Here is a 144179-nt window from a genome sequence, read left to right on the forward strand (position 1 = left end):
GAGAAAAAAATTGTAGTTAATATTTCCAGTCATACTGCCCTTGAAACATTCTAGCCATTTCCTATGGGGGATTCCATGTTTTTTTTTATAAACTATATAGGGATTACTTGAAACTTGTCAATGTCTTCACTCACTTAGGAACTCATAAAGGGCCATTCGACTGTCATTCTCATCTTCCACCCATAGGAAGGGGTAAGGACTACATGGGCTGAATCTTTGTAAATCATTGTAAATCATTACACAAGAGTAAGGTCTGAAGTAGTGTGGTGGTTAGAGTGTTGGACTAGGACAGTGGTGGCGAACCTTTGGCACTCCAGATGTTATGGACTACAATTCCCATCTGCCCCTGCCAGCATGGCCAATTGGCCATGTTGGAAGGGGCAGATGGGAATTGTAGTCCATAACATCTGGAGTGCCAAAGGTTCGCCACCATGGGACTAGGATCTAGGTCCGTGGTGGCAAACCTTTGGCACTCCAGATGTTATGGACTACAATTCCCATCAGCCCCTGACAATTGGCCATGCTGGCAGGGGCTGATGGGAATTGTAGTCCATAACATCTGGAGTGCCAAAGGTTCACCACCACTGATCTAGGTGATCCATGTTCAAACCCGCACTGTGCAGTGGAAGCTTCCGGGTGACCTTGAATCAGTGACATTCCCTCAGCCAAATTTACCTCACGGGGGGTTTTTTTGGAAATAAAATTGGGTGAGTTCCCACTGTGGAGAAAAGTGGGGTATAAGTGAGGTAAATAAAATAATTGCATATTTAGTTGGTCTAACATTTCTAATACTCCCTGGAAGTAGAATACTGATGCTTCGGAAGGTGCTGTAGCTCAGTTGTAGAGAATCTACTTTTCAAGTAGTTTCCAAGATCTGTACCTAGATCAGATGGGAAGTGATATGCTGGTAGTAGGTGGTTTTAAAGGCCTTGATGCTGGTGGTCAGAGAAGGCAATTCAGATTGATAAACCGGTCATCTGAATCTATTAAAGACAGCTTCAGATGTTCTGTGCAGCTTATAAATTAGTTTGGGTGAAAGGCTGTGGCTCATTGGTAGTGAATTTGCTTTGCATGAGGAAAGTCCCAGTCATCTCCTATTAGAAGGGTTGAGTTACAGGTTGTGGGAAAAACCTCCACCTGAGACCTTGGACAGCAGCTGCCAAAAAAACACTGACTTTGATAATGGTCTGATGGATTCTAAGGTAGCTTTCCAGTGTTTGGATCGAGAAGGCTGCATTGAAGTCTTTCTCCTTGATGTCTTTAGTTTTCTATTTCTAAGGAGTTTGTTTTCAACGTGGGGGGAAATTAAAATATTTTTACCTCAGCTGCGGTCTGAGCTGTTAAGTCTATTTTATCATTCCACAACTGTACCATCCATGAAGTGGAACATGTAGTAGACCCATCCTTGAGATGATGCTCAAGAAGCACTTTTGAGAATTTAGGAAGAGTTCTACATAATTGAAAGAGCACCGTGGCTAGTAGTAAGCTGCAGTTCTGCAATTCAAGCTCTGCTCATGACCCGAATTTGAGCCTGATGGAAGTCGGTATCAGGTAGCCAACTCAAGGATGACTCAACCGTCCATCCTTCCAAGATGGGTAAAATGAGGATCCTGCTGGGGTTAAAGTGTAGATGACTGGGGAAGGCAATGGCAAAACACCCTGTAAACATAGTCTGCCAAGTAAATGTCATGAGGTGACATCATACCATGTGCCAGGAATGACCTGGTGCTTGCACGGGAACTACCTTTACCTTTTACCTGCATAACTGAATATTAGCTGTGGGAGTGGTGCTTTTTCCTCCAGTCTTTGGTGCACAACAGACTGCTACAGAATTTATGATAGAGAATCCTGTCGATACTGTAGAGGATCCTTAAGATAGAGATCTTTTCCCAAGGGTTGCCTCCACAACAATGACAATGCTGACTCACTAATAATCAAGTTACATCATTCTAGAAGGAACTGGCATTTGCTCAAGAGTGTGCAAATACAATACATATATAAAATTCAATTCTGAATTGTACAGAACTGTTCCAGGTGCACAGACCTCTGCAACTTTAGTTGGAGTCGAGAGCTCTCTGGTTACAAGGTACAAATAATTCTGTTGGGCAATATTTCCTAAGTCTGGCACTGCTATAACAATAAAAGTGAAACAAAGGCAGTCAAGTACTTGTGGAAACAATTTACAGGAAAGACATACAAAACCTGGAGCAGCCCACTATATTGTGTGTGTGTGTGGAGGTGGGGGTGAAACATGTAGGAAATAAATTAAGTCCATCTCCTCCATTAAATTCACACCTCTCAAAAATGGGATAAATATTGGCACAGAGGGATGCTATAGTGTGGGTTTTTACCTCATAGCTTGGGGTTTCTGGTGTGACTCACAGGAATGAACTTCTCTGCAGTGACTCCTTCCACAAAGGTGAAAAGACACCTTTAGGTGGGGAATGCTGTCATCAAGCATATTGGGTGGCCATAGGCAAGTCCCCATCTGTCAACTTAACCTAATTTTACAGGGGTGACACTGAAACTAAACAGAGAAAGATACATGGAACATATCTTGACATAGGGCAGGAGAAAAATCTAAAAATAATTAGCAGTGTTCATGATGTTTGATTTTTGCAGGTCAGAGAACACTGTACCTGTTCCGCAAGGCAGAAAGGAATACATCTGTGTCCAGAGAGGTGTACTATTGAAGCTAAGCTCTGAAGTGATCGAATTCATACAGTAGAGTTGCAATATTTCTCTTAATGTTGCCTAGTGTCTTTTTTCAAGTCTCTGCCTAGCATCAGTGTTTTTTTCACTCGCAATATAGAGTTAGATGCATGTGAATCTTTAAGAACATAAGAACTAGCCTGCTGGATCAGACTAGAGTCCATCTAGTCCAGCACTCTGCTACTCGCAGTGGCCCACCAGGTGCCTTTGGGAGCTCACCTGCAGGATGTGAAAGCAATGGCCTTCTGCGGCTGCTGCTCCTGAGCACCTGGTCAGCTAAGGCATTTGCAATCTCAGATCAAGGAGGATCAAGATTGGTAGCCATCTTTGATTGGACCATTGTGCCAAAATGCCCAAAAGGTATCTGGCTGGCTTCAACCAGGGTTAGGGGATTTTGGGCCCTGGCTCCTATCTGGTAAACCATTCTGTCCAATGAGATTCAGTCCCTGTGGGACCTGATACAATTCTGCAGGGCCTGTAAGATGGAGCTTTCTTACCAGGCTGACAGTGAAGGCAGCTATGGTTGTACCATTGATTATGGTTTCCATCTCCTCCCTGCCCCCCTCTACAGTTGTTAGTGTCAGGGTTATTAAAGTGCATTTTATTGTAAAGCGGTTTATATCCACCATATGCGATTTTAAATTGTTGCCTAATTTTAGGATTCTTTATGTTATGTTGGAAGACACTGTGAGCCCACGAGGAGAAGGGCAACATACTAATATAATCAAAATCTGCTTTAATCAATACTTTTTTTTAGCGCTTCCATATTGTCCTGGTGGCATAGTCTAATTTCTTTCGTGTACAAAATTCAGAATCTCTAACACTGAACAATACATCCACAAGTCTCATGTAATTGGTAGTCTTGACATCAGCACTGTTTGTCTGAAAAGATGCACAAAATTGCAAATTTCTCTTCCCAGCACTTAAGGTGGTGACTACAACTTCTAAAAAGATGAAAGAAGCCAGGACCTGGGATTCAGATTTCCTGCAGCCTTCTGCCAGCCCTCGAGTCTGCCATTTTATAGTCTGTAATGAAGGTTTTGTTCTGTATCTTCTTTTCTGCTTTCAGTAGTCTTTTGTTCTGTATCTTCTGTATCTTCTTTATAACAACTCTCACGGTGTGTGAGGTATTGGTCTTCTTCTCCAGATAGCTGGATGGCTACAAATCTGCCTGGCAGTTTTGAGAAGAAGGTGCAAAGGGGGTAAATGTTCCCTACTGGCTTAAATCAGTGAATGAAATAATGCCTTTTAGTCGAAGATTCTGATGCAAGGGAAATAGCTCTTTAGAAGCAACGGAAAGAACTTCAAATAATTAGCAGTTCAATAAATTACCACAACATGGTTTTAACTTATAAACCATTAAAAAAGCTATTCGTTTCTCTCTTATCTACATTTTTAAGTTGATAAAACATGGCTTTATGCTTCCGCTTGACAGCATAAGTGAAGTAACATAAAATTAACGCTTCTTGGTTGTTTTTGAAAACATAAATAAGCTTTCTTACAATCTGCAGGTCTCAGTAAATAAAGAAGTCTGATTGTACTAAAAAGTGAGAGCTAATGGAAGAAGTCTGATTTGTTTGATTTACTCAGAATTTAATGCTCAACAGGTATTTTTTTAAAGAAAATTATATTTCTTGTAAAATTTGGAAAAGATTAGCTGGTTCGCTGTGAATGTAAAAAAACAACAAAGACTACTGAAAGCAGAAAAGAGCTATTGAACTTTTAACGAAAATCACTTTAGTAGGCAATTCATTCCAGTGTGCACCAAGAGCAGGGGTCCCCAAACTTTTTAAACAGGGGGCCAGATCACGCATGGCCAGAGCCCAGCCGGGGGCCGGACCAAGTGCCAACCGCGGGGGGGGGGGGGCGCCATCCATCTGCCCTCGACCCGCCCCTGGCTGAGCCCCCCACCCCCGCGGTCCCCTTCCAATCCGGCCCTGAAGCTCCGCCGCCTTTCTCTCTCCCCCCTTTGCCGCATTGGTACGGTCCCCTCCGGCCGCTTGGAATGAGCAGCGAGTCGCCCGCGCTTAATGCTGTTTGTAAACCTGGGGAAAAGGAGATAGAGAAGGGGGAGATCCGCTTCTGCCCAGCGGGCCGGATAAATGTCTTCCGGGGGCCTGATTTGGCCCCCGGGCCGTAGTTTGGGGACCCCTGACCAAGAGTCAAGGGTGTGTGTGTGTGAGACATAATTTTGAGGGTTTTAAGGGGAAATGTGTATCAGTAATTCTTGTTGGTCCACATCCTTCAAAAAGGCACAACTTCATCAGCGGTAAAGTCTGTAAACAAAAATTTTACTGAAATAATTCAATAACACAGATACGAGCTTCTCTTTTAAGTGTAAAGCTAATGGCATACACAAGAAAGATGAATAGACCCTTTCCCCCAAGACTAATACGGATACAATAAATATGGAGTTTTACATACTCAATCTGTACACACAAACTTTGCCCCACAGCCATAAAAATTTACATTTAACAGTGCAACATATAATTTAATCATTTTTTTCATCTGACATAAGATTTTGTTGTTTACTTACGAAACACAAGAAACTACTTAGTTTTAATATACATATAATATATATATATCATTTTGACAATCTGTACACCTTTCTAAACATAAAACTCCAAAAAAAGGCACAATTGTCTATACAACATGTACAAAAAAATGGCCGGAGCTGACAAGAAACAACAATTATTGGTCAAAAGTTCATGATTGCACAAAGATTAGTAATGAGTTTGTGTCAGAAAAAATGTGCTTTAAGTAAAAGGGAGGTTTGCAAAGAAACCCAGTAAGTGTTACTTAAAAAAAAATAAAAATAAACACACACGCCTGCACACTCACACACACACACAACCGAAGAGAAAACCGAACCCCCTAGGTTGCTATTACGAGCCTGTCTTCGTCGTCGCTGCTGTCACTAAACTCCACAGTATTCTGTCGCTCAGGCAATACTTTCCGCCTAAGTGCTTGTCTTTCTGAAGAGACAGTTTGACAGCAGGGGGAACTGGATAAAACATCAGAATTCACCTTCATGGGAGGCTCTGATACCGAAGCCCGTTCGACCCGAACAGAACTGATATTGCACTTTGGTTTTATATGACTCTCTGAGTCAGGCTTTTCTGGGTCCAGGTTATCCGAGCTATTGCGTTGCTGGTATTCGCTCGAAGAAGCAGGTTCCAACAGATTTTTAACTTTGTACCGTTGGTCGGCAGGTGCCACCTGAGGAGACTGAGCACTGGAGATCTTGCTGGGATCGTCGGCAACAAAACTCACAGGACCCCGTTCCTGGTGAGTTTCGCAGGCCTTGTTATTGGAAGCTGATGGTTCTGGGAAACCCTTCCCATCCGTGGCTATGGGGCTGACTGAAGGGATTAAAGTCGGCAGTGCTATGTTCAGAATCTGTAGACCTGGAATGTGTGTCTGAGGGCTGGGGGCGCTCTGAGAGGAAGGGTTTGCAGTCAAAACTTGTAGCCCTACTGCATTTAGGGTCAACCCCGAAGGGTGTATTTGGGGAGCGATATTGGTGTTTGTCAACCCCAAGATGTTCACCGTCTCCATGCTCAGCGATGGAAGAGACTGCAGAGGTGGTGCGCTGAGGCTCTGTAGACCTGGCACGTTAATTTGGCCAATCGGGATGCAGGGCACAACATTGTTCACTTCAGCAACACCAAGACGCTTTGCAGTGCCGGAGATCCCACAGGCTGGATCGCCAAGAGCGCTTGTAGTTCTGTGGATCACACTCACAGCGGGAATAGTCAGTTGCACGGGCCCAGCCTGAATGGGGAGAAACGTTGAGTATGTGGCCAAGCCAGCAGGTACCACATGGATCCCTCCCACGGGAATCATGCTGTAAGGGGTCTTGGCTTGTTGCTGTGAGTGCAAGGGGAGGTGGCTGAAGAGGTGGGCCTGGGGCAGGGCTGAATGGGTGGTCTGCAGCTGATGCTTCTGCTCTAAGAGCTCTGGGTAAGGTGAGGCCACTGAAGGTGCCACCATTGTGGTTTGCGTACTCCGGTCCACAGGTGGGGAAGGAAGTCTTGTACAGGTTGTGCTCTAGTGTAATACAAGAACAAACAACAGAAAAGCAACAGTAAGATTCAAAATTCTCTATATCTGTGGTGGCGAACCTTTGGCACTCCAGATGTTATGGACTACAATTCCCATCAGCCCCTGCCAGCATGGCCAATTGGAGTGCCAAAGGTTCGCCACCACTGCTCTATATTGTTTCTTTAAATAAAGGAGGCCGACACAAAAGGAGAGCCGGGTTTGTGGGCTGGATTTCGCTCTATGGGGCAGAGGCCATGAACAGTGTCTGTAGACAGATGGGGTAGCCAGTGCAAGTTTTTTCAGAACGGGAATGATATGGTCCCTCTGGAACCAACCCAATGTGGGGCTGCTGCATTTGGGACCAGCTACAGCTTTCAGGTGGTCTCCAAGGGCAGCCCCATGCAGAGCACATTTTAGTACTCTAACTTGGATGTGATCAGGGCATAGATGATCAGGAACATATCACACTTTTCAAACAACAGGCACAGTTGGTATATCAGCCAAATATGAGAAAAGGTACTACATGCCAGGAGACCTGATCTTTTCTCTTCTAAACAAAAAGCAGTTTGATGTATTGTTGAAGCCTTTTGCGGCTGGAATCAACCGGGTGTCATGGGGTTTTCTGAGCTGTGCAGCCACGGTCTGATAGATGCAGGCAAAACGTTAGGACCATAACCATGGCCACGTAGCCCGGAAAACTCACAAGATGCAAAAAGCAGTTCCTGATCAAAAAATATCCCTGATCAAAAATATCACAATAAATCAGTGGTCCTGTTCTCCAAAAATGGCTCATGTGGATAGAGACGGAGCAAGGGGAAACTGCGCCCAGGGTGCATGCGCCCTGCACCCCTGCCCTGGAATGCCCCCGCCTGGGGTGTCGCACTCCCCCATCCCTTGAGCGTCATGCCACTGCATGTGGATGGGCAGACTGTGTTGAAAATATGACCATATCATACGGAGTCCCCTGTTGCTTCTATTGGTAAATGTCAGGGATTCTTTCCACTGCAGGCAATAAGGAAATCCTGCTAGCAACCACAGGGCCATCAGGCTGGATTAAGCCTTTCCTGTTTGTACCTACATACAAATTACTATCACATATACCCTACGTATGTGGCTGCGATGAAGAATTCTACATCCATCAGAAACCGGTATGCTTCTGAAAAATAAAGGTAAAGGTCGTCTCTTGTGCAAGTATCGGGTCGTTACTGACCTATGGGGTGATATTACATCATGATGTGTTTATGGGGCTGGTTTGCCATTGCCTTAACTGGTCATCTACACGTTACCCCCAGCAAGGTGGGTACTCATTTTGGCAACCTTGGAAGGCTGAGTCAACCTTGAGCCGGCTGCCAGAAACAGACTTCCATTGGGATTGAACTTAGGTTGTGAGCAGAGCTTTGACTGCAATACTGCACCTTACCACTCTGTGCCAGGGGGCACTTAAGGACAAGAAGTTCAGTCCTCCGGTGGCTCATACGTAATGTGATGCAGAAGTTTAATCTAACCTAATCTAATTAGAGTGCAATTTATTTTTAAGCATGGGAAGCTTCACGGAAATCCTCCCAAGGCAGCGTGCTTCAGAATCACCACCACAAGAAGAAGAAGAAGAGTTTGGATTTATATCCCCCCTTTCTCTCCTGCAGGAGACTCAAAGGGGCTTACAATCTCCTTGCCCTTCCCCCCTCACAACAAACACCCTGTGAGGTAGGTGGGGCTGAGAGAGCTCCGAAGAACTGTGACTAGCCCAAGGTCCCCCAGTTGGCATGTGTTGGAGTGTACAGGCTAATTTGAATTCCCCAGATAAGCCTCCACAGCTCAGGTGGCAGTGCGGGGAATCAAACCCGGTTCCTCCAGATTAGATACACGAGCTCTTAACCTCCTACGCCACTGCTGCTCCTGACACCGAAGCATCACTCCGCGAAGAAAATGTTGGCCCCCTTCTCCCAATTCTGCAAAAATAGAATCCACTCACCTTGGAAACCGCTGTAGTAACAACAGTAGCACCAGCAGAACTTCCTAATGCTTCGTCTGCATCTGGGTAGTCCACATACATGTGATGAGACGGAGACCTGGGAACAGCCTCTGTGCTTGTTCCCCGGACTTGCGGGCAGCTGTCGCTTGCTTCGTGGGGTGCAGCTACTCCCGGGGGCCTCGAGCAGCTGCTTTCGGAGGGCACCGAACTAAGTACTGTCATCTTTGTGAGAAGTGCTTTCGGCAGGCCATCCATGGAGTCTGTGTGAATGCCAGCGAAACAATCCGTGATTCTGGTATCTTCGTCAGCACTCGAGGCCTCCTGGGAAACGTTTCTAGAGGGATGATGCTGTGGGCTGGCTGAAACCGAGGGGGTGGCAGATAACACCGATTCTGCTTGGCTGTCTTCGTCCTCATCCTCGTTGTCATTGTCATCGTCATCGGGGACGTCGGAATCCTCTGCATCAAATCCAGAGCGATCGTAGCCCGACTGCTGCTTCTCACCTAGGAAGGAAGAAAAATGATAAAAATCTAATAGCAGCAAGCCAAATCACAGAGACCATTATGAAACAATGCAGGTGTTATAAACAGAAGGCTTTTCTGCATTCTCAGTTTCCTTGCTCCTAAGTTCCTGTTTCTTTAGGGGAGGAAGGGTGGGCAGAGGTGGGATCCAGCAGGTTCTCACAGGTTCTCGAGAGTAGGTTACTAATTATTTGTGTGTGCCGAGAGGGGGTTACTAATTGGTGATTTTGCCACATGATTTTTGCCTTAGTTACACCCCTCCTCTCAGCAGTAGCGCGCAGAACTTGAAGCAGTCTAGAAGGAGGTGCACCGGCGTGCGTGGCAGCCTGCGCCTGTGTGCATTAGTTTCCCGCCCAAGGACCGGCGCAGCGGCTGCGTCCTTGCCACAGCCCCGCCCAGGAATGCCCCACCCCGGAATGCCCGGTCACGCCCCCGGCGTGCCCTGCCCAGCTCCATTGGCACTACGCCACAGTTTGAATCCCACCACCATGGGAACCTGTTACTAAAATTTTTGGATCCCACCACTGAGGGTGGGGTTCAGTTCTGCATGTGTTTTGCTCCCTCTAGTGGTCAATTTGGCATCAAATAGCTTTAAATCCAGCATAAAAACCTGCAAGTGACCAAATGGAAAACATTCTTTTTGTCATCCACAGTATCATAAGCAACATGTAATAGGATTTATGGGAAATGCTGGGCTCGAGATATGCATTTTCACTTTTTCCTAGCCGGTCTTATCCTACAACTCTTAGTTGACTCAGATTTATCTCCACCTTTTGCACCTATGCAGTCGGCATTCAGTGCACACTCAGCCCATGATTACTTTAGCCTTTTAACTCAATTTTGATGAGAAACGGCACTTCCTTCCAGACGACTGAAATTGCCTTGATATTTTAAAAACGGCACTGCAATTGGGCTCCCTTTGGAGTTGGGCAATCGAAAACCATTCCTTCATCAATGAAGCCTCACAGTGTCACCTAAATAAAAAAGACGGACGCTGCCTGGGATGCTGGAGAGCCAGTCTGAGTAGTCAATACTGACTGCAATGGAAAAACGATCTGATTCAGTATATAGCAGCTTTGTGCGCGTTCATGTGGCTGTTCCAAGCAACCGTTCACAAGTCAATCACTGCCATAATAATGGCCGTGTCAAACTGAAACAGAAATCAAGTGATGCCTTAAAGCTGGGATGTCAAACATGTGGCCCCTTGAAGGGGTTAATCTGGCAGGCTCTCAGACCTGGTAAGCCCTCTCAAGGCAGCCACCCCACCCTGCTGTGGACTCACCAGTCCAGGCACCCCCCCCCCCCCCCCGGTGCTATTCTGGGGCGGCCAAAGCAGCTACCTCCTGCCCAGGGCCCAGCCCGACCAAGTCACATTGATGTCACATCTGGCTCTCGTAACAAATGAGTTCAACACCCATCTTAAAGACTAACAAAGATTATTCCAGCCTACGCTTCCTCAGCCAAAGCTTATTTCTCCAGATGCACAAGAATAAACTTCCAAAAACTTATGCTGGAATAAACTTTATTAATTTTTCAGGTGTTGCTTGATTCCTGTTTCTCTTCATTGTTACAAGTACAGCTCAGTTTGGGGGAAAATAGCTAGAGGTAAACAATAGCAACCACTACTCAAATCTAGCTGAAAAGATGTCTGGATGTTATTCCATACAACCACGAATGGTGTGATTTATTGAGTTACAAGAAAAAAAAATCCCAATACAAATGAGTGAGTAATCCAACATGACCCCTAAATATTTTATTAACTATTAGTATCAGAAATGGTTGATTTTGAAAAGAAAAATTCTGACTATGACACTCCAATCCAGTCACCAAAGACAAAACGCAGCAAAGCTCTCATCTAGATGTAGGTGTTTTTGCTAATGTCTATAATAAGCTGTTAATAATAGTGCTGGAGGCAGCCTCAGCCTTTTCTTCCTCTTTCACTGCCAAAACATCTTTTCCAGCAGCATTTAAACGCTTCCTGTTTAACACCATCAACAAAACATTAACTGCTTCTGTTAGCAACAAATGCATTTCAGATCAAGAAATGAACTATGATTATATACCTGATATATACATATACACACACCCTGAGTACCTTTCTCACTATTTTCCATGTAGCGAGGGATGTTTTGTTAATGCTGGATTTCTTTACGAAACATTCGATCAGCTCAAGAAATTGTGCCACGCTGTTTGAGCAAGGTATCTTGAAAGCAGAAACAAAAATCGGGCAAATGGCTCCGTTTTATATCTCCGTTTAAAAGAATTAAGCTTAAAAGTGCCTGTGGAATGTTTTCAGGAGCAGGAAGTATAAAATGCAACAAGCAAGACTGATTTCAATCTCATTTGGCAAAAGAAATGGGGCAATTGTATAAAAGAAGAGAATGGCTGCAGACAGATTTATGACAGGAGGCAAATAATAATAATGTGGATTCTTTGAATTACGGGAATGTTGGGCAGCAGCATTAGACCAGCCCTATGCTTAGATTATGTACCCACAAACAAGCAGTCCGGAAGCATCTCAGATGTTATCGTCCCATATTGAATAAGTATATTACGAGCCTGTGAGCAGAATTAGGTTCAAACCTAGCATAGAAGAGAAGAGTTTGGATTTATACCCCCCTTTCTCTCCTGTAAGGAGACTCAAAGGGGCTTGCAATCTCCTTTCCCTTCCCCTCCACAACAAACACCCTGTGAGGTGGGTGGGGCTGAGAGAGCTCCGAAGAACTGTGACTAGCCCAAGGTCACCCAGCTAGCATGTGTTGGAGTGCACAAGCTAATCTGGTTCCCCAGGTAAGCCCCCACAGCTCAAGCAGCATTGTGGGGAATCAAACCCGGTTCTCCAGATTACAGTGCACCTGCTCTTAACCACTACGCCACTGCTGCTCTCCTTTTCCTTTCAGATGGGTCTGTAAGAGGAGCTGCTGATAAATTCCAAGAGAAGAAAGTCCACGAAATTGATGAGGTCTCACTAAGATTCCCTTTAGCAATAACAACTCCTTTACTAGAGATGAGGTAAATGTCCAATTCAACTGACTGCAAATAATGAGGTGGTTTTTTTAAAAAAAATCAGAGATAGGTTGCCTTCCTTATGCAAGAGACCACTACACGGATCATTTTGCTACTATTACTAATATTCACGCTGGACGCAGATTTCAACATACATATTGTGATCACAAAAGGAAATGCTCAAGATTTCACCTGCTTCTACCAGATTTATTTGTTTCCAATAAATAAATACATTTATTTCCCTCTAGGTACTTCAGCCTTTTCTTTATTGCCTCACAGGCTAACACTGACATCTGCTGGGAAAGCAGACCTTGGAAAAACCCAAAAGCTTCAGAGATGAAAAGGAACTTTGATGTTTGCCCTGAAACGTTAAGACAAGCACCGGGCTTGCTGGCTGTCAAGCTTCTTTGTTCTTCCTTCTTAAAGCGTCCAAAGAGCTGTTCAAACAACTCCCAGCTGGCAGAGAAAGGCCTCCGCAGAGACCTTCCTGGTGAAAATCAACTTAGGCGCTGCTAGAGAGGAGCAGCCAGTAACTGGTAGGGATTTCTCCACAGAAGCACCTCAGCGGGGAAGTCAGCGTGCGCCAGCTGATGCTGCTGTCTGAAACAGTTAGCACCGTTAGCTTTCTAACCCCTTTCATATCTCACATGTATTTAGCTTTGTTTTTCTGCTGTCAAGTCACAGCGGGCTTTTGGCAACCCTGTAGGGTTTTCAAGGCAAAGAGACATTCGAAGGTGGTTTGCCATTGCCTGCCTCTGCACCCTGACCCTGGTATTCCTTGGAGGACTCCCACCCAACTACTTGCAGGGGCTGAGGCTGAGTGTGTATGACTGGCCCACGGTCACCCCCATGGCAAAAGTGGGCATCTGACCTTGAGTCTCCCAGGTCCTACCTAGGCCAACACCTTTAGCCACTAGACCCTGCTGTCTCTCTGCATTTAGTTCAGATACACTTGTTTCATTGCTGCCTTTCTGACTATTTCAATTGTCCACTGATTTAATCATGATCTAGAGTTAAGTTTTCATTTCAGATTCATCATCATCATCATCATCATCATCATCATCATCATCATCATCATCATCATCATCATCATAATAATAATAATAATAATAATTTATTATTATTATACAAAACAGTTATACACAGCAAACAAGATCAATATGCTGGATTGTATAATAATAATAATAATAAATTATTATTATTATTATTATTATTATTGTTATTATTATTATTATTATTATGAATCTGAAATGAAAACTTAACTCTAGATCATGATTAAATCAGTGGACAATTGAAATAGTCAGAAATAGTCAGAAAGGCAGCAATGAAACAAGTGTATCTGAACTAAATGCAGAGAGACAGCAGGGTCTAGTGGCTAAAGGTGTTGGCCTAGGCAGGACCTGGGAGACTCAAGGTCAGATGCCCACTTTTGCCATGGGGGTGACCGTGGGCCAGTCATACACACTGTTGATGTTGCAATTCCTGGTGACAGAAGGATTGATGAGAAGCAACTGGAAAAACTTACACGATACAAGGATTTAAGGATTGAACTACAAAGACTCTGGCACAAACCAGTAAAGGTGGTCCCAGTGGTGATTGGCACACTGGGTGCAGTGCCTAAAGATCTTGAACAGCACTTAAAAACAATTGGCGCTGACAAAATCACCATATGTCAGCTGCAAAAGGCTACCCTACTCGGCTCTGCACGCATTATTCGCCGATACATCACACAGTCCTAGATGCTTGGGAAGTGTCCGACGTGTGATGTAATACAAAATCCAGCATATTATTATTATTATTATTATTATTATTATTATTATTATTATTATTATTATTATTATTATTATTATTATTATTAAAATTTAGTATACCGCCCTATCCCCGAAGGGCTCAGGGCGGTGTACAGATAAAACATCAGCTAAAAACATACATATAATTAAAACAGCAATATCTTAAAACATCGCCCGCGCCCTTACGAAACCCTCCTAATGTGAAATAATGGGTCCTGATGGTATTAGGGCCCTTGGGGGTAAAGAGGAGGGAGCAGGGGCAATATTTTTTAGCAATATAGTTATATTGTTTAGCAATATAGTAATGCAGAGGGAATCAATATTCATATGACTTTTTTTTCAGAGTGGGGCCCAACAGAAGAAGAAGAGGAGGAGGGGGAGGTTGGATTTATATCCCCCCCTTTCTCTCCTGTAAGGAGACTCAAAGGGGCTTACAATCTCCTTTCCCTTCCCCCCAAACAAACCTTGTGAGGTGGGTGGGGTTAGAGAGCTCTGAAGAACTGTGACTAACCCAAGGTCACCCAGCTGGCATGTGTTGGATTGCACAAGCTAATCTGATTCACCAGATAAAGTGGCAGAACGGGAACCCAGTTCCTCAGATTAGAGTGTACCTGCTCAACACCACGCTGGCTCTCCAGAGAGGCTTTTATGAGCCAGAAGTTGGTTTAAAAGAAACAAAACCCTAACAAAACATGCCACCAAAATCTTTTCACCAGGACTACTGATGTTGCCCATCACTGCCTATCTGCAACCTCCTTGAGTCCTCTTCAAGTTCTCCCTGCCCCTATGCTACCACTGGCCTTCCAAAATCATCTTCTTGGCCAGAACAGCTGCAGATAAGATCCCCATTAGCCAAGCTTCCACATGCCATTTCATATCCTTCCCCCTTACTCAAAAAACTACATTACACACCTTTGACACTTCTTCATCTGTGCTGTCAATGTCATCAGCTCACGGGAAATAGATAAAGAAGCCTAGAGAGGCAACAGTTTTTGGAAGATCATCCCTTTTCTCTTGCCTTGCTTCCTAGCCCTAAGAAAAGGTTCCATAACCTGTCAGGAGGGTGATGTACACTGGCATTTTGCCTGAAAATCTTCCAAAGAAGCTTAATGCACTACGCTGGCACTTATTAACAGATGCAAGGGTAATAGTTGCATCCCATTGGAAAATTGAAAGAGATCTTAACGCAGAACTCTGGGAAGATAAAGTTAGAGAATATGCCACAGTGGCCAAATTAACAAATCTTATAAACAGACGATCAAAACAAGAGTTTGATGAGAAATGGGAACTGTACTTTGTACATGAGGCTGAATCAATTATGATGTACTACTACTACTACTACTACTGCTACTACTACTACTACTACTACTAATAATAATAATTCCTAGGCTTCTGGGTGAGGCTTGAATTGTAATGAAGGCCAACAACCAGCTAAAGATCTGGCAGCTGTGAAATCTACAACAACAACAACAACAACAACAATGAGTATATTTGTTATTGATTAAGATATAACTGCTTAATAAATGCTTATTGCTGTTTGGGAACTACAGGTAAGAAGGTAACGAATCTTAAAACTATGTAATGTTCTCCCTGAATGATATTAAGTGTTGTAATTTAAAGATCCAATGTACATTGACAGAAGCCTTTATTGGCATTATAAATTACAATATTACAATAGTAAAAACAAAAAAGGAATGTTTATCTATTAACTGAACCCATTAAAACACATTAAAATATACATTAAATAAAAGATCCAATGTGTTAGAGTTAATATATATATAGTTTATGGGTAACTGTTATGTATTTCCTTTTTTCTCTGTCTATATTTGCTTCTCTGTTTTTGAATTATATCTGAGAAAATTAATAAAAATATTTTTTAAAAGGAGGGTGCTGTAAACCACAGTTGGGATTCCTAAAGGGCCCCATGAGCCGTCTGGCTCTTAAGTTTGAAAGCCCTGTCCTAAAACACATTTGTAAAGAAATAAGCTTCATTAGATATTAGGATATGAGCCATTTAGAAGGGAGGAGGTTTCACAGAAACAAACAGGACTTTCTTCCAAATAAACGTACTTTCCACTGGAGCGCTGATCACCTAATTAAGAGGAATTTACAATCAAAACTACAGCCAACGCACTGAAAAACGATATCCTCAAGTTGCACTATGTCACTCTAAATGCTTCACCTGGTCTGACAGCTTCGTTAAGAAGCCGGCATTCCAAACATTGTAGACCTGCATCTTCAGTGGAAAAGGGCATTTCTCAGATCAGGAGATGAAAGATGCAGCGGGTGTTTGGGAACATAAAAGGTGAAACTAAGCGGTTTTCGCTAATGCCCAAATGATGGCCAGCGCAAACAAAGAGCGCTGCCACAACCCACCTAAGCCTCTTGATGCAAATCCTCCATTTATCTGGGGAGAGGTCTGAAGAAGAAACTAATGGATGTTGTACAGCCGCTGTGTTAAGCGTTCTAAGATCAGGAAGAGCTGTTCTCATAAATATACTGACCCTGCTTGTCCCAGCCAAAGACAATCCTGTGTGGACTGAAGGAAGGGAAGTGATGAATAGATTGATCCTGGGTTAGGGTGCTCTTCACGAATATGTGGATGTTTTGTGGCCACCCAGCTGTCAATCTGAGGAATGACCATCCCAAGGCAGCTTCCTGTCTTCTAAGAGTACCCATTGGTAAACCACACTGCAGGAATTCCAGGACTGAAGAATTCAAGGGATCTATCTGTTTCCTCCTGAACCACCTGATGTACACCTTCCCATTTTTTTAAAGCTTGTAATTTAATTCTGTCATTGCGCAGTTCTGTTTTTAAATGCTCATTCAGTTCCTTCCAAATTTCAAAAGCATCAGCATTAAAACAACTATTTTTCTGTATTTGGTTTAAAGCTTCGAAATGGGTGTCAGGATTCTCAGTATATCTTAACCATTTCTCTTAAGCCCAAGGTTGAGGATTTTGACTGTAACAGTGCCATCTATTTTCTCTGTTTTGTTCACAAACTGTCATCAGAATAAGACTTTCAGAGCTGCAGCAGCAAAATGATTGTTACAGAAGTATTTCACAATTTCAGCGACTTTTGTCTTTATTTCTGAGACACTGAAGTCTTTGGTTAGGAGGTGAAGCAAATGAGCACTGCAACCACATTATTTGCTTTGTATTCTCTTCATGCTCTTCCAAATTCCTTCTCATCTTGAATACTTTTCCAGCATTGTCTGTCTCTAAATTGCATACTAGACATTTGAATTTTTGTTCAAATTTTATTACAGCTTTTGCCGCTACTTGTAAGTATTCTGCTGTATGTGCATTTCCTAATGCCGCGGTGGCGAACCTTTGGCACTCCAGATGTTATGGACTACAATTCCCATCAGCCCTTGCCAGCATGGCCAATTGGCATGGGCTGATGGGAATTGTAGTCCATAACATCTGGAGTGCCAAAGGTTCGCCACCACGGCGCCTAATGTATCAATTGTTTCTGCAAGAAAGCCATTCCATTCTTCTGTTGTTACACAAGCATATACAATAGGATCATTGTGGACATACTCCAACCATCAAAACTTAGGTTAACAATTTTACCCTCTAGACCTGTTGCACTTTGCTCTTCTTCACTATCACACACTTTGTCCAGTAGATTTCCTGCAACGTCGGCTCTGCTGGGTGGACTCAGAGATCTGCCTCTGCCTTATGTATTTCAGTCTCAATGACTGAACCATATTAATGAAGTGTGGGTTTTCAATCTGACGGAAAGAAGAGTTTGTCGCATAAACAGACTGGGCAATTATTCATTAATTAGATCTTTTCCTAATCTGATGGTTTTTATCACAGACTTATCTATGGCGGTTCCTGGATGGTTGGATTTTTTCCTCTCTTTTAGGTGACATACTATGGATATGAGATGTATTTGATGTGACTGAAACACTATCTTGGACAGATCTCTGAAACAATGGGATGGTGATCTCAAAGGTGGATAGTTTCCAGAATCCTTTAGGTTGATGATGGGATTCCTCTAAACCTCAGGTGTCAAACTCGTGGCCCTCCAGGTGTTGTGGACTACAGTTCCCATCATCCTCTGCCAGCATCATGCTGGCAGTGGAGGATGGGAACTATAGTCCATAACATCTGGAGGGCCACGGTTTGACACCTATGCTCTAAACAAAACAGTCAATGTTGTTATTTTAATATTGATGCCTTTCGGGGACGGGGCGGGATAGAAATTTGAAACATAAATAAATAAATAAAAAATAAATGCCATTTCAGCTTGTTTAGTATTACTCGCTGTAGTCACTGCCACTCAGTACTGTGCCAAAAAGGAATATTTGCTGGTTTCTTCATAACAACTGTATCAAAATGCCAGTAACATGCTGTAATAATAGAAGAAGAAGAAGAAGAAGAAGAAGAAGAAGAAGAAGAAGAAGAAGAAGAAGAAGAAGAAGAAGAAGAAGAAGAAGAAGAAGAAGAGGAGGAGGAGGAGGAGGAGGAGGAGGAGGAGTTTGGATTTATATCCCCCCTTTCTCTCCTGCAGGAGACTCAAAGGGTCTTACAATCTCCCTACCCTTCCCCCCTCACAACAAACACCCTGTGAGGTGGGTGGGGCTGAGAGAGCTCCCAGAAGCTGTGACTAGCCCAAGGTCACCCAGCTGGCATGTGTGGGAGTGCACAGGCTAATGAGGAGGCTCAGAGACTGGGTGCTGCCCCCTGTGGCAGTCCAAGGGGATGGGGCGGTCTATAAATCTGAAAAATAAATAAATAAATAAATCTGAATTCCCCAGATAAGCCTCCACAGCTCAGGCGGCAGAGCTGGGAATCAAACCCGGTTCCTCCAGATTAGATACACGAGCTCTTAACCTCCTATGCCACTGCTGCTCAAATATGACTGTGTAGGTGGGATGGGGGCCAGCGTGCTGCCACGGCAACACCAGCACCGAGGAGGCTCAGAGACTGGGTGCTGCCCCCTGTGGCAGTCCAAGTTGGTAAGGAGTCAGCAACGTTCAAACACAGATGAGACAGACTAGGAAGCAGAGTCAAGCAAGCCCGATAGTCAAATGCCAAGGAGGGGGATTGTCAAATACCAGGAGGGAGTAGCAGAAAATCAACCTCATTACAGGCCGATCTGAAGTCAAAGCAGAGTCTGGAGACAGAGCAGGGGAGTGTAGGCCACATCAGAGAAACAGCCTGCTGCATCCACGGCTGTGGCTTTCACTGCAACTCATTATATTCATCTGGGGCTGCTTGGTTGGGAAGGCTGCTGTCAGGACGGTGTCGGGCCTACAACCATGCTGAGTGTCTTCTCTCCTTCAAAGCCAATCTCAGCTTCTGCCTGCGATGCTGCATCATGTCTGGAGAATCAGAAGTGCTGGCATCTTGCCTGGTACTCCTAATAAGCTCTGAGCTGGGAACCTGTAAATCTTCCTCCCCTGTTGACATAGTTGGTTTGCCTCTGTGAGACTTGACTAAGTCTTCACCTGACAAACTCTCAGGCTCAGCGAAGGTGAGGGGGGAGGGGGCATGACAATGACAATTCCTCAAGGCAGTCTTTAAGAAAGATGATGAAATCTGGATGTTTACCAACCTGAAGATCCTGCCTCTTCAGACATCTTGCTTTTGAAGAAGAGAAGAAGAAGAGTTTGGATTTATATCCCCCCTTTCTCTCCTGCAGGAGACTCAAAGGGGCTGACAATCTCCTTGCTCCTTGCCCCTCACAACAAACACCCTGTGAGGTAGGTGGGGCTGAGAGAGCTCCGAGAAGCTGTGACTAGCCCAAGGTCACCCAGCTGGCATGTGTGGGAGTGTACAGGCTAATCTGAATTCCCCCAGATAAGGCTCCACAGCTCAGGCAGCAGAGCTGGGAATCAAACCCGGTTCCTCCAGATTAGATACATGAGCTCTTAACCTCCTACGCCACTGCTGCTCCACTGTTTTTGCTGTTTTTACCTAAGCACTTGTCATGATGTTCTTTCATTTGCTCCAGTGTTTGGATTTTGCCTGGCTGCCTTACCCATAGCTAGAGGAACTTCATTAAAATATTCCCAAACTGGGTCTGTTTTATGGCCTGCTGTCATTTTAAGGAGAGCCATATGATCAACCTCGGGATATACACACAAAGATCCCAGATTTATGGAGTATTAGGCTTAAAAGGTTTCACTTTCATTTTTACTGCTTGTCCCTCCCTCCACACCCTGAGCTCCTTGTGCAGATCTATAAACTTAGCACCTAAGAGGTTAGGAGTTGATTATGTGTACATAGATTTGCAAAGGAACAATTGGGCAAAGGTCTTTTTCTCAACCTTGTATGTTTATTTTATAAATTTTTTGCTGTGAAAAAGAAGCATGTCATCTCTGCAGCCACAAATCCACAGATTTGAGAAGTGCAAAACCAATCATCTGTGATAATATCTTCCAGAAAGAAAAATTGCCCAAAACAATCTTACAGAAACCTCTGGAAGAGTATGACATTGTGAATAGACTAATGGAATTCATTTACCAAAAAGTTTAAACATTGCACGAACATGCAGCCTCATGCTACATAATTAAAAAACTAATCCTTATTTCACGATGAATAACTTCTGGATTATAATGTATTTTAAACAGAAAACTATCTGTAGATAAGATTTTTCCTCAAAATAACGTTCCATTTAAATTAAAAAACCAGATTTTTTATTTTTTAAAAATACGGATTTTTACCTATTCTGCTTTGCAATCAGTACTGCAAAATAAAACTGGCTGAGTGAAACTGTTGAAAGGTAATAAAACAACATTCCCAAATATTTTACTCTTCGTATTCAGTTGGAATTGCAACACCAGATGAATTCTGACGCCTATTATGGACAAACCACCATTCTGTCATGAAATGAATACTGATTGCTGCCATTCTTCATTCTTTCTTTAATTCTGACCTCATGCCAAGTGTGATTGAAGGTTTCTAGGTTTAACAAGCCCTGAATTCCAACTCTCCATGTCACCTGAATGCAGGTGAAGTAAATTTGAGCTTATTTCCTTCCCACAAAATGTAATTCTGAACTGCAATTAAACCGAGGTTTAGGATCCCAGTTTATAAGAAGGAAACAAACTCCAGTTTTCCCAAGTGCCTGCATGTGGATGTCACAGTGAACTGGACCTTCATTCAAGACCACTCATACCTTGAAACCTTCCATCATAGTCTGCAACCCAAGGCAGGAGTGAGCAAAACACATACACTTGACAACATGGACAAGTGACAAATATAGCCACTGTGCTTAAATAGTGAGAACACACATGACAAAGTACTATTACTACACTTGGGAAAAAGAATGCCCGGCAACAGATCTCTGTTCTTACAGGACCCAGTCCCAGCTCTGCACTCCTCCTTCACTCCCCCATCCATTTACTCGGCCTGCTATTACTACTGCCTTAGAGGTGCTGCCTATCAAAATGAAGGATCCATCTACAAAGACTGCTGTTTTCAAATAACAGAGATTGCTGTTGCCCTTTCATTTCAATCGGTAAGAACTAATTCAATTTTCTTTATTAAAAAAGTAAAGTTATGGAGTCTTATCGACTTAAGGCAACCAAGTCACTTCCCTCACATCTTACAAAATTGGATTCATTTACTCTGCTCTTAGGTACCGGCTATGAGAAAGTACATTAACCTTTTACCTTTTCTGCTTCTTTCAATAAACTTAACCATGTTTGTCTTTTCAGCCCCCGCACAATCTGATCAATTATTTAACATATCAGAAAAAATTTCCAAAGGAGAAACATGCCACCCAAGAGCAGAGGTGAAGAAAACAGTATATGACTATGCTATTAATTCATTATTAAGTTAAAATAAATGTAATCTTAAGAGCCATCATTTATTAGAATCTAGCCTCCGCACAACAAACATTTATCTAATTCTAAACATTGTTTCGGCGTTTACATCAGAAACAGCTACGCGATGGGCCCACTGGGGAACTGGATACATTGGGAATTGAGACCTCCTCCTCATTTACAGAAAAAAGCTGAAAAGCGTAGGAAAGCAGTATCTAAGACAGCCATTCTCAACCAGGGTACTGTGGTACCCTGGGGTGCTTATCGAAGCGCATGTCCCAGGGGGACCGCGGCAACACTACCGCCCCCCCTCATTTTTGTGGTGTCTCCCACCGGTGCCAGCAAGGACATGGAGGCTGGCCCATGGGAGCCAACCTACCCACAAGGTCAGCCGCCCGCCCGCCACCACCCCCCCGGTAGCTTCCCTTCACCCTGGGGAGAGCGTGGGGGGTGTAATGGTAACCAAGCAGAGAACTGCAATGGGAGGAAGGAGTGGAGGAGGTGAGTAGCAGGGAGGTACCGTGAGATATGAAGAGTGAGGTCAAGGGTACCCTGACCTTGAAAAGGTTGGGAAACACTGATCTAAGACCATAAAAAACTAAGAAATTATGTTTAGATACACACACAGACCACCTGACCAACATTTCGAGTGGGTTCTAGCAATCCAAAATGGTGCCTAACTAGCAGTGAATCACGTGGTAAGTCAGAGGAAATATTCCAGTTCTAAACACTGAAGCCAGTGGTGTGTGGCGGTTAAAGCGTTATGCTATGGGAAACCCAGATTTACGTCCTCACTCTGCCATGGAAACTTGTTAAGTGACCTTGGTCTTGCGTCATCACTCTTAGTCTTGACCCTGGCAAGTATTTGGATGGGGGACCTCTAAGGAATACCAGGGTGATGACACAAAGGCAGGTAGTAACAGACCACTTCTGAATGTATCTTGCCTTGAAAACCCTATGGGGTGTCAGGACCATGCCTCTCAGTGATTAGATGTCTTGCTGTGTAAGAATTGCAAATGTTTTCCTGTGAATGCTTTCCTGTTTCCCTCTTCTCCTCCTGGCAACCTCCTGGCACCAGCTCATCTGCAAGAAGGTGCGAACGGTTCCCAGATTCTTTGAAGCTCTGTAGTGCAAATGTTGTAGAAACTGTAAGGGACATTTGGTGTGGGGCGAAACGGGGGGGGGGGGGTTTAAAGTATATAGTTCTTGGATCTAAGCTCTCTAGCTTAGATCCAGCTTTCTATTGTTACTCTACGCGTTGTTAGAAATAAACTGCTTTAGGACTTTCCTATGATCTCTGTTATTTCCACATTCGAGAGTCTGACATGGGGTTCCCATAAGTCAGCAGTGACTTGAAAGCAACAAAACATGGAGCTTCACTGAATGGGGAAGTGGTGCCCTTAAATGGAGAGGACTGGGAGCCAGTGATAGACTTGTCGGGATACAGCTGCAGCATTGTGCAGATGAGGCACCCCAGTAATACCACGTGAAGATTAAAGGCTGGGACATTCTCCCCTCAAACCTCAGCTCCATCATCTGGCCAGCAGGGAGTGAACAACCCAAACAGGTGGGTGGATTAAACGAGGTGGGTGTAGGACAGTGGTTCTCAACCTGGGGGACGCGACCCCTTTGGGGGTCAAATGACCCTTTCACGGGGTCGCCTAAACCCATCGGAAAACTGTCTTTTTATATTTTATATATACCGATTTTATGGTTGGGGGCCACCACAACATGAGGAACTGTATTAAAGGGTCATGGCATTGGGAAGGTTGAGAACCACTGGTGTAGGAGAACCAAGAGAATTAGGTTGGGGAAAAGAGTGGAATGAGAACAACGGGGAGGGGCAAACAAAGGAAAGCAAAGACCACTAGGGTGCAAGGTGACCTAAAAACCTTTATACAATAGTTGGGCCAATAAGAGTTAGGTACCAATTATTCATTTGCAATTTTACTAATTACATTACAAAACATAAAAATATCAAATAACTGGAAATCCCAATAGACTTTTTGCTCAAAACAGAAAAAAATGAACTGATGATCTGTGGATCTGAGGACTAGGAGAATAAAAAAAGGGACATAACAGAGAAAACTGTGAATCCGATTTAATAAGTAATGATAAGTAACAATTAAATTGAAGTATAATTTCATTGTAACACGGAAGCAGAGGGTAAATTTTTAACTATGTTTATATGTGGCACAGAAGAAATCAAGAGACCTTCCTTTTCCGCCTACATTAGAGGGATTTTTGTGTATATTCTTAGTTGTTGTTTGTTGGCTTGTTGTCTAAAATATTTTAATAAAAACTAATTTTTAAAAATGCAAAGATTACCATGTATATTCATACATGACTATCACGGTCTTTTTGGTGGGGAGGGGTGAAAGAATTACAAAGTCCTGTCCAATGAAACCAGATCATCACCTTTTTTAAGGACAGTCAATCTGATAACGATATAACTTTCTTTATACTTTATAATCTATTTCCCAATGTTGTGAACATGCAGTTCTCGCTGCTGTTATCAAATGCACAATGATATTGTGTTGCTGGGTTTTTCTGAACCACGGATACACAGCTTATCAAAATAATGTTTGGCAAACAGGGACTTGCTATGTTCAAAACCTTTTTTTCATACACTCCACCGACAATCAATATTTTTCTCCCTTTGTACCCAGTCACCATGTTCCAATGACAGTACCAACAGGAGTTATTACAGTTTCCACAAACTTTTCACAATTTGTTTTTTTGTGTTAAGTAACACTGGTGCAGCATCTTCAATAGATTTTCTGTATTAGATTTTCTCAACAGATTTTCTCTTACAACAGAGAGGCTCATTCTGCACATGCAGAATAATGCACTTTCAAACTACTTTCAGTGCTCTTTGAAGCTGTGCGGAATAGCAAAATCCACTTGCAAACAGTTGTGCAAGTGGCTTGAAAATGCATTATTTTGCATGTGCGGAAGGGGCCAGAGATAGAAAATTTAAGACCTTGGGTATTTATAAAAGTCCATCAATCTTCTGAAATTGGATGGCCTAAAACTTTCTCCCATCTAAGACGGAAAGAGTATTTCACATTATAGTTAACATTTAGGACCTGTAGAATTATATAAATTTTGAAAAGCATTATGTTCACGATCCTGCAAAACAATTCTTCAAATGTTGTTAAGTTTCTAATTTATTTAATCACTGCTGATTAGGGGTACCATATCAGAGACTAATACGTTCTCATTATCAATGAAATGCCTTATATGTATCTTTGCCAAATGATTTCCGCTTTATCAATGGTTTAAACCAGGGGTAGGGAACCTGCAGCTCTCCAGATGTTCAGGAACTACAATTCCCATCAGCCCCTAGACAAAGGCTGATGGGAATTGTAGTTCCTGAACATCTGGAAAACCGCAGGTTCCCTACCCCTGGTTTAAACCCAACGTTTTGTATTCTAGTAACTGCAGAAGTGGAGAAGCCGTAGGTGATAATTTCTTCTTATATTTGTTCCAAATTTTAATAAACCATTTATAATCCAATTATTGGTTGTTGTGGGCTTTCCAGGCTGTGTGGCCGTGGTCTGGTAGATCTTGTTCCTAACATGTCACCTGCATCTGTGGCTGGCATCTTCATGAAGATGCCAGCCACAGATGCAGGCGAAACATTAGGAACCAGTTGAGTCTGGCTGTGAAAGCCTTCAACAATACCCTGAAATCCAATTATTGCTTTTGTACACCTTTTTCCTACCAGTTTTCTGCAACCACAAAAAGATATTCAACAGCATTTTCACATAGGAGTGTTCTATAGCTAAATCTGTAGAGTCACAATTCCGGCTAAACCATTTTGTAAGTCAAATTCTGTCAGTCAAATTGCCTCTTAGCCTAATTCTGGAAGTGAACTGAGCTGGACAAAATATGTTGAAAGAAATGCAGCACAGCGAGACAAGGATCCTGCAGTTGTGCGGAAACTCCCCTGGAGCCTGTGTGTACCATCTTTGTTTAAAAGTGGACCCACCCAAATGCTGCTTTAGAGGATTTTTTTCTGCAGCTGCTTCCATGTTACAGAACAGCCTTCTAGAGGAAGTTAGTATCTCTTTCCTGCAATTTCAGAGGGCTTGCAAACCAGAACTCTTTAGAAAAGCCTTTGGCTCTTCAAGATGCTTGCTTTCTGGAATGTATTCAAAGAGAGCAAGTCTCTGTTGGAGGTGTATTTTTAAAGCTTTTTTTTCCTCGTGGTGATTTTAGTGTTTTCAGAATGAAATTTTTGTACTGTTTTTATTGTTACAATTTTCCTTGGGTTTCTAGTAATCTGTGAAAAAAGCAGCCTTATAAATGTTCTAACTAAATTAATAAACTATAAAGGCAAGAGAAAATGGAAAATATATAAGACCACTTATATATGCACATGTGCATATGCACTCTCATTTAAACTGGTCCATTCTGTGAGAGTAGCCAAAAAACATGGGTCTAGAAGAACAAGCAAAATATGAAGAATATAAAAGTAAAGACAAACAGTGCATCCCCAAAACATGTTTTTAAAATCTTTACCGCATTCTTCTACATCTTGGTCATCTAGTAATCCTACGGAAACACCCAGATCCATACATTTCTTGCTATGTGCCTTGGACTTCATATGCTTTGTCAAGTTTCCTTAAGAAAACAAAGAAACAAAGAATGATTAAACATGTATGTACAGCTACAAAGGGCCATGATGGTCAACAAGCTAATCTCTACAGCCAGCCACAGTTTGCAACAATTTACTGTGTTTTCATGGATATATCCTTAATTGGTAAGAGGATGTGAATCGAACCGATATAGTAGAAAATTCCACTTCTCTTGGGAGATACAGTAGATACCAGTGACATAGGTATAGATTTTTTATGGGGTGGGTTCAGGGGCGGAGCCATTTCCCCACCCGCCCCCGGGGGTGTGGCCATGCCTCCCCAAGCCTGGCCCCCGGCAGCTCTCCGAGGCCAGGGACGGCAGACTCCCCTGCCCTCCCCCACCAGCTGGGCTCCCATCCAGCAGCCGGCAGTCCCTTCTGCCCTCCCCTCCGGGCACAGGCGTAGCTAGAGAAAATGGAGCCTTGTGCAAAATCTTGCCCCCCCTCCCCCCCCCATGGGCAGCCGCTGTGATGCTGGAATCCACCTCTAAACAGCATCACTTTCAATTGTGTTTAAACTAGGGTGCCCAGATTCTCCTTTTAAATCCACCTTAAAGGGAGAATCCGGGGTCCCCAGTTCAAACAACATTGAAAATGATGCTGTTTTGGGGTGGATTATCCCCCACCCTGAAACAGCATCACTTTCAATGTTTAAACTGGGGACCTCAGATTCTCCCTTTAAGGTGGACACAAAAAAGTACAAAAAGAAAAACACAAACAGGGGGCGGAGCTTCAAACGTGTAATGGCGGGGGTTTGAACCTGGAAAGTCCTTGGTAGCTCCCCTGAATGGTTTTATACATTTGATGTCGGGTTAAGTTAATGCAGTATTGTGCTGGAATTCAGTAAATGACATTTGCCTCCCGGGATTCCAACATCAATTTTATTAGTCTACAAACATAAGCAAAGCAAGATTGGCCTCCGCCAGAATTCAACAGGAACGCAGAACAACTAATATTGCTTTCTGCGTCATTCCTTCTATAAAACATTTTCATTACATTGCCTGTAACTAATAATGCGATAATTGTAAGAGCAAATCTTGCAGGAATGCAGGCTTCCTTATACTGGGTAGAATGCACAGTTTATTATATTACGCTGTATTTGGATACTGTAAGACACAGTCGAAAGCAATATGAAATATGGAAATATTACTGTTGCGGTGAAGAAAATTTAACTATGTACAGATGTTGATATGAATGACATCCTGACAAGGTTTTCTCACATAACTGTTTATTTCTGAATAGTTTAATATTCAGGCTCAGGGTAGGACATAAGATATAAGAAAGGAAAGGGTCCCACACTCATCATTCAGCAAAATGTGTCCAAGGGGGCATTTTTATAAAATGATTAGGATTGACGTTTTACTGTCTGGAAAAAAAGTAGGCAATTTTACAGCATTGTTTACTGCATATATTATAACGTTTTATTGCATTACTTCAAAATTTTGTAATCTGCCTTTCGTCTCAGTAAGAAAGAAGGACTATAAATGAAGTGAGACTAATAAATACATTGGAATGCTTTTGACATTTTAAAGCCATCTTTCCACCCAACTGTTTTTTTAATCTTGTTCAAATGTTTTTACTGCTTGCTGCCACGAGACCTTTGAATTTTTTAACACAGACGAAAAGAGAACTAATTATTGAGAAACTTCTCAGACATGACTGGGACCTTTTGATTAAAGATGGATGAAGGAGAGAGTCTCCCCTTTATGATTGAATGAAATACTCTGTTGAATTTATTATTATTATTATTGTTGTTGTTGTTAGTTGTTGTTGTGGTAGATTTCACAGCTGCCAGATCTTTAGCTAGTTGTTGGCCTTCATTACAATTTGAGCCTCACCCAGAGGCCTAGGAAGTTGTAATGTATCGGTGTAGTATTCGTGCGGATCCCAGCAGGGCTGCCTTCTGAATTTGACAGATGTTAATTTTGTCAATTCAAAGATGTTTCAAGCGCTGCCCTAGTGTTTTTGGGATGGCACCCAGCATGCCGATCACCACTGGGGCTGACCTAATTTCCAGCTGGTTTGTGCCATAGGCGCTGAACAGGCTTCGCATTTCTTCAAATGCGCATTGGTATCCTAAGTGACCTTCTGCGTGTTCTTTTCAATAATGACCCTGCTGTCACCGGGGGACTGCTATGTATGCGTATGATGGTCGCACTTCTCTTGTCCCTGTTGTATCCACGGTGATGTCTGGTGTATTGTGTTTCAACACTTTGTCAGTTTGGATTCGAAAGTCCCACAGGATCTTGACCTTCTCATTTTCCATTACTTTCTCTGGACAATGTTCTTAGCTGTTCTTATGTTGCAATTCTTGCATATATAATAATAATAATAATAATAATAATAATAATAATAATAATAATAATAATAATAATAATAATAATAATTATAATAATAATTATTATTATTATTATTAATTTGATTTAGTAGACCACCCTACCCCTGAAGGGCTCAGGGCAGTTTACAAGTCAACCTAACACAATACGTTACAGTTAGAAAAAATCAAGTAATCTCAGTTAAAACAATAAATACAATAGAAACAGTAGCAGCAATAATCTTTCCATAATTAATTAAATTAAATTAAATGGATGACGTCTGGTACTAAACCCCGGGAGGGGACTGGCAGCTGTTCAAATAAGCCAAAGACACATAGGGCAACAGGGAGGGGCGGACTCCCAAATTACTTTTGCATGCTGATGGTTCCTAAACTGAGTTGGTCGCACACTACAATGCACTGCTTGCAGCTCAAATAGAAGGCCTTTTCTTTAAGATGCCTCCAGAACAGCACTTTGCAACTGGTTGTTGATTTATTGTTAAGTGGCTTTTTTATTGTCCCCAAAATGGCACAGCTAGGGAGATTACTCAGGTATCTCAGACATTCACAAACTAATGTTATTTTTAAGTGGCTATTGCAAAAATTGCACAGTTGACAAGGCTAAATTCAGTTTCTCAGTCACTTTTGTTTTTTAATTTCTTTGTTATATGGCTTATGGGCTATTAATAAAGTTACTTGTCAGAGAGCTTGCTGACATGGGGACTTTATGTTGGATGGAAAGGTGATTTTAAAATGTTGTAAAGATTTCTTTTAAATATTTTTTATCTTTCTTTAAAAATAAATAAAGTATAGGACATGTTATGTCAGCTTACAGAAATGGATCAATGAACAAAGTTTCTGAATAATGACGTTTTTCCAGCAGAACACTATACAATTTTCTCTCTGCTTTCATTAAAATAATCTCCATCAAGCCAGTCCATTGTTAATAGCTTTTCAGAGGAGAAACTAGGCCATGAAAGCTAAACAGTAGCTTGCCCTAGACTGCCCAAATGAGCACAAGACACATCACTGTGGACTAGGATCAACAGCTGAAATAATAAGTCAACTCACTGTCGCGCCCCATGGCCATAGTCTCAATTGAAGAACTCAGAACTGGAACATGACATTCTTTATTGCAGAACTATAGCAAGATATTGGCAGGTAGGAACCCAGGGTAGACAGACCTAACCTCTGCTGGGAAATCAACCTGAGTTGCGGCAATGAGAGCGCCGAATCCTAACCACTAGACCACCAGGGAGTGTCCTCCACACACAGAGATACCAAGATAGTTTCCAAACTCCCAGCAGGAACAGCAGCAGTACAGACTCCCAGACCCCCAGTAGATGAGGATAGCAGCAATATGGCAAGACCATCAGGGGGCATGACATCCATTCCAGGATGGAGTGAATATGCCTCAGAAGGGCCACTTACTTCTCTCTTGAAGCACCCTTGTTCCAACAGCAAGAAACTGGCCAATTTCATTTATGTAACTATTAAAAATCTGTCTGGCAACTACTTTAAGAAAAGTTGTAAGCAAACTTTTAAAAATCATATTCGGGCTATATTCCCTACCCACAGCTCAATTCCAAATTCTGTCACCAAAAATCCTATGTTTGTGGAAGCAGTAGTGTTGAACAATTCTCTTTGCATGACTGTACCAAGATACTAGAAAAATAAGACACATCTGTCATTCTTAATCTTGTGGGTATTTGGAGGTTATTTTTTAGCCCAAGCACCAGTATGTGGGGACGTCAATGCTCTCCAGGGAAGCTTACCAGTTTGGCCCAGCCTACAGACAACTGCAACACTTCACTTCAATGCTTACCTGAATCAGGTTCCCCCTGCAAAAAATCATGAGACGTTTTTGCCCCAATACATTACACTGGTTGGGACAATAAAGCATTCCAATGGTAAATGGAGGAGGGTGTTTTATGCCCCAGCTTTTTTGTTTTGTGCACATAAAGAAAACTGGAAAGTGGGGGCTACATTTTGAGGACACTGTTTGCTGGTCTAAAAATGGATGAAAATGTAGAACCACGTTTTTGCGCATTTGATCAAAGAAAGTACAACTAAGGTGGGATGCCCCCTGGAATTAATATCTTGTAAATAAATAGCAACACAATTCACTTAAGCTTCCCATGACTTCCTTCTTCCTTATTGGGAAGAAAGCCACTGACTAAGTGCAGACAGAAGTTCCAAGTAGCTATGCTGTTCCATACCAAAACAGCACACATGGTTTGGGTTGGCCTTCATCAAAAACCCTTAGCTATGTCAAACTTATTTACCTTTAGTTTTGAAGGAAAAGTTGCAATAGTTGCAATGATACGGGCGAACATCTGTATGTGTGCGAATATGCTTCTTCAACATACTAGGCTTTTTACAGCGTATTCCACACTCTTCACATATATATTTTCCTCTTCCTCTGCCACGAACATAGACGTATTCTTCATTTGACTTGTACCTAAAACAAACCAACAAACAAACATAATATGCTTCTCGGTATAAGAACAACAACAGAAATCCTGACAACAGTTGAACATCATCTCTATCGCATATTATTATTTTAATTAGTTATCTACAAACAAGAAGAGTTGGTTTTTATATCCCACCGTTCCCTCCCATAAATAGTCCCAAAGCAACTTCCAATTGCCTTCCCTTCCCCCCCTACAATGGGTCCCTTGAGAGGTAGGTGGGGCTGACAGAGTTCTGAGAGAACTGTGACTAGCCTAGGGTCATTCAGCAGGCTTAATGTGGAGGAGTGGGGAATCGAACCCAGTTCTCCAGACTACAGTCCACTGGCCTTATCCACTACGAAGCCAGTTTACCACTGGGCTAGGGCCCTTCATGTATTGCAAGCCCTTTTCAGAGAGTAACTGTGGGCAGGAATCCACGGCCACTCTAAGCATAGTCATCAAGATGTCTCCATGTGGACGCTTTTGCAGTAGGAGACACTGGTTACTGATTGGTTCTACCACAAATTTGGCTGAGCTAATTATTACTGACCTTTCATGACTGCTCAGCAATAATGGAAGTGCGTATGGTCTATAAGTACCGGTTGACCTACAAAACCATTTTTCCGGGCAGTTTGAGCCACCTAGTGGCATGATTTTAAGTTCCCATCATGCAGTAAATCACCATCTGCTTTTATCTCCTAGTTACCATCTGCTTTCATCCCCTCTCCCTCCCCTCCTTCCCTCAGGTGGGTGGGTGGGTGGGCCTCGATTAACTGACAGGCCACCTACCCCTCCCTACCCCTCCTCTCCGTGGGGGTGGAACACCCAGATGACAGGTCCCCTTCCCCTCTCCAACTCCCTAACCCTCCACCATGGGAAGATAGCTGGTAGAAAATGCCTCATGAAATTTAGGATGAAATTGGGAGGTTGTACTCCAAATGACTCCGAGAAGTTATGGATTCAAACACTAGGGAAATGCTATAATGGGAATGAAGGACTTTTTTATGGCAGTAAGAACTTCTGCACAGACCGCTGTCCAGGATGGTTCCATAGAGTTGATTCTGTTCTGCCTTGGAACAACTTTGAAGGTTTATGGAGCCTATAATTACTGAAAGGTTATTACATGTACCACTAGCCTCTTAAAGTTATATATGAGACTGGCTCACAACCGGATTCCGGTTAGTTTAGTGGGCAGTGGTTTACTGAACATACTTGAATTGACTTTCTGCTTGTGTGCTGTGATTTCTTATCGTAAAGCGCTACGGTGGGTTTTGTGGTTTATACAGTGAGTTTCAACTGTTAAGCACTATGGTGCGCTATTTGAGTTTGTTAACAAAATACACTTGAAAATCATTCTACTTTTGATCCTAAGTTTATTTATTGAAGTTACTTATTGCTGTGAGCAGTGTAAATTTACCTGTATACTGCACAATGGGAATGAAAGCAGAACATTATCAGCTGAAGATCAGGAACAAAAGAGGATTCAGTAAATTTGAAAGAAACGGGGTCTCAAAGACCCCTTCTGCGACGCAGAATAATGCACTTTCAATCCACTTTTCACAACTATTTGCAAGTGGATTCTGCTATCCAGCTGCAAAGTGCATTGAAAGTGGATTGAAAGTGTATTATTCTGCATGTGTGGAAGAGGCCGTAGAGAACAATCTTAAACAGGTCAACTGAGAAATAAGTTCCATTTTATTCAACTTACCCCAAGGAAAGCATTCTTAGGATTGCAGCCATAATTTACCAAAATAGTTTTGGGGGTGCTTGAACACAGGGAAGGAGGAGCTTCCCCACATAGAGCATGGGGGATGGGAATTTTGGCTTGCCTCGATAAAACAATACTTACCCTCCATCAAATATTTTAACTCTTCTGGGCTCACTTTTGACTAAAGAGTTCTCGTTATCTTGATCAGTGCTTGTGTCAGAGTTTTCTTTATTGCTCAGTTCCCTTGCTGCCTTTTGTTTAACTAATGCCCGCTGAAAGAAACATTGAAAGAAATGTGCAAGTTACTTATTTTTATTTATGGTATTTATTTGCTTCCTTTACAACCCACTTTTCTCACTGAAACTTTAGGTGGATTAGAAAAAATGAAAAACAACTCAAATCACACAGCACACATCTCCAATAAACAATACTGTAGAAACAGCATTACAGAAGTGGAACAATGAGATGTGTGCACAAGTCACCTATGGCAACAAAAACTGTCTAAGGCGTGACTTTAAAAACTCACTGTAAACAGGGTCGGCACGCAATGGTTCTAGCCAGTTCCTTACATTTTTGTTCTGTAAATTTACTATCTTCAGAGTTACACACACACGCGCGCGCGCGCGCACGCACACACACACACACACACACACACACACACCCACCCACCCACCCCCCCCCGGCCACTTCCATACATGCAGAATAATGCACATGCAATCCATTTTCACAATTGTTTGCAAGTGGATTTTGCTATTCAACACAGTAAAATCCAGCTGCAAAGTGCATTGAAAGTGGACTGATACCCTGTTTCCCCGAATATAAGACATCCCCTGAAAATAAGACGTAGTAGAGGTTTTGCTGAAGTGCGAAATATAAGGCATCCCCCCGAAAGTAAGACGTAGCAAAGTTTTTGTTTGGAAGCATGCCCAACAAACAGAACACAGAAAAACAAGACATCCCCTGAAAATAAGACCTAGTGCATCTTTGGGAGCAAAAATTAATATAAGACACTGTCTTATTTTCGGGGAAACAGGGTAGTACATTATTCTGCATGTGCAGAAGGGGCCTTAGAGGAGCCCTTAAACACAATTGCATAGGTGTACAGCAGCCTATTCTGCCATCTAGTTCTCCAGCATGCACAGACTAGGCCTCAGCTAACTTTGTTAGTCATGATGATATCCGATTAGTTTGCATGTCAAAGGGACAGTGAAGAGGGGCTGGCAAAGTCACTTGAAGCAAAACCAGGCTTCAGGGTTTCCCTGAACGGCCACGGGGTTAATGTATATACATGTTAGTAAATATCTGGCTGTACAGTTCTCAAAATGCAACATTTCCAAGCATTAAATACTTAGGGAAACACATGCTACTTCCGGTGGGTTTTTTAAGCTCATTTTTGCACCCTGTTCAAAACACTTGCGGGTACAACAGCTCATAGGACCAAGTAGTAGTAGTCTCCTTTTATTACTACATATTGGAAATCACTGGCAGCTTCTAGCCTTAACAGCAACTTAGGCCTTTCTCATTCTCACTATAACCCAGGATCCCTCAACCTTTTTGAGCCTGTGGGCATATTCTGAATTCTGACACAGTACAGTGGGCATATCAACAAAATGGCTACCAAGAGGTGGAGCCAGTCACAGAACTATTGCTACAGCTTAACTTCAGTACAACAGTGTCCGGCAAGAAAGGTGTTGGTGAGAAACATTGGAGTCACCTTATGTAGCATGATCTGACAGCTTGGAGGACTAACTGGTAAATCTGGTCCCACTCCATATGTAACTCCTTGTGTGCCAAATGGGGTTTTATGTAGATGTAACACCTGCATGCACATACATATCTGTGTTCATAGAGCTTCATTTGTGCACTGCCATGGTCAGGCAAAAAAATCAGATTGTTTCTTTTCATGAACCTCCTCTATAGACTATTTTATAAAAATGCTGCCTGTTAACTTGATTGGATTCTAGAATAATGTAAAAAACAAAATCAGATTAATTTATTTTGGTGCTGCTTAATGAATCATTTAATGCTATATTATTAACAAAATTGGTTCATTTTCTCTACTGCTTTGCCTCTCTTTTAAATATTTAGTTCTTTGTATGTGCTAAATGATTATAAAAAGCTTGATAATGAAACTGTTGGGTTGATTTTGTTACAATCCCTGCCATTGTAAGAAAAAGGATGATTGGGAATCTTTTTTAAGAGTACAGCAGAAAGATGGTTCGAATCTGTTAAGAGCCCAAATGCCAAAGCTGGGTTTTTCCCCACAGTCCAGCCAAAGTTATGCAGTTTTAAGGACCATGTACCCCGAACCATCCTTCCAACTCAGTATATCTAAGACTGAACTGCTACTCTTTCTTCCTTATCCTCAACTGCTCTCCATATTTTTGACAATATTATGGTTCCTCCTACTGAACAGACAGGAAGTCTTGATGCTGTCCTTGTTCTCCGAACTTTTCATGTTCCACAGGTCTTATGTCTCTCTTTTCAGTATTGAAGAAACCAGCCCTGTCAGGTGTATGCTGAAAGGTTTATGCTGTGGTCACAGGTGTATGCTGTGTTCGTGTCTGCCTTGACTACTACACTTTTCTTCCTTCTGGCTTTATCCTGACATATGTCAGACCCTCCCCCTTCGTCCAGACTTCTGCTGACAAAATATTTCACTAAGATAGAACTTTACTGCATACATGGATCCTGTTGCCATTCTCTCTTCTTTCTATTGGCGACTTCCTGATGTTGATCCATAGAATGTAAGCTGCTTGTGACACCCAGCCTGTTTCATTTTGTCAAGCACCATAAGAGCCAGAATGGTGTTGAGAGCCAACATGGTGTAGTGGTTAAGAGTAGGTGCACTCTAATCTGGGGAACCCAGTTTGATTCCCCGCTCTGCCACTTGAGCTGTGGAGGCTTATCTGGTGAATCAGATTAGCTTGTGCACTCCAACACATGCCAGCTGAGCGACCTTGGGCTAGTCACAGTTCTTAGGAGCTCTCTCAGCCCCCCCCCCACCTCACAGGGTGTTTGTAGTGAGGGGGGACGGGAAAGGAGATTGTAAGCCCCTTTGAGTCTCTTACAGGACAGAAAGGGGGATATAAATCCTAACTCCTCCTCCTCCTCGTCTTCTTCATAAAGACATGACAAGAGCCATGCTGCATCAAACCGGAGATCCATTTAGTTTAGCGTCTTGTTCCTCACAAGCAAAGTATGAAGGCAGCGGCCCTTCCCTCTCCAAATGTCCTCTCTCACTTGTAACTGGTACTGATACTGAATCACTTTAAACAGTACATAGAAAATCACTCTACTCTGGCCAAAGCCTAAAAATCTCATAATATTCTTGTGCAAAAAGGCCTTCCCTTGCCGCCCAAAAGATATTAAGTGGCAAACCTGTGGGGGAGAGTGTTCCACAAGTGTGGCACTACTGCTGAATAAACTCAATTCTTCGCATTCATTCTGCTGACTTCCTGTGTACCTAGCATCAAGGATGCAGTGACACTGGCAGTCTTAAAACAAGTGTGGCTCATGCAACAGAAGGCATGATCAGCTAATGCCAGCGTGGTGTAGTGGTTAAGAACAGGTGGATTCTAATCTGGGGAACCGGGTTTGATTCCCCACTCCTCCACCTGAGTGGCAGAGGATTATCTGGTGAACCAGATGTGTTTCTGCCCTCCTACATTCCTGCTGGGCGACCTTGGACTAGTCCCAGTTCTTTGGAACTCTCTCAGCCGCACCTGCCGCACAAGGTGTCTGTTGTGGGGAGAGGAGGGGAAAGGAGCTTGTAAGCCACCTTGAGTCTCCTCACAGGAGAGAAAGGTGGGATATAAATCCAAACTCTTTTTCTTCTAATACCTGTACCCTTGAACCAAACCCAGAATTGTCTGTTCTGTAGCAACTAAAGTTCTGCAGCTACAATGGCAAATTCCCATCATGTACATGAATAATTTCTTCATGTGTAAGATTACAGAACAATTTCTGCAGGCGTGGAGATGTGTAGATCAGAACCCTTTGCCAGTGTTCTGAACCAGAGAATTCTAGCGTGAAACACAACTGTACATGGCCAGTGCTAGGCTAAAATCTGGGAGAGCCCTAGGTTCAAATTCCCACTCAGCCTTGAAACTCTGTGGAGGCCTTGGGTTGGCTGCTCTCCCTCTTTGCCTCAGTTGTATCACAGATGTTTTGAATGGGTAAAATGGCAGGGAATTGTGTCCAGTGCCCTTGGATGAGAGGCAGAATAAAAATTAAGTAGTCAGACAGCTGGTGTCATAAACTCCGTTTTCAGAAGGATTCCTTAAATTGACAATGTATATTTGGCCGACAAAAGTATCTTTCTTTGTGACTCTCAACACCTGCCTGCAGGCTGAACTATGGCCGAGCCAACAAGATGTTCCTACATTTTCATCTTCTTATAATTAGGTGCTGTTCTGTTTGTCCCAATTTGCTGGGAGCTTACATGGCATTTATATTTATTTCTGTTGTTGCTTGATAAGAGGTAATCTTCTGTCTGTATCAGCATGAATTATAGTTGCAGAAACAAACTGCTGGCTACTTGCATGCTCTTTGTTCATTACACTACTAGCGGGGCCCGGCCACGCGTTGCTGTGGCAATTGTCCTTCTCATCACAGTCCGCAACCCGCACAGATGTCCATGCAAGTCCAATGATCCGCAGCATAGCCTTTTGGGGTGGTCAAATGGAATCCCTCTTTCCCTTTTCAGTGCACATCGTTATATGGTGCTGTCTTGTTTTTTTTAGTGTAAGGTAACCCTTCCCATTCCACAACGGAACAGTGCAAAGTGCGAATTCCGCTGTCCATGAGGCTGGTTGACACACACAGTCCTGGCTTGGGTAAGGCAGAACTGGGGCAAGGAGGCTATCCCAATCAGGCAGCAGAGGCAGGGTAGTGAGGCGTTCAGATCGAGGCCAGCTCCCTGGGTTCTTAAAGGGCCACGTGCAAAAGAAGTGGAGCCAGTAGTGTTGGTTTGGCCCCACCCCAGCACGCTTTTAGTAAAAGAGGGCTGTGGCGAATATGGGTGAGGAAGTGGGTAAATGGTGGTTGGATGTGAGGGAGGGCAGAGTGAGGTGTGTGAGGATGAGCTGGATGTGTATGAGAGTATGTGTGTTGTGTGGTAGCAGTGGGTGAGGCACAGAGAGTGAAAGTTACCTGCGTGTGAGGGGGAGGGAACCCCACTTGACGTCTCACATGGCAAAGTGTGTATGTGGCTCATTCCGCACATGCAGAATAATGAACTTTCAAACTGCTTTCAGTGCTCTTTGAAGCTGTGCAGAATGGGAAAATCCACTTGCAAACAGTTGTGAAAGTGGTTTGAAAACACAATATTTTGCGTGTGCGGAAGGGGCCTGTGTTTCACTTCCACTCGTATTACCTAACAGTGTTATTTATTTACTGTTTTAACTGCTCATCTCTGGCCATCTGCACGAACATTCTAAGGGTGACAGTTAAACACAGCCAGCTTCATGGCCTGGTGCGCCAGGAAAAAGACATTTTACCTGGCTCAGGTATGGACTTTCGGCGATTTGAAGGTCTGATTACCTGCCCGCAACAGGGAGGAACGTCATGTGAAAATTAGGGGGCGATCCGTCCAGCCGTTTCCACGTTAGGGCATGAGTAACAAAGTCACTGTTAGCTTTTTATATATATAGATTATCTGTTATTTCTCCACGGAGCTCAAAGTGGTCTAACTTCAGGTCTCACTTGCACTGTCAACGGTTTCAGGGTGCTTGCCCAGAAACCGTTCCAAATTTATTGTTCTGGTGCTGTATTTTAACTGTAATTATCATAGTTGTTAGAGAGTCTTTTCACTGCAGAGGTCCAGAGATGTTGTAGTTGAAAGGAATTTACAACCATAAAATCACACTGCGTCGTGTTGACATTTTGTTTCATCGGAACAAGAAATTATGCTCCGCATGGCAAGATGTGGGAGGAACAATTTATATGTATTAACCAGCAATTAATTTGGAGCTCTGCCTATTTTTTTGCCTATTTCTTAGGCTGTAAGGATTTGTTTCAACTGATAAGACCTTGTAGAATTTGGCCTGAAAGAAGGAAAATAACAATAGAAATGGGGGCGGGGAAGTGTGTGTGTCTTTAATAAAGGCAAATAAAGACATATTTTGCCCTTTTAGACAACAGAGTGTGCTAATTATCTCTTGCAGTTAGAGATAAACTTGAAAAACTGCTTTGGGGACCTCTGTTTTCTATAGCGTGCTGCTCAGCAGCAAACATTTAAGCCACCAATGTTCTTTCCAGCATATAAATATTTTATAATGACTTTCTTCTTTCTGTGCTTCCTGTCTGTTCTCCCCGCATAAGAAGTACTTGGCTGTTTTGTGTTGTATCAGGGGCACATGAAGTACTTAGGAAGTGGGATCTAAGGGTACTCTGACATGTATTTAATTCAAGGCACTGTAAAGTACTCAAGGATGTACCAACACATTCCAATTCTTTGATTTTTCAAAGAGATAACAAAATGTATGGAGGATACTGTTGTTGTTTTTTTAAAAAAAAACTGGTACTCCTGGGCTTTTTTGCAATTAGCATTCTTCCCAAGCCTAGAGATCCATGAACTAACCATATCCTTGTCCGACTCAGTGGTAGTGAGGATTGCCACAATTTCATACAGAAATTGTAACAAGGTGGCCTAGAGTAGTGGTGGCGAACCTTTGGCACTCCAGATGTTATGGACTACAATTCCCAACAGCTGGCAGGGGCTGATGGGAATTGTAGTCCATAATCTCTGGAGTGCTAAAGGTTCACCACCACGGGCCTAGAGCAATAGACCTGTTATGTTGAGATATGCTAGGGATGAACCGGTGACCTTTGTGCATGCAAAGCAGGTGCTTGGTCACTGAGTTGTGGTCCCTCCCACTTGAACTGCATGACTGCACTGTTCAGATGGGGCCAGGGCATCTGCTGACACCTTTTCTAGCACCTGCCAAGTGTTTTTAAGAAGTGGGTGGGGTCAGGTAGGGCTTCTGCCCAGCAAGGCTTCCAACTGATTACTGGAGCTTTGATTGGCTGTACAGGTTATTTTTAATGTTGCTTTCACAGCAGCTGCCTCTACAACACAAGGATCTAAACTGTGTGACTGAAGTTAAGCTGTGGCAATCATCTTGTGGCTGGCTCTGTCTCCTGTGGCAGCCATTTTGCTGGGCGGCTCTACCTCCTGTGGCAGCCATTTTTGTTTTGCACCCAACCATGCCCTGTCAGAATTCAAATATGCTCTCAGGCCAAAAAGGTTGGGGGGCCCAGAACTACTGAATGCAGAATCAACAAATGGTTTCTTTTTACTTGCTCCCCGATATAAAAATTGTGTATGATTCCATTTTACATTTAAAGCTTCCAAAGAATATTAAAAAGCTCTTTGCAGAAGCTCCAGGCTTAGAGTAGCTCTGATCAAGCTCATTTTTTTTGAGAGCTGATGAACCCCCCCCCCCCCACCAGAAATATCCAAAATTTATCTAATAGCACAATCACTATTATAATAATTCTGGCACTCATGTGACTAATTAAAAAAAGAAGATAGCCAATGTCTCATCCGAGTGTAATTACATCCCGCTTCTTTCCCTCCCTGAAATAGACAGGAGTGCTTGTCTTCCCCCCTTTAAGACCAAAAGATAATTCAAGTACCTTAAATAAGTTGCTCTTCCACTTGCTCGAATAGACCAGCATATCCGATCTAAAGTTAGTACTTATTGCTTGAGTGTAGGATGATTTTCCAGCTTTCTGCTTTGAATTCAGGAGGGAAAGAGCAATTTTTGTTGACAGACCAAGAGGATTGGGATTGTTGGGACTAATGGACCAAGAAGAATAAACAGAAATCTTTTGGTCGTTCTGTAAGAGATGAACAGGCTTTCTTTTCAGCAGGTAACACCACGTAAAGTTTGTCGCTGTTTTTAGGCTTGGAAAAGATAACCGTTGAATGTCACTTGCATTCACAACAGACAACGTGCTTCCAGATTTTGCTTTGTGCTGGACGTTAAGTGGCATACTCTCATTCATAACACCTGGAGATTTCCTTTCTTGACTGTTATCTAGGTGCTTTAGAAAAGAAGCCTGACTGTTCAACAGAGCGGGTTCAGGTGTCTTTCTGACCATACACCCGACAGTTTCAGAGGTTGGTAAACTTGTACGTTCCGAGGATTCCTTTGCAAATGAAGACACCCCAGGCGGAGCACAATCCGACAATGCTGGCAGCAGCGGCACGTCCGACAAATGATTGACGCTGCTGCTTTTGTTATGAGGTAAGACGTCCTGATCCAGGGAGAAATTTTCAAGGGGATCAGTGGTGCACACCTGTCTCACTAAGACGGGCTTCTTCTGTTTGTGGGTTTCAGTGGGTTTCAGATTCAGCTGATGCAGCGGCACAGAGCCGGTTGTGTTGGCGGCTCCGCTTTCCTCTTTAACACGCTTCTGGTGTTTCTCCATGGCGATGTCTAAACTATTGGCTGGAGAGAGCATGCGTTTGCTTGAGGCCGTGGCCTCCTGCTGAGGGAAAAGTCCACCCGCTGGCACTTTCTGAATGGTATTTAAGGATCCTGACGAAGTGGGATTTTTGCTTCCCATCTCAAACAGCAAGTTTTCACCAAAAAGTCCTGGCTGTGAACTTGGCAAACACCTCAGAGGATTTTTGTGGGACTTTGGCAGCTGACCTTGATCTTTTAGCGTTGGCACCAATGCGGCGTTGGTTTTGCAAAGAGACTGGCTGGCCTGATCCTGTGTCACTAGAATTTGAGGAAGGGGCGCAACCGTAGACAAGCCATACGATGGAATATTACTGTGAACACGGACAGGGACGACAAAGGGAGCTGCCTGATACACGCGGCCACCGCCATGATCAGGAACGTATTGCGAGAGAGACGGCCCAAATGGGTTGGACATTTTGTCATTTTGTTGCGTGTGCATTTCTAATGAGACCCCGGCCTGCTCTTTGCCAGCTGTGCTTGGAAGACCGACAGAATATTGCTGACCTATGTGCATTGCTTTAACTTGAAGCTGATATTTGGGGGCAAAGCAATCTTCCTGCACGCTATGCTGACCGGTAACTGTGCTCATGCCTTTCTGAGTTCCAAGACCTGGACCTTTAAGTGCGGGTTGTGAATACTGACTGGGTGAAGGTTGTGGAACATGATGTTGCAAACCAAGACCTAGAGCCTGTTCACTGGAAGGCAAATTAAAAGAGAGGTTGTTTTTAATGGACAGAGGCTCACACAAAGACTTGGCATAAACCTGGGGGTGCTCCAAACTGGAAGGAAATTCATCCGATTTCCCAGAACTCTGCGATCTTTGAAAGGATGCTGCAGACATCTCTGTTTCAGGAGAAGCTTTGAAGGAAGTGCTTGACAAAATTTCCGGCAGATTTTTTTCTGGAGCAATATTTAATGATATTTGTCTTACGAGGGGCCCTCTCCTCCTTTCCAACAGAGGCACATGTCCGACCGCACCACTGCCCGAAGGCAACTTGGAAGCAGCGGTCTCTGCGAGTGAGGCAGGTTTGGGTGGAGACATGCTTCCACAGTCAAAAGACTTGCTTCTGTAATCCGCCACCTCCATGGATGGTTGGGTACAGTTGATTTGCTCAGAAGCAGCCCGGCGCATTTCTCTGTAATGAGGCACACTGAGTATATTGGAACTGTTGGGGATTGTCAGGAATTCCAAGGATTTATTGGCAGGTTCCGCTTTAGAAGCAGTCTCGTTTTTGGAGATCTCCTCTTTGTCAAAAGAAGCCGAGAAGCTAGATGCGCGTGACAGGCTGCTCTCCCGGCTTAAACTTCTAGACAGCGTGGAGTCAAAACTGGACTCGGCAGACGAGTGCTCCATTTCGGCCAAGCGGATTCTTTTCTTCTTAGGTGGAAGTTTTTCCGTAGGGAGCTTTGACAGGCTCTCGCTACGCTGGGGCCAATTGAATTTTTCTGTCTTCTCCAGGTCGTTGCCTTGGTTTTCCTGATCTCTATCTGGTTCCTCCGTGACCAGTATTTCGGGAACCTGGATGTTATGTTGGCGAACAAGTCTCAGAGAGGACAACGGTGCGTTCCTTTCGTGGGGAGCAACCGGACGTTCGTGAAGCTGACCCCGTGGCGCTTCCAGTGCCTGATGGCCGTGGGAGGCACGCAAGAGGGATCGCTTCTCCTCTTGGACGACGATGGTATTCAGAGAATGCAGCTTCGCAGCCTTATTCCCATCCTGAAAGGAAACCGGAGAAATCGTTTCAAAAGAGTCTGATTTTTCAAATGAACTGGGTCTGCTCAAAGAGTTTGTATGCTGGATGACGGAAATGCCGGCCCCTTGCCGTTTCAGTTCTGTTTTTTCTTGCGTGGCTGCGACCGTCTGCTTTTCACCGTGCAGTGATATCTTTGTCTCCATGGCTTGTTCTGTGCCACAACGTTCCTGCTCACTTTGAGCCAGTTTTTGAAGTGAAATGCTGTGTGAGCCCAGGAGAGTGGGAGCATGTCTAGAGACGCTGACAGTACTGGCTGGCTTATTTTGACTTTCTGACGCGACACTTTTTGTCAGACTGTTGTTATCGTTTGCCTGAGGCTCGTCGTCGTCATCGCCAACGCTTTTCATCTTCCTCCTTTTCCGTATTTGAGATGTCTGCTCCCAGATACCAGTGGAAGTGGCGACACGATAGTGAAGGATTTGGGGCTGTGTACTGTTGGAAACATTCTTGTGTTCCGAATCCCGTGTAGCTGCCTTGGTTTTTGGTCCGTGCAACTCTGAACAATAAAACTTTTTGTGGTTCTCAAAGTTTTCCAGTTTTCTATATCTGTTCCTGCAGGTCTCGCATTCAAACATTGTTCCACGGCCCTGATGTGACTTCTTTGTTTTATCGACGTTCGATCCTTGTACGAACGATTTGCTTCTTGCCATTACAAATTCGTTAGATGTGCTGCATCCGTAGCTTTCATCTACGGACCGCGCTGGTCCAAAGCCGTGCCCTTCTGTGACTAAAGAATCTTCTATTGCTGTTTGTCTGACAAGAGTGCGGGGGTGTCCACCTTGGAGCTGTGGAGTGGAAGGTCCTGGGACAAAGACGTCATCATATAAGGAACCAATTTTATCATCGAAAGACTGACTTCCTCGCAGGGGATGAGGGGGAGGTATCACATTTGTAGGTACAGCTGAATAACTAGTAGTAGGCATAGAATTACTTCTGGTTATAGGCAGACAGTCAAGAGATGGTACGGACAGAAGAAAAACTTGCTTTGATTTTTCAGTGGGCGTAAAAGGAGACTTTGGTATATCAGAGCTGGAACTCGTTCTTCTACCCATTGGTTTTAGGTCAAACTGGAAGGAGTCTTTAAAAATGTAGGATTTCGGAGAGTCAATACTGCCTCGCCTCGACAGCGACGTTCTCCGCGGCTTCACGCTGTCCAACTGCTTGTCGTCCACTACAGCCTCATTATCAGATATCAACTTAGAAATGCGTTCTTCGAGGGTTTTTGTGGCCAAGGGTGGTCTCATTTGACCAGAGGGAAGCAAGTTCTTGTCAGAGCAAACTGTCTGCACAACAGATGCCACGGTAGTGCCCATCCATGGCACACAAGGTAGACTTTTACTCAGGTCTTTTTCAGAAGTGGGCAGTCCCTTCATAAATGGAGTTGGGGGACTCATGTTTTGATCGGCACTTTCTGAACGTGAGAAATATCCCGAGTCAGTGCTGCCTAAACTTCTAGGGCTCAGGAGACATTTTGCTTGCTGATCCTGGGAACAATCAGTCGCCTGCTGCCTCTGTAGCTGAGCGTGTACTATAGGGGTCCCATGCTGCTCCTCAGAAATGCTTGTTTCTATTTTCTGCTGTTGCTTAATATCAGACTCCTTTACTAAGTCGATGCATGACACATTTGGTTTCACATTTGAGGCTTTCGGGTCTCCTTGTCGCGTTGTACAAACTGTGGAAGTGTGGTCTGCTACTTTGGGGCTATCGGACCTTAAAGGAGAAATATTTACAGGGTGAACAACAACTTTAGGTAAAGAAGTCCTTGTTTGTGTGAACGAGTCCTGCAACGGGGAGTCACCCTTATATTCCGGATTGCTGAGCGAAACTGAGCTACCTTTGAGCGACAATTCAGAATTGGATAGGATTTTCGTTACGTGCATGTGTTCCAGTTCTAAGGATCCTTGGTCCTCTTGCCTTTCGTCTGCGGTGCCTTCATCATCACTGTCGCCGCTTTCTTCCACATCGGAATGGATGCTAAGTGCTTTATCCGACTCATGGGAGAGAAACAGACCACTAGAATCTGGCTGGAGGACGAGTCCCAGTTTGATAGCATGGGCGTGGGACTTCTTGTGCTTATACAGATTGCTTTTGGTCTTAAATGAAAACCCGCAAGTCTCGCACGGATACGGTCGTTCTCCTGTGTGGGAGCGGATGTGCTTTAGGAGAACGCTGGGCTTAGCACAAGCTCTGTTGCAGTACTCACAGACGTACTTCCCCATTTTTTTAGGCTTCTGGTCTTTCAGAAGGTTACATATTTGTTCCACACCGTGGCTGACAACCGAAGCGATTTGGGCTGAATTGCACAACGGAGCGATAGGTAACTGGGTGGCAGAGCTAGAGGAGTGAACGGACAAAGACGTTTTCGCTACTAGTGGGTTTTGAGAAAAAACCTGAGTGACAGTAGACGATGGTGGGTTGAGTATAGAAGAGGTTACCGCTATGCTGTATATATGCTGGAGCTTGAGATTTTCCTGATTCTGCTGCTGTATCAATGAATTAGTAAAGCTGGGGCATGTGGTCATCTGTTGGTTCTGCTGCCCGGCTTTAGAAAGGACTTGTTCTTGCGAGTGAGCAACTGAGTGCATCTGTGTTTGTTCACTCTTCCCTGATGTTGCTACATGCACCGTCTGCGAACTGCGGGGATGATATTGAGATCCAGCTACAAATTCTTGCTGCTGTGAAGCAGTGTGACTTTGGACACTCGGAGTATTGGATGTAGAGGCGCTTACAATTTTATTTGGTTTCAGTTTTTCGATTTGCATCCTACTCGAAGGGCACTCTTGGGCTAAGGTGTTCAGCTCAGGCTCCATAGCTTTCAGTAAGACATCAAACGCAGTATTTGCACACGAGGACAAATGACTACATTCAGCAAAAGGAGTACATTCATCATGGCCAGCCTTGGCTATAGTTGACAAAGTGCTGGGGTGACCCTTCTTGACTGGTACATTGAGTTGGGTTGAACTGTAGTCTTCTACTGGCCATTTGTTCAAGTCCAAGGATTGAGGTAACGGACACAGCCTGGTGTGCGCTGCAGTCTCGGATCTGGGTGGGTTAGCGGCTACCTTACTGCTAAGTGTTCCCTCGTGGTGTTTGCCGTGTTTCCCATTTTGTGTAACCAAACTGTGCTCTTCTTTTATCAGCTCGGGAGTCTGAGGAAGAATATTAGAAGACGATGAAGGGTGTTCTGTTTTCTCCTTGGGTTTTACCCGAGACAGAGTTCTCAGAGGTGATTTTGGTATTTTCGTCAAATGATTCCCAGTTACGATCTTTTTACGCTTCACACCTTTCACTGCGTCTGTACTCCCTCTTGCAGAGGCCTCGGAGATTTCTGCCCAAACAGAAAGATGAAAAGTTACATGACGACCGTGCAAACATGATTACTGTCATCCATAGAGCATTTTTAATAAGCAAAATGCTATAAATCTCTGCAGAGAAAGGTTCCCAGGACCAGAGGAAAGCTCCATCACCAGCAAAACTGCCTGCAGTACCTAGCTTGATGCCATTTTTTGGAGCTTAATGCCAATAGTCGCTTATGGTGTACACTGAAGCTAGAATAACGTTACATGAAACTTCCAAATTAATTTGCATTTGAAGAATTTGCTTCTAAATTTTCCCCTCCCTGCTACACATAGCACATCAGCACATACTACCATAAGTTTCCTTTGAATGTATATATTGAAATAGTTGCTTGATGATACCAGTTATTCCATTTGGTCATGCTTTATTCTCTATCACTCTAGGACCGTGGTAGCGAACCTTTGGCACTCCAGATGTTATGGACTACAATTCCCATCAGCACCTGCCAATTGGCTATGCTGGCAGGGTCTGATGGGAATTGTAGTCCATAACATCTGGAGTGCCAAAGGTTCGCCAGCACTGCTCTAGGAACTGGTTGTATGGTTTATTGAATTAAATACGAATACAATTAATAAAAATTAGTTGCAGCTCAACGGTATTCCCTAATGGCGACAGAATCTTGTAATTATAAGCGCAGATTTAGTAGGGAGACTGGAAGCATAGTTTATGGGTGGAGTTTACCTGCAAAATATCCCAACGCTGTCAGCAAGGAGACATAAAATATCAACATCATTTAGTTCTTTAATGTTCTGTATGCAGGAATGGGCTCTTTGAGAAATCTATGTAAATATCAAAACATTTTGGCCACAAAGATAACTTACAGCCCAATTCAAGGGGGGGTGGAGTGGTAGAGCAGTGGCTGGGGACAATGCTGCAGCACTGCCTCCAACGTGGCCATTAGCAGCACAGTCACCAGGGACAAGGAGAAACTTATTTCTCTCCCCGGAATGCCCAAGGAGGGATATTACTTACGCCACCTTTTTGGCAGTATAAGTCTGCACTCCTAAAGGGGGGAGAAGTGTTCCTGACCTGAAACCCCTGGGAACAGCCCCGGAATACTCTCATCCATGCTGGCCCAGCCTTCTGAGGTACGGGGGAAATCTGGGTTCTGGCACTGCATGCCCCATCGCCAAGGTCAGTGTCTCTGTGCTAGCGTCTGTGCCACTTTGCATGGCACTCATGCCAATGCAGCTCTTCTGCTGCATCCAATGCAGCTTTGGCCCCCAACCCCCAACCCCCCCAACTGCACAGTAAGTATATGATTTTATTGTTTTTCACATGATGTCAGCCTCCCTGAGCCCGTGAGGGGAAAGGAGGCATACGAGCTGAATAAATAATAAAAATAAAATAATAATGATGATAATGATAATGATAATGATAATGATGATGATGATAATGATAATGATAATGATAATGAGAAGAAGAAGAAGAAGCAGCAGCAGCAGCAGCAGCTACATGCATCCAAGCTTGCTTTGGTCATCTGGAATTGTTGGGTTTACAGATACTTTCCTGCAGCTGCATCTGTTCCCGAAGTGCGGAACTGGATAATGAGACATCTTTGATGGTTGTGGTTGGGAATGACGAACTATGCGACTAAACAGCTCTGCAGTTTGTCGACACACTTTCAGCAGATAATAGTATTTTTAAAATAAGCAGGTTGCACGGCTGTTTGGTGCAAACGGAATGTTTTGACAATTACGAGAATTCCTACAGGATTTACAGTGCAACTAGTTTGGGAGCAAGCCTGGGGAGTAAATATGTGGGGGTTTTTTTCACTTCTGTTCTCTAGGACTTAAAAAAATGTGCCTCACAAAAGGAAATCCTTCTCTGGCTAAACTGTCAGCGAAAACTTTTGATACACCCAGCCAAACAAGAATCAGCACAGTTATGTGTTTTTATCAACATATTTAAGAGAAAATTGTCCGAATAATTTTAGAAAATGAAATGCAACTTTAAAAACAAACAAAAACACACACGCTAAGTCTGTTTTCTCCTCTATTGTCAAAACAATCCCAGCTCTGCCGGGTCTGGCACCCGCAACTGATTTTTCTGAGTAGAGCTCTGCAGCGAGAGATTTAAAGCATATGTACTTACAAATGTTGAGTTTTCCTCAACAACCATAAACAAAAACTAACTTCCTAATTCAGATAAAAAATAAAGAGCCAAAACATTGAGTTCAAATGTGAATATGCCATATAGCCGTGGTGGCGACCATTTGGCACTGCAGATGTTATGGACTACAATTCCCATCAGCCCCTGCCAGCATGGCCAATTGGATATATATATCCAATATATACCCTGCATATAATACTGGCAGGGGGGTTAGATGGGGAAAAGACAGCTGAGGCTCTGAAGGTCTATGGCAGGGGTGGCCAACCTATGGCCCTTCAGATGTTCATGGACTACAATTCCCATCAGCCCCTGCCAGCATAGCTAATTGGCTATGCTGGCTGGGGCTGATGGGAATTGTAGTCCATGAACATCTGGAGCGCCATAGGTTAGCCACTCCTGGTCTATGGGGAGCTCATCACTCTAAGACAGGCATGGATGCTGGGGGGCATGATCACAGTGAAGGATCTGTAACCAACTTGATACTTCTGGAAAGATCCAAGTCCCAGTTGTTCTCAGGTGAGAGAAGTTTCACCTGTGCAGGTGCATATAGGTCAGTGGTGGCGAACCTATGCCACGGGTGCCAGAGGTGGCACTAAGAGCCCTCTCTGTGGGCACGTGCAAACAGAGTGCCCCCCCCCCCCAAATCTAGGCTGGCCTGGGCTGCTGGGCTCGATTATTAGCATTGAACCTAAGACCTAGTTTTGGGGAAGCAGTGTAGGTAACCCTGTTAAGCTCTGTTAAACCCCACTGATTTTCATGCAAAGAACTAAAGTGCGATCCTTAACCTGGGAGTAAGCTCGGTTGCTGGCAATGGGGCTTGCTTCTGAGTAAACACTCCTAGAGTCGTGATTCACCCGTTGGAAGAGTTGCACGGTTGCTTCAAAGCAAAGCCACCGACTACCACCAAGCTTACTCCTGAGTAATGCACGCCTTGGAGCCAACTGTTTTTTCTAAACTAAAACCTCAGTATTCAGGTTAAATTGCCATGTTGGTACTATGCGATAAATAAGCGGGTTTTAGGTCGCAATTTGGGCACTCGGTCTCGAAAAGGTTCGTGATCACTGATATAGGATCTTTAAGAAGAGTCAAAGAACCAGAATAAGAAGGCAGAGAGGGAAGAAAAAAAAGATGTGGAAAAGAAACTGGGTGAGCAACACCATGCGGAGGATAAAGGAACGACCAGTTTATCAAATAATTACTTTGGGGAAATCCATATCTATTTGGCTTGCATTTAGTAGTTTATAAAATTAGGCAGCAAACCAGGTTGCTGGAAACAGACCAGATGCTTATTTGTGATTGTCTAAGCTCACTGGTCCATAAAATAAAAAGCTTAAATTATAAGTAAATATATCCCTCAATCCTCCCCACTTTGTTTGCTGACTCATTAACAATCTGCACAGACATTTCAGTTTTTTTGTCATTTGGACACTGGAAACGACCAAATGTTAGAACAAAATCAATTCATCGTTAAATTCAGAGCACTGATTTCCAATGGAAACGGTAAAGATGCAAATGATAAATAATAAAGAGTTATACCAAAAGGAGCCTCTACGAATTTAGCTGAGCGAAATAGCAGGATACAGGTCATAGTACCGTATATACTTGTGTATAAGTTGAGTTTTTCAGCACATTTTTGTGCTGAAAAAGCCCCCCTCGACTTATACACAAGTCAGCTGTATTTAAAAAAAATATTTTAGGGTTTTTAATTTATTGGCCGCCAGGGGGTGCAGTTTTTAGGCTAGTGACACTCCTGATGATACCATGCAAGTTTGGTAAAGTTTGGTTCAAGGGATCCAACGTTATGGACCCCCAAAGAGAGTGCCCCCACCCCCCATTGTTTCCAATGGGAGCTAATAGCAGATGGGACTACATTTTGAGGGTCCATAACTTTGGACCCCTTGAACCAAACTTCACCAAACCTGGGTGGTATCATCAGGATAACCTGTTGCTGATACCAGCCAGGTTTAGTAATGTTTGGTTTAGGGAGTCCAAAGTTATGGACCCCCAAAGGTGGTGCCCCATCCCCCATTGCTTCCAATGGGAGTTAATAGTAGATGGGGCTACATTTTGAGGGTCCATAATTTTGGACCCCCTGAACCAAACTTCACCAAACCTGGGTGGTATCATCAGGAGAATCTCCTAAAGATACTCTGAAATGTTGGTACTGCTAACATAAACATTCCTCCCCTGACCAAAAATTCAGTTTTGAAGGATTTTAACTCTTGTGTTTTAGCTTGGTTATTGGTTGAGCTAAGATTTTTGTACTTTTAAAGTTATTGTTGAGACCATATTGTTTTTGTTGACTCCCTTTTCCACTTACAGAGCTAGTTTACTGTTTTTCTTTGAAATAAATATTCAAAAACATTTAACCTACTGATGCCTCAATTAATGTAATTTTATTGGTATCTATTTTTATTTTTGAAATTTACCAGCAGCTGCTGCATTTCCAACCCTCGGCTTATACGCAAGTCAATAAGTTTTCCCAGTTTTTTGTGGTAAAATTAGGTGCCTCAACTTATATGTGGGTCGACTTATACACGAGTATATACGGTACTTAAATCAAAACTTGTCAGTAAGCAAATCAAGAGATGGGAAATTTATACCAATCCTAAATAGGGCAGAAGGGACCTCCTCAAATTATAAATTTTCTTCATTTTCTCCAGCTGCGCTTAAAAAAAACCGCATATTTTTGTGTGTTGGATACAGTCAGGGAATGATTTCAGAAGTTCCTCCCTTTTATAGCCAGCTCAGTTAAAATGCCCACCAGAGCATCATCTTCTACTAACAACTGATGTCATTAAGCAAGTTCCTCAAGAGTCCATCTTCAAAGAAAACTGGCCTAATTGGAGAACTAGCTGAGCAATCTAGCGGTTTACAACCAAAAGTCCTTGCCAAAAACAAACAAAAAATCATTTTGTTATGGAATCCCCTATGGCACTCCAGATGTTCATGGACTACAAATCCCATCAGCCACTGCCAGCAAGGTCAATCGGCCATGCTGGCAGGGGCTGATGGGAAATGTAGTCCATGAACATCTGGAGCGCCATAGGTTCGCTACCACTGCCCTAGATCAATGCTTTGACCGTCCCCTACTTGAACATCCTTACAGAGTGCAAAAGCAAGCTAATTCTGACGGAATAAGTCAACAGCGAGCGCACTTTGTGCTTGATAGGATGTGTTTTGTACTTAGGTACAAGCACTAAATGCAAGAAGCAGAAGGCTGTAATGAAATATCTATGGAAGCATGAAATTGTTTCAAATTTTTATTTTTATATCGTGGCAGTATAAGGAAAATGTAGCGTTTTATAGGCCTGTAACGTCAGACGGCCTTGTGTCTATCGTGATAATACACTGAATTTACAGGACTGTAGAGCGAGATAGTTAAAAGGACGCTGCCATTTACCTTTCTGTGGATCTTCAGTTTCATTAAGTTCTTTTTGTGCTTCTTCAATTTTGTCTATGGAAAACAATAAAATGCATCAGGACTAAAAGTAAAATCTAATTCCAAAACATATTTAAATTTGTTTTCACTCGCTGGCCGACAGTGATTTGGACAGTGTACACTTCAACGTTCCGTCGTACAAAATGTAACACTAGTGTAGTGGAGAATCAGTCTATGCTGAAAGTTCAGGGCGAACACTACAGTTAACACCAGGAATATAACAACACCGAAATAGAAAAGCCGTAAAGCAAATCGAGTCAATTAGCCAACCCATTACGGGCTTTAATTCTGGCTACCCAGAATCAGCCTGTAGAAACAATATCCACTAATAAAATAAGGCTGAGTAAGGTCTGCAGAAAGATGCTCAGACCACATCATAAATCCAGGATGTAGGAGTTCCATGTTATATGATAGCTACCAAGAATGCATTTGCAACGGCCCTGGAGCATAGATGGAACGAAGAGGCACGTTCAGATTATGTTAAAGATTACAATGTGACAGAGAGGAAGAGAGATAGCCTTAAAAGCATATGGTATTCAAGCGGAGTTTCGGGCTTCCTTTATTCATTCTTCAACAAACATTTCTGGAGTAAAAGCTTCAGAATTGCTGCCCTAAAAGAGAGCTGTCAGAACGCAGAGTCTTCAAGTCTGGGTCTCGCAAAAAAAAAAATGTCATCAGATGGCAACAATTGATTTTATTAGTGGAACAAAAACTCAAAGCTTCCTTTTTGCATCTCTTAAAGCCTAAATGTACATAGGGTTTAAATTAGTGACATTTTTTTCAAACAAAATGAAAGAGAGGGGAGAAACCAGTTTTTAACGACTAATTACAAAATTGTAAGCTGGAAAAACCACTAAAAACTTATTATGGTTGCAAGAGTAAAGTTATGCTTCCTGTACTCAATCCCAATAACTAAGATTTTTTTTTAAAAAAACCCTCTATTTCAGTGCGTAATTTGAAACACCCTCAAAAGCGTGGCTTTCCTTGTAAGTCACCCCTAATAACAAAATCATCATTTGGACTTCCCTACTCAGCTTGTCCTGATTTCTGTTCTCCTTGCTGTTCTGTCTTTAAACATGAGCCTCTGTTCTGTTCATTTTATCCCTTCCACTGTCTCCTTTCTAAATAAATAAATAAATAAATAGGTATTTAGACTTTTTAAAAAGACAAACCAAAACGACCAAATGACACAGTGCTACACTGAGGTCCCCTTCCGCACGTGCAGAATAACGCACTTTCAATCCACTTTCAACGCACTTTTCACTTAGCAAAATTCACTTTCAAACCATTGTGAAAGTGGACTGAATGTGCGTTATTCTGCATGTGCGGAAGTGGCCTGAACAAGGGGGGGGGGGGGACGTTCCTGATTTCCCTGTGCCATGTATAATCATACTTAACAAATTTTCCGCTTGCTCTTTAGTTGAATTAATTCTTAATTGACATTACTAATAAAAATCCCACCTATCTCTATTACATCTATTTTCCTGTTCTTCTGCTCCTCAAATCTCATTGCTTCCATTCACAACCAATCTTTTGCTCCAGCATTCCCTGAACTAACTTTGTAGTCTGAGCCATATACGTATTTGCTCAGAAGCTGTCTCATAGCAATGTATTATCGAAGTGTGTAACAGACTTCCCTCTGTGATACACCTCTGAAGATGCCAGCCACAGATGCAGGCGAAACGTTAGAAGCAAAATCCACCAGACCACGGCCACGCAGCCCGGAAAACCCACCAGAACCAGTTGTCTCATAACATTTCACAGGGTTTGTTCCAGCACTTGAATAGACAGCAGTGGAGTAGTGGTTAAGAGCAGGTGCATTCTTATCTGGAGGAACCGGGTTTGATTCCCCGCTCTGCCGCTTGAGCTGTGGAGGCTTATCTGGGGAACCAGATTAGCCTGTGCACTCCCACACATGCCAGCTGGGTGACTCTGGGCTAGTCATAAACAACAAATCCCCTGTCTGGCTCTAATACAGAATTAAAAACTTCATTTTAATATAAACATTTTAAAATACATCAATGAACATATAAACTATACATACAATGGACAACAACAACAATAATTCCAGACCCCACAAACACTCATGCACAAAAAGGGAGAGAGATTCTCTGAACCAATGTATACACAACAACAGACTTGTTGTGTATACATTGGTTCAGAGAATCTCTCTCCCTTTTTGTGCATGAGTGTATGTGGGGTCTGGAATTATTGTTGTTGTTGTCCATTGTATGTATAGCTCAGCTGCTTTTTGACGCTCCTTGTGAACACATTCACGTGTTTGTTTACATTGCCCTCATTTTAATTGTCCTCAGTGACATCACAGCAACAGAAGCTAATGCAACAGAAGCTAATGCTTGGAAATTGCCTCATTCAGAGAGCCACCGTGGTGTAGTGGTTAAGAGCAGGTGGATTCTAATCTGGAAAACTGGGTTTGATTCCCCACTCCTCCACCTGAGTGGCAGAGGCTTATCTGATGGACCAGATGTGTTTCCGCACTCCTACATTCCTGCTGGGTGACCTTGGGCTAGTCACAGTTCTTTGGAACTCTCTCAGCCCCACCTACCTCACAAGGTGTCTTGGGGGGGGGGGGAGGGAAAAGAGCTTGTAAGCCACCTGGAGTCTCCTTACAGGGGAGAAAGGTGGGATATAAATCCAAAACCCTTCTCTCTTCTTCTTCATTCACTGACGTGCCTGAAGAAGAGAGTAGTGGAAGCTTGGGATGAACAGGATCAGAGACAGATGAATATGCAGGAAGTCTAAGCTTTTTACTTTTTTAAGAGGAATTCCCAATAACAAAGAAAACTGCTAATGCAACCATTAACTGAAAGTGGAAAATATTAGCAACAGTTCTGGTTTGATCTTATCTTATCTTTCTGTGCCATTTTCTGCAACATGGCATGTCTCTCTTAAGTTCCTCACTCTTGTGACCCCAAAACCATCAGCTACACATTCAAATCTACAGTCATGCAACAGTAAACCATTACAGTATTATAGATTTGAGAACTCCAAGAACAATAAGTTAATGATTTAAAAAAAAGAATCACCATGTGCCACTGCCTGTATCCATGTTTTGGCGGGTGAGATCAGAGGTGGGATCCAGCAGGTTCTCACCAGTTCCCGAGAGTGGGTTACTAATTATTTGTGTGTGCTGAGAGGGGGTTACTAATTGGGTCCGCTTTTCCATCTCCACGCCCTCGCCTCCCCAAGAGGCATACTGCCTTTGAACGTGAAGGTTCCATTTGGCAATTGCGACTAATAATGTAACTCCCTGAACTGGGTTAATCCCTTTCAGGTACTGCAATTCATTGATTCTCAGCCTTTCGTACCTTTTATCTCACCAGCCTCTATCAAAGAACCTGTGTGTTTCACCATTGCTGTGTTCAGATTTGTCAGTTGGGGCATTTTCTATAATGTGATGATGATTTAGAAATGACCTGGTGCAAAAAAATTTGGGGGGGTCGTGGTGGGGTGGCTGTCCATGGGGGGGCATCCAACTCAGGTTTTGCCCAGGGCTCAGGTTTGCCTAGGTACACCTCTGCCCCCTTTGCTGAGGGGGGGCTGGTGAGGGAACCTGTTACTAAAATTTTTGGATCCCACCACTGGGTGAGATATACAGAAAAGGTCCACCTGATCTGATACAGGAGTAATGGGGATAAAAGCTTTTGACACTGGATTATATTAATGCAGTCAGAAGATTTACTTTGGCTCACCACTCTGAAAGAAAAAAAAATAGCATGCCATTTCATGGCAAGGCAAAATTTAAGAGTAGTTTAGAAAAAGGGCACAGCCTGGACCCCGGTCAACCGTGCATGAAGGACAGCCATGGACACAACGTCAAGGAAAAGGCAGTCGAGTAGAAACCATCCTTATTCTCTCCCAGTCCAAAAAGCAGGTCTGGGTGGGAGCCCTTGGATCAAAAGAAAGACCTGCTCCTTTGTAGAGTTTAATTTTAGGGCAGGGGCTCAAGACTGGAAACATGTAGGAAAATGACATATCATAGGACATGCATACCCTGTTTCCCTGAAAATAAGACACAGTAGAGGTTTTGCTGAAGTGCTAAATATAAGGCATCCCCCGAAAGTAAGACGTAGCAAAGTTTTTGTTTGGAAGCATGCCCGTCGACCACAGCATGCAGCTGTGGAGCAGAAAAATAAGACATCCCCTGAAAATAAGACATAGCGCATCTTTGGGAGCAAAAATTAATATAAGACACTGTCTTATTTTGGGGAAAACACGGTAGTTATTACAGCTGCCTCCTCATATCTGGGACTGCAGAAGTTAAAAAAAACCCTGACTTTCGTAAAGGTCTCAGCAGTTTCAAAAAATTAAGCACAGCAGATTAGCAACTCATTGGATCTAAGAGCCAGCAGGCATTATTGAGGCAATACGGATGACAACATAGTTGGTGAACTATGGAAATTATGAAACGGTGGAAGAGCTGTATTTCGAAGGAGCCTCTCCCTTTACTCAGTTATTTGAAATGTAAACATCTGCAGTAGGCAGTTTTCAAAACTGCAGTCTTACATCCTTTGCTAGCACTGAAAGAATATACCTATTATTTCTAAGCCGAACCACAGCCTTCTAAGCTCATTTACTTTAACAGATTTAGAAGGGTGTGACTCTGCTTAGCATTTCACTAACACACAACATCATACTTCGTTCAAGTAATGAGAAGTGTACCCACCCGTACAGTACGGAAAATGTGATATTTTGGGACAAGAACGTCAGACGGTGACCGAAGCAGAAATAGCATTTAACTAGAATTCTTTTCCAGTCAATTTTTGCCCATGATCACCAGCTGTAATTGAGAGAGCTTTGTATGAATCCCATTGTCTGGTCATCTGGTTGTTTGTAACCGAGACGGCCTCTGCGCAGTCCACCCCATCTATGTAATCTCATGACTCATGAAAGAAAACTTATTATGACGTTGTAAGGAGGCCACGACGGGCTTTTGGACTGGTTTGCGCCCCTGTTGACCAGGCCTCCATTATCTTTTTTAGCCCATGGGCACTTTGGGAATTCTTGAAACACAGTGTAATGAACACAGACCCAAAATGGAGGCAGAACCGATCACAAAATGGCTGAGGCAGGTTACCTTTCTTATGATGTTCTGACAGCTGCTGCCAAAGTTTTTCAAAGTTTGCACAGCCAATCAAATCTCCAGTGGCCCATCAGACATCCTGCCAGGCAAAAGTCCCGCTTACTTTCTAAACTCTTTGTGGGGGCCAGATGAGGTGTTTGAGGGAACGATGGCATGTATACCTGCAGCACTCTTCAATTTTAGTAAAATATATCAACTTCTTCAGAATACATATTTGGACCCTGATCTCTATACCTTGAATAATCTAAATAATATAGGAATTATTATTATTATTATTATTATTATTATTATTATTATTAGGCTTGATCAACCGCCCAACCCCCAAAGGGTTCTGGGCGGTGTACAATGAGATATAAAACAGATACAATATAAGGTCTCATAAATACAATATAGCGATAAAACATTAAAATTCATTAAAATACATTATAGCAGCAATTCCAAAAATTACAGATAAAAAGACATGCACAGATGGCGCCCAACCCAAAGGCCAGGAGGGCCAGCACTGCCCCAAAATGGATGGAATCAGCGATCAGGCAATGCTGAAGATGGCAAAACTGTCGTGGGGGCTACAGAGGGGGCAGGCAGTCTGCGGCTGGCATCCCCAAAGGCCCGGTGGAATAACTCGATCTTACAGGCCCTGCAGAACTCGCCAAGGTCCCGCAGGGCCTGGACAGCAGATGGTAAAGCATTCCACCAGGACGGGGCCAGGGCTGTAAAGGCGCTGGCCCGGGTAGAGGCCAGCCGCATCGACGAGGGGCAGGGGACTACCAGCAAATTGGCCTCTGCCGAGCACAGAGGCCTATTTGGGACATAAATATTTATGGGAAGGTAATATTTATGGGAAGGTGAAGCTTCTGTCAGTTCTCACACGCAGCGAAGATCCACAGTGCAAAAATGTACCTTCCTCAAATCAAGGGGGCAACTTGTCGGAGTGGCGTAGTGGAAAGCACACATCCTATGTGAGGGCGAGTTCCTATTTTTAAAGCGTATCAGGCCACTGGGCGCTGTTCCTTTAAAAAATCATAAATAAAACGCTGCTGCAAGAGGACCGTCTAATTTGAGACGTGAGACTTGATCACACACACACACCCAACTCTAATTGCTTTTTGTGGAAATGCAAGTATACACATCACATCACTACTGGCCACAAAAATTATGTAATCTCCTGAAAATAAGTAGAAAGTACTCTGGATGATCACCAGGGATGGGCTGGGAGGTTAAAACAGTCTAGGAACAAGCTAAGCATAGAGAGTTCTGCAGCACAACCAGCTAACAACCAGTTGGCATCAATGACACCTACCACTGCAGGCACACGAAGAGGCAACTGTGGAGAAAATTAAAGGAATAAAAAAAGATTGGGGAACACCCGTTAGAAAAAGTCAGGGTGAATGGATGCACCTTAGGGGAGCTGTTGGTGCAGCAAGAGAAGATATGAGCCAGACGTCAGCTGGAAAAGGGAAGCAAATGGAGAGGGAAGGAAATGGGAACAGGCAGGGCAACCTTAGGTGGAACCACCGAAGCGCCACTCCTTCCCACCCTGCAGAAATAATGTCAGAAACCCACACTGTGGCTCCTCTTCACATAGTTTACAACTTTACAAAATCTGGGTTAATTGTGGTTTGAGGTCCACTTATCCTGAGTGTCTCATAATATCTGGAAACACAGGAACAAGCACCAGACCAATGTAAAAACCTAGTTTGACAAGTCTGCAGTTGTTAGGGACAACTCTATCCAAAACAGAAATCTAGAAGGCGTATTCTATTCAGGGAACCAGCGGGGTGTAATGGTTAGAATGGTGGACTCTAATCTGGAGAACTGGGTTTGATTGCTCACTCCTCCGCATGAAGCCTGCTAGGTGACTCTGGGCCAGTCACATTTCTCTCTGCCCTGCCGACCTTACAAGGTGTCTGTTGTGGGGCGGGGGCTGTGGCTGGTCCAAGGTCACCCAGCAGGGTCCTGTGGAAGAGTGGGGAATCAAACCCAAATATCCAGATTATTCGAGTCCACTGCTCTTAACCACTACGCCACGCTGGTTCTCTCAGGACTTTCATTTCCTCTAGACGTTGGTAAAACTGAAAAATTAATAGACAGTTGGAAAAATATAAAGATTGAGAAATATATGGAGTTAGAATGAAAAGTGATATTAAAATGGTATAGAACACCAAAACAACTAGCATATATGATAAAAGGACTTAGTTCTAAATGCTGGCACTGTGGAGACCAAGAGGCATATTATAGCCATATGTGGATAGAATGTACAGAAGTAAAAAAAATTTGGACAATTGTACTGCTATATATCGAGAAACTGGTGAAGATAAACATTGATTTAAATAATGACTTAATGTTCATGGGAGTAATGGAAGACAGAAGGGTGGACAAACAATACAGTTATATGTATAAAATAATGATCAAAGCAGCCCATGCAACAATAGCCTTGGGCTGGAAAGAAAAGAAAAAATGGACATTTCAGAGATGGTTAGAATATATCTGGGAACAAGTTACACTTGATATTTTCGATATATTAACCAAAAATAAGACGTGGCAAGATAAACAGAATTACATTTTGAAGATATGGATAATATACGTGGACTGGATGAAAGAAGCTCGAGTCAACGAAGAAATATGGGAGAAGAGGCTACAGAGAATGAACTTACTGCTGTTTGTGTGACAAAACTATGAAAAAAAAGTAATGGGGGGAGGGAGAAAAGGGGGGGAAGTATTGTTTGAAAATGTATGAAGAAGAAAATTACTATAAATTGTAAAATTCAAATGATACAATAAAAAAATTATTTAAAGAAGGACTTTCATTTCCTGCATCTCCTTTATAGAACTTGTAATCTTGTAAGAATGACAAAAGGTGAAAACAGTACTCTTGGAAACAGTAATTCAAACTAGTGAGACTAATGAATGAAAGCATTTGTTTGAACAGCAAGCACAGTGAAGGTGGGTTATAGCAAGAAACAGAAACCAAGAGAAATTATATTTCTCCTGTTTACATTATATCTGTTGTGAACTCAAATGAACTCTGCACAAGGAAACCAGTGAAGCTGCCTACACAGAGGCAAATTTCAGATAGTGAGTAAGTGACTCTACTTTTAGACCAAAGTAATTTAGGAAACAATTTAAATGTTTTCATTGAAGTTTGATATGGAATTTTTTTTGGCAAAAGTAATATATTTAAACAGCACCCGATGTCACTAACATTTCTTTGCAAACAGCAAAGTTTAACAAGGTACCTCAGCCTTATCTGTACCCTTTTTCAAAACAGTAGATAAAATACTCAGCCTACGCCAGCAGTGTATTTAACAACTGGGAATTGTTATATAGCAATCAATAGCAGTGGCAATTATAACCAGGAATTTCAACCACCTATCTGTTTGGATTATGAATTTGATCGCAAATCTTGAGCAGCACACTCTACAAAAAATATTACTTTCTTGTTCAAAATTGGTAGGAACTGGATCAGATTCTGGGCACATGCATTCTCTTGTAAGGCTATCACTATTTTCTCTCATTCCACTCAGGGGTCTGCAACCTGCGGCTCTCCAGATGTTCATGGACTACAATTACCATCAGCTCCTGCCACCATGGCAATTGGCCATGGTGGCAGGGGCTGATGGGAATTATAGTCCATGAACATCTGGAGAGCCGCAGGTTGCAGATCCCTGCACCTAGTTACATGTTAAAAAATCAACAATGTACAGAGATGTTTTGATCCTACATGTAGTTTTGATCCTACATGTAGTTCATGAACATCTGGAGAGCCACAGGTTGTAGACCCCTGGTATAAGAGATGGGAGGTTGAGGCTTAGACCAGAATTGCTACAAACTAAGGACTATGGAGCATAATTTTCTCACCCTCTTCCCTTTGGCAGCTCTGCTACCACACACCCCGCAATCCTGTTCTTGGGGGGCGGGGGGATTCCTCTATCCCAGGAACAGATTTCAGGGGGATTTGGGGCTGTTTGCTGTGGAAGGGCAGAGGAAGGAAAACCTTGGTGGGTAAAAGTCCTGGCATAAACATGAAAACATTAGTATGGGTCCAATCCATTGCATCTTTCCATACTTCCAGGTTCATCATGGGAGCATCCAAATGTGGATCTCAAACGTTCTGTGCATGCATGCACTTATACTGCTCTGCCACAGCTGATGCATTGAAGCACCCAAGAGGAGAAAATCCTGATAAAAAAACTGTTTTCCTTGGCTGTACCAGTCAGACCTGATTAGTATTTGGGAGACCACCAAGGTATACCAGGGTTGCTATGAAGAAGGCAGCGATGGCAAACCACCTCTGTTAGTCTCTTGCCTTGAAAATCCCATAAGGGGTTGCCGTAAGTCGGCGGTGATGTTATAGCACTTAAAAAGAAGAGTGTGGATTTATACCCCACTTTTCTCTCCTGTAAGGAGACTCAAAGGGGCTTACAAACTCCTTTCCCTTCCCCTCCCCCAAACAAACACCCTGTGAGATGGATGGGACTGAGAGAGCTCCGCAGAGCTGTGACTAGCCCAAGGTCACCCAGCTGGCGTATGTTGGAGTGCACAGGCTAATCTAGTTCCCCAGATAAGCCTCCACAGTTCAAGTGGCAAAGAGGGGAATCAAACCCGGTTCTCCAGACTAGAATGCACACATGCTCTTAATCGCTACGCTGCACCACTTTACACGCACCAATTGTACAGGAGAGGAAGTCGCATGGCTTGTTTATCTGATATTCCAACATTGCTCATTTTGCCTGACTACCTGCCCAACTGTAACATATTTATGCCTTTCAACACTGCCACCTGGAAACTAGTGAAATCTGAGGGTATACTTGCAGGACGCATGATGCTAAATGCGCAAAAACAGCACATGTGCTCCAGTACAGTGGATTTCAAATGATGGAGGGGGTTGTCGCTTGATGAACCAGGAGCTTAAATAAAATAAATAAATAATCCAGATTGTGACCCTGAGTCAACCTAATTAGTTGTTTTTATGTTGTGTTTTTAAGCTGTTTTTATTACTGTTGTTCACTGCCCTGAGCCCCTAGGGCAGTGATGGCGAACCTTTTTGAGACTGAGAGCCCAAATTGCAACCCAAAACCCATTTATTTATCGCAAAGTGCCAACACGGCAATTTAACCTGAATTCTGAGGTTTTCGTTTTAAAAAAACAGTTGGTTCCGAGGCATGTGTTACTCGGGAGTAAGCTTGGTGGTAGTAGTTGGCTTTGCTTTGAAGCAACCATGCAACTCTTCGAACGGGTCAATCACGACCCTAGGAGGGTTTACTCAGAAGCAAGCCCCATTGCCAGCAACCAAGCTTATTCCCAGGTAAAGGATCGTACTTTAGTTCTTTGAATGAAAATCAGTGGGGTTTAACAGTGCTTAACAGTGCTTAACAGCAGTGCTTAACACTGCTTCCCCAAAACTAGGTCTTAGGTTTAATGCTGATAATCGAGCCCAGTGGCCCAGGCCAGCCTAGATGTGGGTGGGGGGGCGATCCCCCCCACATGATGAGTTCTGTTTGCGCGTGCCCACAGAGAGGGCTCTGAGTGCCACCTCTGGCACCCATGCCATAGGTTTGCCACCACTGCCCTAGGGGGAGGGCGGTCTAGAAATTTAATATATAAATAAAAATAACATGCTGAATGCGGCCACTAGTAAATCCAAAGCTAGTATAAATACTGCTCACTGTGAATTGCTGAGGTGATCAGTTCAAGAGCTTGACTCAACAGTAAAGAACAATTGATTTTCGAATCGCTGCTTTACAATTTGATGTAAACTCTGCGTTATGTAATCATTTTTATGATCAATGATGGTCATGTACCACAAGTAATCTGAGACCAAGCCCATATACACAGATGACAGGTTTTAAGCACCACGGACCTCATACAACTGATGGCATGTCAGGAAGTAGAGGGAGTTCATGATCAATAAGTCTGATTCATCACTAATCAGATGCCATCCATTTAAAAAAAATCTTTCCTTATCTACAGGATGCAAATTAATGTCCAGTCATTTTTATATCGTATTGTAAACTATATGCATTAAACATACATACTCAATAAAACAACAAATTAGATTCAGTGAGGGGGCTAGTGTCAAGACCGGTCGACTCTAATCTGGAGGTTCGATTCCTCATTCTTTCACATGAAGTCTGCTGGGTGACCTTAGGCCAGGCACAGTTCTCTCAGAACTCTCTTAACCCAGCCAGAGACAAGCAATGGCAAACAACCTCCAAATCGCTCTTGCCTTGAAAACCCTGAGTCAGTTCTCTCTCTCTCTCACACACACACACAGTCAGTTCTCTCTCTCTCTCTCTCTCTCTCTCTCTCTCTCTCTCTCTCTCTCACACACACACACACACAAACAGCTCTAATTGCTTTTTGTGGAAATGCAAGTATACACATCACATCACTGCCCCAGCTTTTGTTCTCTCTTTTTGCCTATCTATCCTAACCCTCTATTTCCCTTTCTGGCCCTCCTTCATTCTCTTTCTGCCCCTACTCTCTCTTCCTCTCTCCACTCCCCCCGCCGCCCAGCCCAGCCCAGCCCAATTCTTGGTAGGTTCCCTGAACTGCTCTGGGCGGACGTACTGAGACCTCTCATCCCACAGCCCCAGTCCCATTGCCCCAGCCAGACCTATTGTTGTATGCAGTGAGATCTTCCCCCTCTCCCCCAAATAGCCTGGGATGGGGTTGCCTTTTCACACACTACGCTGCTTCCATTCCTCCACCAGGTGAGAAACATCACACATGCTCCACCCAACCGCCTCCAACCCCTCCCCTCTTCAGACCTTCAACCACAGCCTTCTGCGGAAAAAGTGAGTCCTCGCCAATACAGCTATGATTTTATATAATAGGATAAGCAAAATAATATTATACAAACTTAGCAATCTTAAGCAAGTCTGTTCAGAACCCTACTCAGATCTGTTCAATGGGGGTTATCCCCAAGAAAGTATTCTGAAGATTGCACTATATAAGAACCCCTCCCCTTATATGCCACCCCTCCCCCCTTCCCTCTCCCTCTGCTAGGGTGGGTGGGCCATGTCCAGATGCTGGGCCCCCTCCCCGCTCCCTTATACCCATAACAGAGAACCCACCACCACCAATAAACAGACAAAAATCACAGTATCAGGGAAAGGGCATTAAATAATGTTGTGATTGAGCACTGTATTTTAACGGGGAGGGGGATTAAGATGCATGGAATTTATTTATATATTTAATTGTATTTATATAATTATATTGTGAACCGCCCTGAGCCCTTCGGGGGAGGGCAGTATACAAGTTGAATGAAAGAAAGGGAAGGGAAGGGAAGGGAAGGGAAGGGAAGGGAAGGGAAGGGAAGGGAAGGGAAGGGAAGGGAAGGGAAGGGAAGGGAAGGGAAGGGAAGGAGGGAGGGAGGGAGGGAGGGAGGGAGGGAGGGAGGAAGGAAGGAAGGAAGGAAGGAAGGAAAGGAAAGGAAAGGAAAGGAAAGGAAAGGAAAGGAAAGGAAAGGAAAGGAAAGGAAGGAAGGAAGGAAGGAAGGAAGGAAGGAAGGAAGGAAGGAAGGAAGGAAGGAAGGAAGGAAGGAAGGAAGGAAGGAAGGAAGGAAGGAAGGAAGGAAGGAAGGAAGGAAGGAAGGAAGGAAGGACAGGAAAACCTAACAAGGGCCACAGTCTGAACAAACCTCAGGTACAAATTGCCATTTACTGATACTAAGTATCTCATCAAGCTTAACCACAGCAATGTTGGGAGAAAGTGTGTATCCCCACAATGATTGTGTTTTTTAAAAAAATCTTATGGCAGACAACCATTGGACAAACCACATGGAAAGGAGAAAGGTCACCATCCAAACTATGAGTTTAGACTGGAGTAACTCTACATAGGACTGCCCAATAAGACACCCATTTGTGATGCACAAGTACCATTATATATCTGTGTAAGAGAGCCTGCTTGGTATAGTGAAAACCAGGTTTGATTCCCTACTCCTCCAGATGAACTCTAATATGATGAACTGAATGTGTTTCCATGCTACCCCACATGAAGCCTGTACGGTGACCTCGAACTAGTCACAGTTCTCTCAGAACTGTCTCAGCCCCTCCTACCTCTGATGTGGGGAAGGCAAGGAAAGGCAATTCAACCTACTTTACAGGGTACCTGCTATGAGGAGGGGGAGGGAACGCTTTGAGATTCCCGTAAGGTAAAGAAAAATGGGGTACGTATACCAACTCTTCTTCTTCTGTTTACTTTTTATTAGTCAGTCAATATTTCATTTGTTCCCCACTCACTTGTTCTGCTCACTTGAATTAGACGTATTTCACAGCAAGAGGTATTTATTTATAGTTTCTTTCAATAATGCAACTCCTACAAAGGTTGATATTGAAAAAACCTCAACAAATGAAAAGTGATAATGTATCAACATATGCTTTCAGACATTGAAGATCTGAGCATTATGGTATCTGAACTATAATTAGACTACAATCCCAGGTCCGCTGAGAATCAATGCAAGTTCTGGCATTGATTTCCGTGGGAGTGACAGGACTTCAGAATCTAAAGTTTATGAAGAGACAGATCCCATGAAGATTCACATCTCTAGAGGTCCCGCATTTCAATATCTAAAGGTTTGTGTATTTTACTAGCAATACGTTCAATACGCTGTATTTTCTTTTTGCAGTAGCCATTAATTTGCACCGAAGAAAGCAAAGGAGGCTGTTGCCCTTAGAAATGTAGCTGAAGTAAGGAAATACCACACCCAACCCAGATGGCCGAGGTTAGCCCAATCTCACTTCGTCTTGGAAGCTAAGAAGGGTTGGATGTGGTCCGTATTTGGATGGGAGACCACCAAGGAATACCAGGGTTGCTATGCAGAGAAGAAGAGGAAGAAGATGTATTGTCAAAGGCTTTCACAGCCGGAAGATCCTCTGAAGATGCTAGTCACAGATACAGGCAAAATGTCAGTGCTAGAATACAACCATACAGCCCAGAAACCCCACAACACTCCAGCTTCTCAGATTTGTCTGCAAACTTGATGGTTTGCTGAGACATGGCTGGTTTGCTGAGACATGGCTGGATTTCTTGGCCCACCCCCTTCTGCTTAATGGACTTTTCCTTAGTTTAACAATAAACTGCATAATTATTTTTTTAGACTTTACAATTTTAAACAAAACTTTATTCAAATCCTCTGCACACACAAATGAGCAGGACAATCACACTTAAGTGTTAATTTCTAACACTATTAGTCCAAATCTATTTTTTTCGAACGGTCATGCTTGCTGTAAGTTACTTTGCCCCGGGGGTGCCATTTTTTACAGAGACAATGTTGAGTGTACACATTGCTACCTTATCACAATTAGTAAGAAACTGAACTGAATGTGATTCAGCTGAAGAAATGTTCCTGCTGACAGAATACCACAAGATAAATTTAACCAAGCATCCTAGAGTGTGTGGGTGTGTGGGTGTTCATTGCTGCTCAGATGCTACACAAGGGAATTTATAGCAGCGTATAAAAATCATCCACAAAAAGTTCATCAGAAGGAGGAAGAGATGTACTAAAATGGACACAGCTCCCTTCCTAGCAGCAGTGCGGTTCTCAGGGTAGTTCTCACAGAAGCAATAGTTATTTTTAATTATTTAAATAACTCCCATTTACGAAAAACCACAGGAACAAGATCACTGATGACGCTACTGCCTCAAACAGTTGCGCACAGTACCTGGGAAACGCGTACAAACCGGAAGTAATTCCTATAAAACAAGAAGTGTGATCAGTGGAATAAACAACAAAGCATTTCAAAAACGTTCCTGCTAAGAGCCGGGCACATGCACGAGCCTAAGAATAACTTTTTCCTACAGACACGATGACATTTCAGATGATCCAGCTGAAGAACATTAGGATGAAGCAGACAAACCTCTACTACTGGCAATGAGGCAAAGAGAACTTCTGAATCCGTAAACCGTGAGCGCCTTCTGGCTTTATGAATGGCCAAGATCAAAAGGCCATTCATAAAGACAGAAGGCGCTCACGGTTTATGGATTCAGAAGTTCTCTCTGCCTCATTGCCAGTAGGTTATGTCAACTGCCATGTAAATTTGTAAACCTATTACCTTATAACCTCTGAGGTTCGCTTTTACCTTAAATGCCTTCTAAATAACAGTTACTGCTACAACTTTAAATATTACATGCTTTATTACTATTAGATGTTGCCTTGGCTTCACCGTACAGAAAAAATGATTCCACTTCATTACTAACCGTGCATTTTTATTTACCACTGTATTATAAATCTGTAGGACAACACATTTATATTACACTCTCAAACAGAGATACACACTTAAATCTGTCAACTTCAGTGGGCTTAGAAGGGTGTAATTCTACTTAGGACTGCTCTCTTAGTACCTGCACAGTCTCATGGGAAACTTTACAACCAACCAGAATGTCTATCAGATTAGCTATTTACTGTTTTGCAGAAAAGACCCATGATCTACTCATGCTTTGTGTACACAGACACCAAGTTCAGTCCTTAATCTAGAAGATTATGTAAATCACCGTATACCGTTACCGGTACATGCATGTCATTTTGGCTAACATCAACACAGTATATTGTTGTTGGTTCTTCAGGATATATCAGCAATTTTCAACAGCATGGGATTTTCCTGGACCTCCATATTTGTGCTTTATAATAATTCTGCTTCTTCTTTAAGGATAGGTTACAGAAGGTGATACAACTGCTGCCTTGCACCATGGAGAATGAGTTCCTACAATTTTTCTTAGAATTCATTTTTCTCCCTTGAACTCTAACATGCACATAAAACTGTTGAGTGATATCTTAATGGGATATGGACTGAACTGGAATCAACAGATTGACAACACGCCAAACTGTCGAGTGATATCTTAATGGGATATGGACTGAACTGGAATCAACAGGTTGACAACACCCCAAACTGTCGAGCGAAATCTTAATGGGATATGGACTGAACTGGAATCAACAGATTGACAAAACCCCAAACTGTCGAGTGATATCTTAATGGGATATGGACTGAACTGGAATCAACAGGTTGACAACACCTCAAATTGTAGTTCTTCGTAAACTAGACTTAAATAAGGCAGTTTTTCCTTGGTGTCATGTTTGGGTCACTAATGGCCTTTAATCCAAACAAATCAATAAGCAGACAGCAGGAACTCACTTGCCAGGCAAGCTGAAAAAAACAGGTTGTGGTGGGTTTTCCGGGCTGTGTGGCCGTGGTCTGGTGGATCTTGTTCCTAACATTTCGCCTGCATCTGTGGCTGGCATCTTCAGATGTATGTCACAGAGAGAAGTCTGTTACACACTGTGTCCTTCATTGGCTCATACCATCTGTAAAGGGCCAGGTGAATAGCTCCGTGGTAAACCTTGCATACAGCATCGCTTTAGGATTCCCAAGTAGAAATTATAGTGTTAAAGGTCTCTGACAACTTTGAATGATTTGCTAGTTTTGCCCACTGCTGAAAAACAGATACAAAACCACCGCTGGCATGCCCCAGGGCCTTCCAGATTAGATTAATGTCATATGTTTAATATGGGGCAGACTTTGGAGGTGGTTCAGAAGTTACAGTGAAGATGTGACTATTCAAACAGACCTATTGTTGTTATGAATTTGTTTCTGGGCCCAATTCACAGTGCAGGCTTTGACCTAAAGATTATGAGTCCACACAAGCTTTTTGCCTGACAGTGTATGTGTGAGGCCCCATTCTGGATGCAGGGCACAGAGGCTCAGACTTCTCTTGCTGGTGCCTCTACTGAAATCACACTAACCCACAGGTGTAATCAACCAGTCTAATAGCACTGCACAGAGAGTCCCTTTCACCCACTATCCCCAACATAATACCCAGGGGTTTTGTGGCACCTGCCAACATCTTTTCTGGCACCTGTCGAGTATTTTTAGGAAGTAGTTTGGGCCAGGGAGGGATTTTGCCCAGCATGCCTTCTGATGAACTGTTAGAGATCTGATTGGCTGTGGAGATTGTTTTAAATGTTGCTTTGGCAGCAGTCACCATCACAGCACAAAGATCTGCACTGAAGTGAAGCTGTGACAATCGTTTTATGGCCGGCACCCGCTTCTGAGGGAGCCATCTTGTTGCTGTGTCCACCATGACGTGTCAGAATTTTAAATATGTCTGCAGGGTCCAAAGGGACTGCTGCACTGTATTTTCACTAGCTACAAAGAGACTAGATACTAAGTGCTGGGGCACCTACCTAGTTTCCTCACACATCCCAGGTGATAAGTGGAGCTCTTCCAAACTCCACTCCAGTCATAACTTCACAAGCCCTACGTGTCCTTCAAGTACATATAAGTAACAACAATCTGAACACCTCTTAGTAGATCAATCTAAAGAAATACAGAACACTAAAGAATTAATGTTAGAAGTTCAAGCAAGGGGGAAAACTCTAAGATTTAAGAAAGTTCCGGAACAGGTTGGCCAAACTGACCTTGAAGACTTCCGCAAACTGTTACAAGACTTTTTGAAGACAGAGGTCCCTACAGAAATGAACCAGATATACAGAATGAATTCCAGATATGTGTATAAAAATTATGTAAAGTAGGTCCAATAAACCGAAGCTTGTTCTATGTATGTTGACAGTGATTAAGGATACCTTCTATGTCTGCTGCAAGATATTCTTTTTGCGGACAAAATGTTTTGGTTGAGAAGAAGTATACTGGATAAGGTGCAGCACATATAAAGTGCAGTACATATATATGGAGACACTGAATGACTGTTAGCTCCTCTTCTATTTTGGGCAGTCTACTATACCTTGGAAATGGATTGTCCAGATATCAGAAGTATGGCCTACCCACGCCACAATAGATAAAAGGGTACCTCCACTTCTGATAAAACTCTTGACATGTTCTGCCTGATTTAGCACTACAGCCATGAGGTCATGCCATGTCACAATCCTTGGGACCCCAATGTGACACCCTTGGACACCATGGCTCTCACCAACACATTTTCTGGGGCTCACCAAGCATTTTTAGGAAGTGAAAAGGCTGGGCTTTTGCCCAGTGAGGCTTTTGGTTGAGTATTGGAGATCTGATTGGCTTTGCAGATTTGTTGGAATGTTGCTGAGGTAGCAGGTGCCACCACAGCACAAGGATCTGCCCTGTGTTACTAAAGTTTCACTGTGGCAATCATGTTGTGGCTGGCTCCGCCCTCCAGAGGCAGCCATTAGGCTGCTGTGCCAGAGGGCCTTTCCCCACTTACCTTAAGCCCCGCGCTACTCTCCTCAAGTAGCGCGGGGTCCCGGGGCACTCCCCACGACAGGGGCGGCAACAGCACAGCCGACCCGACGTTGCCGCTGTCGTGCCCCCTCAGCGCGCGGCATCCCTGGTGCTCTTGTAAAGGGCCAGGGATGCCGCGTGCTGAGAGCAGTGCGCGGCATAGCGGGGATCGGGGTGAGTGGGGAAATGCCCTGAATTACACATGTTCCTGAAGGTTCAAAAACACTGGGGACCCCTGCCCTAGTCAAATACGTCTATTGCAGCCGTTTCAAACCAGGAACCCCATCCTAAATTGTCATATGCTTGGTAGCTGCAACCCAAACTGTATACTTAGCATTGCACTTCTAGTGATTTGTCATAGGATGTCAGGAAGCAGATGGGTCCAAGCAGATGGTGTTTCAAGAATATCTTGAAACTTCCAGACAGTCAAGACGCACACGGGTTCTTTATTTTCAGTCACTGCTTCCTCCATTCAGGGCTAAGAGACAACATAACCATAGTAACAGGCTGACTGATCAGGTATAACCAAAAGCCTGTCTATTCACAAGACAGTCGAAGAGCCAGCTCTTTGCTCAAATACTTCAAACCTTGTGCAATAACCCTTGCTAGCGAGCACTTACAGCTGACATTAAAATGCACAAATGTTCACACAAGCAGAGAATCCTGCAACATTTAAGCATATTAACAATATTCTAATTATAAGCTAATTCAATACACTGCAGTTGGGATTAATGTGCACAATATGTTACCTTGGGGGTCCTCTTGTCACCAAATCTTACATGTATTTGGCTGTCCAGGGAATCCTTGTGTTTGTTCGGATTCTCTTTTCCCAATTATGTTTTCCTGTTCCACTGTGTTCATATTTTTAGATAAGAGTCTGAAGATCTACATCTAATCATAGCCAACGCACTAAAAATATACTTGCTACAGCTAGAAAAAAAGGAAGACAGCTTCACATTAAACGTCACGTCATTGTCTGATTCTAAATCTAGTGATGCTATAGTTAGCTTCTTTTTTAAAAAGGACATTTCTTCCACTTCTATCTAAATCATGCTATTCATATATAATGTAATAGCTTTTTTTAAAAAAAAACACCTTAAAGTCAGGATTAAGAAGGCTATAAAGTCAGACAACACAGAGTTGAATGCTGGTACCAAAACTGACCAGACGACAAGAAACAGAAGCCTGCATCATCTAAAGCTCACCACTAGGAGGCATCTTTGCATAGGTCACGTCCTGAGACAGCCTTTATCCAACTGAAACCGTGAATGCAAAGCTAGTGATGCTAATAGATTATCACGCACTTTCTGTGTGGGCAAGATCAGAGTAAGGGGAACAGAAGGCATTTCTCCTAATGAAAGGGTTTGTCAAATTGGTTCTGGTGGGTTTTCCAGCTGTGTGGCCATGGTCTGCTGGATCTTGCTCCTAAAGTTTTGCCTGCATCTGTGGCTGGCATCTTCAGAGGTGTATCACAGAGGGAAGTCTGTTACACACTGTGTCCAGAGAGAAGGAAATGTTTGGGGTATATACTGTCCATGTCCCAGGGTGGGGAACCAATCAGGAAGTGTTTCGGTGGAACTTGTTATGCAAAGATGCGGTTGATAGTATTGTACTGCGATTCTCAAATTCTGCTGTAGTCAGCTCTCTTATCAATTCACTGGTACAGAAAGGCTATACCCGTTCACATCAGAAACCTGGATGGAAAATGTATTGACAGCTGTCATGGCCAGAATCAACTGGCTGTTGTGGGTTTCCCGGGGTGGGTGGCCATGGTCTGGTAGTTTTTGCTCCTAATGTTTTGCCTGCATTTTGTCAAGTAATATCAGATTCGGTGATTATGATCAGAAACCTTGATTGTCAGACTTCAGTGATTATGATCAGAAACCTTGATTGTTCTAACAGTGGCTTTTCTAGCACCCCCTTTTAACGCCCCAAAGGGTCCCTCCTTCCTTCCGTCCACAGGAATATCAAAGCAAAACATTACAAAGCAATAAGGTGGCAACTGTTTGTTCTCAAACTGGCCGGAAAGGTTCTCAGCCCAACTGGAACTTGGGCTAAATCTACATACTACAGGTTACGAAGTACAAAGGTGCCACGAAGCTGCAGTTCAAGGAAGCACATTAACCCTGCAGAAACCATAGCCCTGTTTGATGTCAGGCGCGCTACCCAGCATATTTACGGCCGACAAATCACAGTGAGATGTGTTTTTCTCCGTGGCACATGGAAGAGCAAAAACTACCAGACCACGGCCACACAGCCTGGAAAACAGGACAGAAAACACTGTACAAAATACGGTTTTGTCCCTTGTCGGTACTAACAGCAACTTTGGATTAAACTGGTCTTTTTGCTGCCCTAGAGGGCTCCATGCAGCTGATCCTTTCCCATTAGTCATTTTCTTTCTGAAATACTTTTCTGAAATACACTGTGTTGATTTTGTGAGCTTTGGTGCCCATTAATAATCAATCAATTAATTAATTAGTTAATTAATGGCAGGAAAACACCTGGGGGGATATTTCACAGCTGACAGATGATGGGTTAAGCATTTCTGTCCCTCTATATCTTTACACCTTGCTTTTCACCGCAATTTAGACCCAAAGCATCTTGCAGGACCATCTTCCCGCCTCTTTATTTTATCCTCAGAACAACCCCGTGCGAGGTAGGTCTGGCTGATAGTGGGCCAGGTCTCAAAGTCACCCAGCAAGAGTCCACAGCACAGACAGAATTCGAACCTGGGTCTCCAAGATCCTAGTTCAACACTCTCCCACGGCACAGGATTTTTAATTTTGCCAGCATTGTCTGTTGTCACAATGCAAGGTGTAACTCGTCCTTCCTTCAGGTCTGCTACTTCATTCAGGAATGCTACAGCAATGGATGGAAGTTCTTGCGGCCACTATTGACACTGGCATGCAAGCTGAATAACTGGGTTGCGGTGCCTTACTGCGTCTGTTTCCTCAACAGGATTCACCAGAGCCTGTGTGGTGTAGTGGTTAATAGAAGGTGGACTTTAATCTGGAGAACCGGGTTTGATTCCCCTCTCCTCCACATAAGTGGCAAAGTCTTCTCTGGTGGACCACATTTGTTTCTGTACTCCTACATTCCTGCTGGGTGACCTTGGCCTAGTCACAGTTTGTTCAGAACTCTCTCAGTCCCACGTACTTCACAAGGTTCTGTTGTGGGGAAAGGAATGGAAGAGGAGTTTGTAGGATGCCTTGAGTCTCCTTACAGGAGAATAAGGAGGGGTATAAACCCAAACTCCTCTTCTTCCTGGGTCTCTGTGTGGCCTCAGAAGTGTGGCCGGAGGATTCATCGACTTCCTCTCCCACACGATCTTCACAGTTCCCCAGCCTTGGCAACTAGGGATCGGGCTTCCTCCTCGGCTTTGCTCCTCCCCTTCCTGACATTGGGGCTGCCTTGCCCTCCCGCCTCCTCCAGACCCAGCCTCAGGGCCAAGCTTGCCCTTCCCTAAGCCACACTGGTTGCTATGCCTGCCCTTCACAGTTGCTTTCCACCCCCTTCTAAATCTGGCCCCGGCTCCATCTTCGTCCTCGGTGCAAATGCTGAGTCCTGACCCAGCTAGCCCTCCCTGCTGGGCTGAGAGCCAGCTGCCATGGCGTTGGACTGTGGCCATTCTCTGGCTCATGCACCTGCTGCCCAGACCCAACCCGAGGCTCCCCCCTCCTTCCTAGGGCCACCATCTGCTCCCGTCTGCTGTGGTTCATGTGGTGGAAAGAGGTAGGCTCCCCACGAGCCTAGCAGCTGGAAAAGGAGTGGGGGTGTATGCTCACTCCTCTGACGCCTTCAGGCCACAGCTCATGGCTGCAGTTGTCCCTTGCACTGCTTTGGGTGGTGGTGGGGGGGTGGCACACCTACTGTCTGGCTGCCTGAGTCCTGGCCAATGGCTCCCTCCTTGAAGACAGGGGCAGGTGCCATCCCAGGACATGGGTCGACTATAAAACTCAGATAAACTATAAAACTCAGATTTTAACTTTAATTTTAACTTAGTTAATGATTTGATCAACTGTTAAATTATTTCTGTTGTTCAATCTTAGTTGTCGTATATAATTGCTGCTTAATTTTAATTGGCTAATAGGTTAAGTTTTATGTGATTGCTGTTGAATAACAGCCGTGTTGTGAGCCGCCCCGAGCCCTTCGGGGATGGGGCGGCCTATAAATCGAATAATAAATAAATAAATAAAAATAAAAATGCAGACGTGACTGTGATGGGGGTGGGGGGATAAAATAATATAGCACATTGAAAAGGGGAAAAGAGATGCATCAGTGTGCCCTGAAGGCCCATCTTCTAAAACTTAACAGTGGAATGTCACACGTTTAATTCCTGCTCCAGATAACCACATTCTACCTCCACCAGGAAGTGACTGCTCTATCACACAGAACCTGGGGTCAGAATTTCCATTTCAACAACACGTATTTGTGTCACAGTTTGTCTTCTGAGCCTGTCAGGTTTCCATTCCGCGCTTTCCCAAGAGAAAGTGCCTGAATTGGCATTCTGCCCACCTGGAGATAAAAACGACTTCAGTGGGGCAAAGTCATCCAGGCTGGTTCGGTCACACTCCCAATTGGTTTAAGAAGGGTATGCAAGTTTATGTAGTCTCCCTCTGTTGACTACTCTTCAATATCCCCCTTTCTGGCCTCAATAAGATCGGGCGGGAATGTGGATGAAGAGAAGACCAAAGTGTGGGTCTCCTTCAGTGGGGCTTGAGTCATCTAGGCTGTTTATATACCTAAGCCAGACTTGGGAGGTGGGGTGAAATACATTGGAAGAAGGAAAGACAGCTGGTACCCTTTCCTCTCAGGTACTAAGGCACCACCTGTTGTAACACTCTTCTCCCAAATGTTGCCTCAATAGAGTTTAGTTAGTCCAGGCAGCTTTATTTATTTTACTCAAATGTGTTTATCTTGCCCTTCCATTCATCAACTGGACTGCATCCGACAAGGTGGATTCCAGTAAATTTAAGAGCACCACATAAAACAGCCAAGAAGTCCAAAAATGGTACATACGAGGCCAAGGGGGAAAAAATGTGTCCCTTGAATATAAACTATCAGCAGCGTTTCATATACTAAAAAGTCCTTGAATACAAAAGAGTTCTGAGCAGATGCTGGAAAATCTGTAACGAGGGGATGAGGCAAACTCCCTCGTGGTGAGAGAGTTGCACACAAGATTGTTATAAACATGCAAGGCTCTTGCCAGTGGTGTTGCAACATTTAGCAGGCAAAAAAGAGTGTGAGTCGTTAACACTTAATTTGCAATTGTCTTCTTTGTTTCCAAAAATGCGGTTCCCCTCCCTTTGCAAATGAAACTTCGAGTTTGTCTTCGCTTGTTGCATGACTAAGTCTCACGAATATCTAGTGCAGGGATGCCAAACATGCAGGCCCGGAGGCCAAAAACAGTTCCCTGAGTGGGATTATTGGGTCCACAAACCAGCTGAGGCACTCCCCACCCCATCGGCCTGGCAAGCCAGCCCCCCTCCCCCGGACCCAGCCAAACCTAGCCACTTCTATGTCATGTATGGCCCATGTAACAAATGAGTTTGACACCCTGACCTAGTGGATAACTCACGCCATATTACTGCTGCATGGGACACACTGAAGGACTGATGCTTTTCTTTTTTAAATTCAAAACCTTACAACCGTGTAAGAGCTATCTGCATGTACGTCCATATCCAACACCTTTGAGAGCTGTCCTCATTTCACCTGTCTCAAGGAAGCAGGGGGCAGTTATGGCAAACTCACTGCAGATTTTTCCAAAGCAAATCCGGCTACCTGACTGGCACTCCCATCCTAAAGTCACTTTCCTGGGAGTAAACCAGTGGTGGGATTCAGCAGGTTCGCACCACTTCGGCAGAACCGGTTGTTAAAATTGTGCTTGTAAACAATCAGTTGTCAAATTATTTGAATCCCACCGCCAGAACCGGTTGTTAAATTATTTGAATCCCACCACTGGAGTAAGCCACAAGTATTCCCCTTTAACACCAGATTCTCCGCTCCCAAAGTTGCATTGGAGGATTGGTACCACTGCCAGCAGGCACACTTTTCTACTTTTCTTGGCCAGATTGCAATAAGCAGACAGGTTAATATGACGCTGTGACGGTAGCAATTTTGATACCGCAGTTTACCAACCTGTGATTCCTGCTCTCCATTGGGTAAGATTCAGAAACCATTGCCTCAATAGGCTTAGCAATTTTATCAAGTACCGAAAAGCTCACTTAGCCAGCGTATCACTGGCCAGATCCGAAATTACAAAAACTCTACTCTTGGCTAGGAGACAGAATGTTCTAACAAATGTGATTTTTAATGCCAATGATCCTTTGAAGTTCCTGGGTTTCCTTCTTTTTATTCCCTGTGTTTGGGACTTCCCTAGAAATCACACCTGCAGAACCTCAAGTTCATTAGCTATGGGGGGGGGGGGGGGGGAACAGCACACAGGACAAAATTTCAGGATTGGTAGCTTTTCAGAAGCAAGACTGGAGAATCCCATGTCTGAATGCTTAAACATTGCAGAGCATTTACCATAGCCCTTTTTAAAAAAAATTAATTTAATTTTTTACTCTTATACCCTGCCCACTCTCCCAAAGGACTCAGGGCGGTTCAACACCCTTCCATTGGCTTTACTGGAAGGAAGACATGCCTTCCTTCCTTATGACCTTCAGGATTGACAGAAACCATTGAACATGGGTTTTGATATTGTAGTTTCTACCAAAAAATTCAAGCTCCACACATTTCTGCAATTTTGTTCAAATATCCAAACAGAACAAACTACTCGGGCGTTGTCGGTTTTCCGGGTTGTATGGCCGTGTTCCAGTAGCATTTTCTCTTGACGTTTCGCCTGCACCTGTGGCAGATGCAGGCGAAACGTCGGGGGGAAATGCTACTGGAACACGGTCATACAGTCTGGAAAACCCACAACGCTCTAGTGATTCCGGCCATGAAAGCCTTCAACAATACACAGAACAAACTACGTTCATATCTCCTTGTTCTTTGCTTTTAGCGCCAATGAAACTGTCTTTAAAGTAGCAAGATTCTGTGCTATGCAATGCAGCTCAGTTTTAACAACCCCGTGTTTGATTTTATATTGCAAACACTGTATATTACCTTTACTGAATATTGTTTAATATGATAATTGAACGCTGTATTTTAACTCTTAACTTTGTATCTATTTTGTTTTCCACTTGTCATGCTAGTGTTGTAAACCGCCCTGAGCCCTCCAGGGGAGGGCGGTTTATAAGTGGAACAATAAAATAAATAAATAAATAATTGTAGATTAAAAATCATCGCTATTTGGTCATTGATCTTAGGTTGTAATATTGAGTTGAGTTGATTGGGGAATATAACGTGTTCGAATGACATAAGAAACTACTGTATCACAGAGAAGATAGAGCCACTCTATCATTACAATTTTTAAAAATACAGAAGCATCCTATTTACATGAAGTGAGTGTTTAACAAGCTTCCACCCTGACTTGCATTTGAAATTATACAATATTCAGTAAATCTGTACCTTGTGTAATGTCGTGTTTAGGATCTGGAGGACCCAGATTCGAATCCTCACTCGGCCATGGAATCTTGCTTGGTGACCTTGGTCCAGTCACACAACTCACCTTAGCCTACCTTACAGGTTTGTTACAAAGATAAAATGCAGGAGAGGGGAATGATATAAACTGCTTTGGCTGTCCACTGGAGGGAATGTAGGGAGTTAAGTAAGTAAATAAATACATAAAGTAACTGATTTGGTTAATAAACAGATAGTTCCTCTGCACAGACATTGACTTTTACAAATTATGTCAATGGTTTCTCCAAATGATAAGGTATTGTAGAAAAATGCCTTGACCTCATAACCTTGTGCAGGAAGACAAAGGGAACTGGCAGGAAGTGCCAGAGAGCTCTTTAACTCTGCTCTGTCAGCGTCTGAAAGCCAAAGTGCTTTTGAAGTTCTATGCTGCTAGCTGGCATTCAAGTGGAAGAGTAGCAAGACTATTTTTTCTGCATGTTTTAAGTTCTCCCCTCAGGCCTACAGACTGTGCAACAGGTCCATGTAGCATCTCTTGTCTACCTTTTAACAGTCTTAGGGCCAATCCAGAAGATACTAGGTTATGTCTTAAGAGCTTGTATTATTAAATAGCAACCAAAGTTCCTCTAACTTGGGCTGAGATTATAATGCGCAGTGGTGGGGTCAACCCCTATACATATTCCCCAACGCCAAATTTCAAATGCCCACCTTCCATGTTGCCTCATGTTTCCCTCAGTGAGGAAACAGCCTTTTCAATGGGTTGTTTGAGGTAAGGAAAGTGATGAGGTAGAAGTGGATTAACCCCTTTTCCTCCCTAGGTGACCCAGATCTTGGCAGGGACCCTCATGCTGACCTATTAAAGATGCTCAGGAAACAGATCTCCCAGTGTCCCGTCCCGTTGATCATTAAATGTAACTTTTGAGAGGTGTCGAAAGTTTTCTTGTTCTGGGATGTTCACTATGACAAGGTTTTCAAATTCAATGCAAGCAAGCAACAAATATTTAGAAACAGAAACAGAAACGTCCTTCTCCACCTTCCCCCATTAATTCCGAAAATTCAGAGGTGTTTTCTAATATCACAAACACACGTTGCATTACTTTGGTTGGAAGAAATTAGATCTTCTAATGCATAGATGTCAAACTCGCGGCTCTCCAGATGTTATGGACTACAGTTCCCATCATCCCCTGCCAGCATCATGCTGGCGGGGATTGTGGGAACTAAAGTCTATAACATCTGGAGGGCTGAAAGTTTGACACCTGTGCTCTAATGGAACAGTTCTCTCTAAATGCCAGACATCACAAGTCTAGTGAATATATGCAACACACTTTCTTCAAAATCCCGAAGCTATAATGAAGCGATGATGGAATTAAAACACACAAATAGGTACAAACAAGTCCACAAACCCTACAACAAAATTTTAGTTTCACATATTCTTATATAAACTCTATTTGTAGAAACAGTCTAGAAATAGTCACATTTCTTCACAGATAACTATGACTTTTGCCCATTTGTTAATTACATATACTATTAACCACAAATTCTTTTTTTTTTTTCAGAATAATGACTGGTATGCTTCAGTTTTGAAAATGCCGGGTGTGGAACACAATATCTAGATTTTGATTAGAGCATCTTTTGGAGGATAACAATGTGTGGGATTGAATAGTGTGGAAACAACAGAAAGCACCGTCTCTTAGTCCACCCTGCAGTCTTATAGCGCTTTAAACACTAACGGACCATTGTTATTTCTAAAATTATTCCAGCAAAAGTGCCTCTATCTATTTTCCCAAACAATTACATTGAATACGGCACACAAATTTAATCTGTTTTTATGATGTGGTTTACTTACTAGAATGCCAGCATTCATAATGCACTATGCTATCTCAGTTGGTTTTACAATTCCCTCCTCCTCAAACATACAAGTAATACACACATCCAATATGAATACCTTCCACAAATTCATTAAGCTTCGGAGGAACTTTGGAACTAAATCAGGAGATGTGTCATGCATTGCTTCCTTTCCACAGGAAGTATTTACTGAAATCCTACACTGTTAAAGGTCGCCATCAAACAAACAATTCATTCTTTGCTTTCGGCTGCATACGCCTAGTGCAGCCAAAAATAATTTGAAGGTCAAGTAACAATCTTAATTTTGATCCACCTGCCAAATAACTCCACATTACCCGAGCTAATATTCCTTCCAAAATACTTAAAGAGATGCATTCCAAGAAAAGCTAATATTATAGATCCCCACGTCTACAACAGGCATTCAAACAGGAGAATGGCATACACTGGCTGTGGAAAATTATACTTTTCGTTTTAAATAGGACATCCATTTCAAAACAGTTGCCACTTTGGGGACAGGGAAAGAAAAGGACGTACCAGTGCATACTACTTTTTTTTAAAAAAAATTGAGATGGTTTATTTTACGACGTTGCAAAACCCCTACACATGACATTCCTTACCATCTCCTCTATTATATCACTGGAGTAGAATTGCTGGGTATATTAACCTGAACTTCGGTGGGAAAAAAAAATTACACAAGCAGAAAACGAATAAAACCACAGCTTTTTTAACTAGCACGATCAAGTACCCACAAAAATGACTCCCAGTTTATAAAGGCACACAAGCAAAACGTGGTACATTTTATGACTTATTTGTAAAACCTGCTGAATGCACAGAGCAGAAGACTTTTGACTGTCAGTGGTGTTAGCTACATACAGACTTTCAGTGCAATCTTAAAGTGAGTGACTGCAGTCTAAGGAGTCTGCAACCTGCAGCTCTCCAGATGTTAATGGACTACAAATCCCATCAGCCCCTGCCAGCATGGCCAATTGGCGAGAATTCCATTAACATCTGGAAAGCTACCGAGCTTCTGAACCTAAACCCAAGCCTAGTAAAATCGATGGGCTTAGACTGGAGTAACTCTGTTTAGGACTGCACAGTCAGTCACTTTCCTATTGCACCTTTTTTTAACCAGCCTGCTGCCCCTTCTTCTTGAATGAACTATTACATAGTGGTTCAGCTCTAAATCTGCCATTGCTCATGCTCTTACATTTGTCAACATTGACTTTGTCTTTTAAAAAACATTGCTTACTATGATCTTCAACTTTCTTTAAGGAACTGGGCAAAAAGAAGAGATTAGTAGTAAAAAAAAAACCACTTTGCTTTTGAAAAACCTTAAATCTTGCACGCTCTTATTGCTAGTCACAGCATGGTACCCTAAGTGAGGGCAAGTCACAAGCCTATACTTGATAATGACTTACATATGCTGCACAAATTTAAATTTACATGTGCCACAGCGAGGTTTCCTCAGTCAGCCATATGGTAGCTTAATTATTTCACAGAACAGTTTTTAGTATGGTGACGAGCGGCTAGTAGCCATTTAGATTATAGTGAATTAATGTCTAACATGCATACCGTGATTTATATACAGAGTGTACACATTGCCCCTCAAAATTTGCACTAAGGAAGTCAAGGAATGTCTGTGTCCAAGATACAATTCATCCAACCCAAAGTGCTTAGCTGCAGTTTTAGTTTCTCAGTGGGGGAGCAACTCCAGTCAATTAATTCCTGCCAACAGAAATCACAACTCATGTCCAGTAAAACACTTTGTGGTACGATACAAGATTCTTTCTCCCTCTCCCCATTCCAAATTGTTTCTTATCTGGCTGCTGGAGAATTATTTTAGCACTAAACATTTATTTATCCCTCCCCCACATCTGTCTAATTAACAATAAAACTACAAGGTGAAGTCAAAAAGTGTCATCAAAGCAAGATTGACAGCAAAAAAAAATTGTTAACTAATTTTAGATATAACAAGTCTGGGTTACTTTTTCTTAATTGCTTCTATTTCAAAGATGACTCCTGGAAAAGATTCCAGGGAATGAAGCAATTCCTGAAGACAGGAAAATTGCTGACAATTGGAGAGACCACAAACTTTCAACCGAACTAATGAGCAACAAACAGCCATTCTTGTTCCAATGATGTGTCAATGGCCAGTCAAGGCTGGTGTAAATGGCTGAAGAATTTTTAAAATGACCGGAAGAACTTACCAAAGCAGACAACAATGCCTTCTTCTGTCACTTGCTCCATTCATGCTTAAAAAAACCCCAAAATCTCTCAATGGAATGGCTCTTGGACTAGCACAATGCTTCCTGCACTGAAACAATGTTTACTGACAGGCATCGCATACAAATTTGCATGCAATTCCAGTGGCATGCAATTCTAGAACAACAATACTTTCACCAGAGGCAATTGCCCTACGCAGCCTCTTGCCTACAGACGGAATAACATTAAACAATCATAATCAAACCTGCAGATTTAAAGTTTGATCACATGACAGCCAAATCTGGAACGGGTGCTAGATATATATAGCAACAGGATTCCTTTTTTCCCCCTTCTGCATTACATCCAGTCATTACAAACTTCTTCCCTATTAAGTGAATAGAACAAAATCAAAAAACAAAAAGATACCACGATGCAAATAAAGCCTAATCTTCCTCCTCCTCTTCCTCCTCCTCCTGAAACCTACACATTGGCTTATTCCGTCTCTTTATTCTTGAATAATTAGAGAGCAGTTTAACAGTCACATTACCCAGCAGCTGACAGGTCATCCCCCATTACCAGTGGCATAATACACCTGAATTGCCCTGCCACATCATGCTATATTCAGAGAGCAATTCTAAGACGTAATCTCTCGCTGGCTTAGGGATCCTAGGAATCCTCCCCCGCTATCTCTCCATGGCAACAGTAGCTACAGTAAAGACGGTCCACCTCTTACGCAAGCGAAAAGAATATGAAACGCTGCCAAGAGGCCACAAACGCCAGCAGTCAAAACATCACCCTCAACCCCTCCCTATTTAATTGTCGCCTTAAAGAAACAGCAACGTATTTTTATAATTCCTTCATATTGGACACACACACACACACGTACCAACACATACACGGCTCATCTGCATCTAGAGGGATGGAGGAAACAGAATGCCAAAGAGACGTGCAGCAAATTAGGGCTGCAACCTCTTTCCAAGAGGAAGAAGTTTTTGCAGAGGAAGAATCCTTCCCCCTGTCAGTTTTCAGAAGCACAATACTTCCCTCTCAAAAAAAAAGAAACCCACTTGACTGCTGGTACTTCCAGCAGAATATATCTTAATCCTTACATGTGGATATAATTTTAATCCAACGGACTAGTTTTCCTAAAAGGGAAAAAAATACAAAGGCAGACCCATTAAAATTTTAATATTGTTCCACTGTGCTCCCGCATACTTTTATGAATATTTTGTTCCTAGGTTTGGAGGGTGTTTTTTTTTCCTAAAAAGAAAGACAGACTTGGGGCAAGCTTAAGAAGAAAAAGCTTTAATTCATTTTTTCTAATGCAATCCAGCTATTACAGTTCAGCCTCAAGTTACAGTGATTAATCCAATTGGTTTGTACTTGTCAGATAGACATGAAGTTAGAATTCTCACAAGGGGCTGTTACGTGGACATTAATCCTTAGCGAATTCTTGGGTCTCAACACGGCAACATCCTCAAAAGTAAGCTTCATATTTTCCTTTCAATTACGGAATATTCTTGCCTCAGCTGCGGTCAAACGTAGGATGGCTCTACTTTGCAAGTTCAGCTCTCCTTTTCCGCTTCCCCTATGTCGCCTCAACAGAGATTTCCAAAAATTTCCCCAAATTTTGAAGTCATTGGGGGGGGGGGGGGGGTCTGTTATGAAAACCCAGAAATCTGGAGAGAAATGGAAATATGGTATACTTTGTGTACTTTATTACTTTTACTACATAAAAGGCATCACTTAAAACTTAGGCTGCATATCAAATTGTACTGCCTGGGGCAATCACTAAATGTCAAGTATACATTCCTAATTTTCTAAAAGAAGCCAACAATTTCAAGCAACTGAGAGCTGTGAACCTCTATTCAGACGAGTGCCTCTTCATGCCCATCCAACGCCTTACTGTTTGCATGGTGATTTTCTATGAGGATATTTATACATCTCAATGACGCCTCTTCAGAGATCTGCTTGAAATGGTTCGCAAAATAAAAGATAAAATCATAGAAACACACACAACCATAAAAGCCAGAAATTCACGCCCAGAAGTATAAAAGCACATAGTTCATCCCAAAAAGAGATGTCATGCACCCTTGATTTTGGCCAGGGATCACTGATATTATTCGACCACATTTTAATCCAGGCAATGCAATCAAATCATGTAAGCCAGGCATTCCGAAGAAGAAGAAGAAGGAGGAGGAGGAGGAGGAGGAGGAGGAGGAGAGTTGGATTTATATCCCCCCTTTCTCTCCTATAGGAGACTCAAAGGGGCTTACAAACTCCTTTCCTTTCCCCCCTCACAACAAACACCTTGTGAGGTAGGTGGGGCTGAGAGAGTTCAGAGGAACTGTGACTAACCCAAGGTCACCCAGCTGGCGTGTGTGGGAGTGCACAGGCTAATCTGAATTCCCCACATAAGCCTCCACAGCTCAGGCAGCAGAGCAGGGAATCAAACCTGGTTCTTCCAGATTAGAGTACGCCTGCTCTTAGCCACTATGACACTGCTGCCCATCACTGAAACTACAATGCCCATCAACACCTTTTTTAGTGGTGGCCAAGTGTGTTTTTAGGAAGCATGTGGGCCAGGTAGGGCTTTTGCCCAGCAAGGCTTCCGACCGATTGTGCAGAGTTTTTTAAATGATGTTTTGGCAGCAGCTGTCACTACAGCATAAGGATCTGCATGATGCTTCTGAAGCTAAGCTATGGGAATAATTTTGTGGCTGACTCCACCCTCTATGGCAACCGTTTTGCAGCTGCCATTTTGTGGTTGCACCTACCCTGCCATGTCCGAATCCAAATGTGCCCGTAGGCTGAAAAGGGTTGGGAATCCCTGATGTAAGCAAACCTCAGATAACTGGGATAAAATCAGACTATTAAATTTACCACCATTCACAGATTAGCGGACTTTATTCCAACACAATCTGCAAAGTAATACCTTCTACTGAATGAAACGCTCACTTAAAACAACAAAACTTGAATATACACACCCTGAAATATCCATCCAACAATTTTAATATAGCATTTTATGCCCTGAAGAATATTCAACTTGCCTGATGAACAATTCTGTTCAACACAAAAACTTTCGACATCCTGAAAACCACTGGCTGATCCGTTAAAAAAAATCACACCAAAACATACGAAAGGCTGGAAAGCAAAGGCAGAACAGACTGTAAATTCTGGAGGCTAAATAACATAAGGCCCAGATTCACAAGGGGCTGTTGACAATATGTGTATAAAACCGAGTCTAGGATGAAATATGGGTATTGTTTTACATTCTTGCATTCTGACAATCCTAACTTTTAATGAACATTGCACTTTACCCTGCAATTTTGTTGAATTTCCTACTTGTATTTTTCTAAGAGCATTATAATCACGTTTTAGTTTTGCCCTTTCCTTTACTGAAGAACAGAGAAAAGGTAGAGGAAAGGGGGAGAGAGAGATCTTTAGCATATTATTTATTCCGGGTTAAAAGTATGCTTTGTTCAAAAGTAACTAAATCCTTATGTGGAAGGTCAACCACATTTCCAGCTACTGATTTTCAATTTAATATATGCACACATGGAGCTATCAACAGAATGATGACCGCATGATCCTGTACACTGCTAACCACTCGAAATGTCATACTTTACTAATTTGGAAAGCATATGTGCATCATGCCTGGACTCATTTCGAGACAAGAGGCCGGTTCCTCTAGCAGTCACAAAAAGCAGCTTATGAGAAAAACTTGCACACACTCTCAACACATTTCTAAAACTTAGAAGACAGAAAGACGTATTTTGAACTTGCTTCAACTTCAAATAACGGAGCGTCAGCCTCTGCTATTGATTAGTTCATCCTTCCCAACTCGTCAGTTTCATCAAACTACTGTGGTGCATCAGAAGAAAAGAAGATTAGTTAAGTTTTAAAGCTAGGAACCATTTGGCAACACCATGTGCAGCCTGTGATTCCCAAAGACATGTAAGATCACAGCCCCACACAGTGAACTGGTTGCGGCCCTCAAATAGACTTTTAACAACCAGCTGTTACACGAAATAATCACTCAACCGGTTTAAAAAGGCCTCTAGACCAGTGGTCTTCATCCTTTTCAAACCAGGACCACTTATCCCTCTTTTGCAACACAGGATCAAATCTCCAATCTTTTTTTCCCACATTAAGTTCAGGTTTATCACTTTCTTCCTAGTGAACCCCCCCCCCCCCCGCCGAAAAAATGGTACTGCTGCAAACTTGTTTCAGCGGCACAACACGATGATCTCCCCCCTCCAGGATACATAGAAGAGAAAGCCTTTTTAATGTCAAAGTAAAACAAAAAGCAACTAAGCAAATTCAGATTTCTTATGAAGCTGACATCACAAAGCACAGATTTGCAAGCATTGTTTTTATTGCAGACCATGTTCTGGTCTCAAAAGATGCAAGAAAAACTGAGTGTTTACGATACCTTTCTCCTGCACATCTGTGTTTCTCAGACTTTTAAAACTTATTGCTCTTTCAAAACTTGTTCTACCTTCTGAGTTCTCAACGCTGTTCTGACCATCCATTTCAAAGGTTCAGAGAACCTTGCTCAGAGGTTCAGAGAACCTCACAATGTGCACACAGTACATGAAGTTCTGTTGTCAAGATATTAATCCCAATACTGGCATTAATAGGAGCCATCTTCTTACGGCAAAATTACATTATTTCTGAGTTCCTGATTTCTTAGATTACACTGGAATGGGAGACAGTGTTAAGTGAGGAAACAGTTAGCCCTTCTCCAGTGGTGGGATCCAAAAATTTTAGTAACAGGTTCCTATGGTGGCGGGATTCAAACAGTGGCGTAGCGCCAATGGGGCTGGGCGGGGCACGACGGGGCATGGCCGGGCATTCCGGGGGTGGGGCTGTGGCAAGGACGCAGCCACTGCGCCGGTCCTTGGGCGGGAAACGAATGCACGCAGGCACAGGCTGCACGGAGGCGCACGCCGGTGCACCTCCTGCTAGACTGCTTCAAGTTCTGCGCGCTACTGCTGAGAGGAGGGGCGTAACTAAGGCAAAAATCACGTGGCAAAATCACCAATTAGTAACCCCCTCTCGGCACACACAAATAATTAGTAACCTACTCTCGGGAACCTGTGAGAACCTGCTGGATCCCACCTCTGCCCTTCTCCACTACTAAGGAACACCAAGGGGCTATTCCAGGCCCACCCTACTCTTGGCTAGAAGATACCCACCTACTTCAGGACTCTATTCCTCCAGGAACTGAACTTTTCTTTGTAGCCACCCCACAGCATCACTGCACTTGGGCACCTGAATTCCCCTAGTGAGCTGCCCTATCCAGTACTAAAAGTTATCCTGGCTCTGGTAAAAGTGCAGTGGCAGTAGACCTCTGGAAAGTAAAGTGAGGGAGATTTCCCTTCTCCTCACCACTGCGCCTGCTTTGGTTGTAACATCAAATACTCTGCTCTCCTGCCTTTATATTCAAATGACAAATACATCATGAAACAAACCAGCATGGCTTCTGCAATCTTGTCTAGCTTGGCCCTTTAAAACACAGGCTATTCCTGTAGAGATCAAACTGAGGGAGACCTAACTAAGGAATAGCATGGACTTCTTGAAGGAGGCATATAGAGTATTTATACTACAGCCAAACCCGCCACAGGCAAGGTGGCTGCAATTTGTCACATCTAGTTTGGCCGTAATACTATTCAGATACAAAAACATTATTCAGATACGAAAACATGTCTTGGGGAAATTCTGAATGTTCAGCAATTAAACACCCTCACACCAAATTAGCAGAGAGAGAAAAGTTAAGAATGTTCAGAGAGGGATTTTGAATAACAAATGTTTTACAAGATTTTTTTAAAAAGTATAATTTTGCCATTTCTCCCTTGATTGACAGACCCAGCACATGAAGTATTTTAATCCAACGGAGACTCCTGCCACTTGGAATGGATTGGAGTGGCTGTCCTGTGAGGGAGGCTACAGAGACTCACCCTTTTCAGCTTAGCAAAGCCACAATATGACAGAAGTTTACAAAATGATGCCTGGGGTGGAAAAAGTGGACAGAGAGTCTTTTTCTTTATCTCAGAGACACATAAGCGAAGTTTGATGGGCAATAAATCCGACACGGACAAAAGGAAATACTTCTCTACAGAAGTAATAAAGTGTGTTGTAGAATTCACTGCCAGTAGATGCAGTTATGGCCATGAGCACGGATGGCTTCAAGGGGGAAATTAGATTCATGGAAGACAGATCTATCAATGGCTGAGTGATGGTGAGGGAAGGGAAGCACCATGAAGAGGCTGCAAACCTCTGAATACCAATGCTATGAGGCAGCACTGGAGTAGGCCTTGGCCTCTACGCCCTGGTTTGTTGGGTCTCCTAGTTTGCCTACCATGTGAAACAGGCTGTTGGACGTGATAGGTTACTCACTGGTCGTTCTTACCTCCTATACAAGGCTTTTTAATAGTTATTTTCTTTCCGGGTTTAACTTTCCCTTTGGAAAGGAACTGCAGTGTGTAATAAGTTTTAATGCTGAAATAGGTCTGAAAACTAAGGGCAAACTTTCCCACACACGACACAAAAACGCTTGCTTCTTAAGGCGAATGCTTGAGGGCAGTAACAAAGCCATTTTTTTGTTTTGCAATTCCCCCCTCCCCCCCAGTTCTAAAGAAAACTAGACTGCATATAAGTGTGCTCTTGATTCGACTGCTCAGTGCTGAGTCAAAGAGAAAATCATATTAGGAAGAATATTACTTTTAACTGATGGCAAGCCAAAAGCCATTTAGAAACCCAGACTACCCTTGATTGGATTAAGATATTTAGGAAGTTCCAAACAAAGAGATGCTGCAAAACAAAAACAAAAAAACACAAAAGAAGACTTTTGCTTCAGACAGCTACTTAAGCATTTAGATCCTTTGCAAATAAAAGAAAATGTCTATAAGGAAACAGGAAGAACCCTTTTGCACAAACACAAGTGCAAGTTTGCTTTCACAGGATCCGGAGATGACAGATTTACAGTAGCAGTAAGAGACTATTGGGAAGTCTTCTGAGTATGAACTAGGAACTAATATAAAACAAACCACCACTATTATTCCCAATGGGATTGTATTGTAAATAGTGATGTTGACGCTGGCATTTCCTTGTAATGAAATATTGTCAGAGTAGAACTAAGAGAACCAACCATTTCTGCCTCTAATACATGAACACTTTTTGCAAGGAATTTTATTACTGGGGGTTAGGCAGATACCCGTATTTACACATCTTGAAAAATAAACATGATTCAGCATTTAAAGAAAACTGTTCACACATCCCATAGCCTAGGAGGAGGAGGAGAAGGAGGAGAAGAAAGAGGAGGAGGAGGAGAAGGAGGGGAGGAGAAGGAGGAGTTTGGATTAATATCCCCCTTTTTTCTCCTGTAGGAGACTCAAAGGGACTTACAATCTCCTTGCCCTTCCCCCCTTGCAACAAACAACCTGTGAGAGAGGTGGGTCTGAGAGACCTCAGAAGAACTGTGACTAGCCCAAGGTCACCCTGCTGGTGTGTGTGGGAGTGCACAGGCTAATCTGAATTCCCCAGATAAGCCTCCACAGATCAAGCAGCAGAGCAGGGAATCAAACCCGGTTCCTCCAGATTAGAATGCACCTGCTCTGAACCACTCTGCCACTGTAAAGAGGAAAAGAAGAGTGTCTTCTCTTCATAGCAATATAGATTAAATGGCATTATCTTTAAGGAAAGCAGGAAAACTGCAGGCACTATCACAGTACATACCTAGTTCATTCTTAGATACGATACACCCCAGATAAAGGCTGATCACCAAAATTACTAGACAAGAATATTTACTAACCAAACCATCCCAAAGCTGTTCAGATAACTATTCTGTCATTCTATTTATTGCTGTTGTCAAATTTACACCAACCAAGGTGGAGGACACTGTGGAGTATATAAACATCTCCAACTATCCATCATCATGACTCAAGCGACAAAGATATGATAATTATCAACAAAACCAACAACATTTACTGCTGCTCAAGGCAGATACAAATTACCATTTTACCACGTATCTGAACATGGTGCATTGTGAAATTCTCGACTTGGGCATCGATGGCAAATTAGCAAATGGTACAACACACACATACACGGAGTGAAATGTTACTGCCTGGTCAAAGGCTACATGAAACTACCCAGAACACTCAAAAGATGTTAAGTCTTTGTTTCTGCTTTTATAACAAAGCTAGTAAAAGTTCTTGAGTAATATTTTCCTCGTGAAAATGAGAATTACTTATAAATTTTAGTTTTATGTATATCTTACTTTAAAAACATTATATTCTGCTTTTCTCCCCAACTAGAACTCAAAGCAGCTTACAAGATTCTTCCCCTTTCTTCCATTTTTATCTGCAACAACCATGTTGTGAACAGGGTTAGGGTAACTGGCCCACGATCACCCAGTGAGCGTCTACTGCAAAACAGGAACTAAAACTTAGGTTTCTCTGGTCCTAGTCTAATACTCTAACTCAGTGGTTCCCAACCTTTTTTCACTCGCATACCACTTGGCAACCAACTTCCCTAAAATTGTACCCCCATATCAGCAAACCCCTTACGTAATTTTTTTTCACATAACCCTGAATGCTCTGGTGTATACCCCTGGGGGTATGCATACACTAGGCTGGGAACCACTGCTCTAACCGCTGCACCATGCTAATGCTTCTATGTCAGCTGACCTGTCGACTGACCTTTGCTACTGGGCCCATAACCAGAGGTGGGATCCAACAAGTTCTCACCACTTCTCTAGAAGTGGTTACTAATTTTTTCTGAGTGCCGAGAAGGGGTTACTAAAGCAAACTCCCTGCCCAATAGGGACTGGAGGTGCGTGTGTGCGGCGGCACCACTGTTTGAATCCCACCACCATCGGAACCTGTTATTCAAATTTTTGGATCCCACCACTGCCCATAACCTACCTAAGCAGACAATCAACACTGCTCTGCTAGTGGGCCTCTTAATGGGGTGGGCAGAGCAAAAGAGCCCAGGGCTCCAGAGCCACAGTGACCTTGCAGGCTGGATAACACACCCCAGGGGATCTGATCAGGCCCATAGGCCATATGATTGAGACCTAAGTTCTAACCACTAATATCATTCTGGTATAATTGTGCAACGGATGTGGAATGCTATAGAATAGCCTGATCTAATCAGATCTCAGAAGCTAAGCTGGGTCAGTATTGAAGGCAGACTCAAAGAAGACTCTGCAGAGGAAGGCAATGGCAAACCACCTCTGCTCAATAACATGTCTTGGAAGCCCCACCAGGGGTCACTATAAGTTAGCAGGGGAGCTGTGGTTCAAGGGCAGAGCATCTGCCTCATAAGCACAAGGGTCCAGATTCAATTCCAAGCATCTTTACTTAAAACTTTACTAGAGACCAATGATCTGACTTGACACAATGCAGCTTCTGATGTGTGCAGGTATTAGATGTTGCATTGAATATTGCCATAGTTTAGCAGCAGCCACTGGGTGACCTTTGGCCCATCACTGTCTTCAGTCTAAATCAGTGGTGGCGAACCTTTGGCACTCCAGATGTTATGGACTACAATTCCCATGAGCCCCTTCCAATTGGCCATGCTGGCAGGGGCTGATGGGAATTGTAGTCCATAACATCTGGAGTGCCAAAGGTTCGCCACCACGGGTCTAAATCATGAGGATGAAAGGAAAACCTAATTTTTTAGAAGCTCTGCCCTAATTTTTTGGGGAAAGATGCCAAGTCAGTTGCTGATTGTTTCTGTCCCAAAGTTCTTGGGAAAAGAAAGAAAGAAAGAAAGAAAGAAAGAAAGAAAGAAAGAAAGAAAGAAAGAAAGAAAGAAAGAAAGAAAGAAAGAAAGAAAGAAAGAAAGAAAGAAAGAAAGAAAGAAAGAAAGAAAGAAAGAAAGAAAGAAAGAAAGAAAGAAAGAAAGACAAAGCTCAGATACTTCCCACTAACTACACAAATTAGTAAATCAGTTTCTGAGTAGTAATAATGCCTTCAGGTAACCAGAACAGGAGAATTCAACAGAATAACTACAGCTTTGCAAAACAAATATGGACATATTATGAGAAATATTTTCTTATAAACTACTTATTTTAAAATCATTCTTAAAAACATTTCTGCACGGCTTCTATCCTTAAAAGATTCAGATGACTTAATATAATAACTGAAGGTAAGAAACAACTGTGAACGTTTTCTACACTTACCGCTGATAATTTTTCTCTCTCCTCGAACATATCTGCCTGTTTCATAGAAGCACTAGATAATGGAAACACAGACTCTACAGAGCCGAGGTGGTATGCCAAACTCCTACGATGATGGAAAAAATACAGACTTGTCCTTAAAATATACCCAATGCCAAAGGAAGGCTGCGAACACTTGGACTTCAGTATTCTTCAACAATTTCTACAGCTCAAAAACCATTTTTTAAGAATCCCAAATTATAGCCGATCTTCACAGACCACTAGATCAGTCAACAACATCAATTCAGTTTAAATTCATCTTCCTGAAGGAAGAAATAATGCCATAAAGCCATAGATTATCGTGTTGTCAGACAGAATACTCAACTCCACCATCCAGAGAACATCTAATGACTTTTTAAATATAAAAATATTCCTTTAAGGAAATGCTTAACTTACATATTAACCAACAAGGCACACCTTTCTCAGTTGAATCTATATTATCTTAATCAGTATGGAAATATGCTTTATGGAACAGTTCCCGCCACTGCAAGTGAGCCAGTGAGACATGAACAATTCAGACACATGAAAAAGCCCAAGATGGAGGCAATGATGTCAAAAGGTGGGTTTATGGCTATCAGCAGACTTAAAGCGGAGCGACTTAGAGTAGAGAAGAAGGCAGTGGCATACGGGGTCCAAATGGCGCACGGATACAAAAAACCCTCCAGGCGCCCCCCGTGGAGCCGCGCTTACTCACTAGTAAGCGCCACAGTGCTTATTCACACAGCGCCTTGCCCCCCTCCCTCACTCATTCTTTCCTTCCTTTCCCTGCAGGCTCTGAGGCTCAGCTTCAGGGAAGCTGCCACTCAAGCAGCCTATGACTTTCTTAAAAGGGCAATGCTCCAAAAATTGCTTAAGACTTTTGGCAACCCCTGGACTTCCATATAAAAGAGACAACAAATTCAGACAAAAGTGGAGGAAAGTAAAATGAGATTTCCTTCCTTCACTAGCTCCATTTGTTTTGCCAAAATATTCCTAACACATAAGTATCTGAATAAAAACACAACACGATCCACTTTTTTTAAAAAAAATCTAATGATTATACCTAAAACAGCAGGCCAAAATCAGCATTCAGGTAAGGCAGCACATGATGTGGCTGAGAAAATATGAGTTTCAGGTTTAAATACACACAAAATGAATAATGGATTAAGAGCAAATCAAAGACTGCTTGGGCCTTCAATAGTATCGACAATGCCATTTGGCATCCTTATTTTAACACAATATCAACATAAAATGGGGAAGAATTCCGCATCATTCATCCCAGGAAAGGCAACAACATGATTCTGTGCATGTATCTTGCAATCAGGGGGCTGCAGCCAAAGAATTTGGTTTCTTGGGAACTTTAGTTTTCCAACTGTGTTTAGAACCTCCAGTACTACAAAAGGACGGAACAAAATTCTCCAAAGCCTCAGTTGGGCTGAATGGGATTTCCAGCAAGACAAGTTAAGTCCTGAATGAATTGAAAAGCACTTTATTTTTCTGGTTCTGGTGGGTTTTCCAGGCTGTGTGGCAGTGGTCTGGTGGATCTTGTTCCTAACATTTTGCCTGCATCTGTGGCTGGCATCTTCAGAGGTGTATCACAGAGGAAAGTCTGTTATGCTGTGTGACATAGCCTGGAAAACCCACCAGAACCAGTTGAATCCGGCCGTGAAAGCCTTCAACAATACACTTTATTCTTCAGCTTCACAGACAATTAGCTAAACTGCTCCCAAAGCATACCTTCCTCCAATATCCATACCTTACCAAAACATTGTTTCTAAAAATTAGGGGATCACAACAGGCATGCATTTCTTTGATGTATATAATCTGTTCTTGTTGCATATGCATAAGGGGTTTCACTCGCATGTTGCTTTCCTTCAGAAAACTTTAAATATAGAGATTTGTTTAATTCAATGGTAGGAAAGCAAATTCACTCATTACATTTTCATATATAGATTCACGTAAAAGCATTATGTATTGTTGCAATGCTACGACTACAAAATCTAACATTTGATGCCATCCTAATGCAGTCACTGTGAAGTCCGCTGTTCTTGCAGTTTTTAAACAAGACTTGTAGAGTTTCGGGAAAGTAGAAACATGCCCTAATTTTGTGGAAGATACTTTTTTGTAAGCGTCATTGGATTATCGGAATAGAAATACAGAGACACAACAGGAAGACTCTTCTCTTTAACACATCCTTCAGAAGCAAGTTTCAACGTTGCCCACTTTAGGCAGGTTTGTGCCAAATGTCGGATGTGGTGGCGGCAGGAGCACCCAGTCCTCATCTCCCTCCGAGAGGATGATGTCCCCCTTTTGCTCTTTGGCCAGCTCCATGTACCCTCAAGGAAAGCGTCAGAGAGGAAAGGCCAGAAAGAAACAGAAAGGGGAGGAGAGCACAAGATGGGTGACTGAGAAGAGCAGAGGGGCCAATAAAGTATGTGGAGGATAGAATAATAAAAAGATAGAAGCAGAAGTGAAGAAGACTGAAGGAGTTTGGAAGGATTTATAAGTAATAATGAGACGACTGGGTCTCCTTGCTCTCCTTGCAAGGTAGGAACTAAACTGAGCTCCAAGGGCCAACAGAGGGCCAACATCAAGAAGCTTAGTCTTGCCTCCCTGAGGAATGGGTGAGAATAACCCATGCACTGAAGATGCCCTCCCCCTCAGAGACAGAAGATTGATTAACCATAGTACTACCTCGGGAGACACGTTTGCCGTAGCATTTACTAGAAACACAGGCTTCAAATTAACATGCAGGTACAAGCCCATGACTGCATTTGGCTGCAGGTTTCTTCCAACGTGAGGCAAGTCTCCCCATGGAGGTATGAATAGTTGCTAAGCAAAAGAGAGGAATAAGGCAGAAAAAAGACTAGAAGAAGCAAAGATCCTGAAAAGAAAGCAAAAAAAAACCAGAAAAAGCATCACCACTGGAAGCACAAGCATTCTATAGGGAACCCCAGTGTATTAGAATTGTTAGTCAGCAAAAACCAGACTTGGCTGGGTTTTCTTTTTAGCAACAGCTGACTGCCAGTTTTGGATTTTCAGAAAATAATGCAGCTTTAAGTAAAGAAAGGCAAGCATTCATGCATCCTTTTTGCCATCAAATAATATGCAAGGATTGCTTAATTCTGAGATGAGCTTGTGCTAGCCTTTGCCATAAACAGTTGGTTAAAGCCATACCTATTTGACAGGCTGGAAAGAGGAGAAATGGAAGTCAGATCAAATTCTACTATACTTAGTAGAACAAATGTGTTAACATTTCCCAAGGATCTATGAGAATTGTGATCCCCCAGGGGTGATCCCCCAGTCCCACTTTTTGTGATCTGCATTAGAGGTTATAAATCTGGCACAGTGGCTACTTTATGTCTAGAGTAGCCAACCTCCAGGCGGTGGTTGGAAATCTCCCGCTATTACAACTCGTCTCCAGGTGACAGAGATGTTCACCTGAAAAATGTCACTTTGGAAGGTATGCTCTATGACACTATACCTCATTGATGACCCTCCACTCCTCAAACTCGCACCTCCTCAGATGCCACCCCAAAAATCTCCTGGTATTTCCCAGCCAGGAACTGGCAACCCGACTAAGGACAGTAATTCCCAAACTTTATCATGCCACCACACCCTTAGTTCCATAAACTTATCCTGAGGGCCCCCTACCCTGCCCTATAAAAGGCATTATTCAGAATAGTGGTTTGCACAACCCATTAAAAGCAACAATTCATAACAGTAAAAATTGCACATTTATTCAAAAGCCAATTAAAGTGTTGTAGTTAATTTGTTCCGCAAAACTGATGACCCTGACCCAATGATACCAGCCTTACAAAGTCTGATAGTCAATTTGCAAGTATCTTAGATGCCATATTTAGCAACTACTTCACTGTTCAGTGAATTCTTCATCTGATGCGTGGGCTTGATGAAGTGATACCAGTTTCTCAATGTCTGATCTAAGGTTAGTTGGATTTTTTAAAAATCTTTTTTTAACTTTCTTCCTTTCAAAAAATGTCTTCTAATCATACAATTTTGGGGGGTTAAGATAAAAAATGTATGCAAGTGAGGGTAATAACAATAAATCAGATAAGAAATTATTATATGTACATCTAAATGCTGGGAGGAAACTGCTACGTATTTTAAAATTAATTCACCCACAGAATAATGTTTGATGAAAAACAAACATTTCATGTCTAAGAATACAAAAAAAACCCTAAATGGGATAATGGATAAAATGCTGAGATGTTTGTCAGAAGGAAATGCTATAGAACACATAAAGAAATATGTTAATAAGATGACTTTTACAGAACTTTTATGATGTACCGTAATAGGCAATTGTGAAAATTTTGCTAAAAGAAAATAGTGCATCCATGCATTAGGGACAGAAAAAAACTTTTGCCCTAAATCTACCCATTACATTTATTTATCATACTTTTTGAAAACATTTATTGAGAAATTGTAAATCATTGTATTGCCTAGAAATGTTAATATTGGGTAGGCTGCAACAAAAATAATACTAACAGCCAGTGGTGGGATTCAGCAGGTTCGCACCACTTCGGCAGAACCGGTTGTTAAAATGGTGCTTGTAAACAACCAGTGGTTAAATTATTTGAATCCCACCACCGGAACAGGTTGTTAAATTATGTTCTGCTGCTGGCAGGGGCTGATGGGAATTGTAGTCCATAACATCTGGACTGCCCAAGGTTCGTCACCACTGACCTATAGGAAGGAGACAAAGGCAGTGGCTACAGCTTCAGTCTAAAAGGAGAAGCGCTTGAATTGCTGTTAGGCATGGCAGAAGGATTTTCTGGGTTGTGGCCATGTTCCAATAGTAGTTTCACCTGCATCTGTAACTGGCATCTTCAGAGGATCTTCTTAATGAAGTATTTATTTATGCTGTCATTGTATCTTTACATGACATGTTCTTCTGGACTCTTTCAAGGGCTTCTTCTTTTTTGAAGGGAGCCAATGAAAACTGTATAATGGGAGGAGAGCAATGACAGTATTTTGGACAGCGCCAAGCACTTCTGCTGCACCAAGTCAGAAAGGGATAAACATTTATTTGTACCTCTCCACAGCAGGGACTCAAAGTGGCTTACGACGTTCATCCTCCCTCCATTTTATCCTCAACCCAAAAGGGCCCCAAAAGTCAGCCAACAAACTTCCATGACAGTGTGTGGGCTCAAACCATCATCTCTCAGATCTTATTCTGACACTTCAATACCCCCTGCACCAAGTTGGCTGTGCTAATGGGTTTTTGTTGTTGCAGCTGATAGAGTGAGATTAAAACCACAAACTTCTGCATTCACATGCTCACAGCTGTGTGTTTGGGATTCTGCCATCAAGTCACAGTTGACTTTTTAGGCCAACCCAGTAATGTTTTCAAGGCAAGAGATGTTTAGAGGGGGTTGGCCGTTGCCTGCCTCTCCATGGGCTGAGAAAGTTCTGTGACTGGCCCAAGATCACCCTAAAACCGTGGTGGTGAACCTTTGGCACTCCAGATGTTATGGACTACAATTCCCATCATCCCCTGCCATCATGGCCAATTGTAGTCCATAACATCTGGAGTGCCAAAGGTTCGCCACCACTGCCCTAAAAGCTCCACATGAAGAAATGGGGAACCAACCCTGGTTCACCAGATTAGAGTCCACTGCTCATGGGGAGGAGAGGGAAATCAAACCCAAATCCCCAGATTAGAGTTTGCCACTCTTAACCATTACACCATGCTGGAACAGAGTTACAGCCTTGTAAACCCACTGACTTCAAAAGCCTTAGAAGGTATAAGGATTGTACTGATACTGATGGCCACTTCCTGACTTCAAAGGACTATTTTAGAACCTCTTATTTGGCAACTGAAGTCTCATTTTCAGCACTTCCTTGGTGAGATATTGATATATGCTCACAAATTCTCTCCAGCAAAACCGACAGGAGGACATAATGTACTTCTTCGAACACTAGCAAAAAAAAAAATTGGCACCCTAATTTTCCAAGTTTCTCTTTAAAATATCATTAAAAATTATTAGTCAGCAAGTTACTTAGGAAATTTAAATTTATTCCCAGTGTTAGAATGTACTTTTCCAACTCTGAGGGAAAGTGTTACTCATTATTTCTTCTGCTTCACTACCAACAAAGTCTTTATGATTCTCATGAGGTATGAGCCACAAAAAGAAATAACCCTATTAAAATTTTCTGAATGCAATTTAACTCTTTCCCCCGAGTTCCAGAAAGTCTAGCAATAAGCCTAGTTTCATGACAAAATTCTAGAAAAAAGAATCATATGCAAGAAAAATAGCACATATATAGTCTCTCATAATTATAACTTCCATACCCATTCCATACACACTTCCATTTGAAAATTCCACACAAAACGACAATCTATTAGGGAATCCATACTAATACTCTGGGTGCAAAATTTTCCATAAGCAACACATATAGGATCTACACCTATTAAACATATAAAGTGAATTTAAGAGCAGGAGAAATGCAAGTTATAAATACAACTATTCTGACCTCTCACTTGTAGCAGAAGCCTAATTTTACTATTTGAAAATACTGAGTATTTGCATTCAAAGCTAATTATATTTCCATCTAGAAAGCATCTGGGAATTTAGCAATCACTTCTAACAGCCATCATACCAAGCCATCTCATATTCTTCTAACCCTCGGCCTTTCGTTGGGGAAAAAAAGCCCACCAGGAATGGAAAAAACTACAGATCAAAAAGAATAGCACAAAGCGGGGCTCTGAGCTTGTCTGACAGGGAAAACAGTTTGAAAGTTGAATAAATAACAGCAACAACAAACAATTCTGCACGAGGAGGAACTTTCAAAGTTTTGCATAAAAGTATCTAGACTAGGACAACCTTCATAATGACTATAGGAACTGGTGCCAGAAAATGGTCAAAGGTATGCAATAAATTGAAATACTCAGCTTAAAGGCTGAGTAACTTATACACACTGGAGCTCTATTGAACTCAATGGGACTTGCTTCCAAATAAACATGCATGGGATTCCAGTCACCTACTCATCAAGACAGAAGACAACGAAGACGATGATGGAGGAGGAGGAGATTGGATTTATATCCCACCTTTCTCTCCTGTAAGGAGACTCAAGGTGGCTTACAAGCTTTGTTATCTTCCTCTCCCCACAACAGACACCCTGTGAGGTAGGTGGGGCTGAGAGAGTTCCGAAGAACTAGCCCAAGGTCACCCAGCAGGGATGTAGGAGGGCAGAAACACATCTGGTTCACCAGATAAGCCTCCACCGCTCAGGTGGAGGAGGGGGGAATCAAACCCGGTTCTCCAGATTAGAATCTACCTGCTCTTAACCACGTTGGCTCTACAGACTATCATTTGCCACCCCAAACCAGTAAAATGAGAAGAAGAGTTGGATTTATATCCTCCCTTTCTCTCCTATAGGAGACTCAAAGGGGCTTACAAACTCCCTTCCCCACTCAAAACAAACACCCTGCAAGGTAGGTGGGGTTGAGAGAGTTCAGAAGAACTGCGACTAGCCCAAGGTCACCCAGCTGGTGTGTGTTACAGTGCACAGACTAGTCTGAATTCCCCAGATAAGCCTCCACAGCTCAAGCGGCAGAGCGGGGAATCAAACCCGGTTCCTCCAGATTAGAGTACACCTGCTCTTAACCACTACACCACTGTGGGCAACATTGCGGGTAACACTGACCTACTTTATCAGACAGCTGTATATATTACATTACATTGCATGAAATACTTGGAGCACTTTGCAAGAGAAATGTATTGTAATAATATCCAAGGTCCACACCTCACCCCTAGAAAATATAAATGTAGAATGCAGGTTCTCACCATGACTCTAAATTCTGAGCCCTTCAGGGGAGGGCGGTATACAAGCCAAACAAACAAACAAACAAGCAAGCAAGCAAGCAAGCAAGCAAGCAAGCAAGCAAGCAAGCAAGCAAGCAAGCAAGCAAGCAAGCAAGCAAGCAGGCAAGCAAGCAAACTTCTATCCTTCCTATTGAGATGACAGCTATTCTCCAAACAGGCAAAACAGATATTTGACTCTCTCCTCCTCTTTACTGCTCACCTGTGTGCTGAACTGGATCCTAAGATCTAGTCTGAAAGGGCTCCACGAACAGTATACATAATACTGGAAAGAAAAATATTGATCTTAACGGGGCTAAATATTTTCCTACAGGCACAGATTTTGCAAAACGGTCTCCTAGACCTGATCCGTGGCAAGCACAGATGGGGCTGCATCAAGATGTTCTGCAGTATGCTTGCTCCAGCACTGAAACACACTTATGTTGGAATCAAACTGTCAGAGGAGCCTTTCTGGTTTTATGATTAGAACAAGAAGGTCTTTTCTTTTTCCTTTCTGCTGTCAAGTCACGGCTGACTTTAGAGTGACCCAGAAGGGGTTTGCCATTGCCTGGCATTGATCGGGAACCTCGTATTCCTTGGAGGTCTCCCATCCAAATACTAGCCAGGGCCAAACTCGTTTAGCTTCTGAGATCTGACAAAATCCAGCTAGCCCTCGGCTACCCAGGTCAGGGCACAACCAACTTTTCCATTTGCTGTTCTTTGGCCTACTTAAAAACAACATGGAAGGTACCATGCCCTTCTCATGACACTAATATTTACGTCAGTCTCTCCTTCCCTATCCTCACTGAAAGACTTCCTCTTGGTTTCGTGTTGACCATAAATTAATATGTGAAAGGTCATTGGCTTTTTAAGCAGTGACTGTCAAAAGAGGGTGGAGGACTCAATTTATTGGTCAAAAACATTTCAAGCATCAAGCAGCTAATACACACCATCCTCCAAAATATTTATTTATATGCAATGTACAAAGATCACATGCAAACCATGCTTACAAAATGCCCCTAGCAGTGGAGCAGCAGTGGCGTAGTGGCTAAGAGCATGGCTAAGAGCTGGAGGAACTGGGTTTGATTCCCAGCTCTGCCGCTTGAGTTGTGGAGGCTTATCTGGGGAATTTAGATTAGCCTATGCACTCCCACACACACCAGCTGGGTGACCTTGGGCTAGTCACAGCTTCTCGGAGCTCTCTCAGCCCCACCTGCCTCACAGGGTGTTTGTTGTGAGGGGGGAAGGGCAAAGAGATTGTAAGCCCCTTTGAGTCTCCTGCAGGAGAGAAAGGGGGGATATAAATCCAACCTCTTCTTCTTCTCTTCTTAAATCATTCTGCTGTCTCCACAAATAGCCGTCTTAAATTAGATTCCAATTTCCATTAAAGCTTTCTGTACAATAGATCATTTGTATCCAAATGCATTATCTAAACTTAGAAGTTAGTGTAATAACACAAAACAAGTTTTTCCAACCGTTCGTTTTTCCCCGAAGTTGAAGACTTCTTCCAATGGACCGCAAAAATCTAATCAGGTAGCAACCCAATGCAGTACAGCGTGTCTTAGGATTCAAGAGCAATGATTCCACAGAATATGAAATGTTACAACCAAAGCCCCTAGATCAGTAGTGACGAACCTTTGGCACTCCAGATGTTATGGGCTACAATTCCCATCAGCCCCTGCCAGCATGGCCAATTGGTCATGCTGGCAGAGGTTGATGGGAATTGTAGTCCATAACATCTGGAGTGCCAAAGGTTCGCCACCACAGCCCTAGATAAACCATTTGACACTCTTTCCCCAAAAGCAGATGTCTTAGACATTTCCACCACATATGGTAGAAGCAATAGAAGCAAGCATATCTTTTCCACAGCACCAACATTTCCCATTACTGCTGTTAACATATTTTTGCCAATTTCTCTGGCAATAAGTCCCACTGATGATCCTCCACAGAATTTCTCAAGCCCCTACAGAAGCGGTGTCAAACTCTGGCCCTCCGGGTGTTTGTGGACTATGATTCCCATCAGCTCCTGCCATTAAAGCCAATTGCCCATGCTGACAGGGGCTGATGGGAATTGTAGTCCATGAACATCTGGAAAGCCAGCATTTGACACACACACCCTCCGCCCTATAGATTTCCCTGCAGAAAGTGATATCTGAGCTAGAGCTCAGCAACGGCATGCCCCATGCAAGTTAACAGAGAAGGGGTACCCCTTTATTTGACTCCGAGCCCCAGCCAGATTTAAAATGGCACGCCTATCCTTTGTTATGCTATCCACCTAAGGCATAAGCAGTACAACCCTAAACAGGGATACACCTTCTGAAGTTATTGAAATAGAAGGGTATAATTCTGCTTAGGACTGTACCAAAAATACACAGGAGAGATTGGCACACACTTCAGACTCTTGCAAAATGAGAAGTTCTTAGACGTATATCTGAGCCACTACGCTGGTCTTTGGGATATACTGTCACTTAGTTGTGACCACTTAGTTGTGACATGGCAGATACCCCAAAGTCTCTGCAGGCCAAATACAGTATGTGAGGCACCAATTCTTACCTGGCAAGAGCCAGGTAAGGGAAAGAACTTTTGCCCTCCTTCATCGTCATTATATTATGAGGGAGCATTTCTTCAGTCACCAGACTACAAGGCCTCTGTGAATTTGGCCCCTCACCAGACAAAGAAGTACTTAAATGCGATGGAGTGGTATCAAAGATAAAAGGCTTGAGCAACAGCAAACTTAATTTTCAGACAGCTGCTATAAATTATTAACTAACAAAGTCAGGCAACTCTAAACACACACACACACACACACACACACAAAGTGTTCAAGAGAATTAACAGTTTCTCTTGTCTTTCACTCCCAAAGCGCTGCAACGGCCCAAACATGTTGCAAAACGTTCTAAAAATTAAAGCAAGTCAAACTCACACAGTATTATAAAAAGCAAGTCATTTTTTTAAAAAAACTGTGGTCATAGGTGTATTAGTCACTAGTAAAGGAGGGGGGCTATTAAGACGATCCAATTTAATAAGGACAAAAAACACCCTCGATTCCTGCAGGGCGAGGAGAAGGAGAAAGAGGAGGATTATTTTGGATTTATATTCCCTCTTTCCTGTAAGGAGACTCAAAGGGACTTACAATCTCCTCCCCCCCCCCCCCAACAAACATCCTGTGAGGTGGGTGGGGCTGAGAGAGCTCTGAAGAACTGTGACTAGTCACCCAGCTGGCATGTGTTGGAGTGCACAAGCTAACCTGGTTCACCAGATAAGCCTCCACAGCTCAAGTGGCAGAGTGGGGAATCAAACCTGGTTCTCCATATTAGAGTGCACCTGCTCTTAATCACTACACCACGCTGGCTCTCATTTCAACTTTTCCGAGAAGGTGCAAAATACCAGCTATTCTACACTCGGAGAACAGACATACATAATTTCATGGAATATATGGCCATAGTCTAACACTGTGGAATTTCCCCATGACATGAAATATTAGGCTGTTATTTATTTCTATAGCACCAGCTTGCATGTGCAACATGACAGGTCCCTGCCCCAAGGAGTTTACAATCTAAAATCTGTTACATCAATGTTCAGAGAATCAGTGAGTTGGAAGGGGCCATACAGGCCATCTAGTCCAACCTCTCTGTTCTATGCAGGACCAGCCTAAAGCATCCCTGACGGGTGTATATAGTCATAGACAAAGGAAAGGAGGGGAAGGGGAAGGCAAGGGAAACTGACGATAGCTATCCAGTATATAAAGACTTCGCTGCTTTGCAAACATTGCATTTTAGGAACCAGAAACATTTGAAGTTGGATATCCTTAGCTGAGGCATTACCTTTCGGCCAGACAAACAGTGTACGAAAAATACTGCAAGATTTACTGCTATGAGAACTGTCAGCAAATACTGGACTTGGACTGCAATCCAATGCAGTTACTAAAATGTCTTACTGCAACCAGTCAGGCTGGCTTCAAAGTAAATATGCCAAGGATTGCACAGTTAGGCACTTAACATTGTTCTGTAGTATTCTGCTAAGTACCAACGGAAAATCTGAAGACAGATCTGAGATATTAGTGGTAAATCTGCTCTGCTCTAGTTGGTCAAGTGTTTTCCCACTGAAGGGGGGATTACTGCCAATTAAAGCGGAAACACTGTCCTCAGTGGAAAAACTGACAATGAAATTATTTAAAAGAGAAGTTCTAACACACATGGCCAAACAAGCTCCAAGTAGATATTTCCACCACATTCAAAGGCATGTTGTTGTGAGTAGTGGGATATTTACACAGTTGGTCTAAAAGGCTTCACCATAGAAATGCCAGTATTCAAAACGTATTTTCTTTAGCATACCAAAGAAAAATAAGTCCACAAGAGCCAAAGAGTACAGACTCTAGAAGAATGATGCATGTAGGAATCCAAGCAAGTTTTACAATTTGTTAACCTTTACAACAACAGTAGTACGAGACAGGACATGATTCCTTCCATTTTACATGCGAGGAACTAAGGCAGTGATGGTGAACCTTTTCGAGACCGAGTGCCCAAACTGCAACCCCAAACCCACTTATCTATCGCAAAGTGCCAACACGGCAATTTAACCTGAATACTGAGGTTTCAGTTTAGGAAAAAAGGTTGGCTCCAAGGCACGCATTACTTGGGAATAAGATTTGTTGGTGGTCGGTGGCTTTGCTTTGAAGCAACCGTGCAACTCTTCCAACGGGTGAATCACAACCCTAGGAGGGTTTAGAAGCAAGCCCCATTGCCAGCAACCGAGCTTACTCCCAGTTAAAGGATTGTGCTTTAGTTCTTCCCATGAAAATCAGTGAGGTTTAACAGCACTTAACAGGGTTACCTACATGTCGTGCCCAGCGGCCCAGGCCAGCCTAGATATGTGTGTGTGTAGGTTGACGAACTCTGTGCACGCGTGCCCACAGAGAGGGCTCTGTGGTTCGCCACCACTGAACTAAGGCCATTTATGCATGCACCTCTCACCCCAGGGCTATTTGCCTTGCAGTGGGGTTTTTTGTTTGCACAAGGATTCCCCTCCTGCAAAGTATCCCTAGCTGAGCCGATCCACCATTTTACCAACCTGCTGCTTCCGTGTTCTTTCTGCGCAACCTGCATTTGGGGAGGTTGCCTGCACCTTTTTTTGCCATCTTTGATCTAGCATTACTTTGCCAGGCCATGTCGATTTCAAGGGTTAAAATTAAGAAAGGAAAGCCCTTTTGATGGTTTTGAAAGGATGGCCAAAGAGTGGGAAAAACTGCCATTGTGTGGGTGAGGGGAGGTGGGCAGGAGGGAGGACCTTGAAGAAAACTTAAGGCACAGTCTTTTTTTCATTTTTCCTGATCGATAAAAGCTCATGTTTTAACAGCTTTTGGCCTGCTATATACCTGGAACAACTTGTTAATTACAACTGCAGATGGGTCATGACTAGAGCAAGGTATAACTCTTTTCCGTCAGTACATCTTCAAGGTTGCTTCTCTAATATTCCACAAAATGAGCGTTGCTGTCGATTTTGTCCTGATACAACTGATACACTTTCTCTTATTCTGCTTCACTGTCCAAAATACAACAACATCAGAACTGATTTGAGAACTGTATTACCAACAGGATTTATGCTCCTTTCTGATAAGATAAAAATGGCTAAGCTTCTAAATAACTCTAATGTTGAAATCTCTGAAGCGGTTGCTATATTTTTACTCTGTGTACTGCAAGTTGTGCAATAATGATCTTCTTATTATATTTGGAATTCTTGACACACACCAGTTTTATGCCTAATAAAGGTTTTGGATTTGGAAACAGCTTTTGGAAACCACTGGGATTCTCTCATCTGAGAATGCAGTGAGTTCTGAAGAGGAGAATACGTGAGTGTAACCAAGAATCATCCCGATGTATACTCAATGCAAAGGAGCCTGCAAGTGTGTAAATGACCTAAGGCTAAGAAGTAGATCCTTGACTCAAAAATCAGTCATACAGAAAGCTGCAAGTTTTACCTGGCAAGTACAATTCCCACAGAAAACGTTGATATTGTTGGGAGAATAAAATGGAGTGAAGAATGATGCAAACTGTTTTAGGTCCATATCAGGGGGGGAAAGCACAAATGAAGTAAATAAAACAGGTTGGGGTGGTTCTTGCGGGCTGTGTGGCTGTGGTCTGGTGGTCTGCAATCACCTAACCCTAACCACAACAGCCAGTGATTCTGGCCATGAAAGCCTTAGACAATGTATTAAACAAACCAGCATTAAAATTATAAGCAACTTTAGAAGTATTTATTAAACCACGTGCAAGGCTGGTGCCAATATTTTAATGTCTGCTATGTATGAAGTAGAAATGTTTCCCAAGGCCTTGCCATTTTATAACGTTCCATTGACAACACAGGCACATTTTATTTATTTATGTCATTCATATCCTGCCTCTCTCTGTAGTGGGGACCCAAAATGGCTTACATCATTCACTTCTCATCCATTTTGGCCTCAAAACAGCACTGTGAAGTATGTTATGCTGAATGTGTATGACCAAGGACACCCAGCCAGCTCCATTACAGATAGGAGATTTGAGACTGGGCCTCTCAGATTCTTGGGCAAAACTGCTACACAATACTACACCACATTCCCATTCCTTAGCCATTGTAAACCCCAGACAGCAGCAGCAGCAGAAGAGGAGGAGGAGGAGGAGGAGGAGTTTGGATTTATATCCCCCCTTTCTCTCCTGCAGGAGACTCAAAGGGGCTTACAATCTCCTTGCCCTTCCCCCCTCACAACAAACACCCTGTGAGGTAGGTGGGGCTGAGAGAGCTCCGAGAAGCTGTGACTAGCCCAAGGTCACCCAGCTGGCGTGTGTGGGAGTGCACAGGCTAATCTGAATTCCCCAGATAAGCCTCCACAGCTCAGGCGGCAGAGCGGAGAATCAAACCCGGTTCCTCCAGATTAGATACACGAGCCCTTAACCTTCTACACCACTGCGTAGGACAGACCAACAGCGCTTGTTATTTTTTTAAGCAAAAGATTTATACAATCTGAAGAGAAACCAGAATAACTCATTAAAAATGTGAATTCCAGCTTCTTTAGAAAAAAATAGAAAGTGCCAAGATGTACCTTCTAGCCACATGGCTGCAAAGAGATCTGAAAATAAATAACAGGCCTTGATTCCTGTCCAAGATCAGTGATCCTTATGCACCTATAACATGCAACTGTCAATATAATTATGCAACAACCTACTAGAAAAAACAAAACACAACGGAAAGCAAAATAAGTTGCCCACAAAATGTTACGTAAAATCAGGTACAATGCTATTAGCAGTATGTAGTCCTGTATAGCGTTTGGATCAACAGTTGCAAATGTTTAAGATCAGAGCATAATACTGAATGAATGTCTGGGTTCAAATTTACACTAAAGATTCTTCAGCTATTTTAGCTAATGACAGTTGTATAAATGTAGTGACGGATTCTGACTATTAATCAAAATGAGTGAGAAATACAGAAGAAAGGCTACCAGCCATATTTGTCCATGACCTAAAGCTATTGCTAACACTGCCTTCTATCAGCAACGTTTGGTTTGTCAGCTCTCTTCCCAGTTAGATTCAGCGAACCCGTACCCACTTCTGTAACGTCGCAGCTGGACTACTGTGAGAAAGGATTATGTACGGGTTGAAGGTTCAGATTAGGATCCAGGACATCCATATTAAAATCCCCCCTCTGCCATAGAAATGTGGACCAATCCCAATGTCTCAGTCTAGTGTACCTCATGGTGTGGTCACTGCGAACATAAAAGGGAGTGAGGGTAAACATGTACTCCGACTGGAGAGAAAGGTGGGGCGTAAATTAAGTAAACCAACATGCTGTTTGTGGGTTGCCCTAAAACTGTGGTGGCGAACCTTTGGCACTCCAGATGTTATGGACTACAATTCCCATCAGCCCCTGCCAGCATGACCAATTGGCCATGCTGGCAGGGGCTGATGGGAATTGTAGTCCATAACATCTGGAGTGCCAAAGGTTCGCCACCACTGCACTAAAAGATAACCCAAAAACTTGAACAAATCACAATAACTGTCTGTGGTTAACTGCAGAACTCAAATTACATACATACTTAATGTCACTGGTCACTGATTTGTTTCCATGCTCAATTTAAGATGCTGTTTTTGACCTTCAAAATATGTTCTCAAGAGGGTTTTTTTCAGGCTGTTCTGGCCTCAAACTGCTTCAGTTTATTCTCTGATTCCCACACACATTTTTGTGCCTTTCATTTTCACTTTGGGGTTGTTTTTTTCTGACATTTTTGAAACCATTTTTACTCTGATCATTTTCTGGAAGCCAATTTTGACTCAACTTGTTCCTCGTGCATAATGTTAATGTTCATTTTCCTTGTCCCACCCACCTCCAGCCCAACTTTTCAGTGACTGGATTGTTGCCTTCATCATCCTTCCCCCTTCCCTGAAGGGAAGAGATTTCAGTGTTTTTTTTCAAGGCCCTAAAATATTGATATATTGATGCAGTGTTGCAGTGATAATATAAGCAGGATCTTTGGATTTTCAGCTTTCATTTTTTAGAAAAGAAAGTCTCCATCCCCTTCCCTTGTGGAGATATGCCTTTTCCCTTATATTTCGGAAAGGAAAGACATTAGAGACCTACTTTTTAAACTGAAAGCTTAGAGTTCAGTTAGTCTGCTTAAACTATCATCACAACTCTACATTGATATATCAATGTTTTAGGGGCTTTAAAAAAATAACAGGAGGGGTGTTGTGACACCACAAACTACACTAGCAGCAGTGGCGTAGGAGGTTAAGAGCTCATGTATCTAATCTGGAGGAACCGGGTTTGATTCCCAGCTCTGCCGCCTGAGCTGTGGAGGCTTATCTGGGGAATTCAGATTAGCCTGTACACTCCCACACACGCCAGCTGGGTGACCTTGGGCTAGTCACAGCTTCTCGGAGCTCTCTCAGCCTCACCTACCTCACAGGGTGTTTGTTGTGAGGGGGGAAGGGCAAGGAGTTTGTAAGCCCCTTTGAGTCTCCTGCAGGAGAGAAAGGGAGGATATAAATCCAAACTCCTCTTCTTCTTCTTTTGAAAATTCAAATTGGTCAATTGGCCATGCTGGAAGGCTGATGGGAATTGTAGTCCATGCACATCTGGAGAGCCACAGGTTGCAGACCTCTGCCCTAGTACAGCAGGTTATGATCCTTCTCTGCGTCCTTGGCTGTGGCCTCCTTGGCTGGTAAAAAGAGCTTATTTGCTCCTGAACTTCCAAAAGAGGTATGAGGAAGTGTTATCAGGGCTGGTGGTTAGAAACAGGGACATCCCTGTGGGATGGATCCGAGACAAGGTTATCTCACCACTCTAAGGTCTCATAAGGTTTTCACTGCTGATCACCTGGGCACCCGCAGCTTGACAATACAAGCACACCGAGCTCATTTTCAGCCCCACGACGCCACCGCTGATAACATGGGTGATATTCATATGATTGACAGTTTCTTTGGAAAGTGTAGGGCCTGAGAAGTCACCCCAATTCACCATACCCAAGGGATAACTGTGGTTGAAGAACTACTGTGTACTACAGAGAGGGCCCTTTAGGGTTTTTTTTAGGGTGAATTAAGTGGCATGTTACTATTATCAAGAATTTTTAATGTGCATATTACCGTTATTAACCTTATCACTGGATATTCATTAATTGGCTACAATGAACATTTCAGAAAAAAGACAAGATACAAATATTTAAAAATAAATAAATAGCAACCGAACAATGAAAACTAAGCACACACCTGCACCTACCACTGCTAAATACAGGTTTAGAAAAATCAACATTTTGCTGGTGCTTGGAAAATCATCTTATGATTATTATTTTTTCCAGTTTGCTGCCGTTTTCTTGAAAACTGGGCATGTTTTGAAAATACCAGAAAGCTATTTCCAATGTCACAGGTGCGTAACAAGAAAATTTTATTAAAGCTTACTTCCGGTAAACATGAAGCCAATTTAGCCTGTCTTCTGAATCTCTATATGCCCACATCAGTTTCAGCCATATAACAACCTTTTTTTTAAACCAGACTTATAAATTCCAACCTCACTGACAACAGGATTCCATAAACAGGACATTTTTCAAGGGGTCATGTGCAAAATGTATAAACTTTCTCCAAAAAGCCATCATTAAGCCTGCTAAAAAACAACCTAGTAATTAAAACCCAAAACATCATCAGCAAACCCCTTCATCACAACTGATAAAAGCAGAGTCACAAAATCCCGGTTTTCCTGCCTGCCGTCCCTTCAGCAGTTTCCCTTACCAAAATGCAAACCCTTTCTTAACCAAGAGAAACTTTTACAAGCCATCTGACAGTTTATGGGGGCAGCAGGGAGGGGACGAGGGAGACAGAGACTAGCAGACCTGCCGAAAAAGAAAAATAAGTCTGCAGGGAGAGAAGCTATAGTCCCCGAATGCATGCTAATTTTTTCACCTTTACGATTAAACACAATTGAAAAGAAGGCCTCTTGCGAGCTCTGCAAGTAAGATGTTTAAAAGGGAGGGAGTTGGTATTAGAGTGCTTTTAAATCTTCTAATTCACATAGATCTAACTTTCTGTGGGAATTTTTGTAGTCATTACAAGCACAGCTGTCATGTCAGCCTCGAAGAACAATAGATATCTCAACAATTTTGGATCCCATCACAGAATTCTCCTTCACGTTTCACAATTTCTACATGGGAAGGGGTCTGACTTTGCTATAAAATACACAGATCAACACCACTACCCATTTCAAAAATGGTACAAATTTCGTCCAATTTTTAATTCAGATTGCTATGCCTAGCAAGAACACTTCAGCTGCCTTCTTATAATGGAACTTCTTTCTTACCTCTCAGATTTCTAGGATTTATTTGTTTTGTTCGAGGCATTCTCATCCAGTCATACACAATTTTCCAGCAATGGAGAACAGACCAGAAGCAGCTCCATAAACATCCCAGTGAGGTCAGTTAATCCACATGCTGTAGGAGGAAAAAAAAAAGGGGGGGGGGTCATGGGTCATTTATGAATGTCACAATTTGAATCACGGTGGACCTATATTGTTTGGCTATATCTTGTACATGGAAAATATGCTACTCCATCCTTCTGAGTTCAGACAAAAACTAAGTGGCAAACAGTACAATCCCATTGATCCATTTGTTTTTAGAGCCCTTGGTAAGGTTAACAAAGTCAGGCTTCAAAGTGAAACCATGACAGTTTCATAATTGCTGCTTAATATGTTTCTTTCTAAATTACTGACAACCAAACCACCCAGGACAGACCACAATTGAAACACACACAGTTGCAAAGTTGCTGTATGCTAGCCTAGCTTTACTGAAATTATTTTTTTAAAAAGAATCCACAGTGAGCAAACTCTACAAGTAATAACCAGAGTAGTCTGAATTTTGCAGGCCACATCTAAATTAACCCATTTGCAGGGGACAGTGCATTTTCACTATAATTTGAAAGCGCTTTGTTTTAACTCTCATAGGATCTTTAGTATCCCAAAGTTAATACCGCTAATTGCAAGTATTCATGCTAAGAACATTCCAACTGCTGGCTCAAACCAAAAGACTACTGAATCCAGCTGTCGACCAGATGTACCTGGGAAGCTCGATAGAGGCCAAATGTTCTATAATAAAACTTCCTGGGAGCTCGAGATTGACTACAATTGAAATAATGGGTAATGTCATATTGAAAGCATACTAGTTATCTATCTAGCTCGATATGCAATTTTGGACTCTGTTCTCCAGGGATACTTCCTGGACTACCAACCACTGGGCCAAAATCCACATCAACACAAGCCTACAGTTACAACCCTTCTTTTACAGTACACCTGATAGGCCAAGAGCTGTTACTTCTCCACCTCCACCCCACCCCCTCCAAGAAGTATTCTTTTATCACCAGTATGAGAGAGCTATCCAGCAGGAGTCACTTATCCCAACATGGAGATATGACATTACTGTAGAACACCTACATGTCGCAGACTTGTTAAGGCCAAAAAAGTACCTACTAGGAAAATGGGGCAAACCTAAAAAGAACATACAGATTACCACACCAAGCTAGAATTTATTCACAGCATTGCTTTAAGAGTACTTCATGCCACACACATTTCTCACTTCAACTGAAAGTTTTAAAGAAGGGGAAACCACTCACTTTCGCACACACTCCTGTCCTGCATCAATGCATCTTTTCTGTAACTGTGCCCAAATGTGAACAGAGACACACCAGTGAACTATAGGAGCATCGGTGTGTGGGTTTTTAAGCTGCCTATCTTGACCTCTTCAGGAATCCCATCTTCACGTTGGAGTCTCTCTTTGAAGTTCTCTAGCTGAAGGATGGTAAATACAGTTAATACAGTCAAACAAATTAAAGGGACTCATCGGTTATCGTGATGGACAATTTCCCAGGTTAAGAGAAATTATGAGCATTTCAAAGAACACTACCAATTTGAACAATATGTCACTTTCAGAAATAAGTTAATAATTTCTTGCATCGGCCTGTGTCCTAATAAGGAAGCAGTGCCCCATTTCAATTGTTGTATTTCCTCCACAATGCACTACATCTCTAGATATACATTACAGTCTACAGATAGATCAAAAGTTTCTCTTGATCAGATTACTTTTTAAACGCATGTGTCATTTTTGACTGTGGGTTCTATTTCTGAAGTGACAAGTTCTGTTTAGAAGACAATCCAGACCTTTACAGAACATCAATTTGGGCTCCATGATATGCAGTCCTTTGTCAATAATTGCCTCTGCAGCTTACGAAGGAAAAACAGGAAAGTCACTTTGAATAAGTGGTCACAAGTCTCACATTAATAGACTGAAATATTCTCCTGCTGGAATCTGAATATTGCGATCTCCCAGAACATTATTACTGACCTGAAATTTACCATCCTTCAACAAAAGAACTTCAAAGAGAGATTCCAATGTGAAGATGGGATTCATACTTCCTACCCCCAGGACTTGGATTTTCACAGTATTAACCCAGGTCACCCTACATATTACACACTTACTACAACTAGAGTACTTTTTGTTACATGAATTTTACATCTTTATATTTCACCCTGCACTTCCTGCATTTCACAGCTCCTTTCCACTGTTGTTGTTTTTTTTTTAAAAAAAATACCGACTGCATAAGACAGAAGAATATAGAAAAGCCACTCACTACATCTGAAGAACTAGACTACAGTCAATAAAAGGTTATCTTGGAATATCCTTTACAATGCCACAAGACTCTTGTTTACATTTGATGCAACAGACTGACAGATACTCTTCTGGGATTATTCTCTTGGACGAACTGGCCATAGGCTGATGGACTGACTGTGTTCTGCCTATGTTCTGTATTGCCTAAAAATTCAGCATCTGAGACTGAAAGCTGGCTTTGAATGCTTACACATAACAGAAAATTAGGGACCTTCGGATACAACATACAAGAAGCGCATTACATAATATTTACACTTTTAGAGTAGTACTTCCGCTGGCCACCAACAGGATTCCCTCCCCCGCCCCGTTTTTATACTCCAAGGAAACAGGCGGCAGGCGGACAAATATGCCAAGATCGGAGGGCTCCTTTGCCCCTCTTATTTCACCAAGGGGGGGAATAAGGAAGGGAGAGGGGGACACGGCTGTCATTAACAAGATCTGGGCAGGGGAAAGATGGAAATGAGCGAGAGACGCAATGACGACAGGCAGCTCTGTGCACAGCACACTTGCACAGGGAGGAAAAAATATGAATGAATAAAGAGGGAGGAGCTTGGGAAAACCCCTCTGCAACGCTGCACTGAACAAAGCACAGCACACATGCCAGGAGGTGGAGGAGAGGGAGTGCAAAACCCAGGCCGGCCCAAGGGAGGGAGGGAGGGAGGGAGGGAGGGAGAGGGGGAGCGCAGCGGGGTCGCCTCTGCTTCCACTCCTTTCCCACAGCAAAGCCCAGGCGCCAAAGCCTACCTGGAAGCGAGCAAAACAAATGCATGCAGCTGGCAAAGCAGAGGGGTAAACAGGAGGGCGCGCGCGCGCCAGGGCCACAATGCAGGCAGGGGGGCTTGCAGAAGGCAGCCAGCCCACTCCCCACCCTCAATCCCCACCACCACCCACCACCCAACCTGCCCGGGAGCGTGCTTTCCAGAGGGAGACTTCCGTGCCGGGCGACGGGGGCGCCTCTCCCGCCCGGCGGGGCTGTTTGCAGGGTGCGCGCGCGCGCCCACCGGTTCTAACCCCCCCCCCGCACCCCCAAACCTGCTCAGTAGGAGCCCGGGCTGCTGCTGCTGCTGCTGCTCTCGGCTGATGGCGGCTGTGGCGTCAAGGAGGGAAAAGCAGCAGCAGCCGCCGCCGAGGGAAGCACGGCGAGTCCTGCGCGTCTGGGATCCTCCTCCACTTGACAACCTCCAACACAAACATGACCCGGCGCTAAACCGCCCCCCCCCCCGGCTCCCCAGCATCCTCCGCTGCCTCCCCCCACCCCCACGCCAGACCTCACTACAACCTCATAGCGCGCGCACACAAACACAGCCGCCTCCCCACTCCCAACATGCACAGATCTCCCCCCCCCCCCTCCGCCACTCTTCCTGGGCATGGCCCAGGTGGGGTGGGAAGGCTACATGCCCAGAAGTCCTGGGTGCCTGGAGCCAGGCTGCTGGGATGCCGGCTTGGCTCTCCCTTCTGCCAGGCCGCCCCCCAAACAGCCCTGGGCGCTCAGGGGAGCGAAGATCTGCACCCTAGGGACGGGGGCGCCCTGCATGCCAAGTTCAGGTGCCAGAGCGACCGACCGACCGACCGCTCCTAGCCACAGATTTCTGCACCTGGAAAACATGTAACAATGTTTTGGATCCTGGGTTTTTTGCAAAGGACCAAAACATGGCTAGATATTTTTTTTTTTCCAATTGCAGAAATCTGCTCCCGGCTTGCACAAGTTGCACGCACCTATTTCCCTCGCAACTTCCCTTCCACACGCAGAGGAGGACCCGAGTCGACTTCCTCTCTTGGAGACGCTTCCGAGAACCCTTCAGGGAAGGGGGCCCCGCCATGCAACCCTCTGCAGACCCACGCCGGTGCCGTCCCATTGATGTCAATGGAGAGGGCTGCCAGGGGATTGTGCGTGCCAGAGCACCCCGGGTGAGTCTTCTCGGCCTCTGGGCCCCGAAGAGGGACCTCCAAGCAGGAAGGCTCCCAACACCTGGCAGCAACTTTGAGCACAACCTCATCCCCCCCCCCCATTTCCAACTGACCCCATTTCAATGCACCCCCTTCCCCAACCTCACATAGCCCCCCAAGTCCTGAGCCTTCGCGCGCCCCCTCCTCCCCAAGTTGCACCCCACTTTCCAAGCCCCCCCCCCCCAACATCTCCTAAGCACAAAGCTGAGCAAAGGGGTGTGTGAGAGAAACACATGGTGACCAGAGGAAGAAAGAGGCTCTGGTTTTGGGGAGGGGGGGCGGAAAGTGCGGGGTGTGTCACAGGTGGAGGGGGGAGCGCCAAAGGAGGGGGGAGAAAGGCGGTGGGGGGAGTCTATGGAAAGAGGGGGTAAAAAGAGGGCTCAATGGGCGGCCACGCCAGAAAGGAGGGGGGGGGACAAGCCTCCCTCTGAGGGAAGCGCTACTGTTAACCCCCTCCCTCTCCCTTTCCCCGCCCCTCCCTCCTAAGGTGGGGGGAGAGCCTCGCCCTACAGGAGACGGGGAGCAAAAAGGGGGGGGACAGGAAAAAGAGGGGCTGCTTTACCTTCCCTCACTTTCTATTGCAGGAAGCGGGCCTGGTGACGTCATCGGGTCTCCCGGGCCCCGCCCCCTTTTCCCTCTGCCTAGAAGGGGCGGGGCTTGGCGGAGGGAGGGGTCACTGAGGGGGTTTCCTGGTTTCCTGCCTGGCTTGGAGAGAGAAAGGGCAGAAGTGAAACTAAAGACAGAAAAAAAAAAGTCCTCCAGGAGGGGGGAATTCCCTTCCCGGCCCATCCATTTCCGCATCGCAGAAAGCTCCGAGCGGCTTTTTTTAATTAAACTTATTCAGTCTTGTAAGGGAAGTCCTGGTTGGAAAAGTTGCCAAGATCTTTCTCAACGTTGAGAAATGAGCATCCGGCCTCGGTAGGTGAAGCAGCTGGGAGTTCCAGCTTGCAGAACCCCATAGTCTGCTGTAAGGTCACATTGATTGATAACTGGGTGCTTTCCTGTTAAGCTCAGGAACAGACTCCAGTGTCTCACCATCGACGTGTTTTGTTTAATTTTTTTTAAACACCAGAATGATTCACCAGAATGTTTTAGATTTCTGCAGTGACAGCATATACTCAAGTTCTCCGTGTGCATTCGCAGATCCTACGTCCAGTGAAGTCAATGGGATTAGGTGGGTGTTGAGGATAGTCTAGTAAAGGAAATGAAAATAAACTAACTGGCCTACAGGCTAAAGGGGTTCAGCAAACATTTGTTATGTCACTCAAAGCATCAGATCTTCAGGAGCAGAAGCAGCAAACAGATGGAGCGGCACTCCAAATCTGTGTGTCGTTTAGATCTGAATTAATGCTAACGTCAGATAACCAAAAGGGGAAGGTAAATGTGTGAAGTTACCTCAAAGTCAGCTGAGACAGATGACCATTTAGTGGTGTGTCCACTGACCGAAAAACAGGATCAAGGAAGAAAGTGTCTGGCCTCACAGAGAAAGTGAGGCACACAAAACCGCGTCACCTGCATGGCCTGGTTCTGCCTAATGAGAATTTCAGGTATAAAGAGTGCTGCTAGCATCTGATCTAAGGAGACATCATATTCTGAAGATATATCCATGAAGTTCTATCAAATGTGGGTGTTCTGGAATAAGAAACTATCACTCTTTCGGCCCAAGTAAATATTTTCTTTCAGAGGGGGGAACTCTCACAGAAAACTAACTTTTGTGACTTAAGTATTTATTCAGGACTGGTGGGAATCCTAGATCCCTCTAGGGCAGGGGTCTGCAACCTGCGGCTCACCAGATGTTCATGGACTACAATTCCCATCAGCTTCTGCCAGCATGGCCAATTGTAGTCCATGAACATCTGGAGACCCACAAGTTGCAGACCCCTGCTCTAGGGGATCAATTTTCTTTTGCAAGTGGCTGCTTGCAAGGTGGCAAATCACACAAAATGATCCAGCAGGACTATTCAGCCAGATTTTCAATGTCACTTTCTTTCGTCTGCAGACCCACAAACATGAAGCTCCCCCTGATATTCTCTGCCTGGAGGGTAAAACACCATAATCTGGATAGCCCAAATCAGCCCAATCTTGGAAGCCAAGCAGAGAAGATCCTAGTTCACTTTTCTGTGGGAGACAACTACCAGCCTCATTTTGCAGAGGCAGACAATAACAAGCCACCTCTGAACTGCTGTGGGATTTCCAGGCTGTGTGGCCATGGTCTGGTAGTTTCTGCTCCTAACGTTTCACCCGCATGTACGGCTGGCATCTTCAGAGGCATGTCACGGTGAGATGGTACAGTGTGGAGTGATTGCAATTGAAAATGCGGTTGTGAATGGGATTGCAAATGCACTCTACCCTGACACCTGCAAATGTGCCCCCCCCCCACAAAACACATGTACCCCCCACACACAATCATTCCACACTGTGCCACTGAGACAAACACATCTCGCCATGACGGTGCCTCTGAAGATTCCAGTCACAGATGCGGGTGAAACGTTAGGTGCACAAAACCACCAGACCACGGCCACGCAGCCTGGAAAACCCACAACAGCCAGTTGAATGCGGCCGGAAAAGCCTTCGACAACACACCTCGCTATAAGTCACCTGCGGCTTCGCAGCAAAGGGAGGGGAGGGTCCTGCCACCATTTGAGAAAAGTGCAACAAAACTGCAGGGGCACCTGACATATTAGACGCATTTATTCCGCCATAGGTATATTAAACCTGCTGGAATAAACTCTGATAGCATTCAAAGCGCCCCAGGACTTCTGTCCCCTTTTGCTGCAAAAGGCCAACACGACTACCAACATTTCCCCCATCATTTCCAAGCGTATGCAATTCAACCTATTGGATTTCAATGGGCCGCCCCTCCCCTGGAGAAAGCCCGGCCCGTCGTCCAATCGCAAACGCCAGAGACGCGCCCCCAAAACGCGCAAAAAAGCGCCCCGTCCGCCCAAGCGGAGCCAAGTCGGCGCTGGGGCTGCCCAAGTTCTCCCCCCGGGCCGGGTGACAGTCGCACGCCCCCCTGCAGAGGCCCCTCCCCGCAACGCAGCCACACACGCGCTCCCGCCCATGTATGCACATCGCCGGGGCTGCTGCTGACGCGGAGATCCCGGAGGTTCCTCCTGGTTGCTGCTGGCAGGTCATGCAGGCTGCGCTCGCCGCCGCCGGCGCCTCCTCCTCCTCCTCCTCCTCCTCCCTCCGCCTTCGCTGGGTTTTCCCGTCCCCGCGCTGAATCTCCTCCTCTTCACCGTTGCAACAGACGGAGAAAACCCCTCCGCGGCACAAGGCAAAGCAGGCGCCCGCCCGTGCCCCCCACTCCGAAGACACAATAGAAGGGGAAGGACGCCGACTTACCCCCAGGCGCACCCCCTGCGCTCCTGCGCGCCAGTGGCTTTTTACGCATGCAGCAACAAAAGGCGAGAGCAACCCCTGCGCTCTTGCAAGTGGGCGTGGGAGGAAATGCGAAGGGGTGGCGCCTGCAAGGGGGGATTCTCTCTCTGGCTGCTCCCCTTCTTTGGCCTGTGCCGGGGCTGGTGCTTTTGATTGGTTTACACCATCAGCTGTTTCTATACATTGGAAATCGAAGGGTCTTCTGGAATGGGACTCTTTCTTTGCTTCTCGATAAAAGGCAAAAAAGCAACTTGAGCGGAAATTGTTATTTGTTTTTAAAACAGAATTTTCTAAGCGCCTTTCGCAGAATTGTCTGATCGGCGGTACGTTTGCTTTTGCAGCCCGGGCGTATAAATTTAAAACTTGTGTGACAGTAGAGGCGTGTGCAAATCTGATCTTGGATCTGTTTGTTTCGGAGATGGCGTCTCGTTCAGGGCTTTTAAAGACGGCTTTTCATTTTAAATAGGAAACCTGAAAGAATTAAAGATGTTCAAAACACTGCAGGATGAAGAGGCATTTCGGGGCCTCTTGCAAACTTTGATCCACCCTTAACCCCTTTTGGCCAAGGTAGCAGATCTGCAGTGCAAACCCCATCCCATTACTGAGGATTTTCAACCTCAGACCAAAGTCGCCGCCATTTGTTACAATTAATTTACTTCTGTTTTAGACCACCCTGCTCTTTATAATAATTAAAAAATTATACACTGCCCATAATATAGATCCTAAACAGATAAAAGCAACCGGAACCCACAAGGACCTTTTATCAGCTTCCCCTCTTAAACTGTATTTGTTATTTCTTTACTTCATTTACACCCCATCTTTCCCCACAATGGGGAGCAAAACAGCTTACAACATTTTTCTCCTCTCTTAATTCTTTCTTGCCAAAACCCTGTGATATGGGTTACGCTGAAGTTATGAGACTAGCCGGTATTACCCAGAGAGCTTCCATAGCAAGATGGGGATTCAAATTGGGGTTTCTGGAGTGCTAATGGCCACACCATACTGGCTTTTATAGAGTGGCTGCTGTGGAAAAGTAGGAAGCAGCCAGGCCTAGGTGAGTCACACAGGCCAGGTGATATCAAATCAGCCAATGGTTCCTGTCAGGCTTGGCTTGGATGAGCGTTCTCACAAGGCCAAAACAACTGGGGGAAAGAACCCTGCTCCCCGTCCCCTGCCTTTTAGCCACAGGAATCAGGCCTTGGAATGCTGGGGTAGTCTAGCAACAGCCACTGAGGTAATCCATTTGTTAAAGCTACAGGTGTTTCTTTTATTAATATTTTGGGGGGGGGGGTAAATTCTCCAATGTATTTTTTTCTATGCCAATAAGGGCTTGCTTGCTTGAATCTTCAATGTGTTTTTTTAAAAAAGATTTCAAAATATTTTCTGCAAACCTGGGACACTTCTCAGGTTTTCAGAATTACCTGTTTTGCCCATTTACAGCTCCAGTCGCAGGATTGAAGGATCCTCAGATTTGGCTATTATTACCGTGTTTCCCTTATATTAATTTTTGCTCCCAAAGATGCGCTATGTCTTATTTTCAGGGGATGTCTTATATTTCTGTATTCTGTTCGTCAGGCATGCTTCCAAACAAAAACCTTGCTACGTCTTACTTTTGGGGGATGCCTTATATTTCGCACTTCAGCAAAACCTCTACTACGTCTTATTTTCCGGGGATGTCTTATATTCGGGGAAACAGGGTATATGGTTGATTATAATTGTATATATATGTAGCTTAAAGTGATATTGATTATTCCTGGTAAATGCAGGTGTTCCAGCATAAAAATGGCTTCCATTGCTTCTGAAAGCCATACAGATTTAGGGTCAAGTTTATCTTTTCTTACTGTTGTCTTTAACTTTTGATCCTTTTGTAAACAGTGGCAGACCCAGAGCTCATCAACAGTAGTCCCAATGGGCCAGTTTTTCCTGCAGATATTGCATCATCTTTGTAGCAAATTGGTCGTCTGAATTATTCATGAAGATTGCAAAATTGGATTTTGCATTCTAGTGTCAATCTTCTTGGCCAGGCCTGCTTGGGGGGGGGGGGGGGGATGTATCATGATTTGAAACCATGATGGATTTAGACAACCTGTTTAGTGAAAGCAAATACCTGCTAGCATGGTCTAACTACGAATAACAACAAAATGCCTCTCCATGAGCCAGCAGGTCACCCACATAACATGTTTTTAAACGTTGGCCTGAACACTTTGAAGTAGGATTACACATTTGCTTCCAGCGTGTTAACAATTAGCCTGTGAAAAAGAATGCTGCGTTTGAGCTCTGGATTCAATTTTAAAATCCAATTGGTATCTATTTCCATAGTTTAAAAAAAAAAACACCAACCGTTCAATACACTCTGGTTTACTTTATCTCACCATTGGGTGCTTTGGCCTGAGCTTGAAATAGTTGCATGCCTCAGCATCCTGTCAGCGACTGGTTGATCACGTACGGCCTCCGGACGAAGAAATTGGATTATGTATTGTCGAAGGCTTTCACGGCCGGAATCACTTGGGTGCTGTGTGGTTTCCGGGCTGTATGGCCGTGTTCTAGCAGCATTCTCTCCTGACGTTTCGCCTGCGTCTGTGGCTGGCATCTTCAGAGGATCTTCTTATGATTGAGACAAGTGGGGTATTAATCCAAACTCCTTCTTAAATATGCTCTAAATAATAAAAAAGGCAGATCCTCTGAAGATGCCAGCCACAGACTAGGCTAAAGCCGCTGCAGGAGAGAAAAAAATGCTGCTAGAACATCTGACCATATTAAGTCTCGAAGTTCACGAGCGCCAAATTGGATTATGTTGCGCATGCTGCAGCCAACACAGATTTGCATATTTTAGTGGAGGGCTGTCCACTTGTTTCCTGTGCGTGAGAGCGGTGGCGGTGATTTGTTTGCAGCAATGTGGCAAAAAAAAGAGCCTTGACACTAGTTTGGGTAACTTGGCTTAATCGTTTGACTTTTATTAGGCATGAATTATAAAGTTACATCACTCAGTTATAGGCCAGAAAACAACAACAAGACAAACAAAAGTAATGCTCCGCAGCTCGGAGAGGATTATTCACACTTATTACATATGATAGGGATTTGGCTGTTGTCAGAGTTGCGTTATAGTTATTGTTATTTAGCAGGTAAACAAAAAAAAATTTGCGCGTTCGAACTACGTGGTTTCATGTCTAGTACCAGTAGAAGTAAGTTTGTTCTTAAAAATACTAGGGCAGTAAAACAAGGTGTGTGCCTGAGAGTTACAAATTTGCATTTCCAAAGGTCGCTAACAATGGTTACTCTCAGCTAACCTTCGGGAAGGGAGTAGTCCCGTGGTGGCGAACCTTTGGCACTCCAGATGTTATGGACTACAATTCCCATCAGCCCCTGCCAACATGGCCAATTGGCCATGCTGGCAGGGGCTGATGGGAATTGTAGTCCATAACATCTGGAGTGCCAAAGGTTCGCCACCACTGGAGTAGTCACTTATCTAGACTTTAGTCCTTTCCGCACAAATCTCTTGAAATTTTTCTAAAACATTTGTAAAACGTTTTCAGTCCCCCCCCCTTTTTGTTCACACTCATCCTCTTGAAATGATTTCTAGCCGACATTTTGTGATTTTCCTTCTCTTTTTCAGTTCTGTGTTGAATCAGTTCTTTAATACTTCACAGCGTCGTGCTGCATTCTCTACTCCTTGCATACTCAATGCTTCGAAGACTGCTCCCCCACACCCCATCCCTGGCTTAATAAAAGAACAAACAGGTAAATGCTGCAAATAAACAGCGAAGGGGAACTGAACTCAGAAGATGGCGCCTCGGAGGAAGTTCAGGCAAGCAGAGAAGTGTGGGGAACATTGCCAATCGATCATACAGCAACTGAAGATGTTTTCAAAATGTTTTAGCCGGAGAATTGTTTCAAAAGAGAACATAAGAACAAGCCAGCTGGATCAGACCAGAGTCCATCTAGTCCAGCTCTCTGCTACTCGCAGTGGCCCACCAGGTGCCTTTGGAAGCTCACATGTAGGATGTGAACGCAATGGCCTTCTGCGGCTGTTGCTCCCGATCACCTGGTCTGCTAAGGCATTTGCAATCTCAGATCAAGGAGGATCAAGATTGGTAGCCATAAATCGACTTCTCCTCCATAAATCTGTCCAAGCCCCTTTTAAAGCTATCCAGGTTAGTGGCCATCACCACCTCCTGTGGCAGCATATTCCAAACACCAATCACACGTTGTGTGAAGAAGTGTTTCCTTTTATTAGTCCTAATTCTTCCCCCCAGCATTTTCAATGAGTATTGTGAGAAAGAGAGAAAAATTTCTCTCTGTCAACATTTTCTACCCCATGCATAATTTTGTAGACTTCAATCATATCCCCCCTCAGCCGCCTCCTCTCCAAACTAAAGAGTCCCAAACGCTGCAGCCTCTCCTCATAGGGAAGGTGCTCCAGTCCCTCAATCATCCTTGTTGCCCTTCTCTGCACTTTTTCTATCTCCTCAATATCCTTTTTGAGATGCGGCGACCAGAACTGGACACAGTACTCCAAGTGCGGTCGCACCACTGCTTTATATAAAGGCATGACAATCTTTGCAGTTTTATTATCAATTCCTTTTCTAAGAGGCTCCATTTAAAACATTTTGAGACTGGAAATAAAACGTTTGGGGGTAAAGACAATGTGGAACTTCATGGAGGAAAGGTTTTATTTCCTGCCTTAAAACATTTTAAATGAACTGTGTGGAAAAGCTCTTCGAATCGCAGTATAAATGCAATGTGTATGATGCAATTTGTAATGAGATTCAATATGTTAATTTGAAAAATTGCACACGTTTAGTGGTCCATGATGTCCCTTTGGCCCAAGCCTTGCCTTTCACATATATCCATTTGATCAAAAATGAGTCACCGCTCAAGAGATGCTGAGGTTCCCCGTTTTATTGATCAACTCAGTTCTAATTAGCTGGTTTGTCCCTGATCATCTCCACCTGGTTCTACACAGTTTCTTCAGCCTGTTTCCCCTACTGAATTCCTTTACTTGCTCTTGGTAACTCCTACCTCTGGTCACCTCATTCTCTGGTAGGGTTAATGCTGGCAGTAGCTAAGTCAACTTAGCCTGGCCTGATGGTTCCCTCAAAAAGACACACAATTAAAGGATAAATATAGCACAGAACTAACCCCTACTCTACCTTTAGCTGAACGGAAGCACTCCTTCCACGAATGGAGGTTTCCTCACAGAGCTGAAAAGATCCAGCAGTGGCGTAGGAGGTTAAGAACTCATGTATCTAATCTGGAGGAACCAGGTTTGATTCCCAGCTCTGCTGCCTGAGCTGTGGAGACTTATCTGGGGAATTCAGATTAGCCTGTACACACCCACACACACCAGCTGGGTGACCTTGGGCTAGTCACAGTTCTCCTGAGCTCTCTCAGCCCCACCTACCTCACAGGGTGTTTGTTGTGAGGGGGGAAGGGCAAGGAGATTGTAAGCCCCTTTGAGTCTCCTGCAGGAGAGAAAGGGGGGATATAAATCCAAACTCTTCTTCTTCTCTTCTTCTTCTTTGCCGAAGCCATAGGGCAGTTCAGACCACAACACAATATTCTGTAGCTCTCCCCAGTGCAGAGGCCAATCAATTTTGAACCCTTCTACAAATCTCCCCTCAACTTTGTCACTGTTGCTGAACCAAATCCACCATGTAAGGGAAAACATTCTTGCATTTATTGCTTTTTTATGTGGGCGAGATTGTGGCTTTCAGTTGGTGAAAAGATAAAGCACCTAGACTTTAAAAACAAACTTTTAAAAAGAGGAACAGATTAATAAACTAATGAGGCATTGCTGGGTGGAGGGAATGCGGAAGTGCTCTCACCCTTGAGAGATATGTTACTGGACAGCTAAAGATATATTTCTTTAGAACGCTAATAAACAGTGTCCAAGCAACAAATGTAGCAATGAGTGCAACAGGCAGGCTGGTTCCTCATTAATCTGGACATAAATTAATTTTCTGGCTGTTCATTAGACATCTGGAAAATCAACTTAGAGTCTGAATTAATTATGAAATTGAACTAGGCTCAGTGAAGCTCAGGAATAGCCCACCCATTTGTGTACCATCACTTGACTGGCGACCGCAGACTGTGTGAACTGATACCACTGAGAGACGTGGCAGCTGAGGAAACCTTGGTTGAATCTCCACTGAAAATTAAATATGGATACAACCCGGTTTCAAAAGAAATGGCACCTTTTCGTCGAGGTTTCGCCCTCCCCACCGCGACACGTGTGTGACGAGGACATTAATCTCAATCACACTTTCAAACAGTGCAGCAATCCCTACTACCGCGCGATTGAACGCGTGATCTGCTCAGCGGCTCTTCCTTTCTCGTCCTGATTGGCTGTCATGCCGTGTTGGGGCGGGAACATTTTTTTTGCGTGAAAAAAACGTGCTAATGTTGAAGCGAGTAATGTTCTCTCGTGCACATGTTTCACCAGTACCCGTTTCCCTTGTGCACATGTTACAACAATAGACAACAACAAAAAGACTATGCGCGGCCCACTGTGCTCTGATTGGCCGGAAGGCCCCGCGTCACTCTCTACGGCGGGAAAATTGAATCCACATTTGACCCCCGATCCTCCCCTCCAATCTGGATTTGGCGCATGTTTTTTTAAAAGGTGCCCATCCATGCAGGTTCTTTTAAAAACATGTGATAAGGGGGAGAGGGAGCACCAGAGCCAGGATGAATCCTTGTTTGTCGATCAGGCTGTGGAGAGTTCATCGTGAAACCTGGATATTTTGCGTGAGTATCATACAATTAATCGGCAGTGGGGATTCCACCGTTCCTTCACGAGGAACTGCTTTAGGATGGTCGATATGAGACCAAGGAGCCAACATTTACATAGCAGACATTGAGGGAAGCTAGAGCTTTCAAGCTGATGATATCTATTTATTTCGGATATTTATCAATGTTACCAGGGTGCCAACCAAAGCAGTCTGGAATGCTTCTGTCAATACACATGGCAAATAGCTGTTTACTCAATCTGTTTCCCCATATATTGGATTAAAAGTCTTTATTTAGGTCTTTAGCCTAGAACCGTGGTGGTGAACCTTTGGCACTCCAGATGTTATGGACTACAATTCTGATCAGCCCCTGCCAGCATGGCCAATTGGCCATGCTGGCCTAGAATGTTCTTTTAACAGTACAGGTCAAAATAGTCTTATTTGGAGCAGGGTAAAAGCTTGAGGATTTCCATTTCTGGTGTTTTGGTCATCAAGTCACAGCAGACCAGTGGTGATTCTGCAGAGTTTTCAAGACGAAAGATGTTTAGAGGTGGCTTGCCATTGCCTGCCTCTGCATCACAACTTTGGTATTCCTTGGAGGTCTCCCATCCAACTATTGACCAGGGCCCACCCTGCTTAGCTTTTGAGACCTTGTGAGATCAGGCTAGCCAGGGATATCTAGGTCAGGGCAACGTTTGAGGATAAAGACCTTGAATTGCTCCCAGAAAAGTACTAGCAAAGTCCAAGGGCTTTGAGCACCCCACAAGAATCCAGAGTTTTGTTTTATATGAATTTGAAAAGGGGAGGGGTAGGTATAGGCCTATGATTTTCCACCAGAATTGTAATTCTCATTAGTAGAGCACTTAACATAGTTGTGATAATAGAAAACATAAGGCATTTTTATAAATGCTCGTTATGAAATGGCAGACATGCAGGGAAAATACAAGTTTCCAGTTACCAAATTAAATGTTAGAAATGAAAAGGTTTGTGGTATATCTTTCTCTGAAGTGAAATGCAGGCCATGAAATGGGGTGTCTTGCTGTGGTGTGTCAGAAAGAGGCAGTAAACCATTCAGAGTTTGAATCCGTGCACCGTTTCCCACCGCTTTCGCTGTAAAACTGCCAGCTGATTTTAAATTAAGTAGGGGAGGAAGGCTATTAACACCAACTCGCAAGTATATGATTTCGTTTCAGGTCATCTTTTCAACATTTTATTACCCGACTGTTAATGTATACAAAGGGCGGAGTGTTAGGTTGTTTTATTATGCCTAACCTGCAGGCAATACTGACAACACTGGAAGCACTGAATTTGGACACCACTGCTACAAGCACTGCTGTATGGACTTAAGTGGCTGATTCAGTGCTCTGCTGTGTACAGTTGTAGGTTTTGTTCCACCTGCGAAGGGCTGTTTGGATGGATTCTCCTAATGCCAGAACTCTGTGCCGCTGGCAAGCAGAAGTGATTTATGCAACAGAACAGGAAGATCTGTGAAATGCAGGTATTTCCAGGGACAAACAGGCAAAGCTACCTGCAGCTGAGAGGTTGATGCTACTGTGGATAGGCGGATTTCTGAGCCACAATCGTTAAAGTTGGGGTGGGAGGTGGGTGGGAAGGGGAAGAAGAAGAAGAGTTTGGATTTATATCCCCCCTCTCTCTCCTGCAGGAGACTCAAAGGGGTTTATAATCTCCTTGCCCTTCCCCCCTCACAACAAACACCCTGTGAGGTAGGTGGGGCTGAGAGAGCTCAGAAGAGCTGTGACTAGCCCAAGGTCACCCAGCTGGCGTGTGTGGGAGTGTACAGGCTAATCTGAATTCCCCAGATAAGCCTCCACAGCTCAGGTGGCAGAGCTGGGAATCAAACCCGGTTCCTCCAGATTAGATACATGAGCTCTTAACCTCCTACGCCACTGCTGCTCCTGATGGCTGATGACACCAAAGAATGCATTTCTCCCATAGACTTCGACAGAATTGGCACTGCAAAAATCAAAGGGGTTTGGAAACACGGAATGGTGCTGCAGCATTAAGCATCTAACAGTGCAGCAATATGCTCAGAGATGATCTATATACCGGGGGTGCTTAACGCAAAGACCCCACAGAATAAACTTCAGATGACTAAGAGCCACAAGACACAAACAAATATTACACACTCGTTTGTACCATTTCATGCAGCTTTTGTTGTCAGATGCCCCCGCACCGCAGCCCTTGCCCTTCACCTGCCATAAGTGGCGGTGCCGCCTCCTGGTGTCATTTGCCATCTGTACCTGCTCTCTGCACGGCAGTGGAAGAATTTCCCCACAACCCTCCCAGTTCATCCCACCTAAGTCCTGCAGCTCCTCCTTCCATTCCGTAAGATGAGAGCGGAACCTTTGTGACTAATTCACCAGCCCTCCTTGCGCCTATTCACTGCTATCGCTTCCTAGCAGCTGCACTCTGCCGCTATGGCTCCTGCTGTGGGCATCCTTGCCCATGGCCACTCCCCTACACTTTGCAACAGGGCCTTGGGCACTTCCACCTCCAGTTTCCGATGCCCAGGCTCTTGCCGTTTCATCCAGTCTTCCTGCCCTGCAGCAGCATGGCCAGAGGCAAGGATAGTATAGCAAATGACAGGTTGGGAGAGGGTAAGACTTGGCTCCTGACCACAAACACATTACATGGCAAAGAGCCGCTTGTGGCTCTCAAGCCACAGTTTGGCCACCCCTGCTATATATACACATAATAGCCTAGACGCCATCTGCTGTATGAAATGTTATAATATGATTTGGACGCTGTGTTTTAATATGCGCCAGTACTAGATGTACGGCGGCTGTTTATTTATTCACTTGTTGTTTGTCTGTTGTAGACCGCCCTGAGCCCTCCGGGGGAGGGCGGTATATAAGATTAATGAATGAATGAATGAATGAATGAATGAATGAATGAATGAATGAATGAATGAATGAGGTGGTAGAAAAGGTGGTAAGACTGTATCCTGTTACCACTACAGATTGTCATGGGGATGTCTGGTATTTTAAACTGGTTTGTAATTTGAAGCATACCTGTGCTTACAGTTACCCAGCATGCCAGGTAAAAAGTTTAAGCATGTAATTCTCTCTATGGTTTATGTAGATGCAGAGTTTTAACCTGGGGGATATTTTTTAAAGACATTTCCCCTCACCTGGAATCTGGCATCTACAGTTCCTTTTTCTTGTGTTTCTGAAAAATACAAGAAAGTTCCTTCAAAGTCACACTGAAGATTGCAGATGGTTGTGAAGAAAAAAAACATGTGTTTGGTTCATCAAAACAAACATGCTCAGATGGTTTGGGGGGGTGGAGGCAGGATGGACTGCAAAGAAAAGTGTGTTTTAATAAGTGCTGGTCTGTCAGGAGCCATTATTTTACCCAGTGGTGGTGAACCTCTGGCACTCCAGATGTTCTGGACTACAATTCCCATTAGCCCCTGCCAGCATGGCCAATTGGCTGATGGAAATTGTAGTTCAGAACATCTGGAGTGCCAAAGGTTCACCACCACGGTTTTATACTCAGAGTGAGGCATAAAGGCCTGGGACCTAGGGAAGCCACCTGGTTGACTAAGGCAACCCTGCACTCTGATTGGGTGAACAGTATTAATGTCACAGGAGGGAAGAGGATATCTCCCTACGTAAAACTATCTGAGAAGCTTTCGGACTTTCGAGTTCTTGGTGTTAAGAGCTATCGTGCCTTAATTGAGTTTTTAAAGCATAACATCTCTGGTGGGAGTAGTTCAGTCAAAGTGCGTGACTGTCTACTAATTATCAGCCTGCAAGCTGTCTTAAAGGCAATCAAATGCCCAGATTGGGAGAAGTGGTAGAGGGAATTATTGAAGGGTCAAGCTGAAGGACTTCAAGTGAGGGAGGAGTTCCAATGTACCAGTTAGACTGGGGTACTGGGTTTTGCTTTGTGTTTCCTCAGTAGAGTGAGGGTTTTCTATCTGCAAGGGCTGAGTGAGGGTACTAAAGTTAATGTACCAAGCCCGGTAGAACCCAGTGTGTTCATTCCTCAAGCCAGAACAGCTTAAGTAACAGAACCATCTTAGTAACTGTACTATCTGAGGAACATCTAAGCTTACTGAAACAGACCAAACTTATTCTGCTTCTCTGCCAAAGATCTCTGTTGTAAATATATGTTTCTGCTACCTTATCCATTCCTTTCTCCAAGTTATTCATCCCCCTTTCCCATTTCTTTTCTTGTTAAATAAATATTTTAATCTGTTTAAATTTTACAAGTTTTACATGTCAGTATTATTATTTTGGTGTGCCTTATAAATAGTTTGCCAAGGAAGTTTTTTAAATAACAGGCTTCCGTTCCTTCGGCTTCTGAGAGTGTAACAGGTCTGAGGGAAAGTATTCCTTGTCACCAAATGCTATCTTCCTGAATACAAGAAATAGATGGGGAAAATCTAATAAACCTGGTCAGTGAGTGCTTTCCCTGTCTTGGTGATACTGGAGGTTGTGAGGTCCATCATAGGGAGGCTTCTGGATTAACATTCTTAAAAATATAGCTGTTCTCACTCACATGCACTGGCATTTCTCCTCTGTACTGATGCACTGACCCAAATGTGGCTAAGCCCACAGGCAGCTTGGAAGATTTGCATAAAATAGACAAGGAACATCTAGGATAACATCTACGATGCTCTGTTACCATCATCTCTACTGAGCAACCGTTCCAGGTTCTCAGTGTTCTACCAGATCGCAGCATACCCTGCAGTATCTGGTAACTCTTCTTTCATTGTTTGACTTAAAAAATAGAACTGTGCATCTCAGCAACTGGTCTTAAGGAGCGGGCGGAGTTGTAGATCCGAAGTCACTCTGGCTCAAAAGCAACATAAAAAACAAACCAGCTAAGGCATTTGTCTGGATTGTGCCCATTTTTGTTTGTAAATGGAAAGGTTTCTCATGAAGGAATTGGGATGTTATTTCTTTGGGGAGTGGTGAGAGATTAAGCCCAAAGGACCAGGTCGATTCAGAGAGATGTGTGGGTGAGCTGTTTCACAGCTTTGTTTCAGAGCTGTTGGTAGTCCTCTCTAGAAAAAGATACCTTTGCATTACAGCAGAGCGTACTGAGGAAGAATCTTACACTTGGGGGTGTGGGCTGGCAACAGAAGAGTCTCTGAGTTTCTAACACTTAAGAGGAGTCTTTATTAGTGAACTCCATTCTGGATAGAAAGGTGGAGAGATAGGTTCTCCATTCTTGCTGAATGGCGAGAGATGATGTCTGCATTTCTCTCCACATGTTCAAAATGGAGCCCTTCGCGGGAGGGCAGTATATAAATCAAACAATACAATATTATACAATACAATACAATGGAGGATAAGAATGGAGGAGAGAGGAGAAGCAGCAGAAAGGAAAGAAGTTCCCTGAGAGTAGCGATCTACACATGATCAAAGGAATAGTGTCAGAGCAGTAGAGGGAAAGGTGCCCAGTGTCTTGACCCCTTCTAGCCATCTGGCTCACTGATCAGAGACTCCTCTTGTCATCAAGGCAGGAGACAGCACAAAGTCCTTCACTTCCAGCAAGAGAAGTGGGAAGTAAAAAAGAGGCTACATTCTCCCCCATTCCAAAAATCCAAAGGGCAGAACAGGTTCTTTTAGCAGCAGTATACAACTGGATGGTGCAACCTTGTCAAGGTGCAGCTGACTCATGGGAACCCCCTAGGGCCGTGGTGGCGAACCTTTGGCTCTCCAGATGTTATGGACTACAATTCCCATCAGCCCCTGCCAGCATGGCCAATTGGGGCTGATGGAAGTTGTAGTCCATGACCATAGCCCTAGGGTTTTCAAGGCAGGAGACAAATAAAGGTGGTGGTGATGGCCACTAACCTGAATAGCTTTAAAAGGGGCTTGGACAGATTTATGGAGGAGAAGTTGATTTATGGCTACCAATCTTGATCCTCTTTGATCTGAGATTGCAAATGCCTTAACAGTCCAGGTGCTTGGGAGCAGCAGCCGCAGAAGGCCATTGCTTTCACATCCTGCATGTGAGCTCCCAATGGCACCTGGTGGGCCACTGTGAGTAGCAGAGAGCTGGACTAGATGGACTCTGGTCTGATCCAGCTGGCTTGTTCTTATGTTCTTATGTTCTTAAAGGTAGTTTGCCATTATGTGGCTCTGTAAAGCAACTCTAGACTTTCTTGGTGGCCTCCCTAACCCCGATCGACTCTGCTTCGTTTCCAGGGTTTGATGAGATCAGGACTGCACAAACCAGAGGCAGTAACCTAACCTAGAACTTCCTGGTGGAAACAGAACATATAGAAAACGTAATTTCTCCATTTCACCAGCCACTATCTGAGCTAATTATGCAGAGGTGAACTGAAAAACTCATTTTAAAGCATAGCAGAATCAACCCATCTCATCTGTATTATGTATCAAGGCAGCAAAAAGGGTTAACGGGATTGAAGAAGTTCTGTCAGATTTACTTTGTACGAGGACCATAGAAATAACACAGGCAATATATTTTAAAACATGAAGTTACCCTTCTCACACATGTACAGCTGTTGCAAAGAAGGAAAATATTTCTTCTTTAATTATGGCCCAGGGCAAGTATTCAGCATTGTGCTATATATTTTATACACGCCTATAAAGTGCATATATTTAGATAGGACTTGTTTGGCTTTGGGAGAAATCGCTGGTGCCGCTGGTGTCTTATGAACAGACCCGTAAAATGTCGGACATGTTCAGCCCTGTTTGTAGTGACTACTTGGAATCAGCTCACACAGTCTTTTCATAGTGTAGAACAGGCCCAAGAAGTTTTAGCCCTGTGAAATGTGCCTATACTCTGTCTCAGAAAAAGATGTTCATTCATTTTTACATGCTGCCTTTGTCAAAACCATTATTTTGTGCATTATTGAACATGGTATTTTGATACAAGAGCATTCATTGGACGCCATTGGACGCCTATCACCAGTGGTGGGATCCAAAAATTTTTGTAACAGGTTTTCTCGCCAGCCCTCCCCTCAGCAAAAGGGGCAGAGGCGTACCTAGGCAAACCTGAGCCCTGGGCAAAACCTGAGTTGGATGCCCCCCCCATGGGCAGCCACCCCACCATGACCCCCCCCCAAATTTTTTGCACCAGGTCATTTCTAAATCATCATCACATTATAGAAAATGCCCCAACTCACAAATCTGAACACAGCAATGGTGAAACACACTGGTTCTTTGATAGAGACTGGTGAGATAAAAGGTACGACAGGCTGAGAATCAATGAACTGCAGTACCTGAAAGGGATTAACCCAGTTCAGGGAGTTACATTATTAGTCGCAATTGATATATGGAACCTTCACGTTCAAAGGCAGTATGCTTCTTGGGGAGGCAAGGGCGTGGAGGGGGAAAAGCGGACCCAATTAGTAACCCCCTCTCGACACACACAAATAATTAGTAACCCACTCTCGAGAACTGGTGAGAACCTGCTGGATCCCACCTCTGCCTATCATCAATAGTTGCCTTTTGCAAACTGGTAGGCACTAGGACCCAGGTGGAGCATTCTACAGCAGTTGTGTTCTGCGATGAAGGAATATACAACCCTACAAACGTCTTCTTCCGAGGCAGAGTGTAGTTGCATGTGGCAATGCTCAGTCTGGGGAGGAACTAAGACTGTCATCGGATTATGTTGGAACACACATATGTGAAATGCTGTTGACTGCCCTGTTTGAGTCTGTGGACAGTAACATATCAAACAATCACAAACTGCTCACAAGAGGCTGACCTGCTTGATTGAAAAATCAGCTCCTTGCTCATCACCAGCAAGCTGAGTGTGAGTTGAACCCACAAGTGTTTGAGCGTTCTTATAACAATGGTAGTTGCCACACACTCCTAGGCATGAAAGGCCTATTTCCAATCTCACACTGCAACTTGGCACCAGACTAATGTTGCAACGCTAATTTTCACAGTTCAGGTAGATTCATACTCAGAGGTGTTGGGTGACTCTCCTGTCAGCAATTGATCAAAGAGATCTACAGCTCAAATGTTCGCCATGGGTGAATTGAATGTTATCTCCTGCTGACAGCCCGTCTTATTGGCCTCCATTGGGTTAGAGGAGCTAGCAACCAGCCCCTGAAACCTCTGGGCAGATGGGAAAGTGACCTCACTGGTGGTGTGAGATTTATCCCTGATAACTTTTTTCTTTGTCCCAGACCCCAAAGATCTGAAGGAATTGGATGAAGAAGATTTCTTAGAACATTTTTTTGGATTGATGGTATAAGTCGCAAAAAAACCCCTAACTAACTAACTAACTAACTAACTAACTAACTAACTAACTAACTAACTAACTAACTAACTAACTAACTAACTAACTAGTGGAGCAAGGGAGCTAGCAAATGCCCAAACAGCAGGCCAATTCAGACTAACCCCTTACAGTCCCCGGAGAGTATGCAAATAATTTACATAGCCCTTCCTGAACAGTTGGTGGTGTGACCTAACCAGCCTGGATGACTTCGCCCCACTGAGAAGATGTCCTCGTGGTCGGTCCAATGTGTCAATTTCTTCTTGAGAGCCAGCGTGGTGTAGTGGATAACAGCAGGTGGATTCTAATCTGGAGAACCGGGTTTGATTCCCCACTCCTCCACTGAGGAGGCTTATCTGGTGAACCAGACGTGTTTCCACTCTCCTACGTTCCTGCTGGGTGACCTTGGGCTAATCACAGTTCTCGCAGAACTCTCTCAGCCCCACCTACCTCACAAGGTGTCTGTTGTGGGGAGAGGAAGGGCTTGTCAGTCACCTTAAGTCTCCTCCTCCTCCTCCTTCCCATTCCTTGAGCATGGATTTTATTGTATTAAACAGCAGATAAAGGTAGGGATGCTAGACTTCAGGTGGGACCCGGGAATGCCTGGGAATGACTGTGGAGATCAGTTCCACTGAAGAAAATGGATGCCTTGGAGGGTGGTACCTCACTGAGGCCCCTGTGCTCCTCAGCCTCCATCCCCAAATCTCCACCAGATTCCCAAGCTGCATCTGGGAGCCCTAACTTCCATACCCTACTGGTGGCCAGGAAGGATTTGGCAGCCTTAGGCACCGGGCCAGCCTTTTCTGTACTCTCGCCAGGTGAGTGAGCAAGCTGGTTTGGGCTTTTAATTCATCCTCTGAGAACTACTCCAGATTAAATAAGGACTGAGAAATAATACTGGAAGAAAACATGGAACAGGCTTGGATTGCTCAGCAGATTTTCACTAACCAAAGGCTTTTTCATCAGCGGATCAGGAACTCTGTGGTTCCCAAATCCTCCCCAAATGGTGTTTCTGGAGTACATAAGACCCACAGGAAAAGCACAAGGGGCGAGTTAAAAGATCTGCGGTAGAACAGTGAACGAAAATCCCCTTCTAGTATTAGATGGTTTCTGTGAGATTTACTTTACTTGATTTAATGTTACGCTATGATTTTACTGGATTTAAATTTTTTTTTACTGAGACAGTAACATTTCTCCAAAGATACGTTCCCAAAACACAAACCACAGACAGGCTACGCTATGTACGCACGCAACATTTGATAGTGACGTTAAAGAAAGAAGGAATAAACAAAACGAGCTTGGTCAAAATAGAACCAAGCAGTCTCCCTGGTTTACAGGGATCAGTTTACAGGGGAACTGATGGCCAGGAAACAGGAGGGATGACAGCTTGGAAACTCAAAGCAAGTCTGACCAAACACAGCACGGAGTCCATGGCTGATTCTGCATAAGCGATTCAAATGGGTTACATGAACCCATGTTGCCTCTGCCACCATTTACACAGCGGGTGCAGGGACCGGCCGGGATCACAGGGATCCTGATGGCAGGAAGCAGCACAGTTTGCACGGGAAATGCAATGCTTCCGTCCAAACTGCAGCCGAGAATCCCCCCACCCGAGAATCCACCACCCTGGGATTCACCTCCCTGAGAATCCCCACTCACCCATCTACCAGCACAGCATAGTGGCTGCCTATTAGAGAATACACTCTAATGGCCCTAGGCAGTGGTGGCGAACCTTTGGCCCTCCAGATGTTATGGACTTCAATTCCCATCAGCCCCTGCCAGCATGGCCAATTGACCATGCTGGCAGGGGCTGATGGGAATTGTAGTCCAGAACATCTGGAGTGCCAAAGGTTCGCCACCACAGACCTAGGGAATCCACCATAATGGTCGACGGAAGGGGGTGGGCATAGAACTCTTTCTGCTTGCCATAGTTCGCACAGGCAAGTGTAACCCCCATGCCCAGAATGGGTTGGCCCAGAATGGGTTGACCCAGTAAGGGGGTGGAGACTCGGAGCAGCAGAGAGGCTGCAAGAGCTCTTTTGCAGAAGAAGCAAGGCTACCAGACTTGGACCTTGATTTCTATAAGCCCTTAACACCTTGTTAAGGTAATTTCAATATTGTTTCAGGAACTACTGGGGAAGGTAGTTGTTGTTTTGCTATGTTGTAAAATGTTGGAGTTTATTGTTTCAGGGTTTTCTTGTGTGGTTGTAATGGGTGAGAGTTCTCCTGGAAACCTTCATCATGTTGCAACCTGTTCATCAAGCCCTTGGAGTCTTCAGGAGCCAGCCAACTTGCAAAGAAGATTTGGACTTGGCAATATCAGTAGACTGTAAATAGAAGGACTTGAAATGCAACCTGAACAGGACCTTGAATTGTAACGTTAAATGTTGATGTTTTACAAGTGTTAATTGTAAAGAAAAGTAAACCATTTTGTTGTTTAAAAATTGGTTCTTTGCAACTCCTTCCAAGTACTGCCCCACAGAACCCACAGAAGGAGGTTACACAAGCAGGAAACGTTTGAAACTTGGGTTAAAGAAAAAAAGGTTGCTAATTTAGGTTCAGGCAAATATAACAAGTCAGAAGCGTTGGGGGGGGGGGGCGAGTTCTCTGGGAACTTCTCCCCCATAACTCTTTTTAAAAGGGCCTGAACCCATTATATTTGGGCTGTGCAGCATTGCCTTCTACTAGAGCCTATTCTCTAGCAGTGATAGCAGCTCGTTTCTCGTCCTTCTATTTATTTATCTTATTAAATTTCTATATTGCCCCTCCGTTCCCAGACTTGGGTTGGTTCACAACAAAGTCATAAAAAACTCCATAAATATGACAAACTGTAAAACAACAAAACTATATGACCTGGTTGGCTAAGATGGTGACCCCCCTATAACCAACAAGATTAAAAAAAAAAAACTCTAAAAAGAGGGGGAGGATGGAAAACAATTTCCACCTAATAGAGGGGGTAGTGAGGGGGTGGCAATGGTGAGGGGAGAGGGCAACACTGATAAACCATTGCTGCCTCAGCTGTATACCTGGTGGAACTGTCTTACAGGCCCTGCATTAGATCCCACAGGGCCCTGGTTTCATCAGACAGAGCATTCCACCAGGGCCAGGGCCCCAAAATAAATTACTACTCGATGAGCGGAGGATCCGTCAGGGGACATAACAGAAGAGATGGTCTTGTAGATGCATTGGTCCCAGACTGCTAAGGGCTTTGTATGTCAGTAAACTTGAACTTGATCTGGTACTCCACGTGGAGCCAGTGCAGCTGGCGAAACACCATTTGAATTTATGTCCACCACGAGGAGTCCAGGTGCACACCTACACTCTTGATGCCTGCCACCTCTTGACACTGAACCCTGTCAAGAGGTGGTAGCCGACAACCTCCCACCTGCCCCTTCTGACTCAGCCACAGGACCTCCATCTTTGTTGGATTTAATTTCAGCTGGCTCTCCTTCATCCATTCCATCAGGGCCTCCAGACACAAGACAGCATCTGGATGACTGTCCATCATCAGATATAACTGAGTGTCATCAGTATACTGATGACAGCCCATTCTGAACCTTTGGAACAACCTGGCTAGAGGGTGCATATAGATATTGAACAGTAATGGCAAGAGAATTGCCCTTTGCAGAACACTATCTATCTATCTATCTATCTATCTATCTATCTATCCATCCATCCATCCATCCATCCATCCATCCATCCATCCATCCATCCATCCATCCATCCATCCATCCATCCATCCATCCATCCATCCATCCATCCATCCATCCATCCATCCATCCATCCATCCATCCATCCATCCATCCATCTATCCATCCATCCATCCATCCATCCATCCATCCATCCATCCATCCATCCATCCATCCATCCATCCATCCATCCATCCATCCATCCATCCATCCATCCATCCATCCATCCATCCATCCATCCATCCATCCATCCATCCATCCATCCATCCATCCATCCATCCATCCATCCATCCATCCATCCATCCATCCATCCATCCATCCATCCATCCATCCATCCATCCATCCATCCATCCATCCATCCATCCATCCATCCATCCATCCATCCATCCATCCATCCATCCATCCATCCATCCATCCATCCATCCATCCATCCATCCATCCATCTATCTATCTATCTATCTATCTATCTATCTATCTATCTATCTATCTATCTATCTATCTATCTATCTATCTATCTATCTATCTATCTATCTATCTATCTATCTATCTATCTATCTATCTATCTATCGTTTAGATTTGTAGACCGCCCCATCCCCAAGGGGCTCTGGGCGGTGTACAACAACATCAACATATATCCAGTTTATAACAAAATAAACAATTATTACATGTACTAAAATCCATTAAACCCATTAAAACAGCGGTCAATATAATAATAACAGGCGTCCCATAACCCAATTTATTAAATTTATTAAACCCAATTTATTAAATTAAACTATACACCAGTTCATGGTGGGTGGAAGTTCTCTCGCCAATTGCAACTTTCTGTCCTTGGCCATAGAGAAATGAGTGTAAGGCTATCCTAGGTATCCCCACACCGATAAGAATGTCATGACTGACCGAATGCTGCTGTAAGGTCTAATAATACCAGCAGCCCCAATCCGCCCTGGTCCAGGTGACGCTGCAGGTCATTTGCGAGATGATCAGAGCCACTCACAAAGGCTGTCACAGGAGGTACAGTCAGTCCCAAAATGTCAGGGAGCAAGGTTATGTATAACTCTAATGGTACCTCTTCAACATGTCAGGCAGAAGCTCAGTTTAACAAGATGCCTTAATCTACAGTCAGTCAGAAGCCCTGCTGGGCAAAAGCCCCCCCTAACTCCACTCACTTTCAAAAAGTACTTGGCAGGCACCAGGAATGATGTTGGCAGGCGCCATGACACCCACGGGCTGTGGAGATCTGTAAATTATGTAAGCCACTGGGAGAGGCCATCAGGAAGTCACTGCTGCAGTGTCACCATTACGTGGGTGATCCCCTGTTTTTCCTTTCCCCCCAACTAATTCCTAGGAAGCTTTTGATGTTGTAAACCTGTGCTTGGAGTCAGTAATTAGCTGAATGAGGGTGAACAGGCTAAAACTTAACCCTGACAAGACAGAGGTTCTCTGGGTTAGTAGAAAGGAAGACCAGGGACTTCAGATCTCTCCTGTCTTGGATAGGGTTATGCTTTCCTTGAAAAGCCAAATTCACGTCTTGGGAGTGCTGCTTGATGCTGGGGTCACCTTAGAACTCAAGATGGCTGTGGTGAGTCAAGATGGCTCCCACCCAACTTCATCCGGTGTGTTAGATGCTCCTGTCTCCACCTGAGTCTGATCTAGCCACAGAGATCCATGCCTTCGTTACATTTAGGCCAGATTATTGCAGTAGGCTAAGTTGATCTTGTCAGATCTCAGAGTCAACGCAGGGTCAGCCCTAGCTAGAATTTGGATTGCAAACCTCCAAGGAATACCAGGGTAGTGACAAGGAGGCAGGCAATGGCAAACCATCTCCGAACGTCTCTGCCTTTGAAAACGCCACCAGGGCTCGCCATAAGTCAGATCTGACTTGACAGCAAAGGAGCAGGGGGCAGCACCGTCATAAAATTGCTGCTTTGGGACCAGTCGCAAAATATCAGGAGGTTTCAAACCAAGTAATGTCCTTTCATGGACACAGCTGTTCCTAAATGGGCACTCTTTGAAGACAGAAAGATGATACTTTCTGGGTTCTTCTCAAGCACCTTCCGCTCCAGTGAGGTGTAGGAAAGACAGACTTTGCTTTGGGGAAGATATGCTTTAGAGAAGGAAGACACGAAACACATTGCTAGGCATTGTGGTACCCAGGAGCACCGCCCTGGGGAACCACTGATTTACATTATTATATGATCACCAAAAAAAAGAAAGAAAGAAAAGAAAGCAGTGTTTTAATCATGTGTTTAAAGGTTTGAGTGTGGTCTTCATTTCAGGGGCTTTCCCCACTACAGAAGGGAGCTAAGGTTGACTCGGTTCCCTTCAGTGGAGGGCGATTCCAGGCTGTCCCCACAGCAACTAAGTTGGCCCCCTGGAGCCGAGCTAAGTGGGCGGGATCATCTTGGTGCCTGTTTCGCTTCTCGATCGTGATTGGCGCTTGTGTTACGGCGGGAAATGGGAGCGTTTTTTTTTTTACAGTTTTTACAGTTTACTGTTTACAGTTACATGCGCTTTCTGCCCGCCACGACTCTCCCATTCTGCACATGCCACAAAAGTGGCTCATGATTGGTTAAATGGATGAGGTGTCATTTCAATGCTTCCCCACTTCGACGCTTCGAAGCGGTGTTGACCTTGTCTGCAACAAGGATGTCGCAGTTCGGGGGGGGGGGGGGCTGAGACAAAACAATGTTGAGCTCGGTGGCAGTGGGGATTCACTGAGGCGAACCTAGGTAGAAACCAGTTCAATTCTGTCAGTGGGGAAAGCCCCTCAGTCTGTTTTGCTGGAACTGGTACATTCCTCCAATGTAAAGAGCATTTTGTCAACAGTCTCTTCTTGCATCAGCAGATCCAATTTATGAGTTTATGGCAGGATCCAATTTATGAGTTTCCTTTAAAAACAAAAATGGTAAGTTTAGTTGCATTATGGGTCAACTGGATTTTACAGCCCAGCTTATGACAGAAACAGAAGTTTGTCCCACTGCGGCTATTACAACACCCACTGTGAATGAAGATAGCTTGTGTTATTTTCAATGAAACTAAAATAACTGAAAACTATTGGGGATGCTGGGAATTTCAAGCTAAATGCAGTCACCATAAACACTTACTGCAAGCAAACCCCTTGTTTACCAGGATGTTTTTGCTCAGAGTTAAGCTTGAACACAAGCCTAAGACACTTTGCACTTGTGAAATAGCCACTAGAAACAAGCATCAAGGGCAAATGTTATACTTTCTGAGGCAGGTTGAACACATGACTCTATCTTATCAGGTCTATCTATGGCCCTTTCCACACAATTCATTTAAAATGTTTTGAGGCAGAAAAAAAAAGTTTCCTCTCTGGAGTTCCACATTGCTTTTACCCCAAAACGTTTTATTTCCAGCCTCAAAACATTTTAAATGAATCCCTTTTTAAAACGATTCTTGAGGCTGAAACGTTTTCACAATGTTTTCACTTGCTGTGCGTATTTGTTTAAAATGTTTCACAAGCTTCTGCCATCCCCAAACTTCCTTCTTGGCGCCATTTTGTGAGCTCGCCCTCCATTTCCACTCATCTGTTTATTATATAATTTCTTTAATTGTTTTTTATCTGGAGGGGGGTGATTTTCAATGCAACGAGTACATGTGGCGCAGAGAATCGCAGCATGGAGCTGTGAAACATAAAAAAATTGATTCTGCAATGAACTCAAACAAAAAAAGGAGGGGGGAAATCACATAAGGGTAACCAGGAATCATTTCGAGGGGGTGAGTGCAGGAAAACGGGGGGGGGGGGATGAAATTTTTTTACAAACATTTTAGGTAAGGTAGCTGCAAGTCACAATATATATGTGTAGGTGTCTGTGTATCTGTTTTCTTTTTTTTATTTAGTATTATTATTACAGACAGGAAGGGGGACTAGATCTGGATTTTTTTCTTTATCTTTCTATGTATGTGTTATTCAGAAGAGTAAAATAAGTAAAAATTCTCATCAAAGAGGACATTTATGCAGAAAGGGCCATTATCAGCATTATCTAATCTCAGACTGGCAGCAAATCTTTAGGGTTCAGGTCTTCCACCAATCACATGATATTTTTCATTGGCAGTGCCTTGCTTTCTCCTTTCAGATCCAGGCACATTATTCAGAGTAACCCTACTTTGATCATTCATCTCTAGTTGGGCGTGGACACACTCACTAAGATTGAATCTTCCATATCAGTGATCGCGAACCTTTTCGAGACCGAGTGCCCAAATTGCGACCTAAAACTCGCTTATTTATCGCAAAGTGCCAACACGGCAATTTAACCTGAATACTGAGGTTTTAGTTTAGAAAAAACGGTTGGCTCCGAGGCGTGCGTTACTCAGGAGTAAGTTTGGTGGTAGTCGGTGGCTTTCCTTTGAAGCAACCGTGCAACTCTTCCAACGGGTGAATCACGACCCTAGGAGGGTTTACTCAGAAGCAAGCCCCATTGCCAGCAACCAAGCTTACTCCCAGGTTAAGGATCGCGTTTTAGTTAACAGAGCTTAACAGGGTTGCCTACACTGCTTCCCCAAAACTAGGTCTTAGGTTTAATGCTAATAATCGAGCCCAGCAGCCCAGGCCAGCCTAGATGTGTCGGGGGGGGGGGGCACTCTGTTTGTGCGGGCCCATAGAGAGGGCTCTTAGTGCCGCCTCTGGAACCCGTGCCATAGGTTCGCCACCACTGTTCTATATGTATTTCTCCTCCTCTCTTTAGGGGTGATAAGTGATTATTTCTGCCAATGGCGACTTCATGCATTACATTTTCCCCAACATAGATATAAAGGAAGCCAACATAATCATCGCCGCCTGCAGATGCATCTGTCTTGCTAAACATACAGAGGTTTGGGCTGTGCCTTCCAGAAATGAGTGTGCATGACAAAAATTGGCAGCAATGTGATTTTCATATGACAACAGGATGCATGAGGTTTTTCTGCATCAGTGTACGAAGAACAATTGAGTGAGGCCCAGACCAAAAATTTGCACTTGGGCTGACCCAAATTTTATTTTACCTGATATAATCTCCGGCTTTATGGCAACTAGTACGTCTGGAAATTTGCACATTTTCAAAGAGGAAAGCAATGGGTCTTGGGCAAAATGAATTCAAGGGGGAGGTTGCATATTATGTAATCAAAAATGTTCCGACTGTGCATCAGTGACAGCTAGCGTCAGACCGTAACTTTAGTAATGATGTTGGACCGCATGTGATTGCTCTGAGTCGCGGTGGTTATAACCATGTGAAAATGGTTTAGCTTGTATAAACTCTTAATTAAAAGCAGCAGCGGGAAATGCTGGCTACAACCTACAGGCAAAACCATTGAAACTATGTAGCTGTCAACAACTACAAACTGCAATCTACTCCTTTCTAGGGCTGTACTGTATTTTTGCCTGTGAACATTTTCAGGGTAAAGGGTAAGGCTTGGGGGAGAAGGAAGTCACATAAAATCACCCTGCCCTTGTACTTTCTTGCAGTTTGCAGTCCGGCCACTGGTTGTTCTTTCTCTGATTTGTGTCTTTGGCTTTTTCTGAACACAGGAACACCTAATCAGGAATCATACAGGTAGCATGATAATGTCATGTCACCGTGCAGAAACAAAATTCAGCTATATGATGGCACCATTGCAAATCAGCAAGACAAGGAAGCATTGCCCTCCTCTCAAGCAGGTGGGTGGGCCTGGGGAAGAGCTTCCACCTCAGGTTTGCAGCAGTTGCCCCATGGTCCTGGCCCTTAAGAACATAAGAACGAGCCTGCTGGATCAGACCAGAGTCCATCTAGTCCAGCACTCTGCTCCTCGCAGTGGCCCACCAGGTGCCTTTGGGAGCTCACCTGCAGGAGGTGAAAGCAATGGCCGTCTGCTGCTGCTGCTCCTGAGCACCTGGTCTGCTAAGGCATTTGCAATCTCAGATCAAGGAGGATCAAGATTGGTAGCCAGAGATAGACTTCTCCTCCATAAATCTGTCCAAGCCCCTCTTAAAGCTATCCAGGTTAGTGGCCATCACCACCTCCTGTGGCAGCATATTCCAAACCCCAATCACACGTTGCGTGAAGAAGTGTTTCCTTTTATTAGTCCTAATTCTTCCCCCCAGCATTTTCAATGAATGCCCCCTGGTTCTAGTATTGTGAGAAAGAGAGAAAAACGTCTCTCTGTCAACATTCTCTACCCCATGCATAATTTTATAGACTTCAATCATATCCCCACTCAGACGTCTCCTTGAAGGAGGCTAGTAAGTGAGGCCCTGAAGGACTTACGCCACCTTTACGCCTTTTGGGCAGCGTAAGACCATTAGACCCTATGGAAAGCTTTCTGGTGGCATGGTTCCCCCTCCCCCATTCTTCTCCCTCCCCATACTGCCAGAAACCCCTTTGGAGGCGGTGCAGGAGTGCCTTCACTTCACCACCTCTGGTCATTGCAGCATAGCACAAGGATCTGGATTGCTCTGTTAGCCTCCTTTTGGTGTTAATCCAGTTGCGTCATTTAGAACAGCGCTACTCGTCCTTATCTTCTGTTCTTCTGCAGTAGCTGAATGATTTCTAGTCTTCCTGATTGGCTGGCGTGCCGTGTTGGGGCAGGACCTTTTTGGGGTGGGAAATTTTTCCCTACGACTTGCTAACCTGATGTTCGCTCGTTTGCAAGGACAAACGGTTAAGTGTCATAAGTCATTTTATTTACAGTCAGCGACCAGTAGTACAAGATCAGGGTACATCAGTTTCAAGGTACCGTTACCATAGTATATATATCGACAAAAGAGTACTAGAAGCACTATTCCAAATGTTACATAATCTATAATCTATAATAACAGTACTAGAAGCACTATACAAAATATTACATAGTCTATGGTATTTACAAGAAGGAATATTTGCGACACTAATATAATTATTATTGTACTTATACACAGTCGGTGACTGTTTACTAAAAGGTCAACTCGCAAAAAAGCAAGTAGTAGGTAAAATACATTTGAATGGTTAAGTATTTAGGCGCTTAAGCAGGTTTTTTGCTTATTTGGAAGGGTGAACGGTTAATCGTTTAAGCGGTTTTTCGGTATGT

At 43.6% G+C, this 144179-nt stretch overlaps 1 protein-coding gene across 9 annotated transcripts; it reads right to left on the reverse strand.

The window, feature by feature from the left end:
- Window positions 1-4982: 4982 nt before the first annotated feature.
- Window positions 4983-118566, reverse strand: HIVEP1 (HIVEP zinc finger 1). Of its 9 annotated transcripts, none has more exons than XM_048507967.1 (10): window positions 118463-118566; window positions 112116-112290; window positions 110812-110941; window positions 52051-52104; window positions 40589-46506; window positions 33089-33219; window positions 31072-31247; window positions 26358-26459; window positions 8729-9231; window positions 4983-6762 (listed from the first exon to the last, which is right to left on the reverse strand). In XM_048507967.1, exons 3-10 carry the CDS (start codon window positions 110855-110857, stop codon window positions 5587-5589), a joined length of 8106 nt encoding a protein of 2701 aa, XP_048363924.1. In that variant the 5' UTR covers window positions 110858-110941; window positions 112116-112290; window positions 118463-118566; the 3' UTR covers window positions 4983-5586. The 9 variants fall into 9 exon arrangements, with proteins under 9 accessions (XP_048363924.1, XP_048363925.1, XP_048363923.1 ...); XM_048507968.1 differs by lacking the exon at window positions 112116-112290 and adding an exon at window positions 115687-115815 and having other exon boundaries at window positions 118188-118566; XM_048507966.1 differs by lacking the exon at window positions 118463-118566 and adding an exon at window positions 115677-115722.
- Window positions 118567-144179: the final 25613 nt, after the last annotated feature.

Source organism: Sphaerodactylus townsendi, linkage group LG09 (genome assembly GCF_021028975.2).
Source record: "Sphaerodactylus townsendi isolate TG3544 linkage group LG09, MPM_Stown_v2.3, whole genome shotgun sequence".
NCBI classification, from domain to species: Eukaryota; Metazoa; Chordata; class Lepidosauria; order Squamata; family Sphaerodactylidae; genus Sphaerodactylus; species Sphaerodactylus townsendi.

Excerpts from the sequence above, each read along its gene's own strand:
- HIVEP1 (XM_048507969.1), bottom strand. The coding sequence starts at position 110,857 with ATGAGAATGCCTCGAACAAAACAAATAAATCCTAGAAATCTGAGAG. Across the intron at positions 46,507-52,050 it reads AACTGAAGATCCACAGAAAG|AAATCTCCGAGGCCTCTGCA; the intron begins GTAAATGGCAGC and ends CTGTTTGGGCAG. Across the intron at positions 33,220-40,588 it reads GGAAGAGCAACTTATTTAAG|CGGGCATTAGTTAAACAAAA; the intron begins GTACTTGAATTA and ends TGTTTCTTTCAG.